This window comes from Tenrec ecaudatus, chromosome 14, assembly GCF_050624435.1.
Source record: "Tenrec ecaudatus isolate mTenEca1 chromosome 14, mTenEca1.hap1, whole genome shotgun sequence".
Lineage (NCBI taxonomy): Eukaryota > Metazoa > Chordata > Mammalia > Afrosoricida > Tenrecidae > Tenrec > Tenrec ecaudatus.
Genome location: NC_134543.1, coordinates 8,987,538 through 9,126,633, shown reverse-complemented (window position 1 = coordinate 9,126,633; position 139,096 = coordinate 8,987,538). Strand labels below are relative to the sequence as shown.

General features: G+C 55.5%; 1 protein-coding gene across 1 annotated transcript; it reads right to left on the bottom strand.

Annotated features, from left to right (window-relative positions):
* Positions 1-27,178: 27,178 nt before the first annotated feature.
* On the bottom strand, positions 27,179-122,532 carry CLMN (calmin). The gene is made up of 13 exons (XM_075531615.1): positions 122,451-122,532; positions 57,923-57,984; positions 52,203-52,298; positions 48,956-49,039; positions 47,139-47,231; positions 44,634-44,824; positions 42,149-42,342; positions 40,912-40,994; positions 36,322-37,953; positions 33,137-33,336; positions 30,668-30,728; positions 29,963-30,033; positions 27,179-27,347 (listed from the first exon to the last, which is right to left on the bottom strand). Exons 1-13 carry the CDS (start codon positions 122,530-122,532, stop codon positions 27,179-27,181), a joined length of 3,018 nt encoding a protein of 1,005 aa, XP_075387730.1.
* Positions 122,533-139,096: the final 16,564 nt, after the last annotated feature.

The following is a 139,096-nucleotide window of genomic DNA, read 5'->3' as shown; positions in this document are numbered from 1 at the left end:
CAAGACCTTTGCAGTAAGACATAGAAAGCCTCCCCTGGGGTTAATGTTTCACGAGAAGGGTGGCAGCTCTGGCCCGGAGAGGCACTGGGCTACAATGGGTGCAGACATGGAGGGGGGCCTTCCTGGGGTCCCCTCACACTGTCAACACAAGCTGGGCTTCCCATCATTGGTTGGGTTAGGCTGGGTTGTCCAGAGAAACAAAACCAGTGACCCTCCCAAAGAACTTTATATCAAGAAGTAATTTTATAGCAATGTGACAGTTACAGAATATCCTGTCAACTTGAGCAAAGGGGTGGAGTCTAGCCTGTCCATCAGGTCATAACCAATGAGGCCTTGGTATGGGCATAGCCTTCTCCTGAGGATTCTGGGAACTCCTGTCTTCTCCATGGAGGCAGGACAGACTCTTCCCTGCAAGACTTTCCTGTTGACAAGGCACATGAAGCTACACTGATGGAGCCAGTGCCCTGGAGCTGGAGGAGCCACACGGAAACCCACACCAGCGCTGAGATGCTTCCACCACCACTGGATCCACAAGACTTTCTACCCACTGACCTGTGATCCTCCTGCATTCGGCATCATTGTGTGTATTGCATGAGTCTGAAGAGGAATTTATGGACTGGTATCAGACATATGGGCTAATATCGGACTTATGGATTTGATCTGGACTGGCCTGGGATGTTTTCTCAATATACAATTATCTTTTATTAAAAGCTCTTTCTTACACACACACACACACACGGGTCTCCCTAGAGTTGGTTTTCTAGTCTACCCGGACTAACACAATCAAGATAGCGTCCCAGCTCAGTCCAGCTCAAGTCCATGAGTGTCCGATGCTGACCGGAGCCATCTCCAGACACATGAAGCAGCAGGCTGATGCAGAAAGGTGAAGTGAGAAGCAAGGGAATCGCAGGCTGGCAGATGCAGAGTCGCCTGGATCCTAGGGTGGTGGGAGCATGGCAGGGTGCCCACAGCTCCCAGGGTTGGCTGCCCACATGTCCCAGCCCTGGAAGCAGACACCAAATCCAAGCAAGGAGGGCCAGAGAGAGAGAGAGAGAGCTCCAGCGTCTTGCATCAAAAGACCACACCCACAAGGAGGCATCACCAGGCCATGATCGGATTGATAGGCTGGACTCCACCCCTACGCTTCCATTCAGCTGCAAGTTTGCACACACACACTAACCACGATACCAGTTTGTGGGACTTTCCAAGTCTCATTTTATTTGGTTTTGTTTGTTTTTATTAAATAACTCATGTGGACATACAGTTCAACCATCCTTAGAAAGCATTAAAAAATACCCTTGGGGGCAGGGGAAAAAACGACCGCTCCCTCATGCCTGTCCTCACCCACAGACAGGTAATCACTGTCTCCAGCTGATACTGCTGGAGACTTCTCGGCCTTATACAAACTGACACACATATACACAGATGCTGTTCCTTGTTTTTAAAAACCCACAGTTGAGACACCATGTGCGTTTACTACATCTTTAAATTTAATATATCTGTGCAAGCCCAGCGGAACTCCATCTGGTGGCACCTCGAACAACTGACCATAGAAATGCCACAGGTCCCAGCAGCACCTCTGCTGGACACATGCCCTGAAGCAATGAGAGACCAGATGAACGGGTGTGCTCTCCCATGTTCATTGCTGCACAGTTCACAATACCAAGATGCTGGAAATGGTCCAAATGCCCATCAGAAGAAAAATGGGAAAAGGCAATCTATCCAGCAGGTGAGACGATCCCAAGACATGCTGAGCAGCTCACGATGTTTCCAAGTAGGTCAGGTTAGATGTTCAAGTCCACCAGCCAGCCGATCCATGGGAGAAAGATAAGACTTTCTGTTCCCATAAAGCAGGGGTTCTCAATCTACGGCCCCCGGGCCACACGTGGCCCACCGAGGACATTTATCTGGCCCGCCGGGTGGTTTTGCCCCATTTTGTTTTTTTCAATTCAAAATAAGATATGTGCAGTGTGCATAGGTATTTGTTGAAAAAATGTTTTTAAACTAGTCTGGCCCTCCAAAGTTTTTTGTTTTGTTTTTGTAAACTATAGTCCAGCCCTCCAATGGTCTGAGGGACAGTGAACTGGCCCCCTGTTTAAAAGTGAGGACCCCTGCCATAAAGAGACGAACCGCCTGGGAAACCCACAGAGTTTCCCTGGCCTCTAGGGTTGCTGCGAGTCAGAATTGTTAGTGGGTCTGGGGTTCGCATTTATTTTGGGTGTGAGTAGTTTAACATTCCGGGGTCTGAGCCCTGGTAGCACTGTAAGGGAAGCATTGGAGACTAACCACAAGGTTGGCAGTTGAAATCCACCAGCCACTTCAAGGGAGACATTGGAGGCTGTCTGCTCCCATAAAGAATGACAGCCTCTCGTGTCACTGCCATCTAGTCAGTTTTGATTCACGGTGACCCTACAGAATAGGAGATAATGCCCTGTGGGATTCCAGGGGTCTAAATCTGAACAGGAGTAGAAAACCTCCTCTTTCTCTCGCGGAGCAGCTGGTGGTTTTGAACTGCTGACTTTGGTTTTCAGCCCAGTGCTTAACCCACTGCAGCCTCAAAAACCCTACATATAAAGTGGATATGAGACAGAATCCATGCGGATTTGGGGTTTTTAGCATTTCATTGAAGACAGGATCATACTTGAGTTAACCACTGCTCTACTAATGGTCGTCTAGATTTGCGATTTATTGGAATGAGCATCAATCAAGTGGGGATTTATCCCACCTAAGGGTGAGGTATGGATTGAAATCTACACACACACACACACACCGTTCCCCGCCCCAGATGACCGCACGCACAGTTGGCCAGTCACTGGCCATCATGTTCTGTAAAAGTCAGAAGTCAGGACTAACTCAAAGAGAGTGACACTGTCCTGCCCCAGTGGTCTCTCTGGCTACTCATGCTCCAGTTGCTGGTGTATTTTAAATCTGGAAAGCTAACATCTTGTAAGAGAGACCATGTGTCACACTTTGTTTAGACCACTAGAAACCTCCAAGCTAATATTTCAGCCCATGTAAGGCCCTGTGCAGTACCATGTGGTATGCATTTTCTGTGGGCTAGTTTTTCTTCTCCCTCTGCCCTGATTATTTCCACGAGTTGTTTTATTTTCTTATAGAACGAGCCAGGCCAGAAATGCACCTTTGTTTAAGACTCTCTGTTTGCAAGTAACAGAAATCATCCGGAACCGGTGCCCGTCAGGGAGGAGAGAATTTATCAAGAATGGAGGAGCTCCTCGCTGCGCGCAGGAGCACGCATTCCGACGCATTCCGCCATGTCTTGGGAAAGGACCAGAACCAGGACTTGGATAGCTTCCAGGAACACAAAGGGTGCTCTCTGTGCCCCTCCTCCGTGCTGTTTTCTCTGTGTATCTGCTTCATCTGCGTCTCTCTGTGGCCGTACCCTTCCCATCCCAGGCTCAAACCCATTGCCTTTGAGTGGATTCAAACCCGCAGCGACCCTGCGGACAGAATAGAGCCGCCCACAGGGGTTCTGAGGCTGCAAACTTCATGAAGCAGGCTGCCTCGCCTGCGCCGTTCTGAATATTCAGGTGGTTGGCAGATTCGAACCACCGACCTTTCTGTTGCAGCCCAACAGGTAACCTGCTACACCACCGGGACCCGTCCACTCTGCCATTGAGTCCATTCTAGCTTCGAGGAGCCTGGCATGGGGTTCCTGAGCAAAAAGCCTGGGCTCAGCTTTCTTCTGAGGCCCAACTGGTGGATTGGAACTGCTGACCTTGGGATGAGCAGCCCCATGTGTAACCAACAAGGCCACCAGGGCTCCCTGACAGCCACGTTCACGTTCAGCTAGGAGGTTACCCAGTGGGGAGTCAGAGGCAGTCGAGGGGGCGGGTGGCCCTGAAAAGTCAGTGACTGATTACATACAGGGGGGCTTGCATAGAAGGGGAAATACACGGAGGCTAATGAGCACCAGATTGCTCGCTGCTGAAGAAGGAGGTCACAAATAAGGCGAGGGGGGGGGGCAGAAAGATGACCGAGGGACTGGATTGGAGCCGGGGTATTGGAGCAGGGCCCTGATTTTCAACATAGATGTTGTGTTGTGAGTTGCCATGGCAACCCATGTGCACAGAGCGGAGCTGCTCCACAGGGTTTCCTGGGCTGTGAGCTGGCAGAAACACGTCACCAAGGCACTGATCCATGGCGCCGGGGCTGGGCTCAAATGTTTTGGTTAGTGGCCGAGCACTTAACCCTCTGTGTCACGCAGGGGCTCCACATAGCAACATATGTGCAGGGGGAACATATAGATATGTGTGTGTGTGTGTGTGTGTGTGTCATGAACACTGTCACATCTTTGTCCTGCTAAATGCTTGACCCTGGAGCCACTAAGATGCTCTCATCCCTCCACACACACACGCACACCTATATGCATATGCATATGTAGACACACACACCACATAGGTACTTCTGAAAATGGACCATTGGGTGACAGCTCCTACTTTCTGAAAGTCAGCTGATGAGCCAGCCTCACGCACATCTCCCCCAACTCTGTCCACTGAGAAGAGCAGTCCAATTTCTGTGAGCACGCCCAATGACCCAATCTTGGCTTCTAGACACCATTCTCCACTAAAAGGAACCTGGGAGAAATGAGACTGCTTGCAGGGGTGGGACTGAGACATTGGAAGACGAGCCTGGAGCATCTTATTTTGCCAGAAATTATCGGAATGTTCCAAGGTTCAGCGGTAAGGGGCTCCTACTGGCCAAGTATGGGCATTTTTTTGCCTGATACCACATTGTCTCTGACACAAAATCCACCCTTCTATCCATTCCTCTGCTCCCCACACCAAAATCTCCTCCTTTCTCAGGACGCTTGAGTTCCTACTAAAAGTTCAAGAATGCTCCCTAGAGGCAAGGATGGAGAGACTTCATCTTTGCCTTACAATTCTTTAGACAGGTCAGGCGAGCCCAGCCCTCAAGAAATAGCGTGCTTGGTAGAGAGGAGCGGCAGAAAAAAAGAGGAAGGCCCGCCACCGGATGGATGGACACAGTGGCTGCAACAATAGGCCTAAATGTGGGAATAACTTTGAGGCTGGCGCAGGGCCAGACAGGTTTTCATTCTGTTGTATACAGCATCCCTGTGCGTCAGAATGGACTCCACAGCCCCGGACAACACATGCAAACATACAAGGAGAGAGGAGGGAGGCTGGGGTGAACAAGGAAGGTTTGCTTACGTTAAATAGGCCTCGGTGTTCTACAAATGTCTCTGGACACACCATCCCTCCATCGCACCTCTGCACCTTCCCTCTGGCTCCTCTCCATCCTCATTGGAATACAAGCCCCCCTCCCCAACTTCACTCCATTGTTCTCTTGCTGTAATCACAGGTGTCTCCAGAACTGGTCCAGATCGAGCACATGCTTCTGAACACTGACCAATCTGCGACAGCTCCCACTTGGGGGCAATCGGCCCATGACCAAGTCTCAGTCCAGTACTCAGGCTTCCTGTGCTAAAGAACTAAACCTCAATCCACTCATGGACTCTCCTGCTTCTGAAGGCTCACCAGTCCCTGGGCCCCCCATGTCCCAGTGTGCCCCAGTTACCCCTCTGCCTTCTTCTTCACTCAGACACCGAGGGGCAACCTCATCCTCAGGGCAGTTGTAGTGTTCACGGCCCCCTAACTGTACTGGGATCCCCGACCCTGGTCAGCGGCATCAGCGTCCCTCCCTAAGAGAATCTCTTTCCTGAAGGGAGTTCTGAAGAGTCCACTGTTCAAGTAGTTGTTCTCCATCCTGAAAGCACTCAGTTGTTCAATAGACATTCATTGAGCACTTCCGCTGCGCGGAATGGCTGTAATTGGCGCTAGACTAGAGCTAAGCTGGCACTGTGAACTGCCATCAACGGGTCCCCACCCCACGCACGGCGACCTCACGTATCACAGAGTCGAATGGATCCAGAAGGGGGTGGTGGCTGGCGTGTTTACAAAGTGGCTCACCCCACCTTTCTCCATAGGAGACACTGGGTGGGTTCAAAGCACCAACCCGTAGGTTAGCATCTCATCAGATCACGGCCGATGCTCATGAAACGTACAAGCCAACCAGAAAGAATGGCACCGAGGACCACTGACGTGTGGCGAGGATCATGGTGGTGAGGGTGGGGGGTGTGCCCGGGGTGCGATGGGTCCACGGAGTCAGGAGACGTCTGCTCAGAGTCCATGGGTCCAGGAAGGAGGCCCCAGGCAAGGAGCCTGTAGGCTTAGACCTGACATGCTAATGGCCAGGTGAAGGGGGAGGAAGAGTAATTCTAGCTAAAAGGATCAGGAGACTCCTGTGGGTGTCCAAGGAACCGAAAGAAGTGAGTATTAGCCCCAGAGACCAGGCCTGGAGGAAGGATGCCAGCCTGCAGACACATGCACCTGTGTAGTGCCCAGGATACACTGCTTCATCTCAGGGAGAGAGGCTTTTCAGCGCAGGGAGATGTGATCCTGTCGACATGTTTAAACATCAGCTCTAGCCACGGTGGAGAATGGAGAAGAGTCAAACCAAAAGGTTCATTGACAATCAGGACAAAGGAGGCGGGAGTGGGAGGAAGTGCCTTTGCTGGGGATGGTCTTTCCAGGGGAGCCAACCAAAAAACCAAGCTCACTGCCACTGTGTGGATTCTGACTCACAGCGCCCCTATCGGGCAGGGTAAGACTGTCCCTGTGGGTTTCTGAGGCTGTAGCTCTTTGTGGGAGGAGAAAGCCTCATCTCTCTCCTATGGAGTGGCTGGTGGTTTTGAACTGCTGACCTTGAGGTTAGCAGCCCAACACGTAACCACTATGACTGGGAGTGTGCCCCTCTCCTCCCACTGAGACTCTTTCCTAGAAGGTACAATTCGGGCAGGACACTGCTAGGCATTAGAGCTTGACAATCGCGCTGAGTCTATGCAGTGGGCTCAATTCTGACTCAGCGCTACTCGACAGGACAGGGTAGACCTGCCCCCCCGTGTTTCCCCGACAATACGTCTTCATAGAAGCAGAGAACCTCATCTTCCTCCCAAGCAGGGGCTGGCGGGTTCAGACACCACCGTCTTTCTGATAGCACCCTCACCCACAGTAGCACGAAGGCGCTTCTTGCCAAGTTGACTGCCACCCACGCTCAAGCCCAAACCCCACCCACTGCCTTTGAGTTGGTTTTGACTCTGAGACGCTGCGGGATCCAGCGACACTGACCTAGAGGGTTTCCAAGGCCAGCCATCCTTACAGAAGCAGACGACCGCTTCTTTATTCCACACACAGGCTGGTTGGCTCGAGCTGCCTCGGAGCGCTTCAACACCGTACCACAGAGACCACTTCCACAGTGGTGTTGTGACACACCCACGCAGACCCCCGAACGCCCAGCCGGCACTTTTAAACTGCATCATCATTTAGCATGTGTGAAACAGCACCTTTCTTTACATCTGGTCACTGAAGACGCGCCGATTCATCCTGTTCGTGTAGTCCCTCCCTGCTCTGCGTCTCGCGAAGGTGGTTTTCCTGCGTGTGCGGCGTCTGCTCACAACCTCTCCCTGGACGCAGGGTTTTCTCCTCGGGCCTCTTGAGGCCCGGCGGCAGGAATGTCCCGATCTAATCAGGGCTTGGCCGCGCTTCATCTTTTTGACCGTGATTCAACTTTAATCTGAGATCCTTGTAGATCCACATGGACCGGTCAGAAAGACCACAGAGAGTCTACATACCCTGGCCACAAATGGTGTGTGTGTGTGTGTGTGTGTGCGTGCGTGCGTGCGTGCGTGTGTGTGTGTGTGTGTGTCAGGCTCGAGAGCGGAGGAGGACAGTCAAGAGCAGCGTCTGGCCAAAGCTGAGGTCAGAAAGGCCTCCAGCCTCCAGCTGCCCCTCCCATGGCCCCCTGACTCCTCTGCTGGGTTCCCTCATTCGTTGCAGTGGACACATGGCACTCACAGGCAATGCTCACAGTTACGGGGTTACAATTCAGGTTCAGGCACGACTCAGGATACAGTTCTCCAGTCAAGGCAGCTTCTTAGCTGCGTCCACAGGCAAGACCGTCTCGGAGCCCTGAGCCCGCAGTCCTTGAGCCTCAGCTGACCTCTGCCCATTTAGGCAAGTGTTCCTACATCCTTTACCTCTGCCGATAAGTCCTCAGAGGCACCACACTCGGCCAGGAAGCTCCTTCCTGAGGGTGCTCGGCTGTCTTGCCCCCTGGTGGGGGATCCTAGCCAACTGTCCCATGCTGCGGCCAACTGGTGCTGTCTTCAATGTCTCAGCTCTCTCTGTCCCTGGGTCTAGAAGGTTCCCAGCATAAGGACTCCGGGTCTTCTTCTTCGTGGATTATTGTGGTTGGGTACCATCGAATCAGCTCAGACCCATAGTGACCCTGTGCACAACAGAGTGAAACACTGCCCTGTCCTGCTCCATCCTCACGATTGTTCCCATGCCGGAGCCCCTTGTGACAGCCATGTACCAATCCACCTCCTTGAGGGCCTTCCTCCTTTTCCCTAGCCTCCACTTTGCCAGCATGATGTCCTTGTCCAGGCCCTGCTCTCTCCTGACCACATGCCCAAAGTAGGTAAGGCAAAGCCTCTGCATCCTTCCCTCTAAAGGGCACTCTGGCCGGACTTCTTCCAAGACAGATTTTTCTTTTTGGCAGGGCACGGTACTTTCAGTGCCGCAATTCAAATGCATGGATTCCTCTTCAGTCTTCTTTATGCAAAGTCGAACTCTCACACATACACACACACATGGTAGATCAATTTGCAGAAGACTCGGGCTCTCCTGCGCCCCCAAGAAACAGCGGCGAGCTTCCCGGTGTTGATGGAAGCTGTGCGGTGAAAATGTTTGCAGAACCCCAGAGAAGCCAGATGGCAGCTTGCGGCTGGGTAGCAGATTGTTTGGATCAACACATTCACCCATGAGACAAAGCTGCCGAAAGGAGCTCGTGCCGAGACACCAGACGATGCTGCCTTTGGGTGACGCGCCTTGGACGTGCAAGCCTGCCTGCACTGACCCACCTCGGGGCCGGCCACCAACGCACATAGTGGGTGACTGTGGAAAGCAGGTGTTCAACCAGTTCACCCCTGTTGAGCATTTGCTTTTCTGAGCTGTAGCTTAAGCCCAAGTGGATCTCAGAGATGCACAAAGGGACAGAGCTCAGACGGAAGCTAGGAGACACCTGGGTGCACCATGCATGTCACCTGCCCGGGAATGGCACGGGGTTCATACCAAACCTGCTAGGGCTTCCCTATTGCCATGAGGCAGGGGTGAGGCATGCCCCGCTCTCTGTCTTTCTTGACGCTCTTATGACTCCAATCATTCATGGGGACGGCCACACAGAACTCACAGACACTACTCCAACGAAGGGGCTTTCTTAGGGGAATTAACAGGTTATCCCCAGCCAGGATCAGAAAACGGTGAGGATACGGTCATTGGTCCACAGCAATGCCGCCCTTCAGCCAGCAGTCACGTCTCTCCCCGATCCTCACCCTCTCAGCCACGGGGGTCCCTTGGCCTCCACTTTGGTCGGCCAGGAAGCCCGCCTGCTGCTTTACGGGCAGGCTCATAGTCTGGGCGCTGCTCCTCTGTTCTGTCTCCGTGCCTTGGCTTCTGGTGCCTCCGCCCTCAGCCTCTGCCCCTTCAGACAGGGACCTTGAATGCGCCCCATGTCTCGATGGCCTTGGGCTCGCTCTCCCCTCCTGCTTCAAAGATGGTTCGCTCTTATAGCTCTCGAAACCCACTGCCATCCAGTCGATGCCAACTCACGGTGACCCTGTAGGCCATTGTAGAACTGCCCCTGGGGGTACCTGAGAGTGTAACTCCTGGGAGCAGGAAGGCCTGTCTTTGTCCCATGGAGATTTTTGTTCGGTGCCACTGAGCTGGTTCTGCCTCACAGAGGCCCTGTGTACCAGAGAGCCAAGCACCGCCCGGTCCTGCACCGTCCTCACAATTGTTCTTATGTTCGAGCCCACTGTTGCAGCCTCTGTGTCAGTCCATCTTGGTGAGAGCTTTTTGCTGCCCCTCTGCTTTGCCATGCATGATGTCCCCTTCCAGGGAATGGTCTCTCCTGGTAACATGTCCAAAGTCCATGAGATAAAGTCTCGCCATCGTTGCCTCTAGGGAGCCTTCTGGCTGTATTTCTTCCAAGACAGATGTTTGTCCTTTGGGCGTTCCAAGGCACCTTCCATATTCTTCGCCCCATTATCCAACGGCATCAATTCTTCTTTGGTCTTCTTTAGGCAATGTCCAACTTTCACATGCGCATGCGTTGATTGGAAAGACCGTGGTCCAGAGAAGGTGCACTGACTGAGTCTTCAAAGCAATGTCCTTGCTTTGCAATACTTGTCAGAGGGCTCGTGCAGCAGTTACCCAATGCCAGGAGCGCTGGGATCTCTTGACAGCTGCTTCCGTGCGCACTGATTGTGGAGCCAAGCAAGACAGAATCCTCGACAACTTCCATCTTTTCTCTGTTACCTACTGCGCCAGCTGTGGGGTTCTGGTTTTCTTTACATACTGCATACCAGAGGCTGCGGGCGCAGCTCTTCCTCAGCAAGGGCTTCAAGTCCTCCTCACTTGCAGCAAGCAAGGTTGGGCCATCCGCACACCACGGGTGGTTAATAAGCCTTCCTCCCATCCTGATGCCCCATCGTTCTTCATCGAAGCCAGCTTCTCGGAGGGTTTGCTCTGCACCTGGAGTGAGTAAGTGTGAGGAGGAGACACAACCCTGGCTCGCGCCTTGCTGGTTTTAAACCATGCAGCGTGCCCTTGTTCTTGTTGTCACATCTGCCTCTGGATCCCTGTACCGGTTCTGCAGGAGCACGATGACGTGTTCTGGAATTCCCATTCTCCTCAAGGCGATCCGGAGTTTGTTGTGATGCACGCAGTCTAATGCCTGGGCGCAGGCAGTAACACAACATTACCTTCTTCCTGATGTCCTCTGCTTTCAGCCAAGAACCCCATCTCCCATCAACAAGGATATCCTCTCTCCCACATCCTCTTCTGAATCCTGCTGGCAGCTCCTTGTCCTGTCTACCTCTATGTCGCCTTGGAGAGGACAACCATGTGACTGTCTCTCCACCCCCGTTCCTCCAGCGGTAAAGTAGGGGTGGCAGAGGATTGAAGGCGAAACTGGGCGTCAAGAGTTGGCAAACGTTCTGGCTTCTTCTGGAAAACCCACCAAGTCCGTCACCCTGCAGGGCTTCCAATGACAGGGCGGAGCAAATCTGATCCAGGGACTTCCCAAGGCGGAGGTCTTCGATCTTTGCGTCTCCTGTTTCTGAACCACTGACCTTTGGATGCCTAGCTGCATGCTTAACCAGGTGTGCCACCAGAGTGTCCACTTCTGGCATATAAAACGTTCAAAACTCATTTCCTTTTAATCAATTCTAGCTCACAGCAACCCTATCGGACAGAGGAGAACTGCCCCCGTGGGTTTCTGAGACTCTAACTCTCGATGGGCATGCAAAGCCTCACCTTTCTCCAGCGGAGCAGCTGGTGGTTGCAAACTGCTGCCTGTGGTCACCGCCCCTAGCCAGGGCTTCTTCCAAACTTCAAGGCCCTACTGGGTGCTGAACCCAGGATCTCCTGTTTAGGCAACAAGTGCTTGAGCCAATTAAGCCATGGTGCCACATACCTTCATGTGTGGTTAGGGATGATGGTTCCCGAGGAAGACCCGGGTTCAATCCCCAGCCAGTGCCAATGTTGCGGTGGCGCCCACAACAGGTGCCAGTGGCACTGCCAGGCTAAGACGGGCCAAGAAGGAAGGCTGGGCAGTCAGTTTCTGAAACTCAGCCATGACCCCCAGCCTGGATCACAGTCAACTTCCCCCCACTGGTCCGGGGGGTGGTCTGGGACCAGCCTTGGGCTCTGTTGAGCAAGCGGTCACCAGGAGGACTTGCTGACTGGATGGCAGCTAAGAATAACAACGAATAAGTGGCCACAATTATGAGGTGAGCCCTGGTGGTGAGGTGGGATAGTTGGTGTGTTAACTCAAGGTCGGCGGTTCAAACCCACCAGCCACTCGGCAGGAGAATGATGAGGCCGTGTAAAGACTCAGTCTCAGAAACTGTATGTAGGCTTGCTATGAGTCGGAATGAACTCAGCAGCGGTGAGTTCTGGTCAAGGGGGAAATGATGAGGTAACCCTATGCCTCCAAGATGCCTCCCCAATCCCCCCTTCTTCCTTATTCATGAAGTGCCATGTGTTTGTCTTACAGGGCAGCCACGCTCCTGTTAACTGAAGTGCATTCCCAGGCCCCCTGGCCATCCAGGGTGGCTATGGTCCACAGTGGTGGCTCACGGACACCCGTGAAGTTCACCAGGGATTTCTTCTTCGTTTCCTCCTTCTTCCTTGGCACAAGGACCCACAGCTGGGGCTCTCAAGACCATCTGTGGCCTCAGCTGACCACGAGGGTGAGAGCCACGTGAAGTGGACTTCCTGAGGCGAATGGCTCACGTGCTCAGTTGCCAGCTCAAAGGTTGGAGATTGGGGTCCACCTGCGGGCACCTTAGAAGAAAGGCCTGGAAATCTTCTTCCAAATTCAGCCACTGAAAACCCTAGGGAGCACGGGGCTGCCCTGAGGCCCATGGCCTCAGGGTTGAATCGACAGCAACTAGTTATTCTATTTTTTAGGAGTGACAGAGCTGGAAGTTGTCACATAGTTAAGGAATTGGATCCACAATCCATGCTTATGGAAGCAAGAGTCAGGAGATCAGAGGGCAAATCTGCTGCACGAGAGCTCTGCAGAGTGTTGTGGACCTGACCCAAAACATGGTGTTTTCAATCGCTTCCTGTTGGGAAACTGAGAACCGGGAAGAGAGTGTCTGCGGACTCTCTACGCTCAGATTTAAGGAGTCTGGGAAGCAGTCTCTGATGGAAGAAGGCCTTCACATTCATGAGTTAGAGATGAATCCCAATCACATTCTCCTGACTAAAAGCCATCCCTACATACCCTTCATATTAGGCTACTTAAAGAGCTCAGGGACACCCAAGGTCAAGTCAGCTCAAGGACAGCCAAGGTTAAGCTGCCATCTTAACTCTAGAACCCACCCACCTTGTGCTTTCCTGTCCTGTGTAGGCCCCTAGTACATTCCCTTCCTGCTATGTATGTGCTTCCCAGGGCTGGCTAGGCCAAGACGATACAAGTGTGTTGGAGAATACATTAGTGCCCCCTTTCTCTGGTTCTGGGCTCCATGGAAGAGCTGAGCCCTTGCATGCCTTATCTGATATTTCTTTAGTTTATCCTTCAATTACACAGCCGCCCTTTACAACCCATTTGGTTGTGCAGGCTGGTCCCCCACCTTCCTATGCATGTGACAGTTGTACGTGGAATAAGGAAAACCAACAGAGAATCAATGCATCTGAATCATGACACCGGCAAAGAACATTGAAAGTCTCACAGATCGCCCAAAGACCTGCCAGACCTGTGTTGGGAGAAGTACAGCCACGATGCTCCTTGGAGGCAAGGATGACCAGACTTGGTCTCACATTCTTTGTACATGTGTGTGGTCAGGAGAGACCCATTCCGGAGAAAGGACATGATGCTTGGTGGAGGAGCAGAGAGAGAAAGGCCCCCCAACAAATGGATGGACACAGTGGCTGTGACTCAAGCACAGGAACAACTGCGAGGATGGCTCAGGACGGGGTGGCCTTTCATTCTGTTGTACCCGGGGGTCACTATGAGTTGAAACCAACCTGGTGGCACCTGACAACAGGGCAGAAAGAGGAGCCCTGGCTCCTAGTGAAGGACGTGGGTGTCCACTGAAAGGCCACTAATGGAACCCAACAGCTGGGCAGTGGGCCAAAGACGGGGGAGCCCACTTCTGCTGGGCAGCTCTACCCTGTCCTTTCCCTCTAGTGGTGCTTTCAGCTGGACTGGACTGGCCAGTGGAGAGTAGAAACATATGTGGTAGAACGTGAGATTGGCCAGGTCGGAGTAGGGGCCCGGGAGGTAGACTTTAATTCTACTTATGACCCGGTCCTATTCCCCTGTGGGCTTAGAACATTCTATGTTTTCCTCATACCTCTCTGCCAGGGGGCATCATTCTGTCCCGTTGGCCCTGGGTTCCCGGAGACCTCCCTTCCCTGTGCTATGCGGAGAACGAAGTCTGGGACCCAACGCCTGCCCAGCTTGCACGCTGAGTTCCAGGGGTGCTTCAAGTCGGGATGGAGCTTGGGTCAGTTCAGGCTGTGACCACCGTGGAGGGCGACCGGAGCCAGACATGCACCGTGCCCAGGGGAGGGGTCTACAACTCCGCTGTAGCCTTAGCAGCCATTTCACTAAGCAGGGCCCAGGTGATGGAGGTGCTACTCGGCCCAACTGGTTAAGGCACCTTGGGAGAAGTCTATGGTTTAGCTCGTTGGTCCCTCTCCAGGGCACTTTGTGGCATCAGTCAGTCACCTCAAGTGAGCTGCTGCGGGATCGCCCCTGCCCTTCCTCTTTATCGTTGTCATCCAAGAGGTGAGCCATGTTGGTCCAGTGACACCATCAGTAAAATGAACTTAAGAGGGTTTGGTGCTACTGACTCCAAGTCAGGAGTCCTCAAACTTTTTAAACAGGGGGCCAGTTCACTGTCCCTCAGACCCATCGGAGGGCCGGACTATAGTTAAAAAAAAAAACCAAGTATGAACAAATTTCTATGCACACTGCACATATCTTATTTTGAAGTAAAAAACATAACGGGGCAAAAACACCCAGTGGGCCGGATAAATGTCCTTGGCGGGCCGCATGTGGCCCGCGGGCGGGGCCGTAGTTTGAGGCCCCCCCGCTCCAAGTCATGACTGTGCAGCACTCCCCCGAGGTTTCCTGGACTCTGGTCTTTACAGGATCCGACTGCTAGGCCTTTCCTGGTGCAGACGGACTGGGAGAGGTTGGGGGGGGAATGGGTAGAGCCAGCAGCCAAGTGCATAGATGAGTGCTTAATCACTGCATCACCAGGGCGCCCAACCGCCTCTGCAATGACTTTGGTTCTGGTTCACGGGGACCTTGTGTCAGGGGAGAGCTGGGTCCCACTGGGTCTGCTTGTTGGCGTTGCTGCTTTTTTTCTGTGATTTCTTTAAACTCTATTGGGAACCGGGCAAGGGTTTACAGTTTGGTTTTCCATTCAGCGAGTCACACATTTTGTTTCATTCCCACGATGGAACATCACCCATCCCATCTGCCCCATGTTTCCTGTTTCTATTCCTCCTCCTTCCCCTACCCTTCTGGACGTTGTCCTTGGGTACAAGCTGTCCTTTTGATCTAAAAAAAACCTCACTGCCTTGGGGTGAATGCTGACTCCTTGCGACCCTATTGACAGGGGAGACCCGCCTCCTGTGGGCTTCCAAGAGGATAACTCTTTACTGGAGAGCTGAAAGCACTTTCTCCCGAGCAGTGCCGAATGGAGACCTTGCAGAGGGAAGCCCAACTTTTAACCGCTGAGTCACCAGGGCCCCTGGCTATCTCATACATACCTAAATACCATAAATACCTGTTTTCCCACCTTGCCTTCATCTCCCCTTCTCTGGCCTCACTTAGGCTAGGTGGGCAGATCAGGGTGTGGGGACAGGGGGACAGTGAAGCACAGGGCAGGGAAGCAGCATCTCCTTTGTCAATAGCTACTGATCACACAGGGAGGTGGAGGGCAGGGCCGGGGTCTGGGCTGCGATGGGAGGGTGACTGCATTAACCCTTGGGGTGGCAGGCGGGATCCAGCCAGCGTCCTGGCCCAACCACAAGGGCATAGCAGGAGCTTCATCACATCATCTGTAAGGGGGGTGGGGGGAGGGCTAGGCTATGAACACATAGCCAATAATAGAAGGTCCACAATCATCGGCAAAGAATATCTTCATTTTCTACCCAGTGGGGCATCCTCAGACTAGCCGGGGTGCCCTTCTGCAGGCTCTGTGCTGCCATAACTCTTTACTAAATAAACTCACCCGTTCTCTTCTGGCCTTTTCCCATCTCTCCTTGGGACACTTTCCTGTCAGTGAGATAAGAACTGGGAAGGAAGGGACCTGAAGCATGGGGCCCTTCAGTGGCAACCTTCCTCCTGCCATTGAATTACCTGCTCTGTAATGACACCTCCGTGCAGAAGCCAGGGTTCAGGCTGTTTTCTGGGGAAGCCAGGAGAGCATCAGAGCTTAAATTCTGAGCACTCCGCTTGCAGCTTACAGGTAACTGTGAAAGCCCCACATCCATTTGCTGAGTCCCCACTGAATCCCTTGACCATTGACCAGAGCGATGCAGTCTTTCCCTTAGGTAGCGTGCATCGGAAAGGGGATTGCCTCCGCCTCAAGGGTAGGTGGATGAGTCTATGTCAACTAGACTCTCCTGGCTAGGGGCGGAGTCAAACCTGTCCATCAGATCATAGTTTGATGACATCTCCTTGGGGGTGTGGCCTTTGTACAAAGACGAGGGACTCTGGAAACTTCTCTCTGCCCCTTCATCTAACTGCCCGCTGGGACTCAGCCGGGGGCGCCCTGCCACACTTCCACCAGCCTTGGATCCACGTGACTGTACTCATTGGCCCGCGAGCTCCCTGCTTCCCCTTTTGCCGTCTTTGGCCCGCAGCGACATGAGTCGCTTGAGGTGGACAGGCTGGGACGCCTTCTGGGTGTCCAGCTGTCTCTTGACGTAAGGTTCTCTCTTGTACACATATGGTGTCTCAGGTTTGTCTCTCTAGACCACCCACCTAACATAAATCCCTGGCCAGTCCAGTCCCTTAGGCACTTGCCTGGGTGTGTCCTTGTTGGAGACTGCCAGGCTGCAGCCACACGGACCCAAGTCGTGTCCTGTCCGCCTTGGTTGCAAGGTCCTGGACCAGTCTTGTGGGTCTTTCTAACATGATGCACGTGTCCCAATCATGGCCCCACTCCTGCTTCTGTAGTGCCCCCCTGAAACATGTGACTGACACCAATCATGCTTTTAAGCTTCCCCCCACGACATCCTTTTTAAGCCTTCAAACCTCAGGGAACCCTTGGACATCTACAAGACCTGGTGCTAAGGGTCTTCCTCTGCAGGACCATGGGTCTCTGTTGTGTCTGACTTCATAAGCGTTCCCTGTCCATTACAGTTGGCATGTGGGGTCTCTTTTGAACCCCGAAACACCACCCTAGACTACCTGGAAGGAGGTCGATGCATGCTCCCCACCCAGAGTCATGCGGGCTGTTGCAATCGTTAAGGCTTGTTCTCGGGGCTTCACATGCAAAGGTTCAAGGCAGCTGATCGAGTTATAAAGTTATAAAGTCCCATCCCCTCCACCACCTGCCCCCCAGCCTGTACCACCTCTGAAGACAGGTGGATTCACTACGGCCCAGGCAAAAGGGCAATCTTCCGGGGCCCCGAGAGAGCTGGGGTTATCTCTGGCTAGCGGAGGCCGTGGACGCACACGGAAATAAGTGTTATCAAGGAGACGATCGGTTCATTAAATTCATATTCAAAAAAATGTCTTAGCGATACATGGAATTTTACACCATCATTCACCATAGCACCACGCCTCATCTCCCTTCACGGGGAAACGGTCAGATAAGGAATGTTCTGGCTAGTTCCCCACAGGTATAAATTATGCACGCAGTCATCTAGATCTTCATCTACATTAATCAATAAATACGAGTGCACATCCAGACAATATATATTTTCTTTACAAAGCTCCACAGACTAGACAAAATAATGCTTGTTCTACAAAATAGCTTTTCGGGGTGTTTTTGTTTTTTAATCTGACCCCTCAATAACGCTCTTAGTGTTTCCAGTAAGAACTTCCACAGTCATTTAGGCCCCGCCGTTTATGAAAAGCGTAGCGTGGAATCTGTAAAACGTTATTACGGTCTTGGGAGGAAACAAAGGTCCACTCTCCATCTGACAGGTAGCAAACCCCCAAACTTACGGCCCACCAGGCCCCTCCTGCGGGAGAACTGCCTCCATGGGCTTCTGAACTGCATACCTGGAGGCTGCAGCCTGGTGCATTACTGCCTACACCGCCAGGGCTCCTCAAGCGATGGACAGGCTCTGAAAACCCCAAACCACTGCCGTCAAGTCCGTGACGTCTCGCCGTGCCCCTGCGGAGGGTTTCTGAGATGGTTACTCTCAGACAGCCTCAGCTTTTGCCCTCCGTGAGGCTGCCCCGTTCGAACCTCCGTGGACGTGGCAACCAGCCGCCCAATGCCTGGCACCCAGTGACACCAGGGCTCTGTTTCCAGGCCGAGTAATTGGTCTCAGGTCTGTCGGTTGAGGTGCAGGGCTCCTTGGGTTTGGTTATCTCTTTGGCTGGGGTGATCAGTGCTCAGGGAGCTGTCATGAGATGCACCTGCCCGGGCAAAGGGCCGTTGCTGCTCCCCCTGCAGGGAACCACCCCCAACCCCAGGGCCTTGGACACCATGCTGGCCTTTGGTTTAGGGGAGCGAATTACAGAGGCCCTGACTCTGCACAGAACGGTTTTATTTATTTGGTGCCGTTGGTAGGAAAGGGGGGAAAGGAAGGAGCAGCAGCAATGGTCAGCTACCTACAGGGACCGTACTCTTTCCTGGAAGTGAACTTGGCACTTAGAACCCCCCTCCTGCAAGTGGCCTAGGGAGCTCGCTCGCGATCCAAGTCCCCCCCCCAAAAAAACATCCAAACGCACTGCTGTCGATTTAATTCCAATTCAGACGCACCGGGCTGAGCCTTGATGGCATAGTGAATTTCGATCTGGATGACTAACCACAAGGCCAGCAGTTTGAAACCACCAAGAGAAAAATGAGGCTTTCTACTCCTAAAAAAACCCCACAGGGGCAGCTCTGACCTGTCCTATGGGGTCGCTATGAACCAGAACCGACTGGGTGGCATTGAGCTTGGCCTTGATTTTCGATTTTCATATTGCACTCCTATTCCTATCTGGGAGCCCTGGTGTCACAGCCAGCTAAGTGTGGGGCTGCCAAGCACATGGTTGGCGGTTCTAATCTATCAGCAGATCTGCAGAAGAAAGATGAGGTTTTCTGTTCCCGTGTAAGACTCACCAAGCCTCACAAACCCTGAATAGGGTGGCTAGGAGTTAGAACTGACCCGATGGCTGTAGGTTGGGCGTTTGGTATGGAAATTTTGGCAACGGATGCAGGCATCACACCTACCCGGGGACATCTCCCTATGTGTGCTTTGGCTGCAAGTTAAACCCCTGAACTTTTACATGCAAAACAAAGGTGCCATCCTGAGCCCCAACGCCCGCCCCGGATCAGCCGCTGCAACCTCCTCCAAGCCATCTCCTTCCCATCCCTTTCCTGCTGTGCTCCGCCCAGGCCTTCCGCTCTTGTCTGTGCTTCAGGGGGAGAGGTAGGCAGGGTGTGGAGTTGACTGAGTCACGGGCAAACGCCCTTCCATGTCGGACGCGGGGCCTTTACTCCTGAGACCCTTTGAGAGCGGTGCACTTTGGTTGTAATTTCGCAACTCCGGGCTAAAACACGGATTTGGGGCTTCCTCGGGCACTTGTACCGTGAGCAGGAAGAGGGGGTCAAGCTACTTGGTGATGGGGTCCCTTGATTGCAGGGTTTGCACTCAATTATTAATCAAGAGGTTGGGGGCTTGAACCCACCCGGTGGCTGGATGAAAGACAGGCCGGACCATCTGCTTCCGTCAAGATTACCGAGCGCATTGTGATCCGCGTCCAGCTCACTGCAGCCCGATCGGACAAGGTCACGTCCGCCCAGAGGCTCCCTCAGGCCATCATCTTTATGAGAACAGACTGGACGTTCTTGTTCCCAGGGAGCGGCTGGCGGCGTCAGACTGCCCACTGCTTGCCCAGCAGCCACGCTCGTCACCGCTGTCACCAAGAGCCGCCCACGGGGCAAGTTCGGCTCCACAGCACACAGGGCTCTCCTGTGGCCAAGTCAATGTCAGGGCATGGGGTTGTTTTCTACTTAGTGTTTGGCGATGGGGTTGAACCCCGGAGAAACTTGGGAATCCAGGAGCAGGTGTTGGAATTCCCACTCGGCTGATACAATTTTACAGTTTCCCAGCACTGGGCTTTTCCGCCCACAGCTGGGCAAAGTGGTCGAGTCTTCCCAGAACCCCAATTTCTCAAGAGTGTAACTTCATTTTCTGGGCAGTGAGATCCCACTTGAAATGGCTCCTCACTCCTCCGCTCACTAGCTCTGGGCTCTGGTTTCCTTATGGATTTTCATTTCCTTCTCTGAAATGCCCGACTCCATGGAGGGTAGTGAAGAGCCGGAGTTCAAGGCTCAGCAGGCCTTCCTGCCCTCTGGGAAAAGCAGAGGGGGCAGCTCGCCAGAGGAAGGGGTTAGGAGAGAGGTGGGAGAAGCTTTGGGGTTTGATGAACGTTAGGAAACATGACATCAGGAGAGGAAACAAGGGAGACCCAGAATTTTACAGCTTCTCAATCTCTTGGCAAGGAAGAGATTCAAGCTCGCCTGGGTTCCTGCTGCTCAGGGATTTCTCAGCAATGAGCAGGGACATCAGGGGCTCAGGCTGTTGAGTCTTGTATTTAAAACCAAACCCCTGGCTGAAGAGTTTTTCAGACGGGTCTGATAGGACAGGCTGGGCTGGGGCTAACTGCCTGCCTGCCGGGCGGTCTTCATTCAAGGTTCTCAGAACAAGTGACAAACACAATTCCACCTTCCCAGCCACTCCAGAAGGGCTTTGACCGGCTCTTGGGGAACCAGGAGCATGGCGTCTCTGGGCCTTCGAGCCTGACCACGCTCACCCAGACCTGGTCCCTGCACCACAGCGGGGGAATGATGAAGCCCTGGCACACGGTGCAGGAGGCCCGGTGGCTCCGAAGTGCGTGGAGGTCCCACATGCTGTGCAGACGGAGGTTCCTCGCACATGTCACGCGGCACCCATGCTTGTCCGATGGAAGTGGCTGCTCTGTCCGCCGTGGGCAGCCGACCGGTTCTCAAGTAAACGCTTGGCAAGAGGTAGGGTCAAAACAACCCACCAGGCTCCACATCCCTCCAAACCACTCCTGTGGCACGTGTCTGGCTGGCTGCCTCACCCTGGCTAGTAATCAGGAAGGGGACAGCTCCACAGCAACAGACCCAGGCTGCCTGTCCAGGGCCTGGGTCTTGGCATTCCAACGGCCACGCAGAAGCTGACCGGACAGGGTGAGGCGCCGCCCGGGATTCAGCAGAGACTCCGTGGCCGGCAGCTCTCAGCCGAGGTGGTAAATCTCCCCTAAGTGTGATGTCATCGGAGATTCTGTAATAGCGGGGGTGGAGAACACATGGGGGTGGGTGGGTGGATGGAGGAGAACACTTCTGAGGCTCCAGCTGCAGGATGCTCCTGTTTCTTGGCAAGAGCTTCTCTGGGAAGCTTTTGGAAGCCAGGCTGGCTGGAAGTCCTGCCACGGCCCATTTCTGGGATCCTGAGACTCAAAGTTCCAAGGCCTTCGATGGTTCATGCAGCTGAGATCCTGAGTAAGGGGTCTCCGTGCAGGGAGGAGAGCCAGGCTGAGTTTCTGAGCATCTTGTGGGACCTCCTGGAGGCTATGGAGCAGCGGAGTTGAGAGAAAAGACACGGTGACACCCAACCTCGCGGGAACAGAGAACACTTGTGCGATGCCATCCAGTCAGTTCTGACCCATAGCGACCCCTGCACAACAGAATGAACCACTGCCCGGTCCTGCACCGCCCTCACGATCGTGCCCACGGTTGAAGCCACGCTGTCAATCCACGTCCTTCAAGGTCTTCCTCTTTCACTGTCCCTGCACTTTACCAAGCACGAGCGAGGCCCCAACGCTGGTGTCCAGCAAGACGTCCGTTCTACTCCTGCATGGGGGCCACCTCCACGACGTTCAGGGTCCACAGCTGAATGAGGGTGGGCGGAGGCTGGCTCCCACAGCTGAACGCTCGTTTGGTAGAACCACGGCCTCAGACTCAACATGCCCATCCGTGGTCACTGGCCAGTAGTGTGACTATAGCCATTTCCCTGTTTCGGATCCTGACTCAGAAGGGGGGAGATGACCCATGATACCCGTTATGAACCGTCCTGATCCCAGACCAGTGAACACGGCCTTGTTTGGAAAGGTGTTTTGGGGGCGGTATGAATCAATATGAGGTCACAAGGGAGCAGGGTGGGGCATCACCCCCTCCCTGGGGGTGTCCTGAGGAAAGAAGCGAAACAGATTGCCGTGTGAAGCTGCGTCCACAAGCCAGTAACACCCGGTCTCCAAGTCACTGGAGATCAGGAACGGGGTTCCCTGAGAGCAGATGGAGCAGGCACTGCCCAGCTGACACTCCAAATTTAGGCCCTGGCATCCGGAACTGCGTTCTCCCGTTCTGCTCAGTGGCCCAAGGAAATGAGGAACGGGGGGCGCATAGCAGGATACGCTTCAGGCTGCTCACCAAAAGGTCTGCGGTTCGAAACCACCAGTCACCCAGCAGGAGAAAGAGGCGGCTTTGGCTCCCCTGGGGTCTGTTCTACTCTCTCCCATCAAAGGCAGTGAGTTTGGGAAACAAACACAATACACAAGGTTCGCAAGCAGTCCACGTCTGAGGAGGCAGCCCTCCAATGTGTCTCTGCGGTGACCCCTACCCTTACAAAGCCCAGGCACACATGGGCTCAGAGACAGTGTCGGGGAATCTGGGGGACCCCCAGATGGGAGCATCATGTGTCCTGGGTGGCGGGCCGCTAGGCAGCCAGGGTGAGGTCGGAGAGGGTTTAGTTAGTGGGATCCGGAAGGTGAGACTCGGGGTGGGACAGGAGAGCAGCATTCAAGCTGGCGAGCCCTCCCTGGTCCTGGCTCGGGGACCCTGGTGGTGCAGGAGGTTAAGCAACAGACTGCACCGCGAGCTGTTTCTGGTTAGAGCCCAGCAGCTGCTCTTCAGGGAGAGAGGGAGGCAACCTCCTTTGGAAAAGATTCACAGTCTCCGAATACCTTCCCAGGCCACCCTGCTGGGTCCCTGTGAGCCGGAATCTGCTCGACGGCTACAGGTTTTGCTATGGTGGTTTCTTTATATTTGGCACATGAGACAGACACCCAGCAGACGACAGCTCAGCTGGTGGGACTCCAGCGGGTTTACCATCACATTCAGGCAGCAGGGAGGCACCCACACAGGGGAGCAGACTTCGAAGGTACTTGTGAGTCACAAGAGACTGGCTTGTACTCGCTGCTTCCCGCGCGGGTTACGTGTTGGGTTCTAACCACGAGGTCAGCTCTTCAAACCCACCAGCCACTCCGTGGGAGAAACATGAGGCTTTCGCCTTCCATCAAGAGTTAGTCGTGGGCACCCACAGGGGCAGTTCTACCCTGTCCTCTAGGGTCGCTGTGAGTTGGAAGTGAACCCGTGGCAGTGAGATTCGGGGCTTTAAACCCCAAGGTTTAATAGCAAGGGAAGGTGGGTGGGCTGTAGAGTCATGAAGGCAAAGGAGCTGGTGTGGGGCAGGAAAGGCCAACCCACTGACAGCAGGGGAATAGCTGGAGGAGGGGCAGCGCAGAGGGGTCCCAGGTCCCCACCTGCAGAAGGCTGTGTCTGTGCAGTCAGCAGACGAGCCGGGTCTCTAGGAAAGGCTAGGAAGTGGGCCAGGAAAGAGGGGCATAAGACAAGGGCTTGTGTTGGTCCTCCCCCCTCCTGCTCACTGGACACCGAGCTAAGCTCCCCCGGGGACAGCAGGGGCGGGGGCAACATGTTGGGGGATCTACATGCCGATGACTGGCTGCTCAGTGGTTAGAACCTGGGCCCTCAGATGTGCACAGAGGCGTCTGCTGAGCACTGGACACAGACGTGTCAGACTGAGGGTCAAGTTCAAGTCCAGCCTCGCTCAGTTCCTCATGCCGTGCCCCCGGGAAGGAACAAAAGGTGCGGCCAGCCAGTCAAGACACATGCACAGGTGGCTTCCACCTAGAAGGGCTGGCTTTCCCGCACTGTTCAAGGGCCCTGCGTGAGGGCACCCGCATCTGCAACCCTCGTTCCCAGGCAGGGGAGCAGCGGTGGAAATATTTCTAAAGGCCCAGGACACGCTCCAGAGAAAAAGACCTGCAAACAGTGACACGTGGGTGGGGTCCCCGTGGAAAGCCCATGCGCTCAGCCGAAGACCCTCCAGAAAGGCCCACACACTGACATGCAACAGATCCCCAGAGGCCTCTAGAGGTCTGAGCTGAGTGTGTACACGAGGGACAGAGAGAGACCAGCCAGGAGGAAGGCACTGAGAACTCACCCAGGCAGCCGAGAGGACCGCAGGCCCCTCCGCACGATCAGTCATACCGCAGAGAGGGGAGACTACATCCCCGACACAAGAAGAGTGGCCAGGAATCAGAAAGGGTGAGCCAGCAGACAGCTCTGGCACTTTGTCCTCCAACAAGTCCCTCATCAGGCGTACTGGGAAGGTCACGCTGAGCATATTTCCCCCGAAAGCAGATCCAACAGCCGAGAGGTGAGAGAGGAAACAGAGGAAAACTGTGAAGAGCTTCCACCTGGGAGGCCCAACATGGGAACAGGAGGGCATTCACGAGCGGGGATGGGAGCTATCGCAAGAATGTCACACGAGGTACAACCTGTAGGATATGACGTGGCAGTTCTGAACTCCAAGCATCAATCCCAAAACTCACTGCCAGTCCATGCCCACTGAGAGCGCCTGTGCAGGGCAGGGTGGCACCGCCCTGTGGGTTTCCACTCTCTGTGGAGTAGAAAGCCTGGCCTTGCTCCCGGGGAGCGGCCCGAGGTTTCGAATGGCTGACTTGACCGTTAGCAACTCAACGCATGAACCCGCTATGCCCAAACGGAAGCCTCCAAGAGGGGCTTCAGAAAGTTTGCGGGGGTAAAACATCCCACAATCTTTCCACTCCACTTCCCCAGGGAGCTTCTGAAGCCCCTCTCCCCCCATAAAGGCAGCAGCTGAGAAATAGGGAAGGGGGTGGCCTTTGAGGAGCGAGGCTTAATGAGAGGACGGCTGGTTTTCACCAAGATCCTTAAGAAACCAACTGACAGCCATGCAGTGGGTGTCGGCTCACGGCGATCCTGAGGGGCAGGGTAGCACTGCCCCGGTGGGCTTCCAGGGCTGTAGCCCTTTACAAGAGTAGAAAGCCTTGTCTTCCTTTCTCCCACGGGGCAGCTGGTGGTTTTGAACCGCCGACCCTGATGTTAGCAGCCTAACACATCGCCACAACTCCAGCAGGCTCCTAATAGGACTTTTGAAAGAGATGCTAAGCTCTGAACACGGATGGCTTGGATGGAGATGAGAATGAAAAACAAAGCGGACAGGAATTGGGTTGCTTGTCCCGTGGGCTTTTCTGCCTCACGCTGGGCTTCTAGTCAAGACAGTGTTTTTCCTTGATTAAATAAAAAAAGATCCATTGACTGCCAACCTGAACCAAATGGCTTGGGGGCGAGCTGCCGTTGGATGGGCTTCAACATGACAGGGCGAAGTGGGTGAGAACAGCTGCCTGCAGAGAGCCCTTGACGAGACTGGGACCCAGGAATGAGACGCCCAGCGTGGGGCTGGCACGACCTGGCTCTGAAGCATCTAATTTAGGCGAGGACCGCCCGGCATCCCCGGTTACTCAGCATCGAGCACCTCATTTTTATGCTCTCTGCCTGTGCGTTTCAGAGCACGCCAAGTTCGCTCATTAATTAGCTCGTGGTCCAGGGGGCCCTTGGCCCCCAGGATGGAAGGGCTCCAGCATCCCCCTTGCTCTGGGCTGTGGGGTGAGTGCATGTGTGTGTGCACGTGCTGTCGGGCCTGGGAGGCAGGCGATGAGGGAAAGGGCCGGAGGTCATCGTCTCCCACGGGCTCTGTGAATTCCTGCAGAGTTGTGCAAACCTGAGGCCCATTCCTGAAACGCGTCGGCCTCAGCGTTCTGAGCAGGAACTGTGGTTTCTAGGGTGAGAAGCAGGCTGGTGGGTCCCCCGACAAGGTGCTACAGCCAGGCATCTCGGGGAGGAACTGCCTGGACCCTTCTCATGTCAGCCCAGCTCCTTGGATGGGCCCTCATTTGACCCAGTGGGACCCCAGGATGGATGGATCCTTCAGGGCCTGTCAATGGGGTGCCCGAGGGCAGCTGAGACAAGTTGGTGGGGGGCTGAAGTGTGGTCCTCCGACACTCAGAAAATGTACAGGAATCCTACCCCCACACGAGGCTCCATCGGGGTCAAGGGGGACTCCATGTGACAGGGTTTTAGACCCCTGGGGGTGACCTGGTTTGAGAACAGGGTTTCCCTGGTCAGATCGGGCAGGGTGCCAGACCCCACCCCTCTGGTCGTGAGTTATGCCAAGGGCAGACCGGACAGAGAAGCCGGGATGCAGGACCAGGGACAGAAAGCCTGTGGAAACCGCCAAGGCTGGGGCGTGCTGGAGGGGGAAGTGGGCAGGTTTCAAGGGCGTCTCGCCCCCTGGAGCCCATGGAGAACAGACCCTGAATCCCTGCCTCCCAAACCGTGTGAAAGTGACTGTCTCCATGCCAACCACCAATGCTGAGTCAGTTCCAGCAGCACCAGGAAGGAGAGACAGGGCCGCAGAGACCCTCTTTCTAGGCCTTGCCTCCTCTGGCCCATGGCAGGCCCCTGTGTGGGGGCCATTCTGATGGTGGGAAAGGTCTGAGGCTCACGGCTCCACCTCCAAAGCCCCAAACCCACCCTGGCAGCCCATTCTGACTCCCAGTGACACACTGAGGACGGGGAGGGCTGCTTCCTAATGGAACTGTTAGCAGAGCGGTGGCCTCCTCTGTGCTAGCAAGGCGGCTGATGGGCACGAACCACTGACCTCAAGGCTAGTAACAGCCTAACCCTTAACTCGGGGCTCCACAATCTGTCCAAGCGAATTAAAAACTCTCTTCTCTCCCAGAAAACAATGATGGGGTGAAGTGGGCCCAGTTACTCCCCACAAAGCTCCAGCCTCTGCTCTGGGTCTGTCACTACTCCGCAGCTCCACCCCCACCCCACCTCCCAGCTGTTTAAAATTCCCTCACAACAAGGGGACAGTTCTGCCCATTCACACACACACACACACACACACACACTCATTTTGTGGAGGAAAAATGGGGGGCCTCCTGGGCCTCCCGCCTTCACCCAGGATCATCAAGACTCTGGAATGGTTTAAGATCTAGGGGATGGTGGCCCTCTGCACCGGAGCATCCAATCTGACAAAGCCAGCCACCGAGAAAAATCCCAGGGAAGGACAGACAGGAAAGAGACACACAAAAAGGGGGGTGTATCATCCTCCGAAGTCCTCGGGGGCTGGCTGGCTCACCCCCACCCCCACCCCCACCCCGGGAGAATGACGAAGGCTGCAGCACCCCGCCGGGTCAGGGTTCTGTCGCCTTTATTGGCTGGACATGCACGTCAGAGGCTGTTGATGTCCAGCTGGGGGAAGAGCAGCAGGCAGTAGACCAGGAGCCAGAGGAAGAGGATGAAATACATCACGTCTGGCTGTTGGACAAGTTGTGTCAGTGAGTCGCTGGGCAGGTTCTGGTTGCCCGGCAACACGGCCTCCCCCGAGTGATTGGCCTTCCTGGAGATGGAAAGAGGGGCGCACAGTCACAAGGGGATCCCCAGCGCAGCAGGCTCCACACAGCTGCCCACACCCCCACCTGACTGCCCGGTGGTGTGTGGAGACCCTCCCCACCAGACACAGGGCACAGGCCATTCACAAATGCCCTCAGTGGGTGGCACCCGGAGTCCCTTCCTCACATGGGCGTCCAGAGCCTCGTGGGGGCAGGGCAACCTGTCCAAGGTCACAGGATCTACTGTGAGACCGAGCTGGAGAGAGTCAGATGTGACTCCTTCCACTACACCCTGACGTCCGCGGAGAGTCACCGTCAGGGTGAATCAGCTACGGCCACAGGAAGGGGCTGCACACGTTACACAACATTGCATCAAGGCCGTCAGAAAATAGCACAAAGCATCACAGTCCACCTCTAAAGGGCTGCTTTTGGATTTAGGGAAATACCCTTCAAAACAGTGGTTAATTTTGGTCTGAAGGATCATTTTCTTTTGTTGTACACAATGCCCCCAGACCTAGCCCACCCGCCTCCAGTCGGGTGGTGGGCGTGAACATGAAACTTGTGTGTTTGTCTAGGATGCCCTGGTGGCATAGTGGTTACTTGTTCAGTTGTGAGCCACAAGGTCGGCAGTTCGAAACCACTAGCCTATCCAATAGAGAAAAATGAAGCTTTCTACTCCTGTCAAGAGTTAGTCTTGGAAATGCACGGGGTCAGTTCTACCCTGTCCTTATAGGGCTTGAAGGCACGGAGTCTGGTTCCCCTTTGGTTGTTGGGCACCATCTCCTGGCAGTTCCTGGTAGGCAGAGTAGAACTGCAGGCTTTCCAAGTCTGGGCCCTTCTCCCCAGGGGCACCTGGGAGAGCCTGAACCAACAACCTGGGGGCTAGCGGTGGAATGCTTCATCATAAAAGCTTGAAGCGAAAAATGCACAGGGCTTTTTCTGGCTCTGCAGGTTCTGTGTTCAAAGATCCTAACTCTTAAAACTTACAAGTCTTATTTCTCTAGGTCAGGGTTCAGGAGCCCTGGTGGCTCCGCTGAGGGAAAGAGGAGGCGTTTTGCCCCCATAAAGATTTTTTATCCTCACAAACAACCCACAGGGCTGCCCTACTCTATCCAGTGGGGCCACACCAAGAGCTGGGATCATCTTGGAGGCGTGGCCAGAATGCTCTGAGGAGGCAAGGATGGCAAGACTTCATCTCATGTACTTTGGGCGTGTTGTCCTGGAGAAGGACATCATGCTTGCTAAAGTGGAGGGTCAGCGAAAGAGTGGAAGACTTGACGAGACTGACTGACAGGGTGCTTTTAACAGCGGGCTTCCAATAACAGCCGTGGGGAGGCTGGTCCAAGACGGGGCAGGGCTCTGTTCTGTTGTGCTGTAAGTCAGAACCGCTTGGAGGGCACCTAACAACATGGTCATCATCATCATCATCATCATCAGGGCCCATTGGGAAGGTGACCTTCCCATTTCCCTGCCGTCGTAGAAGGGAAGCTTCTGCCCTCGGTGGTGTCCTGGGACCACACCCCCGGGTGCGGATAATGGCCCCAACAGGGGCATTTAAATTCCAGTCATTCACAGCTTTGGGGGCTACAACAAATACTGACAAGCGGAAGAAAGGGCAGGGACTCCAGGGAGGACATGTCAAACCTGCCCGTTCAATTTGGGGAGGTTCCCCACCCCCAATCTAGTTTCCTAGGGTTCTGTAGGGGCAGGTCTACAGGCCACACGTTGGCAGGACGGGGTACTTTCATGGGCATCCTGGCATGCTTGCACTCTCTCTTCATGTCTGCTCTGATGCCATAGAACTGTAAAATCAGCTCAGTGAGCCTCTGAGAATTAAACCTGCAGTGGCAACAGAAAGGACAAGGTCAGACACTGCGGCCTGTTGGCGCCCTGGCTGCTGCGGCTCTGGCCAGCCCTGCTGAACCATCCCCTCCCTGCCGTGTGCGTCTGGGGCCACCCGGACCCCGAGGAGTCATTTCTGAGCTTCCCGCTTTGCCCCCCATCTCCTCGCCCCTCCCACCATACTCTACCCCAGGGGTCGGCAAACTTCTGAGACGGAAGAGCCCGGCCCTCGCCTGGTGGCCTTGCAAAAATGATTCTAGGGCCATAAAGGCCTTCTTTGAGACAAATGAAATCCCCACGAGCGGAACCCTACCCTTGAAAAACGATCACTTTAACTTCAGGCCCATGGGTATGGCCCCCAAGAGCAGCCCGCCCGTGGCTCCTGATCTACCCAATCCTCCACAACTGGCATTTCCTTGGACTCTACCCCACGCCGTCCAGAGGGGCGCTGGTGGCACAGGGGGTGAGTGTGGGGCCGCTAACGCCAGGCTCAGCAGTTCGAAACCACGAGCCGCTCCCTGGGAGGAGGAGGAAGCTCTTCTGCTCCCATCAAGAGCTAGTCTCAGAAACCCATCCAGGACCGGTCTACCCTGTGCTATGGGGTTGCTTTAAGTTGGAATTGACTCGACTGCAGGGAGTTTTGAGACACCCCCCCAACCCCCTACCCCCAAGTGGAGTCAACCAAAGCATCGTGTGAGAGATGCACCCCCCTACTCCCCCAACCCCCAACCCAGTTGACAGAGAAGAAGAGCGAGGTCGCGAGCCGCAGGGAGCCACCCACCGTGTGCTCATTCGGTTCCTCCGGTCGTCCAGCTCGGCAGCACTCCTCAAGTGAACATAGCTAAAATGATCCTACAGTGAAATTTATAAACAAAACCCCCGCAACCCAATTAGTAAAGATGGAATCTCTGAAACAGAAAACAAAACGATTTTAAACACAGAAAGCCGGGCGCGACACGCTTTGCGCAAGATTCCAAGCTGCTGAACAACAAGAAAGGTTACTCCAGGGGCCCCCCAGGACCGCCTGCCCCACCCGCGCCCGCAGCACCCCCACCGGGCCCCACCTCTGAGCTGCAAAGCCCCCCCCGCCCTGGGAAACGGGATTGCGAGCTCCTAGGGACACTGGTTGGATATGGGTCCCCACAGTCCTGAGCTAAAGACAGGGACCCTCTGACTGCCTGGGGGCCCTTCTCTAGCTAGTGACAGGATCTTGCTGGGCGTAGGGTGGGGGCTTGGGTGTGTGCTTTTGTTTTTGTTGCTTATAACAAAGAGGCCTGCTGGCTTTGAAATCGTCACTTTATTTCGATCCCTTAGTGGCCCCCAAGTGGACATCCGCCTGGACTGTAAACGGGGTTTCAATGTGCTTGTCTTCTATCCCAAAGGGTAGCTGCTGCCCGCCAGAGATTTCAAAGCCCTGGGCTGGGGAGGAGGAAGGACGGAAGCGAAGCGGTTAGCAGGGGGGAGAGGAAGAAAGCCACATACTAACCGATTCCAAGGACCTATTAGTATGTCGCCGTATGTAAATGCTGGAATCACTGTGGCTAGTCCTGAAAAGACAAACACAGGCTTTGAACGGCTGCCGCCGGCAGGGAGCTCGCCACCTCGCGCCTGGAGTCTTCCCCAGCGGCTGCTACGGCCGCCGGTCATTTCAGACCCAGGGGCTGGAATGAGAACACACACACCCCACGTGGCCACTGACCAACAGCAGAATGTGCATCCGAGCCCTTCCTTGAGCCCAGGTCTAGGGAGAAAAGGCATCAGGTCGGCACTGGCACTAGGAAGCTGATGCCAAACCCCAATCCCACGGCTTTGGAGTCGATTCTGACTCAAAGCGACCCTGTGTGGCAGGGAAGGACTGCTCCCAGGCGGAGCAGACAGCCTCGTTTTTCTCCAGTGGAGCAGCTGATGGGCTTGAACCACCGACCTTGCAGTTAATAGCCCCATGTTGCCAGGGTTCTTAGTCTTCAAGAAAACCTCGGATTTCGGGCAGGTGGGGATCTTTTGATAAGTATCTGAGAGTCTTGGAATTCACTGGACGGAAGCCCTCTGCATGCTGAAGTCAGACCTGGGCCTCCCCTGGAAGCTGGACTCCCTTTCCAGTGCTCACTCCCATGCCCATTGCTGCCCTCTGAATGCCCACATGCAGGCAACACCACTTCGGCTCCTTTTGAACCCGAGAAGGCTGGCTTTCTGGTCACATGCAAGACCGAAGGCTGGCTTTCTGGTCACATGCAAGACAAACGTGTTCCTGTTTGTCCGACAGGAGGCTTGCCCAGGTGTGGGGATGAAAGGCACCCTGAGTCCTAGCATCCATCCTGGCATCCCTGCTGACCAGCTGACCAAATCCTGACATCCTGGGCCACGTTTCTTCCTCGGTCATCATCCCTACCCGCCTGTTGCCTAGTGGTGGTGACGACAGCAGGCGAACATGTCTGGTTGGGTGTGTGGTCTGGCACGCTGGTGTGCCCTGAACCACGAGTGTCTCATCCTCAAGGCAGGCAGGCGAGATGTCACCCTGGTGTCCCAGGGAAAGTCCCTGGACTCGAGACTATTTCAGGGGTGCTCTTGCCCCTTGGGGTGGCGTTGAGAAGCAAAGATGTGACTTTGAGGACTCAGGGGCACCTGACCCAAATCGTGGTGTTTTCAAGTGCCTCCTGGGTGTTGAATAAGGAAGACCTTAGAAGAAGCCTAAAGAACAAACATCTGTCTTGGAATCACAGTCGGAAGTCCCCTAGAGGCAAGGATGGTGAAGACTGGTCCCGGGGACTGTGAACACACTGTCAGGAGAGACCAGTGGCTGCAGGAGGACACTCTGCTTGGTAGAGTGGTAGAGTGGCAGGGCAGTGATAAAGAGATGCACCGACACTGTGGCTGCCACAGTGGGCTCCGGCAGAGGCACCACTGCGAGGATGGCACAGGACCGGGCGGTGTTTGGTTCTGTGGTGCACAGAGCTGACTTGGGGGCACCCAGCAGCAGGGTCCACTCCCACCTGGACCAGGAGCACCGTCTGTGAGCCAGCCATTGTGCTGGGCCCACGGTGGACATCAGAGCCCTTGTCCTCAAGGCAGAGCCCACAGTTGTCCCACCTGACGGGTTTCTCTGCGTGCAGCCAGCACTGTGCTCCTCCAGGGTTCCTGGGGCCCCGTGGTGGCCCCTGCGAGAGCAGACCCTCACACTCTGGTAGACTAGGTGGAGCTTGTCCTGCCTCCATCCAGTCTGTGAGCTCCGAGGGGGGCAGCCCCATGCCTGACCTTTGTCCCGTTCCCTAAAGCCCTCAGCCTCCTTCACATTCAACATCCACAGCCATTGTGTTCATTCTGACTCACTCTGACCCTCTAGGACAGGGTAGGACTGTACTTGTGGGTTTTGGAGACTGTAGATCTTGATGGGAGGAGAGTCTCGTCTTTCTCCCACAGAGCATTTGGTAGATTTGAACTGCTGACCATGTAGTAAGCAGCCCAATGCCTGACCACCATCCCACCAGGGCTCCTCCATCACACAAGGGATGCTCACAGAATAGTGGAGCAAAGCAGACTGGCCCAGCACGTAGCTGGTGGCCCCTGCCCAAGGTATGGTGCAGGGTTGGTTGGCCCTGCCCATTTGCCCACAAGGAGGGCAGTCCACCCTGGATACAGATGCCTGAATTGGTTGTGCAAGGGGAGCCATGGAGGCTCCGACATCGCTTCACCAGGCGTACAGGGCCGCCGCCAGGTGCAGGTGCCCATGCCACCGGGAGGCAACGGATGGCTCCCTATGGACCCTGCCACAGGGCTGCGGGGCGGGGGTGGTGATGGTGCCATCAGTGCCTGCCAATTTCCCCAGCCACCCTGCTGCTCCTGGGAGAGGCTACGGGGGTGAGGGGTGCGGGGACCCCAGGCACAAAAGAACTGAAGGCATCGCTCGAGTGCGGGTGAGCCCGGCGCAGCGGGGAAGGTGCAAGGTGCGATCTCGTACCTGGAGGGGATTTTATGATCCGTGAAGTCTTCGTCCAGCTCGTCGGAGGAGCGGATGGCGCCGGGCGCCAGGAACACGGAACTTTCCACGTGGTTCACGTGCTTCCTCTTCTCCTTCTTTTTACTGCTGACCGGTTCGGCCGCCGCCCTGCCCTCCACGGCCTCGCCCGCCACGTTTTCTGAGCTTGGAGGTTCCTGGGACTTAAGACAAAACCGCCACAAATCAGCATGTGTGCTGTGGTGGGCCAGGGACAGCCGGCCGGCCGGTCAGTCATGGCCCATTTTGACCCCAAGGCACAGCAGTGTGTCCCTCCTGTCCTGCCCCTCCCACAGGTCCCGGCAGCACCTATGGGAGCCAAGGTCGTGTGCACCCACCAGATCCGCTTTTCAGCTTATGCCAGCGAGTGGGCTCTGGCCCCTAGCGACACTGCGGGAAATGGGCTAGAACTGCCCTCCCCAGAGCCCTTGGGGCAGTGACCTCTCAGAAGCAGATCACCAGGCCTTACGTCCAAGGCACATCAGGGTGGATCTGAACCACCAGCCTCTCGCTGGGCTACCTCGGTGCGGTGCCCTCTGCACAGCCCGGGGACCCTATCCCACCGGACAGCATTGGTCTCTTCCCACTCCATCAGGGAGTGTCAGAAAGTTCGTGGGAGGTGGGGGGGGATGCTATTCCCTTTCTGAATGTCTGTTGGAAACTAGCTTGCGATCCACAGAAGAACGGGAGTCAGTGTCTGTTAGCTCCCTTCTTTGATAACCACTGGGTCCGGTGTTTGGGTCTGACGGGGGAGGGGCCCGGGGGGCGCTGTGACCCTCGTCGTGATTTTCCGACTTCTTTGTGGGACATGACACGGGGAGGACAGTGCACCGCTTGGAGCTGCGTGACCTACGACCTGTGCGTTCCGTTTTCCCAGGAATTTTGTGACGCACCCTGGTACTCAACATTCCCCACAGAGGCTCTCTGCCTCACGGCAGTGACCACAAGGAAGAAGACAACGTTCTGGAATTGGATATGGTGAGAACCGCACAGTTTGTCCTGGACAGGACTCAGATGTCTGACATGGGGTGAAGCGCTAATACAACTGTTTGGAAGAAACAGCAACGGGCATCTCTCGAAGGGGCCAGGGTGGGGTGGGGACAGGGCATGCACACAGGCAGTGCCCAGCTTGGTGAGGTGCACAGACAGGCAGCCATGCGCCCTGTGCGTGGCGTCCGCCACGGGGCACCAGCTGAGCGCTGCGTCCACAACAGTGGTGCGCCACTGCCAGGGCTCCCGAGAGAAACCTGGGAGGCTGAGTCAACGGGACCACCGCCCAGCGATCCCTCTGGGTCAGTGTTTCCCAAAGTGGTGACACCGTCCCCCATGGGGGCAGTCCTGGAACGACCCAGGGGGACTGTAACGACCGCTGCCTCCACTTTACCCTGGACGACCGGCTTTCACTTGCCAGTGGAGGAGGGGCAAAGGGGGCATCAGCCAAACAAGTTTGGCCTCCTGCTTCAGAGGCTACAAGGACCCACTCAGCAGGTGTGGGCCGAGGCTGGTGTGGCCTGACTCGGACCCCCTGGGGACAGGGCGCTGAGCACTCTGGAGCACCAGCCACAAGGATGTGGCCTCTTCTAGGAGAGGAGGGGAGGAGGGGGCTGGATTTGAAAGGCTGGAAGCTGCAGCAAGTTGCTCATTTTGAGTCTCCTTGGCTGTTCCTAGTCCCAGTCCTCACCCCACCCCCTTTTAGGGGAAGGGCATGCAGGCCTAGTGATGCAGTGGTGAAGCTCTTGGCAGTTCCCCGAAGGCTGGCGGTTCAACCCCGCGAGCTGCTCTGTGGAAGAAAGAGGAGGCTGCCTGCTCCTGTGAAGATCACAATCCTGGACCCACAGGGGCAGTTCTCTCCATCCTACGGGTCACATTGAGTCCCAAGTGACTCCACGCATGATGCGCTCCCCAAGTGCGTTCTGCCCTCTGATGTCCTGGGACACGGCTCACAGTCCACACCCTCATGCTGGGCGGCAGCCACTGGATACAGGCTGGGGCTCCACCTGGGCCGTACCCCAGTTAGAGGCTGGGACCAGTGGGCGGATGCTGGCTGGACAGGTGAGGCTCCAGAACCGGATCCCCATCATGGTACACGAGGAGCGTTGAGGCCAGGCCCCCATGCAAGCCCCATGGAGGACCGAGTCCCAATCTAAAGGCACCTCACCTCAGCCTTTTCTGCAGGTGTCCATGGGGCTTCAAGGGGTCCATGGCAGATCAGCAGCAGAGCCTTCTCCTCCAGGCTCACAGCTCCCCAGCTTCAGGGCACCCCTTTGCCCCCTCCTTCCTGGGACAGCCTGCCTCCATCCCCTCCCATACCCTTGGCTGAGCACCTTGCTGGCCTCCAACACGGCCCTTGGGGCTGGCCTTTCTGTGGTGTGTGGCCAGCAGTGCCTGGCGCTCTGCTGTGGGTACAGTGGGTAAAGAGCTGCCCTCAGCCAGACCCAGGCCTTTCTGCTCCCCAACTTTCTCACTCTGCACTGTGCCCAGTGGTGTGAGCATGCGTTCAGTACAGTGTGAGTTCTGCTTCTAGGACTTGGGAAGTGAAGGCAGGCTCTTACTACTGAGGCTCCTGCAGGGGGATCCCTCAAGCCCCCCTAGGGTATTGGCTGAGACCCCCCACTCACCCCTGAACTCAGGCAGCTTCTCTTTAAGGGGCTGGGGGCTCTGATGACATGGAAAAAGGCCCAGAAGCTGGAGCGCCCAGGGTGTGCCCGTCCTTCTTGCTCTCTGGACACAACGCACTCTAAGCCAGGGGGACTGGGCCCCAGTGCTCGCTGGTTCAGGGCGTCAACGATGAAGTGGCGGCAAAGGCACGGGGTCCCCAGTATTGCTGGTGGAGGAGTGTGTGTGTGTGTGGTGATTCACCAAGTGCCTGCTCAGTGTTAAGGCCGACGCTGCCATCCTGGCTTCCCCCTCCAGCGTGATCCACCAGTGGGGGACCTAGGGCTCCCCAGTGAAGAAGGGACACATCTTCTCGGAACCAAGCCTGTACTTGCCAGTGCAGGAGAGTGAGTGCCTCCTGATAAGTGCACCCCAGGATGTCAGGCTTGGGTGGGGGACCCCTGTGTTTACCTCCCTTTCTAAGAAGGACAGGGTCCCCAGACAGCCAGCTGGAGGGTGGTACGAGGCCCCTAACCCCACTCCCAACCAAGTACCTGATGGCTGTTCTCCAAGGCGTTTCTCTCCTGGACACTCCTGTCCAGGTGGTCCACGGGATGGTCTGGAGCCTCTTGGGCTCCCGTAGTGCCCTGGTCGTGATAAGACAGCTGGCCCTTATCACCGCGAAGCTCCTGGCCCGTCACCATGAAGCTGCAGCTGCCCAGTGAGTCCCCAGCCTCTTCCTCCTCCTCCTCCCTCCCCTGGAAGTCCAGGTCCTGCGAACCACCGCCGGGGTCTTCCAGCTCCAAGTCCTCTAGTTTGCCGTCTTCCTCAGCACCCTCGGTGTAGGCCTCCAGGACGGCAGCCAGGGGCACCTCGTAGTGCGGGTAGTAGAATAGGTCATGGGGAATGACAGAGACCTTGGAGAGGGGCGGCGAGGGCTTGAAGTCCAGGGTGTCCTCGCTGTGGCTGCCCAGGGTCTCCAGGCTGACGCTGCTGCTGGGCGGGTTGGAGGGCAGTTCCCTATCCTCGTCCTCATCCTCCTCCAGGATCTGCTCCTCCTCAGTGTCATCTTCCCTGCTCCGCCGCGTGGACTTGCACTTGGCTTTCTCGCACACCTCCCGTTTCCGGTCTGTGGGCGCCTCTTTGGGGGCCCCCTGAGGGTCTTGCTCTTCCCGCCCAGCATCCTCACTGGGGCCCTGCGGCTCAGGAGCAGCGGGGATCTGGGCCGGGCCTTTCTTTCTCCCAGCCCTTTTCTTGCTCCGTTTGCCCCGTGTTTCCGACTGGCCCTGGGAGGAAGCCCTCTGTGACGCGGGCGGGCTCTCGGGGCTGGAGGGCGCCTCCCTGAAGGCCTGGCTGGTGGTGGCGAAGTCCACCAGGTCGTGATTGAACTTGGAGGCTTTTAAGGGAATGCCTTCGAAGGAGTCTTCGCTGTCCAGCGGGTCCACGCTCAGCAGCTGGACCCTAAGCTCCACGGGGTCTGCCCGCACGATCTTCTCTGCCAAGTCGGGAGGGAGATGCTCTTCGCCCAGGGGGTCGTCTGCCCGCTCCAGCGCCCCATTACAGGAGGAGGTCTGGAAGTCCCCGAGCCTATCACCTGCCAAAGGGACGCCCTCCCTGCCGGGGGCTGCTTCTGGGGCCTTGGGGACTTCATGTTTGGGTTTCTTTCCCTCTTCAACCTCCCCGGCCACCATCAGGCTATCTTGCCTCAAGGGATCCTTGGCCCCTCTGGGGGTCAAGTTCAAGGAAAGACGTTGGTCTTTACTGCAAGAGGCATCCTTGTAAAGATCAGTCTCAAAGTGGACCGTCTTCTTGATGGGCAGAGAGTTGGCCCTACGGTTGTCCTTTCTGGAAGACAGGATGGACGTCTCTGGCATGGGCTCGCTGGAGTCACTGGCCTTGCAGGGGCTGCCCTGGAGGACCTGGTCGATAAGCTGGTGCACCAGCTCGCTGGAGGTGGCAGAGCCGTCCACGTGGGGCTGAAGCTGGAAGGCCTTCTTACTCTCCGGCTTGTCGCTCACGAAGACTTTGGCGGGCGGGGGCTGGCTGACTTCCTGGTTGACAGTGTAGGTCTGCTCCCCATTCTCCGTCAGGAGAAAGATGGGACTCTCCTGCTCAGACGGGGTCTCCCTGATGCGGACAAACGTCGACTCAATCGGGGCCTCTGCGTCAGAGTTGACAAAATCTTCCTGCAGAGGGACAGGGCAACAAGGGGGACACGCAGTGAGAGCGTTGTGGGGACCCACCTTCCATGCACGTGACTCTTGGAGCCATGGTGGCTTGGTGGGGCCCTGAAGCACAGCAGTACGAGCTGGGCCATGTGGTAGTTACATAATTTCACGTCAATGTGAAGATAGATAAAAATGGAGGGGTGAAGTTTAGCCTGTGAATCAGGTCACGGCCTGATGGTGACTCCTTGAGAGTGTGATCTGCTCATAGGAGGATCTTGGGAACCTCTCCTTCTCTGTCTGCCTTCACCTTCCTGCTGGTGGGTCGCTCTGAGACCTGATGCTGCCACTGCCATTGGATCCACAAGGCTTTGCACCTACTGGCCTGTGATCTCCCCACATTCTCCATCATTGCTTGTCGCTACAGCGAGTCTGAAGAGAGACTTGTGGACTAGTATCAGACTTATGGACTTGAGTTGGACTTGGCTTTAATGTTTTCTCGATACATAATGACTTCTTGATAGACAGCTCTCTCTCATACATATATGAGTGTCACTGGGCTTGTTTCTCTAACACAGTTCTGCTAACTGTAAGGTCAGTAGTTACCACCCACCCACAGCTCTGTGGGAGAAAGACAGGCCTTTCTACTCCCGTAAAGAGTTAAAGTCTCAGAAACTCAGTTCTGCCGTCCTAGAGGGTCACTACCAACTGGCTGGCAGTGAGGTCTTTTTTTTAAAAGCATGGTTCCTAATATGATATACTCGGCATGGTGTCGGACTTTCCATGTGAGAACCCTGGTGGCTGTGAACTGAGATTGGAACCACCAGCTGCTCCATGGGAGAAAGACGGGGCTTTCTACTCTCACAAAGGGTTAGTCTCAGAAACCCACAGGGCCATCCTCCCCTGTCCTACGGGGTCACAGTGAGTCGGCAGCAACTGGGTGGCAGTGAGTTTTGTTGTTTCTGCTTTGGGTGGGGGTTTTGACTTTGGCTGTGGGCCCATGTTACAGTGTATCCTCTAATTGCAGATGGGCAGACATGGGGTGGGATTGAGACCTGAGCTTGGGAGAGGGGGTGGGCCCTTGATGAGATCCCTCCCTGACAACCCACCTTAGTCCCGGGTGGGATCCAGTCTCGCCCTTTGTTTTCCTGGGAGACCCTGTGGTGCCACCTTGCTGTTCTATTCACACCGCACCATCTGCACAGCCGACCTGCTCCCTGATTGCACGGGGTATGGGGTGGGGGTGGGGGGAGGGGGAAGAAGTGGGCCTGCTGTGCCTTTTGACGTTTTGGTTTCTGGACCTTGCGGGTGGCTCAGTTCGGCCTGACCACCGGATTTGGGCCCGGACAGCACTCCTATCACACGAGACATTTCCTCCAAGTGTCACGGGGGTCTGTGGGCTGCTTCAGGGATTCACGGAACCCAGGGACGTGAGGGAGTGGACTCGAGGGAGGAGTTGGGGAAATGGAGCTGAACAGCAGCACAGAAGAGGGGCGTCTTCAATCTCCAGCTCCTTGGGACCATCTGCTATTAATTCTTACAAAAGAGATTCTTCCCACAAGTCCTCCCAACCAACACGCGAAACGCCACTCTGAAAGGAAAGCCACGCGTCTGCACTAAGAGTTGTCAGGGCCCCTCAAAACCAAACCACCGCCACAGAGTCGATGCCGGCTCACAGCAACCCTGTCGGACAGGGTCGATCTGCCCCTGTGGTTTCTGAGACTCTGTCTGTTTAAGGGAGTAGAAAGCCTCCTCTTCCTTCCGAGGAGCAGCTGGTGGTTTTGAACCACTGAACTTGCTGTGAGCAGCCCAATGCTTAACCACTACACCACCAGGGCTGTTCCGTGTGTCAAGAGCCTATGAGAAAGAGGAACATTGCCCACTCTCCCTCAACCCTCACCTCTTCCTCTAGGTCAACATTTGTTGAACTCCATGGCTATGCTTTTAGGTGCGGGTGGGGATCAGTCAATGAGATCTGAACCTTAAAAATGGAATCCCTTTTTCATTCTGAGACTCACCTCATTCACCCGCACCTACACTCACCTGGTCTACTGCTGACTCGCCCAGCTATCGCTCGCTCGCTCGCTCACTCACTCACTGCCATTAATTTGATGCTGACCCTAGACACCCTACAGGATAGGAAACCCCAGTGGGTTTCCGCGACTGTTAGCTGTTTACTAGAGTAGAAAGCCCTTTCTCTCAAGGAGCAGATGGTGGTTTTGAACTGCGGGCCTTGTGGATTGAAGCCCAACCTGTAACCACTATGCCACCGGGGGGCTCCTATCACAGGTGTGGCCCGGGGCTGATAGAAGTCATACATCTTCTAAGTGAAGAAAGAAATGACTTCCGTCCCCATCAGCCACACCTTCTGGATCCCACCGCTCAAGCAGGGCGCTTAGATTTCCGCACAGAAAGGACGGGGGAGGTGGAGCCCACGCGGCCCACTGTCGGTGTAATGCAGTAAAAGACTCATGAGTCCGTCCCTTAAAGGCTGGGGTTATTGCTGGTTTTGTCACCGAATCATCATCATCTTAGGGGCGTGTGAGCCGGTGGCCCTGAAGTCACACCAATTCCCAATAGGTCTGCTTTTGTCCCCACCCCCCCACCTGGCAAGTCCATCACTGTGCATGCTCTGGAGCCCTGAGCATAACATGCATGTTGAGAATGGTCATCACGACACATGAGCATGCCGACAGTCTGGGGACCACTCAAAGGGCCCGTCCGACCTCCGAATGCCCAGCTAGTCCATCTGAGTTACGAGTGAGCATCAGGAGGACCCTGGCAACGTCTGGCAGGGGCAAAGAGGTGTCACCATTGAGCCCTCTGCCCCGAGGCAGGGCGATTCACTGGGGGCCTGAGATCAGCTCTGGGCACTTGTAACGTGGAAGGTCACCACCCAGTTCCAGCTTGCTCGTGGAGTGGGTGGGGGCTGGCTAACGGGAAACACAGTCGTCGAATGTACACTAAGAAGACACATACAGCTTCCAACTCGGGGAAGTGCTCCAGGAACTGGGCCACGTAGGTCACGATAGACTGCTCGTCCGGCACGTCGACCATGATGTCTGTGGAGAGACACGGAGTGAGCAGGACACAAGGACGGGGCAACACGCCAAGATTTGGGGAGCCTTTGAAAACACAGTACCCTTAAGCAAGGCTAGCAACCCCCTCCCCTCCCCACCCCACCCTCCAGTCAACCCAAATGCCTGCCTAGCAACCCATACAGGACAGAGAGCTGCCCACAAGTCCACCTCCAAGACAGTTGTCTTTGCATAAGCCGGCGGTCTCATCTTTCTCCTGGGCAGCAGCTGGTGGGTTCTAATCGCCAACCTCTTGAGTAGTGGCTGAGCCTAAGCTGTGTGAGCCACTCAGGGGCCGAGGAGAATTCAAGCTCCTTGTCCCCAAGACTGTGCACTACTCCTTGCTGCAAGAAGTCAGTCCATGCTGGCTCCATCGGGGGAGAGGAGGGCATGCCGAACGGCTGGTGGCAGTCCTAATCCAACCCAACCCACTAGCCGAGAGTCCATTCCTGCTCACGGTGACCCCCGAGGACAGAATGGAACTGCCCCCGGGGGGGGGCCAGGGCTGCATTCCCCACAGAAGCAGACTGACACCTCATTCTCCGTCGGGGCAGCTGGAGGACTTCAACTGCTGAATTCTGGTTAGTGGGCCACCATGGCTCCCACATCAGCCCGAGCCCCACAGAGAGCAGTGTGGGGTAGACGGCCAAGCACCTACAGGAGGCAGGCCATCTCTGCTGCCGCTGCTTTGTGGACGAGGAGAGTCCGCACGGAGACCGACCGGGAAACCCACAGGGTCTCTTCAGTAACAAGTCGGCTGCCACGCGGAGCACTAAAATGCGTCAGAAGCAGCCACGTGTACGATGCTAAGCCCCCTGGCTGGACAAGTGTGCAACCGGTAAGAACTCCTAAGGAACTGTCACGGCAACATAGAAGCCCCTCAGGTCGCCATGACAGTGCTCGGGGGACACATGGCATGCGTGCCACCCTGTACGCGCAGTGGGGGATCCCAGCCAGGCGAGCAATGACCCTGAGATGTACCGGAGAATGCTCTCAACAGACCCGTCTCTGAGTGCTGGGAGATGGAGCCGTTTCTCTATTCGATTTTCCAAAGCCGTATACGGGGCAGGGGCTGTGTTTGTAACAAAAGGAAGGAGGGAAGGAGGAAGACAGAGAATTGCTGGTCGATAGATCGATACCTTCCGGCTCCAGGAGTCTGGGGATGTGAAGGGAATCCTGGGCGATGCTGAACGCCTTCTCTAGATTTTCTCGGGTGGAATCTTCCAGAGCCTGCCTCATGTCGACCAAGCTGGGGTCAATGGCCTTAATCACGGCCAGGAAGGCCAGCCCACTTCTCCAGCTGCCTGCAAAGTCCTGAACGGCCACGCCATACCTAAATGAGGATGGAAGCAACAGAGCTGGGTGGAGGCCACACTGCCCACTTGGCTGCTAACGCAGAGGACGGCAGTTGGGACCCGTCCAGCATCTCTGTGGGACAGAGACCGGGATGACAGGTCAGAAAACCCTGCCACGTGGGGCCATGACGAGTCAAAAGTCAACACCACAGCACCCGCCAACAGCAGACAAACTCAAAGAGCGAAACCAACGCACACCCACCTTGCTGGCCTCATTGGGGGCCAGCAGCTGCTGGCGCCTAAGGCTCATCAGCCCTGGTCCCCAAGCGACAGGCTTGCTGCAAACCAACCCCCTAGCCACTACGTCCATCCCGGCTCACAGCAACTCATGCTGAGCAGAGGGAACTGCCCTGGGGGGGTTTCTAAACATCCTCCATGGAGCAGCTGGTGGGTCCAAACCAGGAACCTCCACTTAGCAGCCAAGAGAGCTCAACCCACGGCGCCCAGACCATTTCCATCCTGTAGGAGGACAGGAAAGGAGATGCCACCCAAACAGGCAAATATAGGGCCTCGGGTTTCCAAATTCCCAAATAGTTCAGGGCGCAACAGAGATATGCAGTTCCAGCCAGTCCTGTGAGCACAATCCAGTGACTTCAGTGACAAGCCCCTGGAAGCAGCCATCAGGGAGGCAGAGGGCAAGTCAGCCAGCTGCACGAGACCCCTTTCAGGTGTTGGAAAGCAGAGAGGTCACTTGGAGGACAAAGGGGTGCCTGACCCAACCCAGGGTATTTTCAATCATCTCAGACTCATACCAGAGTGGGATAGCGAATCACAAAGGAGACTGGATGTCCTTGAGTTCAGGAGACCATACCGAGGACCGCCAGAAAAAGGGACAAGCCTGTGCTAGAATGCTCCTTAGAAAATCGAGGATGGTGAGACCTGGCCTCCTGGGCTTGGGACATGTCAGGAAGGATCGGTCCCTGGAGAAGGACATCATGCGTGGTCAAATAGAGGGGCAGCGGACAAGAAGGGGACCCTTGACAAGATGGTCAGACACAGAGGCTGAGACAATGGGTTCGTGCCCAGAGATGAGTCTGAGGATGGTGTCAGAGCGGGCAGTGAGGGAGGTCCACACACCGGGCTTGTTACGTGTCAAGAGACTTCCCCAGATTTGATTTCATTTCATGTCAGCCAGCTTTCCCCTCCCTCGTGAGCACTAAGCTCATGTGGCTCACTGCAAACCTCTAGGGTGGAAGGGAAGGGCTCCTGTGGATGTCCAAGGCTGTGAATCTTTACGGGAGCAGACAGCTGGTGGGTGTGATCTGCCAATCTTGAGGTTAGCAGAAAATGCAGATGACACAGCCTGGTGGCTGAACGGAGGAGGACTTGAAGTACTTGCTGATGAAGACCCAGGATCGCAGCCTTCAGTGTGGATGAGGACTCAAGGTCAAGGAGACCAGAATCCTCACAACTGGACCAGACGGCAGCACCAGGATAGTGGTCAAGGGTTTTGTCTGGCCTGGATCCACAGTCAGGGCTCATGGCAGCGGCAGTCAGAAGATCAAAGGACACGCAGTGCTAGGCACGCCAGCTCACAAGACCTCTTCGGAATGTTGAGGAGCAAGAACATTGCTTTGAGGACTAAGGTACCCCCGACCCAAACCATGGTCTTCTCAGTGGCCTCATATGCATATGAAAATTGGATACTGATAAGGAAGACTGAAGGAAAATGGAGGCATTTGAATGTATGGTGAAAAATAGTCAACGTCCCACGGACAGACAAAGGAACAAACAGATCTGTCTCGGAGGAAGTACAGCCAGAGTGCTCCTTAGGAGCAGGGGTGGCGAGACTTCATCCCACGGACTTTGGGTAGGTTGTCAGGAGGGACCAGTGCCCGAAGAAGGGCCTCGTGCTTGGTAAAGTGGAGGGACAGCGGAAGAAAAGAGGAAGGCCCTTATGGAGATGGGCTGACACCGGGGCTGCAACAACGGGCTTAAGTTTGCCAACAAATTGTAAGAATGGCTCAGGAAGGTGCTGTGTTTCCTTCTGCAGTGCATGGGGTCGCTAAGGGTCGTGACTCAGTGGCATCCAACAACAACACCAACAAACCTGCCGTTGGCGTGCTGACTTGTATAGCCTGGGGGGCTGAGCAGAACCTCCTCTGAACGTTCAGTTGGTGGAACGCTTAACCACTGCACCACCAGGGCTGCCGGGCACAGACTCAGCACCCTCCTGAGTGAGGATTCCCCTGAAGGGTGTCCTCCCCGCAACCCGCACCCCCTCCCCGCTGCACTGGCTGCACGGGAACCGGGAGGGGCCTGCACTTACTTCCTCGTCTTACTCTGCACCCATGACAGCAGGGTCTTGATGGCCTTCCGCTGGTCTTTGAGGGACAGCACTGCGCTCCTCTCCGTGGTGGGCGTCGGGGGGAAGGACGAGTCTGAGTCGGTGCCCCCCGAGCCGGGTGACAGGCTCGAAGACGGGGAGTTCCTGCTGAGGTTTCCCGTGAGCTCCTTAATCTGGAAGAGACGGGCCTTTCAGCGCACGGGGCAGACGGGGCCTGGTCCATGGCTGCAGTCTCAGGGACTGCCCAGGGGGACAGTGCACACAGAGACTGCTCTCTAGAGGGACACCTCTCCTGATGGTCAGGGGCCAGGCGGGACATGGGGACAGCCATGGTCTGGCAGAATGACACCTCCAGGAGACATCCATCTACACCCGAGGGGTCCCCTCCCTGGCCATGCCCAGCCTCCCCTCGTCATCTGCCACCTGCCACAGTGGCCTGTTTCCTCGAGCCCACGACTCTTGCTCCTGCCAGTCCTGTGGTCTGGGGCCCTTTCCTTGTTCCTCTCATGGGGGGGAGGGGGCTTATGAAAATGCAAAGCCCCAGGTCCTGCCCTAGAATCTGCCTTTCAATATCCGCCGCACCCAGCAATTTGACTGCACTGAGTGCTCCTACACATCCTTCAGAACCCAGCCCCGGCGTCACCTCCTCCAGGAAGCTCTCCTCCCTCACCCTCTCCATCTGAGGTAGTTGCTTACAACAACCTGCTCATATCTGGTCACCCCCACCCCAGGATGATACGGCACTGGGTTGTCTACATTCCCAGGGGTCACGAAGTCTGGGCTTCGCATGCCTAATGCTGGGGAGAAACGGGGTGGGGTATACACTAAACTAACACAAAGGAATGGAGCCCTGGTGGTGTCGTGGTTAGTGGGGCTGCGGCGATCCGCTTGGTTGGCAGTTCGAAACCACCAGCAGCTCAGAGAGAGAAAGACTGGGCTTTCCACTCCCATACAGTGGCAGTTTCGGAAACCCACTGGGGTCGCTGTGAGTCAGCACTGACTCGATGGCAGAGAGAATATGAGGGAAGATTCCCGGCTCATAGCCTGGATTTCATCCACAAACCCCTGTCCCACGGGGGCCTTGGCTACATGGCTTATTCCCATTTCACAGAGCTGGAAACTAGGCTCAGAGGTAGCCCAAGGTTCACACAGAACCGGACCCGCCGTCTGCAAACCCTGTACCTTGTCTGTGTCAGGTCCCCTCTGAAACAAGCCACCAGCCCCAGCTAATCGGTTCGCCGTGAGGGGTGAGGGGTGTGGGTCCTGCCACGAAGAGCCACGGTTTCAGAGGAGAGGATGAGGCAATGCCAACTCACCCCTCCCACTCAGAAGAAGGACCTTAAAGTGGCAGTTAAAATGCCACCTTCACCCTGCAGCCAAGCTGCGGTCCTTCCAGCATTGAGCCCATTTCCAAGGAGAGGTGGGAGTGACCGCGCCTGGAGAGTCCCTCCCCCTTCCTGGGCTCACACTCCTGCATTGGGCCTGCTGGGCATGCGTTTGGGGGGAAAGGAGAAATTCTCACACTCAATTTTTGGTCGGAAGTACACCAACACACACGCGCGCGCGCGCACACACACACACACACACACACACACACACACACACACACACCCGGCACTCTCTCGAAGGCTCCTGGCACCTTAAAACCACACACACACACACACACACTCATGACACTCTAAGGCTTCTGGCACCTTAAAACCAGACACACACACACACACACACACACACACACACACACTCACAACACTCTCTCTAAGGCTTCTGGCACCTTAAAACCAGACAGCAAATCCTGGGTTCTCACTCGGATGGATGGAGACGTTATTGTAGAACAGAGAGCACCCACTGTCCTTTGAGTCATGGGGGGCTCTGGTTCCCACCCCACCCTCCACCCCCCAACTAACAGAGCCTTCTGGATCTTTCCTTCAGTACCCAGAGGACACCCCATTTTCCCCTTGACCTGGCCCTGCTATGATCCCCCTGGGCTTGAAGCGGTCTGCAGGGAGAGCAGCTACCTTGCAGACAAGGGTTTTGACATGGATTCAGCCTCTGGGGCATCCCTTCTGACCAGAGACCAAGAAGGTGAACAGCCGTGCGGTCACACAGGTGCATTGGGAAGCGGATCACCGCAGAGGTGGTGGGGTTGAAGTTCAACACCGTGTCCTCGGATCCCCCTTTTGAAGCCATTTTAAATTAGTTCTGGTTTTGAATATTTTCTACTTTGTTTTTGATAGAGGTTTCTCCCTGTTTGGCTTTGTTATTGTTGTGCGGCTTGTTGTTGTTTACCATTGTTGTTTTTCTGGATACAAAATCCAGGAGAGGGAAATCTATAAGTATAGTTATGGGATTAATGGTTCCTTGCGGGGCATGGCAGGGGAGGCTGGTGATGACTGTACAACTCTTCTCTATGTGACTGAACTATTGAATTGCAAGGGACGTGCCAACAGAACTATGTTTATTTTTTAAGGAAAAGAGAGGTGCGCTCACCTGGAAGAAGAGGATGATGTTCCATATCAGCCCCAGAACCAGCGCGGGGTTCCCATCCGCTATTTCCGCTGCATCGATGCTAACCAGTTTTACCTGGGGAGAAGCAGGCGTCCGCTTAGAGAGGGTGCCCAGGCGGGCAGAACCCGTTAGGCTGAGGCACCTACAGGCTTCCCTTTAGCCAACTCTCAGCAAGGACATCACCAGCTGGCTAACTGTCATGTACATGCTCATGAAATTATGAACATGCAGGTTCTGATCCGAGTGCAGTACAAACATGGGCTCGGTTCATCCTCACAAAAGTCACAGACGTGGGGCCTGCCAGTCTCCTTACAAGATAAGTGGGGGCTTCCCAAAGCTCCCGGGAAAATGGAATGGAATACTGACGGGATCCCCCCAGCCCCACTCTGTGTATCACAGCTGAGACAATTTCAGAGGCGCTGAGCACCATGTGCCTAGGGTCACCTGGCAGGGAAGGTTTCAGTCGCTCTTTTCCAAGGAGACACACGAACCAACCAACCGATGAGTCCACCACCCCCTCCCTGTTTGCCAGCTTCATGCCCTGGCATTAGCTTGTCCCTGGCTCATGGTGGCCCGACGTGGATCAGAACAAAATGCTGCTCAGGCCACGCGTCATCTTCATGATCTCTGATGTGGCCAAGCCCAGCATGGCAGCCGCTGTGCTAGTCCACCTCATTCAAGAGGCCTCTCATTTCCACGGAGCCCCCACCAGGCACAAGGAGCACCGGTGGGCTACGATCTGCACAGCCAGAAGTTGGAAACCACCAGTTGCTCCACAGGAGCAAGACGTGGCCTTCCACTCCCTAGAGAACTACAGTCTCAGAAGCTCACGGGGGCAGTTCTATCCTGCCCTACAGGTCGGTATGAGCCAGAACGGGCTCTGTGGCGGTGAGTTTGTTTTTCTGCTCTTTCCTGGCAGCGTGTAGCAAGACAAGCTCTCGCCACTCTCATTACTGAGGATCAGTCTAGTTCTATGTCTTCAAAGGCTCATCTGCTTGTTCTTCTGGAAGGCCATGGAACATTCAACCAAACACCTCAGTTCAGTTGTGTCCGCTTTTGTCCTGTCTTCTTCCTCGTCGCCCAGGTTTGCATGCATAGGCCTGAAGAGACCATGGCTCGAGTCAGGTGCACCTTGGTCAACAAGTGGACATCTTTGCCTTTTACACCATCAACCCTACTGGGCCCCATGGACACATTGTTGTCCACCAGCATCCTCAGCCGCCCAGGTTGCTTGGGGAGCTTCGATCCCAGCTGTTATACCCGCTGCTGTCTGGCAAGGACTTGTATAGCTAGGTAAATCTAGAGAAACTGGCCTCCCCCCAGTAACCCTACAAGCCCACTGGGACATATGTGTCCCACATGGTGATAGCAAATCCCACATGACCTAAAAATAAGTAAATGTTCTCCTGAAGTCAGCACACCCTCTGTTACTAAAATGCAGCGCTGGTGGCCCTCCAGCTGCTCACTGCAAGGGTCGGCCGTGGGAAACCACCAGCTGCTCCGAGGGAGAAAGACGGGGTTCTCTCCTTCCCGTAAAGAGTTACGGTTTTAGCAATGCACAGGGGCAGTTCGCCCCTGTCCCACAGGGTCGCTGTGAGTCGGCATCCACTCGAGGGCTGGGAGCTTGGTTTCGGTTTTTCATTTATAAAATACACACGATGCCTCAACACAACATCCAAAGCCTAGTACAACTCCCTCGTGGAAGGGTTAAACAGGTGCACGCTCATGAACCACACCCCTCCCAGCACACGGACACACCTGGTCCCCGCTGGCAGGCAGGCTGGGTTTCAAACACTTACGTTGCTATCTTCCAAAAACTTAAGTGCTTTCGCTATGTTGTTCAACCGAAAAATACGGTGGGTGGAGGATTTGTACTCATGCAGCTACGAAAGAAAACAAAACGAAACGTAAAACGAGCATGACGTGGTGGTGAAGATGCTTTAGAATGGACCCCCTCCCGCTGACCCTCATCCCCAGGCTCCTGGGCTGGTCTGTCATGGTTCACAAGGTTCCCCCTGTGGCTGATTTTCAGAAGGAGCTCACCAGGCCTTTCTTCCTAGTCTCTCAGTGTAGAACAGTGGGAGTGCTGGAGGGACCTGGGGTGTGTGTGGGGGGGCTGGGAAAGCAACGCCCACACTTTATCCTGGATGAGGAGCTAGAGCACAGGAGGGCAAGGGGTTTTTTAATTTTTCCCCAGAAAAGGCAGCGTCAGCCCAGATACACCCGAGAGCCGGTGGGCGCTGTGGAAATGGATGGAGCACTGCAGCATCAACAAGCTCTCACTGATGGATGGGTGATGTCCGGGCACGGGGTGCACTGGCCGGACTTTAAGGCCTAGGCCCCTTAAAGAACCAAGAGCTATGCCTTTCATATTCTGCATTGTTTTGTTGACATTTGTAATTCACATATCATATGATCCAAAAGATCAGTCACACTAAAGTGTTGTACAATCATCGTTCTAGTCAGTTCTAGAACGTTTTCTTCCTTCTTACACTCATTGTGATTAGCTCCCCTCTTCCCCCAACCTCCCCTGCCGTACCCCCAATAAGCTGTTAATCCAGTTACTGTCTATTGCTATACCTGTCCCAAATATCATATACAAGAAAACACCAAAAAAACAAAAAACCCAACAATAACCAAACCCCAACCGAAAAAAAAAAAAACACCGGTACATATTAAAAACTAGAACAAACTAAGAAGGGGTTAAAAGGGAGATGAAATGATAAGGTGTTTCCCTGAAAGCTCTTCTGGTCTGCCGCCTGGCTCAAAGGAAAAAAAAATGGAGAAAAAGTAAAGCTGAAATGGAACTGGAGTCTTCTGCGACAAGTCCATTTCAAATAAACAAAAGATAAGGTGTTACATTTTAACCTAAGTGCATCTGCAACCATCCACCTTCCACTGCACTCTGCAAGATAACACATCCCTTTCTTTCGCTTCATATACGCCCCTACCCTGCGCTTCTCCCCCACTCCTCCATATATGCTGAGAGAGGGGGGGGGGAGCTGGTGGCTAACAACCCCTGGATGGAGTCACAGGGCCCAGGGCAGATGATGTAATGTCACTGGACCGAGGACAGATGGACGATGTGGCATCATCACGGGGCCAGAGGGCCGACCTGCTCGGAGAGGACATTCATGACCTCTGGGCCTGAGCTCGCTCCGGGCGTTTCCAGCCGCCCCTCCTCAGCATTGCGGGTGGGACCCTTCCTGATGGCCCCGGACATGGCTCTTCTCCAAACCAGAGTTGTCTCAGCTCAGAAACAGAGAAGACCAGGCAGACTGAGCTGCCCACGGATGCCAACCGTCTGAACTCGTTCTCGCCGTCGGCGTAAACACCAGGCCCTGCCATCAAGCCCACTCCCACTCACGCTGGTCCGTGTGAACTGTGGCCCTGATGGGGTGCTCCAGGTGCCCTCCGGGCCCCCAGGGGCCTAACTTATCTGAATGGCAACTTGCCGTGACTGCTCTTCAAGGGGGCTCACATCTCAAAGCCAGGCAGGCGCCGTGTGGGTCCCACCAGGTGTGGCCTGCCCAGCTAACGGGTAACCTGAGGCTCACTGGTCCTTGGTTAGCTGGGTCCCCAACCACATCAACTGGGGTCAAAGACTCATTCAGAGCCCCCACCCAACTCCTGGGGCCAAAACCACCCTGGGAACCCACATGGGGCCTACGCAGTGGGGATTGGGGATTTGAACTGCTCATGCAGGCTTGAGCTCTGCTGAGAATTGCCAACCTTCCTCTCCCCCACTGCAGATCGACCGGTTAACCAGATCCCCAGAGATGTTCATGCATAGCCTAGAAGACTCCTTAGTGGGGTGGGAACGGGGGTGGGGTGGGGAGGGAGGTGTTGTTAAAATGCAGGTTTGGGGGCTGGAACAAGAGGAACTGCTGCGAGGCCTTCCTGGGGACACAGGACAAGAGCCCAGGACCTGCTTATCCAAGAGCCTTTAAGGGACCATGCTGATGGGTCACAGGGAAAGCTGCTGCCCTCAAGACCAACCCCCTGGGTTATCGTGGGGAGAGCCCAGGATGCACCCAGCTGCCGTGCAACTCACATGGCTGTGCCAGTGTCACCAGGGCACAGGCTGAGAAGCCCTGCCGTGTGTGAGCGTGGGCAGGTGAGTGTCGGCACAAAGCTACCTGCAGCCCAGGGTCTGGCTGACGTCCACAGTAGGAGGCAGCGCCAAGATTGGCTATCTGGCTCAACTCGGGCGTGAGAATGTTCTAGAAGCCGGCTGCCCAACATTCACCCCTTGGGTTGCCTGTCAAATGTAGGTGGTAAGAGTTCTTTCTCCTTAATCAGCCTGATTCTTACCTAGTTAACACAGGCTGACAGACTAAGTTCCAGGTGCCCGGGGCGCTGTGGGTTATGTATTGGACTGCTAGTCACAAGGCCGGCAGCTTGAGACCACCAGCCGCTCTGTGGGACAAAGACGAGGCTTTCTACTCCGGTCAAGAGTGACAGTCTCGGAACTGCAGTCTGAGGGGCCACGTTCACTCTGTCCTAGGCGTCGGCATCAATGAGTGTACTGGGTTCTGAGCTTAACTATGTTTCACAAGGAGTCCTGCTTGCGCAGTGGGTACGTGTCCAGCTGGCCAGCCTCTAGGTTGGCCGTCGGAGACCACCAGCTGCTGCTCTTTGGGAGAGAGACGGGGCTTTCCATTCCTGTAGCGCGACAGTCTGAAACGCACATGGGCAGTTCTACCCTGACCTATGTGGTCGCTGTGGCCCGGAACAGACTTGGCAGTGAACAAGGAGGGGCACGTGTAGCGGAGTTTAATGACCTCATCCCAGCGCTTGGCTTCAGCAGGCGCCCAGACGCATCATCCACCTATCGGCGTCCTCATTCCAGTGTATTTACTGAAGGAGAAGGAAAGATGGTGCCCGGGTGTGTATAATCACGCACATAGCCAAACCATCCCCGCTACACACCCCCGCCTGCCAGTGTGTGCATGGACCGTGACGCTGTGTCAGATGGACACGGGGCCTGTCCACTGAGCCCACGTCTGCCACGCCCTCTCGCCGACCCTCCCTCGACATACGTACCAGATTTCGTCCGGACAGAACTTCTAACAAAGCCATTAGGATCTTGCCATCTTGGATGTCAATGAATAAATCGTTAACTTCTAGTGGAGGGTTGCACTGTGGGAGAAGGAAGGACACCCCGTGAGCGAGGGTGGGGCCCACACACGGCTGCAGAGACGAGGTTTCAGCTCCAGAAAGCAAACAAACGAGCCCCCACACTTTCAGCTCCGTCCACAGGCAGAAGGTGCCGGACAATCGGGAGGCAGGAAGCAACCCCGGGGGCATGATGCCATGGAAGGTGCTCAGACGCTGGACAAGAGAGCCTGGAGGGCTTCAGCATCCATTGGGCACATGTCCCCGGGGACTCTCCTCGCCTGAGATCTCTGTCCCCCAGGATGAGTTGCCCCATGTCTGCTGAAGCCTAGAAAGAAAGGGACTGATGGAGCCTGCTGTAGACTGCAATCATTCTCTGGATGAATCAGAGAGCCTGCTGGTGGAGTGGTCATACGTTACCCACAAGGCCAGCAGTTTGAACTGGCCATGCACTCCTTGGGAGAAAGACGAGGCTTTCTACTCCTGTAAAGAGTTACAGTCTTGGCCTTTTAGACCAGCTAAAGGTCCTTTGGCCTTCCTTCCCCTAAAGTATGCCCCTTCCATAGATGCCCTGTTGAAGCCTTGATGCAGACAAAGAAGAATTAGTCTTGGAAGCCCACACAGGCAGAACTGACTTGGTGGCCGTGAGTTTGTTTGGTTTCTTAGGGAATATGTGGACTCAAATCTGCAATCCCCTTACCTCCGGTCTGGGGGAACTGAGATTCCAGAGGCTGCATGGGATGATACACCTGTTTTCTGGTCTGAACAGCTCTTTGCTAAAGTATCAAATCCCCACCCCACCCTACTCCTGCCCCCAGCTGGACACCAGAACACCCCAGACCTCCATGGTGACCGCATGACTGGTGGACTACCCACTTGCCCCTCACTGCATGTCTCCCAGTCCCTACCTGCTGACCCCATCTCCATCACTGCTCAGGTCTTCTGAGGGGCAGGCCCTGAGGTTCCTGGTGATTGGAGATGTGGGATCCCTGATCGAGACAGCCAGTGGCTGGGTGGTGTGTGTGTGTGTGTGTGTGGGGGGGGTGATGGACAAACAGCTGGCCGGATGAGCAGTGGAGGTCGGATGAAGAGGCAACCCTCCCTGTGGCCCCCCAGCTCTTGCCCCGCAAGTTTGCAGGTCTGAGAGGGACCTACAGGGCAGAGAGCTGTGTTCACACGCACAGGGTTTCGATGGCCTCATATCCCTGCAGTGTTAGTCCATGCTCAACCAATCAAACCAATCAAACTCGCATTAAAATAAGTCCCTCTGCGGAGTCTCAAAGCATCCCATCTCCCCGTCTCCACATAACCCAGACTTCCTGAGAAATTCCCTGCTTTCCCAACCTGCACCCTTTATCCATTCTCTACCCAGAAACTAGATACACCCACGTTCAAGTGCATCTCGTTGGCTCAACTCTTACCGGGGGCTTGTGGTCTCCCAGCCTGCAGTCCATGTGGGACAGGCCAGGGCAGGGCTTTGAGCCCTGGGAGGACCCAGCAGAGACTCAGGCGGAGGCAGCACCTGAGCCACCAAGAAACCCGGCTTGCGGAGGTGGGGCGCCCCTGCTGGGGTATAGGCTGGGAGATGCTCCCCTATAGTGAAAGCCCCGCCCCCTAGGGAGTCATCTACTGAGCTCCCCGAAGAAACAAAGTGCAGCTCGGACCCCAGAATCTGCAGGCTGCTGGCAAGTCGGGCAGATAAAGGCAGTTCCCTGTTGCCCAGCCAGCCAGCAAGCTCTGCCGTACAGTAAGAGTTGACCCAGCCACACCCACCTTGGGGAGGTCACTGTCTATACATCTGTTCCTGTACCACTGAGAGCTTGGCTGGGCATGGTCCTGGGTGCCCACAATCTGCTGGAGCTAGAGTCAGCTGCCCCACATCCTACACGCCCAGTGCAGGGATTGGCAAAATGTGTTTCGGGGAACCCTTGTTTTGCACAGAGCAGCTTCAGGGCGCCCTCTAGGGGCCACCCTTGTTAGTAGGCGCCACCCAGTCGGTTCCCACACGTTGCCACCCTAGGGACAGAAGGCAACACCGCCTGGTCCTGGGCAGTCTCACACTTGTCCTTCTGCTTGAGCCCACTGTCAGTCCTGCTGGTCCAGGGCCTTCCTCCTTCTCACGGCCCTTTCCTTTACCAAGCGTGAGGTCCTGTCCTCCTGCAGGGACTGGCCTCTGACAACATGTCCGTAGTTCTTGAGACCAAGTCTCACCATCTTGTTTCTAAGGAGCATTCCGGCTGCACTTCTTCCTAGACAGCTCTGTGCGTTCTCCGGGCAGGCCACGGTACTTTCCAGTCTTCGCCTGCACCAAATTCAAGTGCTCCTTTACTCTTCCTTATTCATCGCCCAACTTTCACACGCACACGGAAAATTCCACGTCTTGGGTCAGGGGTATGTTAGTCCTCAAAGGGACAGCCTGGCTTTTCAATACTCTAAGAGACCTTGGGCAGCACGGTTATTTACCCAATGCAATGTGTCCTTCTTCTCTGGACTGCTGCTTCCATGGGCACTGACTGTGGATGCAAGCAAGGTGACATTGCTGACGGCGTCAACCTTGCCTCCCTTCATCAGGATGTCACCTCTAGGTCCAGCTGTGTGGGGTCGAGTGGGCCTAAAGCAGCTCAGCCTTTACTGGCCTGGCCTTAGGGTTCCTGATGACCCCTGGCTGGATGACTGGCTTCTGTCCACTCACCAGAGGCCATGCTGTTACCTCCGGCTCAGGGAAGCCCCAGATGTGCCCGCAGAACTGTGTTCCATTGGGGGTGCCCAAGACTGACTCTTTCAGAAGCTGTTTGCCAAGCCTTTACTCCCAGGCACCTCTGGGCAGGCTGGCCACTCTGTCCTGTGGGTTAGCAGCATGGACCGTGTGCACCTCCCCAGGAGTTCTTGTGTTGGTTAAACAAACTCCCCCCACAGCAGCATGTTCAGGGGGCAGGGCCTAGGAATGTGAATTTCTCGAAAGCTCCACCTCCCAGATGTGGATGGCCTGTTCCCTGGGTACGAATGAAGAGCACTTGGGCTAGGTGCGGCCTCTGCTCCTGCCCGGGCTGGAGAGAAGGCTGGGGGCTCACAGATGAGGTCAGGGTTGCTGGACTAGACGGCCAGGCTTTTCTTCCAAAGGGCAGCCGACTGGGTTTGAACCGACAACCTTTCCGGTTAATAATCCAGTGCTTAAGGCTTTGAGCTACCTGGGCCTGCCTGCGACTCAGGGGAGGGGCAATCTTGGCACAGCACCCCAACTAATAAACCAGTTTCCCCTTTCCTCCAGGAAAGTCTCCTTCCTGTCCCAGCCTGGGAGGGGTCCTGTTTTCCTCTGTTCAGCCAGGTGGCACTTCCTCATGTCTTATACAAGCCGACTCCCCGTCGGTCCTGGCTCTTGTGCTCGCAGGTGCATTGAAATGCCCTTCTTGCCGAGGAAACCAGGGACTCTGAACCCAAAGGCATGTGTTTTCTTTGCAAATCCCCCCAGATCCTTGGGTGCAGGCCCTGTTGTGCAGACAGGATGGCTTCGGGTTACCAAGACGCGGATGGAAAAGTTAGTCCTGCTAACTGGAGGCCGACAGCGACACACACACACACACACACACACACACACACACACACACACACACCCCAACCCCACCAACAGACATGTGTATGGCTCAGTTAAACCTTCGGAGAATCACATGCTGCCATTCCCATCCAAGCAAGCCGGGCAGTGGCCAGGACCCATCCAGAGAGAGGACAGCAGGAAGTTGAGAGACTCCAGTGCAAGCACTCAGGGGCCCAGAACGTTCCACAGGCTTCGGGAGATCGGTTAGGTGGGCAAACAGCACACCCAGGGCTGTCTCGGTGACTAGCTCCTTCCTGCAGTAAATGAGGGCTTTCCCCCCCTGAAGCCAGAGAGACTTCGCCAATGGCTCTGACTACCTTCCCCCGGGGCATCCCGGCCTCCTTCCCGGGAAGCCTCAGGTGGGAAGCAGGGTTGTCCATTCTGCCGCCTCACTTAGGAGGCTCGGGGACATCTGATTTATCTCCAGAGCTGGGGGCTGCGACCCACCTGCTCCCTCAAATGCTGGGGAGAGGGAGCCTGACTCGGGGGAAGATGGGTTACCTTAGGGGCCCTGGGGCAAAGTGGGGTCCGCTTTGTGCTACAGTTGGGGCAAGCCCACCAGCAGCCAGCTCCATAAGAGACAATGGGGCAGTTGGTTCTTATAAAGATGGACAGCCTGGAAAAACCTGTGGTGCGGTGCTGCCTCTCCTGCTCCTCCAGCCCCTGGACAGAGATCCCGAGAAGGGTGGTTGACCTGGGGTCCAACCGAGGGTGCCCAGAGGGTTCAGATTTCTGTCCTCTGGTGTTGTCTCCTTCTTGCTGATTCACTTCCCATCAGGGCCCTCCTTCTGTCGGTCACCACGCTGTTTCCTTTCAAACTCAAAGGCCACACTCACTGCCACAGAGTTCATCCCGGCTCCTCGCGACCCTCCAGGGCAGGGTAGAACTGCCCAGGTGGCTTCCCGAGACTGTCACTCTTCATGGGAACAGACAGCCTCGTCCTTCTTCCACGGAGCGAAGGGTGGGTTGGAACCGCTGATCTTGCGGTGAGCAGCTCAATAGCATAACCCTTGACACCACCAACGCTCCTCTTTCTCTTTTCACGAGAGGGGTGACCCCTGGTGCATTTTGCTTTAGGAGGTTTGTGCACCAAGTTTGCAGGCCAAGGGCAATTAGAGACAGCCTGGCCACAGAAGATTAAGGGAAGACATAAAAGAGTTGGGGGGGGGGGATGGTGGTAGGTCAGGGGGCCCCTAGGCGCACTCCATAGAAGAGACTCCTGCAGAGCTTCCTTCTTGGCTGTGGGGAAGCAGCTCGGCATTGCTGTGCTGCAGGGCCCCTCTTGATGCCACAAGTGCTGTCCAGAGCCTGGGACAGCTGTGATGGCTGTCATTCATCCATCGGGTGGGTGAACAACAAAGGCTATTATTGGGTTCAGTTCCCCCTTGAGAGGCCCCACTGGCTCTTGTGACCCATAAAGCTTCAAGTGTTCTCTCCCAAGAGCCAGGAGAAGAAGTCAAGAGATAGCTGCCTGTTGCCTGAGCCCGAGCCCCGAGGGCTCTTGTCGGCAGCAGTGTTGGCACTGCTCAGCCATCAGAGGGGACCCCTTTCCTGTTTCTCAAGGAGGGGCTCTGCTGCCCCAACCACATCAGACTCACTGCCACCGAGTGCAGTGTGACTCAGCGCGGCCGGCAGGGCGGGCTAGAGCTGTCCCTGGGGGTTCGAGGCTGTACCACTTGGCAAGCGTAAAGTCCGTCTTTCTCCCAGTGAGCAGCTGGTGGCTTTGAACTGTTGGCCTCCCAGCTGGCAGCCCGACAAGTAACCACTATGTTACCAGGGCTTCTCTTTTCCCAGCTAGTCTGATAGGGCAGGGCCATGCCTGCTTCCCTCCAGGTCCCCAGTACGAGATGGGGGCTGAGAAGGGGCTCAGGGATGCTAGGAGGAGGGAAGGTGAGTAAGGAGTGAGTGAAAGTGAGAGAGTAAGTGACCGAGTGGTGACTGAGTGAGTGGGTGGGTGACTGAGTGCTCAGGAGGGCCCCCTCCCGCCAGCTCCACCAACAGCGATGGCGAGGCTACAGGTGACCCCGTGCCCTGCCTGCCCCAGGTGCGCCCACACCTTTTCGAGATGGAGGTTGATCCAGCGAGTGAAGGTCCTCTTCTGCACAGACTCCCTCTCCGCTGAAATGTACAAAGGCACGCATTAGCTGGATGGAGAGAACCCCGAAACCCGAGCTCACCGCCCTCCCCGGGTCCATGCCGACCACAGCGACCCTCCAGGACGGGGGAGAACTGCCCATGCGGGGTTCTGATGCTGTGCCTCTTTCAGGGAGCGGACCGCTCCGACCTTCTCCCCCAGAGTGGCTGGGGGTCTCCAACTGCTGACCATGAGGTTTGCAGCACCACAGGTGACCCCCTCACCACCAGGGGCTCCTAGGGGTGAAGAGAAGGGTGTGCAAAACCACCCCTCCCCCTCCCCTAGGAGCCAGGGACAACCGGTCCTATCAAAGGGGGCTGTGGGGCTGGCCCGGCCCCCAGAGTCTGAGGTCCTCAGTCTCACCCCCCTGGGGATCCCTCTGGAGTGTGGGTCCCGGAGTAGAGTGATCGCTGGACCCAGGGGACACGGACTCCGAGGCCCAGAGTAGCTATGGGAAAATACAAGTGGAGACTACAAAGGGGGTGGTTGGGGGGGTGCGTGACGATGGCACACCGGAACCCTCAGCCTGCAGATGCAAATGGCGGCACAGCGGCTTAAGGACACAGGTTGGCAGTGCCACCGAAAGCAGCGTAGCGGCCTCACTAAACCCATGAGCAATCCCACTCCTCGGTATGTGCCCCCCACGCCCTGTAGGCTGGGAGCCCAGGACCCCAACACCTGACCCAAGGCTGACAGCAGTCCCCCCAACCAGGGCCAGGGGCCATCCACAGATCCACGGGTCCACAGAAGGCGTCTACACCAACACTGGAATCCTGGCTATACGACCAAATGCCCTGACCTGGAGGTGATTTCGACACATAGCAACGCTACGGGGCTGGCTAGCACTGGCCGTGCTGGTGGTTCCTCTCTGGCTGGTGGTTTCTAACTGTTGACCTTACTGGCTCTGAATCAGTGCTGACCCAGAGGAACCCGGTCTGACCACACCACCAGGGCCCCTCTGTTGCCTAATTCAGCTAGGACCTTGCTGGATCAGGAGAACCGTAAGCCAGACCCAAGAGAGCAATCAGTACGCTATCCACCTCCAGCCAAGAGCCAGAGCGGGCCAATTCAGAGAGGACAGCAAGCAGGTCCCAGGTTCGCAGGGCATCCGCTAAAAGGACAAACCAATGCGTCCTGGAAGAAGTAAAGCCAGGAGCTCCTGAGAGAGGATGGCGAGACTTCATCTCTCAGACTGTGGACGTGTGTCGGGAGAGACCCGTCCCTGGAGAAGGACGTCACGCTTGGTAGAGGGGAGGGGCAGCAAACGAGGAAGGCCCTCAATGAGATGGATGGACACAGTGGCTGCAGCCGTGGGCTCGGGCCCAGGCCCAGGGGCAGTGTGAAGATGGCGCAGGGCCGGGCAGTGTTTTGTTGTGTGGCCCACAGGGTCCCTATGGGCTGGAACCATCTGGACAGCACCTAACAAAAGGGTTGTGGGGAGGGAGGGGGAGGCAGGGACAGTGTTATTGCTTAATGGCAGTGTTGTTCTCGGGGACCATCCAATCCATTTCCACTCACAGCCTCGACCCCCGTGACCAAGTGTACAGCTGTCAGTCCCCTCACAAACTTGGACTGTCAGGCTCAGTCTCCCTCAGAGTCCTGGGTGGGCTCAAACTACTGACTTCTTGGTTACTGGACAGACACGTAACTATTGGACCACCAGGCTTCTTTAAAACCCTGGCTGGGGCCAGGCTTAGGGACAGTTTGGGGCTGGCGCAGCACGGGGCAGTGTTTCATTCTGTTGGGCACAGGGTCGTGCTGGGTCACAACAGACTCAATGGAACTTCCTCAGCCACAGGCACCATATCCCGGTGGCACTGTCTGCCAGTTAGGCATTGGGCTTCAGTCCAAACCTGCCAGATGTTTGGGGGGGGAGAAGGATCAGGCTGCTAGAAGCCGGTGCCCAGGGGATGGCAGTGGTTTCATTTTGGCAGATCAGGGACAGGCTGCATCCTCCAGGGAGGAGTCAGTGGGCGCCTGCTGAACCCCAGGTACACTGGGAAGGCACAAAACCCAAGCAGACACCTCCTGCCAGGAGACAGGGTTCTAGAAAAGATCTTCCATCGCCCAAGGCAACTGCCTTCTACCAAGTTCAATGGAGAGCCAGGCCCTCATCTTTATCCTACTGCACCGGGGAGGCCATTACTTCAGTAATGAACCCAAATGCCCTCAGAGAGGTTCCCAAGGGACATGCCCAGGGTGTCAGCAGGAGAGAGGCCGGACAGAGAATCACTCCCAGGTCTGTCCATCCACCCCACATCAGACAAAACCCTCCCAAGACCCAAGTGTGTGTGTGTATGTGTGTGTGTGTGTGTGTGTGTGTGTGTGTGTGTGTGTGTGTTTTCTTCCACCAGCAGAGGTCTTCTGGAAGTAGATCACCAGGCCTTTCTTCCGAGGCACCTCTGGGTGGATTTGAACCTCCAACCTTTTCCATGGACAGGAATGGGAGTAGTGATACCAGGAAGGTAGGGGGAAGGCAGGGAGAGGAGAGGAAGAAGAGGGAGCCGATCGCAATGACTGACACATAACCACCTCTCCACCCCACCCCGCAGGGGGACGAACAACAGAAACCATGGGGGAAGGGAGACGGTGGTCAGTGTAAGATATGAAAATAATAATAATTTATAATTTATCAAGGGGCCACGAGGTGGGGGAGGGAAAAAGAGTGGAGCTGATTCTAAGGGCTCAATAGAAAGTAATGTTTAGAAAATAATGCTGGCAACATATGCGTAATTATGCTTGATACAACTGATGCATGGGTTGTTATAAAAGCTGTAAGAGCCCCCAATAAAGTGATCTTTTAATAATAAAAAAAACTAAGGGTCAAATAACTGATAAGCAGCAAAGTTGGGGCTGGGAACCTGCCCTGTCACCCTGTAGTGTCTGCTTCTCCTGACCCTCACGGCCTCGGAGCCTGTGCAAAGGGACCTCGGGGACGTGCTGAAACGGGTCACGTGTCACTGTCTGGCTGCCAGTGGCCTCTGCAGCTTCTGTGAGCTCACTCACTGTCATCCAGTGCATTCTGATGACCCAGAGAGACCCTACAGGGCAGGGCAGAGTGCCCCGGGGGCGGGGGCTTCCAAAACTGTAACTCTTCACAGGAGTCGAAAGCCCCGTCTTTCTCCTGCGGAGCCCCTGGGGGATTTGAACGGTCAGCTTTGAGGTGAGCAGCTCAGCATGTAACCCACTCAGCCCCCAGGGCTCAGTGCTGCCCATGATGCGTCCTTGAAACGCCCCAACCAGATGGCCCTTGCACGACAAGGTCGCTGGTAGAACAGCCCGCGTGCCTTCAGAGCGGTTTCCCATTTCTTTGAAACCCACTGCCATTGAGTCAAGGCTGGCTCACAGTGACCCAAAGCCAGTCTCTCTCTCTGAGCTGCTGTGGTTTCGAACTGCCCACCGTGAGGATCAAAGCACAGTGCGTAACCACGACACCACCAGGGCTTTGCTTTGTTTTTTAGCATTAAGGAAAAGAAGGCCCATCTACGTCTCAAAGGAGATAAGGGTCCCAGGGTTTTTCAGTCACTCTGTTCTGCCCACCCCCTCCACCACGAGGGAGACAGGCACCCACTCGTCAAGTTCTTCTAAGGTGGCTTTCGGCCTTTCTAGCGGGAGTGCGCAGAGAGAGCGCTGACCCCTCAGCCCTGCTGACCTCTGGTTCCATCTCTCCATTGGGGCAAGGAGGCCAGTGGCTGGGAATTCCAGACAGAATTCCAGTCGGGAGAGGAGAACGAAGGGAATGAGGGCAAAGGGGCCGGAGGACCCAGAGATTCAGAGGCTTCCCCAACCCCAGCCCCCCTTTGACCTTCCGGCTGCATCCCTCCCGCCCCGACCCCACTGCTCTCTCCGCTTTCTCTAATGGCTTGTGTTTCCATGGTGTGGCTAATCCACCGCTCAGAAAGGCCTTCCCTCCCGATGGCGGCTCAGGCTGTTTCCAGGCCTCCGCGGTGAGCACACGTCACTGAACGGCAGACACACCCTGACCCGGGTTCTTTGTGCTGTGCTCAAGGGCCTGAATGTACTTCTTAGGACTGGCGATTCAAAGTGCGCTGACTGGGCCTTAGAGGTAGGCACATTCGAGATTTTTATAGCTACTTGCAAACTGCCCGGTTTATACGCTCACCCCCACCTGCCTTTAAACAACTTTATGAGGACCGTAAAGTATTTATACACATGCAGCCAAACATGTGGGCTGGGTTCTCCGTGTGGCTTCTGGGAGGGCTGAAGGTGCCCCAGACACAGAAGCATATTCAGTCAGAGCCTAGGGGGCTGTGTCACTGGGCTAGAAGGCGTGGATGAAGACACAGGTGTCTGTAAGTCTATTCATTGCCTGCCTGTCTGTCCGTCATCCATCACACTTATCCATCTGTCTCCCGTTCTATCCACTTACACTGGTGTCTAATAATGGATCCATCCGTCCACTCATTATCCACCCATACATCTATATCCACCCATCCACGTATCATCTATCAGTTGGCCTATCCATCTGCCTGCCCTTCCATCCACCTACTCCTCTATCTAGAGAACAGATCCATCCATTTATCCACCCATCCATTCACTCATCCATCCACCCACTCATCAAGCTGTCCACCATCCATCCATCCATCCACCCATCCATCCATCCATCCATCCATCCATCCATCCATCCATCCATCCACCCATCCATCCACTTATCAATCTGTCAACCCATCCGTCTGTCTTTACCCATCTAGCCACCTATTATTCATCATTCCATCCACTCACCCATCCATCTGTCCATCTACCCACCAACTACAACCTACCCATCCATCTGTCAATCATTTCATCCACCCACCCACTCATCCACCACCATCTACTGCCCCAGCAATGTCTAAGCAGTGATGACTACATGTCCTCACGGTAACATCAGGGATGACAGATGAAGCACAACAGATCTGCACTCAGAGAAGGCAACATGGATGCAGCAAAGGTATTCGTGCAGGAAAGATGGACAAGGCATTCCCAGGGCAAAAGGGGTTGGATGGAAGGTGGTCACTCTGGACCCCCTCAGTGCCCTCAGAGTCACAGTGGGACCCAAAGTGGTCCTGCTGGCAGACGGAGACCCAGGGTTCTACCTGCCCGGGTGTGCATGGCGTCCCTTCCATCTGGCCAGCACCAGGAGACAGACCTGAGGATAAGTGGTGGGTGGGACATCAGGAACAGCTGGACGGGGGTGTGCAGACATCATCTCTGGACTTGAGCCTAGGCACACCCTTCCGTGTCCTCCTTGCTCTGTGACACCTCCTCTCTGTCACCTCTCTGCACAAGGAGTCTTGGTCCTCCCTGGCTGGGCTGTGGAGGGAGATGAAAGGAGACCAACCCAGAGACATGCCCAGGGGCTTCCCTGCCGGTACTGTCATAGCTCTGGCCCAAACGTGGGTTGTGCCCTCTGCCCTCTGATTCAAGTCCCTTCCCCCCACCCCTCAAACCGTAAGCCCTCCTCCCTATTCCTGGCCTGCCAAGACTCCATAAACTTTATATGGTTTCATAAACCCAACAGCCCCTTTTTCAACTGCACCTACCACGTTGTAAAGGGGGTCTGGCCCTCTCGGGGAGTCTGTGGACTGGTGTGGGTTTACTGGGAAACAGCAGGGTAATAAGAGAGCCGTAGTACTGCTGTCCTGGCTGGTGGGGGCACCGGCACAGAGGCAGGAGAAGGCGGGGTCCCTGGAGGCCCAGGGCAACTGACCCAAATTCCTAGACTCTGGTTTTGCTCAGGACAGAGAGTTAAAAGGTGGGAGGTGTGACACCCTTCCCTCCCAGGTCCCCAGGACACACTGTTTGGGGGACTGCAACCCCCACCACACCCCATGTCCAGCAGAGAACCATGCTGGTTCGAGGGTGCAGATGCATTGGTTGCAAGGAGAGCACCAGGCCTTTCTTTCGGGTGCCTTTCAGTCTGGCGGCTCCGCTGAAATTATCCAGCCTCCTAGCAGCATGCGTGCACTGCCACACAGGAATTAACCAACACAGGCTTGAAGCGAAACAAGCGGCCATCTAGCAGAGAAGCAACAAGCCCACAAGGAAGAAGCACACCAGCCTGTGCGATCACGAGGTGTTGCCAAAACAGGGCAACAGGCATCAGAAGACCCCAAACAAACAAACCATATTGTTCATCACGAGGGGGGTCGGAGCAGAGACCCAAAGCCCATCTGTAGACAATGGGACATCCCCTCACAGAAGGGTCACAGGGAAGGGATAAGCCAACCAAGGTGCAGTAAAGCACCGAGGAAACACAATATTCCTCTGGTTCCTTGAGGCTTCCTCACCGCCCCCCTCCACTATCATGACCTCAGTGATGTCTTTCACTGCAGGCTAAACTGGAGCATGTGCACAAGGACAGATAAGACACGAGAGCTCACAACACACGGAGTCCAGGAAGAGGAATGGGAGTAGCGATACCAGGAGGACAGGAGGAAGGTGGGGAGAGGAGGGCAGGACGCGGGAACTGATCGTGATGATAGACACATAACTGCACCCCCGCCCAAGGGAATGAACAACAGAAATCATGGGGGAAGGGAGATAGTGGTCAGTTTAAGATATGAAAATAATAGGAACTTATAATTTATCAAGGGGCCATAGGGTGGAAGGAAGGTGGGGGGAAGAGGAGCTGACACCAAGGGCTCAATAGAAAATAAATGTCTAGAAAATCATGGCAACATATGTCCAAATGTGCTGATACACTTGATGTTACCAGAGCTGTAAGAGCCCTGGATAAAAGGTGTGTATTTGTTTTTCAATTAACCAACAAACGAATGGCCACTGAGTCCATGGGACCCCATGGGCTTCGGGGATGGTAACTTCACAGGAGAAGCAAGCCCCATCTTTGTCCGCAGAAAGACTGGGGATTGAGCTACAGATCTTATGACTGCAGTCCAATGCTCAAACCGGGGTCCTGGGGTCCTCTCAAACTTCGCCTCACTGCTGTCCAGTCGATTCTGACCCATTAGGACAAGGTACAACTGCCCAGACGGTTAACTCTTTACGGGAGGAGAAAGCCTCATCTTTTCCCCCCGGGGAAGCTAGTGAGTTTGAACCTCAGTCTAATAGGTGCCTGAGAGGGGAACCCAGGTCTCTCCTGTGGAAGGCACGCATGCTGTCACTGGCCCACCAATGTCCCCGAGCCCCTGACTCCTGCCTGTGCCGGGAGACCCCAGCTCACAACCTCTCCCGGGCCCCCCACCCAGGTCCAGCGGCCTCCTAGTGTGAGTGTCCTCAGTTCACTGCAGACAGCGACCCTGCGATCCATTGGCTAGGACCACAGAAACGTCCTGCTGTCCAGGGGCTCAGAGTGGAGGTTCCACCAGCTGGACCACACGGGAGGGTTGGAGGGGAGGTGGGGGGCAGGAGCTCAGACACACCAGCCTGGAGCAGCCCCGAGGTGACCCTGCCTCCCTGGCCCCCCTACTCTCCCCAACCCCCCACACCTGGGCATGAGGCCCCAGCCGGGCAGCAGGGCCTCCCCTGCCCCTGCTGTCCCCTCCTCATCTTTCAACACCTCCCAGAAACATGGCCTCATTACCCGGCCCCATGCTGGTTCACTGGAGAACTAAGACTCGAGACAAATTAAACAGCAATTGCTTTTCAAACAGGAGTGGGGCCAGGCGTCGGGGAAGACGGACGCCCAGCCAGCGGCGTCCTCCAGTTCTGACTCCTGGAAGCCACGTCCCCCCAACACCAAGGCCTCCGTGTAGCTCTCACCCACCAAAACCGTGTTTAATTTCCTTTGTTTTCCTCTTGGAAGACTTGCTCTGACCCACGCCCGCTTTCATCCAGACTCTGGTAATAAAATGCAAACCCCCGTGAGGCCACAGGAGAACCAACAAGTATGGGGGGCCTCTACCTCCTCCTGGTCTCCCACCCACCTGGGCATCAGGACCGAGAACGGAGTCGCCCACTGTGGCCAGGGCAAACAAACGCTTTGAGCCCCCCAAATGCACCACCGGAGAGGCAAATCAATCTGCCTTCTATGGGAAGCAGGGAGTTGGGGGGTAGGTGTCTTCAACTCAATTCTCCTCCAGGTCCCAGAGGCCACCAGTTAAGGTACCGCAGCTTGTCTGGGCCACCTCTGCTCATGGACCACTCCCAATCACAGAACTCCCAACTTGGAAGACTAGCCCCATCACACACCAAATTATCTATGGATGTATGTGTATGTCGACGTGGGGCCTGGAAGGAAAGTTTTTTTTAAAAAATAACCCTCTTGAGTTTTCTCTGCCAGCGAGGCCAGGTAACTGCGGGGCTAAACCTCAGTCCACCTTGATTTATGGCCGATGACGCCAGCCAGCCATAAAAACCCAGGCTTCGGGGACAGGGCCTTACATGTCTGCCAGATCCGCAGGCACACACACAGGGTGACCGGACCCATCCAGGCAGAGGACTCAGAATCAGAATGGAGAGAATAGACCATTCCGTTCAGAGGCCCCAGACCACTAACCGGGAGGCTGGTGGTTCAGACCTACCCTCAGGTGTCTCAGAAGGGTGGCAGGCGAGTCACAGGCTCAGCCAGCTTTTACTGTCCACCCCCAGGGACCCTGTCCTTAAGGGTCCCCTGAAAGCCTCTGCTCAATTTGAGAGTCTCAGAAACCCACAGGGGCACTTCTAAACAGTCCTACATGGTCACTCTGAGTCGGCAACATCTCATGCGTGTGTTTTTGGCTGAGGTTTGAGAAGAAAAAATGAGGGAGGGGAGGAGAGGAGGGAAGGAGGGAGGGGGAGAGGAGGAAAGATAAAACATTGCCTTGGCATAAACCACCCTCCCAGGGGTCGGACAACAGGACAGTGGGTGAAGGAAGACAGCGGGCAGTGTTGAAAAAAATTTTTCATAAATTCTCAAAGGTTCATAAGGGAGGGAGGGTGGGGGAGGGGGGGAACATGAGCTGATACCAAGTAGAAAGAAAATGTTTTGAGAATGACGATGGCACCCTATGTGCAAAGGCGCTTGACACAATGGATGGATGGATGGATGGATGGATGGATGGATGGATGGATGGATGGATGGATGGATGGATTGCGACAAGAGCTGTAAGAGCCCCCAGTAAAATGATTACAAAAACCCAAAACATTTCCTTATCTCATTTCCTGAGTACTCACTCATGGGTCCCTGAACCCCAGGGACTAAACTTCCTCCCATAGGCTACACATCTGGCGGGTGGCTTTTTGTTGGTCCCCGCCTCCCCCAAATCACCGTTTTTGTGAAAATACACAAGCTTCCGATTACAAACTTGAAAAACAAACAGTTCCCATGTCCGTCCCCCACCAACACATCCTGCAGGACGCAAGCTCTAAATGCTTCTAGAAACAGCCAAGGGCTCAGTGCGGAGGCACGGATCACGGACGCCCAGTGCGCACGTACAGTGCGGTCCCCTGCCTCCCTGAGAAACAATGATGAGATGGTCCCGGGTCTCAGACACGGGCGGCATGGACGGCAGGAGGCTCAGCCGAGTCAACCAAGCTCACCCCGACACACACTGTATGAGAACTCCAATATAAAAGGAACTGGGAGGGGGGGTGCGATGAAGAAAATTGGCTCTCACCCCAAAGAGCCTGACTTTTGACGGCTTTGCCAGGGGCAGGGAGGGGCAGTCAGGGATAGAGGGGGAAGGGGTGGGCGCACATTGGAGGGGCAGCTTACTAGGATCCTGTCACTGTTTGGATGAGTTAGGCTGTGTAACCGACTGTGTTTCGTGTGTTTTTCCACGGTATTACACTACATAAATAAGAGGAAAGGAATTAATAAAATGCTTTAGAAAGCAGAGTACAGACAGATGTGTGGGAGACACTGCATAGCTCACCCCCTCTTGTGGACACTTTACTCAAGGGCACGGAGTCGATGCTGGCTGAGAGCAGCCCTATAGGACAGGGTAGAACCGCCCTGCTAAGTTCCCCAGACTAACTCTTCACAGGAGTAGAAAGCCTCATTTATCTCCCTCAGAGTGGCAGGTGGTTTCGAACTTAGGATCAGTGGGTTCAAGGACAAAAGCCAGGAAGACGTACATAGCGCGGAGTATGGGTTGGGCTACTGCCCACAAGGGGAGAGATGCGGCTTTCTGCTCCCATAAAGATGTACAGTCTCTAGAAGGGCACTTCGACCCTGTCCTATAGGGCTACAGTGAGTCGGAATTGACTTGATAACAGCGAATTTCATTTGGTTTTATATTCAAGGCCCTGCTAAGTCCTGTAATAAAGAAAAACATTTACCTCGATTTAAACTAAGCTCGCTTGAAGCAAGACCTCTCTTCTACGTACAACACATAGCAATCCCCTTGCCGTGGTCAGCGTTGGGTTGCTAATTAGAAGGTTGGAATTTCAAGCCCACCAGTGGCTTTGTGGGAGGACGCAGAGGCTATGTGTAAAGATTTAGAGCGGCGGAAACCCCTATATAAGATTGCTAGGTGGCAGAATCGGAGGGCAGAATCACTAGCAGTGGGCTTTGGAGTGGGTGTAGAATCCAAGGAGTCTGGTGGTGACAGACACTGGTGGAACCCCAAGGTCGCCGATTCAAACCTATCGGCTGCCACTTAGGAGAAAGTTGAGGCTCCCTGCTGCGGCTCAGATGGGCAGTCTTGGCCCCCTAAGGAGCTGTTGGACGCTGCCCTGTAGGGTTGCTGGGAGCTGGGACTGACGTCATGGCAATGGGATGGGCTTGGGTTTGTGCAGATTCCAACTCCACCCTCCTAGGGCAGTGGTTCTCAGCCTTCCTGATGTCGCAGCCCGTTAGTGCAGTTCCTCCTGTGGTGGTGAACCCCCCCAACCATAAAATGATTTCCGTTGCTACTTCACCACTGTCATTTTGCTACTGTTATGAATCGGGCGACCCCTGTGAAAGGGTCATTCAACCCCCAAAGGGTCATTCAACCCACAAGTTTCGAACCGCTGCCCTAGGGCATCGCCCATACTACATTTCCCAGCCTCCCTTGCAAGTGTGTGGCCCATGACTGAGTTCTTGCCAATGGGATGAGGAAGCGCTCGGAACTGCCACCTCTGTGGGCCATGGCACAGGGTCTTCCAGGCACTCCCTCTAAGCCCTCCTGACCTTCAGACACAGTCCATGGGCCCGTGGAGGGCAGGGCCCCATGAGAGAGCAGTCTGGCCTTGTCACCCCCTGGACAAGCATCGCTGCCCAAAGAGGAATGGCACTGCTGGGTGGCTGAGAGGGCGAGAGACCCGCCTGTTGTCACTTGGGGTTTTCGATACTACAGTTACCCCACAGAGGGTTGAGGGAGAATGCGGTGGCCCTGGAGTGAAGGAGAGGGGAGGGAGGGTGTGGTGGTGACATGGTCTGTGGTCCATTGGAGACTGTTAAGAGTGAAGGGGTGGAACTTAGCCTGTCAATCAGGTCGCAGCTTGATGGCCTCATTTGGAGGTGCTAAGGCGTTAAATAGCTCGCTGAAGGCAGGACACCCTCACTCCAGAGAGACATTCCTGTTGACAAGCCACATGGAGCTACACTAGAGCTGTGGAGCTGGAGGAGCCACGTGGCGACGCCTGCCAGCGCTGAGATGCTTCCACCACCACTGGATCCACAAGACTTTGCACCCACTGGCCTGTGATCTTCCTGTATTCTACATCGTTGCATGTGTTGCTTGAGTCTGAAGGGGACTTTATAGATTGGTATCGAACATATGGGCTACTTTCGGACTTACAGACTTGATCTGGCGTGGGTTGGGATGTTTTCTCAATATTAATTTGCACTTGTATAGAAAGCTCTTTTTCATACACATATGAGTGTCTATGAATTTGTTTCTCTAGTCATCCCGGACTGACACAGAGGGAGAGGGGCGCAGTGCTCAACAAGTTCTTCCCTGTGCCAGGCGCCGCGAGAAGCAGCACTGGGCAGCCATGGCGACACACCCTCACAACCAAGTTGCTAGGCGAGGGACAGTGTTTCAGGAAACTGAGTCAGGGGAGGGGGATGAAGAGATGCTAGCTCTGTCGCCAGGAGCCAGGACTTGTTGCAGGCCCCATGCCAGGCTGGCTGGGTCCCTCCCAAGAAAACAACGTCTTGGGGGCCTGCTTCTTGTTCAGGTGAGCTCACCTGCAAACACAGGCAGATGGACCTGGGGCTGGTCCCTGGTGAGCAGAGCTTCCCAGGCCTCCCCAGAAGAGTGCGCTGGGCTCCCAGATCCCACTCCCTTCAGAAGTGGACATTTAAACCAGCCGGCCTCCCTTCAGAAACCCCGGACTGCACTCTGCAGGAACATCGGCCTTTACGAAGCCCCACGACCATCCCTCGAAACGCCATGTCAGCTGGAAGGTCTTTGGGAGCCGGGGTCACCAGCTGTCCCTGTTTGCCTGAGAAGGAAAGGACTCTCAGTGCTAAAACTGGGACTGACCCCAGCAAATCGGGGCGAGTTGATCACCCGAACTGCTGGGCAGTGTCTGTTGGAGCGGAATGGAAAGGGCAAGCGAGCCCCAGGCAGCCAGGACAGCCGACGGCACTCAGCTCCACCTGGGAGGTGCATCCAGAGAAAGGCAGGTAGTGAAATAAACCCCCAAATCCCCGTGTACACCCCTAACCTGCTAATAAGTCACACAGGTGTGATTTAAAGCCCTGTCCCAGAATGCAGCAGGAAAGGACAGCCCAGGGAGTGGCCGTGGGGAAGGTGAGAGGTGTCTGTCCTCCGGAGCAGGTCCTGTCCCAGCACACGAGGTTCAGCAGCACTGAGCACAACCACGCAAGCCAAGGCCTGTGGGGCAGGCACCACCAACGGGGCAAACGGGACACAAGTTCATTGTTGAGATGGATTTACTAGAAAGCAAACAGAAACTACATTCAGAGGCCCAGTGCTGGGTTCCCTACCAGCCAGGGAAGCGCAGGCTTCCTGGTGTTTACAGACTCCTCTGTAACAAATAGTTTCACACCCTTGAAGAAGCTATGCACACACACACGCACACACACGCACACTCTCCACAACACAGTTCACCTTCACCCCTCTTCAAGGTGAACCTCTTCAAAGCACCACTAGGGTGCAATGGACATGTTATCAGGAGCGATCAGTCCCTGGAGAAGGACATCCTGTTTGGTATAAAGAGGAAGGGCTGATGGACACAGCGGCTGCAGCCACGGGCTCTGGCAGAGGAACAAGGGTCAGAGTGGCGCAGGACCAGGCGGTGTTTCATTCTGCTGTGCATGGGGTCGCTCTGGGTCGGAACTGACTCCACACCCACCAACAGGGCATTCACCAGCACCCGTTCCACCGAGACATCATGTATGCTGGAGGAGGCGTGTGCTCCACAGGGTTTCCTGAGGATGACTATGGAATTCGATCGCCACGCCTTTCTTCTGAGGCAGACTCGAACCTCCAGCTTGCTGGTGAGCAGCCGAGTATGTTGGCCATCGCCATCCACCGGGGACTTGCTCCTATGATCTTGACCCCCACCTCCCACCTCCACAGCAGCAGCAGCAGCAGCAGCAGCAGCAGCAGCAGCAGCAGCAGCAGCAGCAGCAGCAGCAGCAGCAGCAGCAGCAGCAGTGGTGGCGGTTCCGACCCCGAGATGCTGCAGACCTCCATGCCAAGGCCGGATCAAGGTCCCTGGAGAACCCTGCCCAACTGCGCACTTCAGTTCTGTCACCGTTAGAAACCTGCTGAGACTGGGCCTGGCTACACGTGACAGTTACCTGAGAGTACCCCAAGCTCCACCGCAGACTGCCCACCTTGGAGCCCGGGCTGCCAGGCCTGGACATGTGTGCTTTTCAAGCTCCCAGCAGCTGCTGCCCACTGCTCTGGGCAGGCCTCCCAGCCAAGGACCAGGCAGTGACCATCTTAGGCTTTTCCATCTTGTCCAGGGCCGCCTTCTTTTCCACTGCTGCTCCACTTGACCAAGTACAATGTCCTCCTCCAAGGGACCGGTCTCTCCTGACAACATGTCCGAAGTACGTGAGACAAAATCTCGTCATCCTTGCCCTTAAGAAGCGAGAATTCAACCCTGCCATCGGGTATCACCCAATCCACTTACATGCCTCCTAGGACGGGGAGCTCAGCACCGCTCAGGGTGGGTAGCTCTGGCGGCTAGCTTCCTGCCCTCCTGCAGCTGGCCCCTGCTTTCTTCACTGGTTCTTTCCTCCTCCACAACACAGGCTTCCAGGCAGCAGGGGGTCCTCTTAGGTACTTTCTGAGACTTCTCTTCTCCGGCCACATGTGTCTGGTTCCTCCAAAATCTCTATTTTACAGAAAAAACTACAAATGTGCAAAGGTGCGCTATGCGGGCCCTGGAACTGGAAGGCCGTGTAAGGGGGTTTCTGGCTGGGGAAGCTCTGGGAGCTGGAAGGAGGCTCCGTCACACTTCACTTGACAGTGACCATCCTTGCTCCCTACAGGTCTCACTCACTGCCATGGAGTCGATGCTGACTCACAGCGACCCTGCAGGACAGGGTGGAAATGCCCATGGGGGTTTCTGAGAGGGCTGCTCTTTACAGGAGCAGAAAGCCACCTCTTTCTTCTGCTGGTGGTTTCAAACTGCTGACCTTGTGGTCAGAGAACACTATGCCACCAAGGCTCTGCCAATGAGTCCTTGCTACATGTTTTAATAGTTTTTTTTTTCAATGGATGGATGGTAATATGGGTGGCTGCATGGTTGGATAGATGGCTGGACAGTTGGATGCGTGGATGGATGGGAACCCTATCCACCAGTCCACTCTCTGCCTGTGGCCTCCCCCTCACGCCCCTGTCCCTGACGCTGAACCAACCTCTTCCTATCATTATAAACAGAAGGCCTCCCCAGCCAGGTTGCTCACTCTGTCTTTGAGTCGGTTCCGACTCACAGCAACTCTACAAGACAGAACTTTCCCAGTGGGTTTCTGAGGCAGTAACTCTTGAAGGGAGAAGAAAACCTCATCTTTCTCCTGCCAGGCAACTGGTGAGTTTGAACTGCTGACCTTGTGGTTAGCAGCCCAGAGCGTAGCCCACTGTACATGCCTGTGATTGGATAGCTTCATTTTCTTCTGTTGCCGCGATCAAGGTGTGTGTGTGTGTGTGTGTGCACGCGCGCACGTGTGCACACCTGAGGGCCAGGCCAGAGCACTCGGCACTCTCTGAAACCCCTTCCCGCCATCCTCTCCTGAGGCAAGTGGGCAGTGCCTCCTGATAGGAAGGTTAGCAGCCTCCCTCTAGGGCTCCCTACCCCCATGCTCCCCACACTAACTAAACTCTGCCACAAAAGCCACTCAATCCCAGGAAATATGGGCAAAAACCCAAACTCACTGCCATCGGGTTGAGTCAACCCACAGTGACCTTAAAGGACAGGGCGGAACTGCCCCTTGGGTTTCCAAGACAGTAACTCTTTATGGGAGTAGAAAGTCTTATCTTTCTACCCAGCAGCGACTGGTGGTTTCAAACTGCTGACCTTGCAGTTAGCAGCCCAACACATAAACAATAAGGCACCAGGGCTCCAGCTGAGGTTAAAGCAGGAAATGAAAGAACACCATAAATCTTGCCAATAGAGGAAGGGGGTGGTCCCCTGAGTCCCAGAATCCCACAGACCACCGACTGGGAAGTCACCGTGTGAAACTGGGAAGCGGGGCTTCCAGGGCAGGTGCAGAGGATGGGTGAGCACATGAGGACCGTGACGAGTGAGCCCGTGCACACTGCTGGTTCGTGGGGCCTCTGAGATGATCAGCCGTGTGTGTGTGTGTGTGTGTGTGTGTAGATGTGCGCGTGTATGGAACTGTGTACATTAGGGTGACGATGTGTGTGAGTGTGCATGTGCTAGAGTTCTGGTGGCAGTGTGGGTTACACGGTGTGCTGCTAACCTCCAGGACAGCAGTTCAAACACCCCGGCCACTCCTTGAGAGAAAGATGAGGCTTGCTACTTCCACAGAGATAGATGGGCAGTCTTGGACCCCACAGGGGCAGTTCTACTTGGTCCTAGAGGGTCACTGTGAGTCAGCACCGACTCGATGGCAGTGAGAGCGATTTCTGTGTGTGTGTGTGGGGGGGGGGTCAGAGTAGGAAAGTACAGGTATTAGAAACAGTGCCAAAGACAGATGGCTCTTGTAAAAGCATTAAGGGTGGAGGGCGGGCGGTGTGGGGGCCGTTCTTAATGACAAACATGAGACACCTGCTGCAGGGACCCCCTGGAGACTCACATCACCTCCAGTCCCCTCTACATTTCCTGAGCATTCGCTTTATTTCCCAGGTGGTACATATGTTTGGCGCCTGCACTATGTGTGTGGGGGGTGTGGGGGGTGGACGGCGCGGGTCGTCGTGGGGACTTGAAAGGTCAAAGCCACGCCCATCTTCTACCATCTTCATGGAGGTCAAGAGACCTGCCATGGAGCCTCCTGCAGCCCAAGGCAGCTTCATGGTCCCCAGACCATGTGGGCTTTGCTATTGGAGCCCATTCCTGCCAAACTTGGCCATGGCAGGGCAAGAGGGACCAGCCTACCCCATCCACCTGGCCCCAGCAGTCTCTCCAACAGAGCTTGTCCCATCCCTTAAGCCTTATACTTGACCGCCCGCACGTTAAGGAACAGGGGGTCCTGGATTCCAAGTCACAGGGCCCTGCATCCCCCTGGATGGTGGCACCTGCATTTAGGAAGCCAGCTTCATACTCGGGACCCCTCTGGACAGGATCCCAGCCCCGCTTTGACAGAGGGGGAAACTGAAGCTCAGAGAGGTGCTCTGGGACGCTGAATGTTTGAGTAAACCCTACATCTGGGAGCCAGCAGTGACATGGAGGGAGCTTGGACCTTTGGGGGACAGCAGGGGAGCAGCCCCCCCCCCCACTCCCACCAAACTGTCAGCAGCCCCTCTCAGAAGGAGCATTCGCAAGTTTTCTGGACAGGGGCTGGGGCGACCTCCCCTGGCTTATTCTCCTCGCAGCAGGCCTGGGTTCAAACTCAGGGTCTGTGGCTAACGCCAGGCCCGTCCCCAGACCGGTGGAAGAGAAGGATTAGCCAGCAAAGCCAGACCGGATTGAAACATAAATTCTCTCCAGGCCACTCCCTGGCTCTGCGGGCGTCTCTTCCTGCCAGCCCTGGGTGCGTCTGACCCTGAGGCCAAGGACTCAAGTGGTCCTTCTCGCAGGGGCCGGAAATGACTCAAGGAGCACCCAGGGATGCGCCAGGCCACCTGAAGCAGGGCGGCGACTTATTAAAGTTTTTAAAAGAGGAAAAACCCAGCTGGCCAGCAGGTACAGGGCCAGAGCAAGAATCAGGAACCAGGCTGCTGTGTGTCAGGCAGCACTATCCTGTCACTTTTACCAGGCCCCCCTCTTTCTATGTCCCTGATAAAGCCTCTGAGTGCTAGGCTCCCAGCCCCTTCCCTCCACTCCCTGCTCCCACTGCTGCTCGGTTGCAGAATGCCACAGTGCTTAGGAATGCACACGTTTTTATGCTCCAGGGGTTAAGCTCCTCTTGGCTACTTAACACTAGGTCAGCGGTTCAAACCCACCAAATGCCCCAGAGAAGACTGAGGCTGTTTGTACCATAAAGAAGTACAGCCTCTTCTGGTTTTGTTTGCTTGTTTGTTTTTGTTGGGTTTTCTAGTTTGCGGAGACAGAAGGAATAGAAGCTTGGAGATAACGGATGCAAAGGTTTACAGGGGAGGTCGGAGTGGAGGGTGGGAGACAGGGAGGGCTCGGGGCTCGGGGGAGCAAACCACGGACCTATGATTACACAATTCATTGTAAAAATGATTTAACCATGAAAAAAGAAAATGTTCAAAAACCCAACATCCCACCCCCAAAAAACAACTTTACAGCCTTGGAATCCCTCTGGGTCAGTTTCACCCCATCTTCCCGGATCACTATGAGCCCGGGGTGCAGCCTGTCACAAGTTGGGCAGCCAACCACAAGGTCAGCAGTTTGAACCCACCAGTCACTCCGAGGGAGAAAGACGAGGCTTCTCCACTCCCTTTTAGAGTGACCGTCTGAGAACCCCACAGGAGCAGGTCCACCCTGCCCTAGAAGGTTGCTGAGTGTCAGCCTCGACTCAATAGCAGGGCGTTTGGTTTGGGGACCGGGTTCCTGGGAGCCAGGATTGAGTCCAAGGCAGTGGGTTTATGTTCTAAGCACCTGTCTAAGTGCATTCTTTCCATCCTCACGCGAATCCCTTTGGCCCTACGTGGCAGACACTCTGACTATCCCCATTTCTCTAGTGTGGACGCTGGGTGGGCAAGCAACTTGTCTGTAGCCACACAGCTGGAAGCGGGGAACTGCCATGTGGGCCGTGTGCAGCGGTTAGTCTGGTCTCATGGCTTGTCCCCTGAGGCCCTGTACCTGCCCCTCTGCACCCTGAGAAGGCGCCCTGCAGGGGCCCCTGGCTGACCCACAGCACAGCATAGCTTGCCCCTCATCGTGGGTGTTAATGGAGGACCAGCTCTGCAGGTGTGGCCACAAGGGTGAAGCCCGGACTGAGAGAGTACAGCCAGCAGGCCTGGTGACTCAGCGGGCTGATGGACAGACCGAGTGAGCATTTGTGCCCCATGGACATGTCCTGATGTGTCCACAATGAAGGCCAGCCATTTGTTGGGTGCGTGTGTACGGCCTGATCACCCCCCTCACCTTTCCCTCCCCTCCTCTGCATCTGTGCCCTTTCTGAATAAGACACTGTAACGACTAGAGAGAAGGGCAGGTGGCCCCAGTGTGGCATGGCAAGGCCGCACGGGTTGGCAGAGAACCTCGTTCTGCTGGGTCTCCTCAGCAGTGATCTTAGGAGGGCAGACTGGCCAGACCTTTCTTCCGTGGTGCATGGGGGTTTTTGCTTCTCAGAACCCAGGCTCCTGGGCAGAGACCCTTTCATTTAATCATTGTAAGAAACACACAGTCACAGCCCTGGGCCCTGGCCCCATGTCTCTGCGGGCATGGTGGTAGAAATGCTGGATACAGGGCCCCAGGCTGCATCCTGCAGGAAAATGAGTGTGGAAGGCGGGGTCCTATGAGTTTCCCAGAGCCTCGAGAGCAGGGAAGAGGGGGTCCTTAGCAGGCGGGGAGTGGGAAGCAAGGATGTACTGGCGTGGGAGCAGTGCGTGCCCAGGTGGGCTCGGGGGGTGGGGGGGCTCTCATGCAGAATATGTGTTCAGAGGCTGGGAAGCTCCAGCTCCCTGCCACCCAATCAATTTCAATTCACAGTGACCCCTGTGACAGAGGACCACTAGCTTAGAGCATCCTCTGGGCTTTGAGGAGTCCACCTGGCACTGTCAGGGAAGCGTTGGACGGCTAACGGGACGTGCAAGCAGGCGCTCAGGGTGAGAAGGATACGGCCGTCTGCTCACCTCGGGAATCCTGCACTGGATCCCCACAAGTCAGAACCAATGTGAGTCCATCGGGAGAATCCCTTTCCTTTCTGGGAACAGACCGGCAGGTTGTCTTCCTGCAGAACGGCGGAGCACGCTCGAACCGCCAACCTTTCAGTTAGGAGGAGAGCACTTACCTGTCACGCCACCAGGGCTGCTTACAGAACAGACCCACTTGCTGTCATGGAGCCGACGCTGACTCACAGTGACCCTATCAGACAGGCAGAACTGTTCCTGTGGGTTTCTGAAAGTGTCACCCCTCGAGGGAGTAGAAAGCTTCACCCTTCTCCCGTGGAGCGACAGGGGGCTTGGAACTGCTGACCTTGCGGTGAGTCATGAGTAAACCACCCAGGCTCCCTACAAGACTCCTTCAGAGGGAAACAAAACACAACAAACAACCTCACACAAGGCAGCTGACACCAGCTCACGGCTGGATTTTCGGAAGTGGATCCCCGGGTCGCTCTTCCACGGGGCTTCCCGACCGGTCAAGCCAGCGGTTCAGTTAGTCGCCTCGCCCTTAACCATCTGCTCCACCCAGGTGGGAAGGCACCAGGAACCTGTCAGCTTGTCGCACTGTGGTGACGTGTGTGTGTGTGACACTAGCAGCTACGTCCCTGGTATTTCGACTGCCAGCAGGGTCGCCCAAAGCGGCCAGGGTTCAGTGTGGCTTTCGGACAAAGAACAGAGAAGGAACCGGCTGCCCACTTTGGAGGAAGGAGCCTGAGAACCGTATGGACGGTCGCGGAACAAAGACGACTTGACCTCCTCTCATGAATTTGGACACGTTGTCAGGAGAGACCAGTCCCTGGAGAAGGACACCATGCTCGGTCAAGGCAATGAAGAGGAGGAAGGCCCTCGAGGAGATGGACTGACCCAGTGGCCGTGACCATGGGCTCAGACGTAGGAAGGGAAGGGTGAGGCTGGTGCAGCACCAGGCGGTGTTTCGTCCTGCTGGGCACTGGGCCACTATGGGTCAGAACTGACTTGATGGGGGACTTAAAAGGTGGTGGGAGGGTACTGTGTCACAAGGACCCTTGAGTGCCACCCACTGGCTTCCTGTGGCCCCAATACACAAGGGGGCTGTTCTTCCTATGAGCCCCTGAGTTACAGCCTGCGACTGCTCAGCCGGGGGTCCAGAGAGGCAAACCTCAGGTAGGGAGGTAGAGCCCACCGGGTGATTTACACTTTGTCCGTCCAATTAAGCAAGCTCGGGGCCCTGCTCACTGCCAGCTGTGTCTAGACGGAGCCCTGTGAAGGCTTTCATCACACTCCCCCCATCGTCTCCCCACAATAGATGCTAAATCCTTCTCTGAGATCTGAAAAATACTCCGTGCAGAAAGGTGCCTCCCCCCGTCCTCCCAGCAGGAGCCCGACACTGCTAGGATCACGGAGTAACTACACACTTACATCTTAAGGAAAACGACCCACACCTCATTCATTCAAATTAATCTTCTCTTCCAAGGGACCTCAATGACTCCAGGCGGTGGGGGCGGGCTGGGAGCCAGGCCGTGGGCCGGAGGCGCTCGGGAGCAGGGGCTTGTTTCATGCTTAGAATAACAGTGTGTGCTAACACTGTGCTGGACACCTGGCTCTGGTGTCCCGGCCATGTGGCCACCAGGGGCGCAGAGCTTCCGTGTCCTGGGGGGACTCTAGACTCGAGGCCATGTCTGTCTGCTCTAGGAGTCCCCCGCCCCTCCTGATCACCGATTGGCTTGGACTTGGGGGCTCCATGCTGGGAGAACTGAGCGTCCTCCCAGAAAGCTGTGGACTCAGGACTAGAGGACACCAGACAGTCTCTCTCTGGGAAGCCAGGGAGCTGACGGCGGACTAGAAGAAGACTCCCAAGGCCCCGCCGTATGCAGGTGACCCCGCTTTGCTGGCTGAAAGGGAAGAGGGCTTGAACACCCCAGCCTTCGGCATGGATGACACCCCAACATCAGGAAAGCAAAACCCCTCACAACCAGGCCAGTGAGCCACCACGGCAAAGACCGAAGGACCACAGATCAAGGATTGAGCGTTGCTTGGATCCACAGTCAATCCATGCCCTGGAAGCAGCACTCAGGGAACCAAATGCCTTGGGCAAACCTGCTGCCAAAGGCCCGTGGGCGAAGGTGCACCTGACCCCAAATCTTGGGCTTTGCGGTGCCGATACCTGCGTGTGACACCTGGGCCATGGGAAAAGATGATCCCAGAAGCATCCCTCCATTTGAATCCCAGTGCTGGTGAGAATCCTGAGTAGACCACGGGCAGCCCCAAGAAGGACCAAGCCTGTCCTGGAGGAGTCCAGCCACAATGCTCCTTCGCAGAGAGGACGGCGAGACTTCACACAGTCCCGTCTTTGGATGTGCACTCCAGAGTGACCAGTGCCTGGAGAAGGGCATCATGCCATGTGTGGTCGGCACAAAAAGAGGAAGACCCTTGGTGAGTGGGGCGGACGCAGTGGCTGTGACCACGGGCTCAGGCGCAGGGGCCATTGTGAGGATGGTGCAGGACCAGGCGGTGTTTCCCCGTTGTGCACAGGGGCCCTATGGGTGAGGCCCACCTTGATGTCACCTAACAGCACTGACAATGGCGGTCATGTCCCCCGCTGTGTAAAGCCAGCAGGTCTCGAGACTGGGCCAGAGAGGGCACAGCCCTGCGAAGAGGAGGAAGGGCTGGGCCTAGAGCTCAGGGCACAAAGGCATCCCCCGAGATGGGAAGGGTCCGTCCTACCTGGCCCTCTCCCATCAAGCACCCTCCATCCCAACCACCTCCTAAGGAGCAGAGAGCCCCACTTGCAGGGCTGTGGGAGATGGTATGCACGGTGTGTGTATGTGATAGGTTTATGTACATGCGTGGTATGTATGGCATGTGTATATGTACGTGTGTGGTATGATTATATATGGCGTGTTTATGTACAGTGTGTGGGGGTGAGTGGGTGTGTGGTAATTGCAGGGTGGCGTGTAGTCAGAGGGGCACTTCTGGGCAGGGGACAGGACAGTTACCTCGGGTGGACAGTCACCTAGGGAGAAGCCTGGGGAATTGTCCGTTGCTTGAAGAGGAGGGCAGCTGGCGGCTCTGACACTGGCTGTGTTCTCATCTGTCACTGGCCCTTAGCAGCCCTGAGCCCAGGGGCCAGGACAGAGGGGAAAGGGCATTTGGACAAACCCGAAGGATGGAATCCAAGGGCACCCATCCCACCTCTGCCCAGGCCCCACAGGGTTGAGGCGGCCCTGGGGAGGGACATGGCAAGCCATGGCCCACATAAGGCCAGGCGAAGGCCGTCCTGAGTCTGTGTGAGGTTGGTCTTCATACCAAGCCAGTGGGGGTTCAAAGGTGGGCATACCTGCATGAGACACCCTACTCCCTCACCCCATGCCAACACACCAACACACCCATGCCCATGCCCCAGGGTGTTTGCACATGCTGTCTGTGCCTCCAACTGCTGGTCATAGCTCTCTGGTGCCCACCCTCCCCTGCAATGGGAAGGAGCCCCTCTGTGCTTCCACCATCAGGACACCCTCATGGGCACCCATCCACAGCAGGGCCAGCAAGCGCTTCCTCCCTCCTGGTGCCTTCCCGCCATTCATTCCAGGGACAAATTCCATCAATGAAGCAAACATTTCTATCAAGAATCCATCACTAGCCACATCACCTACAAAGAGCAGTGGGGAGGAGGGGGTGCTGGGCAATACAAGTGGTCAGCACGTTTGACTGATGATCAAAAGGTTGAAGGGTCAAGCCTACCCGAGGTGCCTCGGAAGAACAGCCTGGTGATCTGCCGCTGAAAAGTCAACTACAAGGCAGTAAAATAATCAGGATGAAGAAGGGTGAAAACCCGCGGTGGGGAGCGGGTCGAGATTTCATTGACGGCGACTGTTTTATGTTTTTTTTTGCTTGTTTTTCCAATGAGTGGGGAGCCAGGAATGAGAAAACACAAGCTGGAAGCCTTTGGGGACTCACCCAGCGGCCAGCCTGGCGGGGCTGCGACTGCACCTTGCCGTCGAAGCTGAGGGTCACATAGAGGTACACAGGGGACACCTATGGTGGGTGGGTGAGGATGGGGAGGCTTCCTGGAGGTGGCAGCCGAGTCAGGGCCTGAATGACCACTAATTAATCACTGGCCCTGTGCTCTCACATGTCTGAGAGGCGCCGGGTCTGGGGGCCGCGCGGTCACTGTGGGACCCTGTGGTGCACATGCTGTATGCAATGGAACAAGGTGGCTGTTGGACCCCGCGGTGGCTCTTCTGACCTGGCTGTCCTGCAGGTGTGCTGACTGTGAGAGCTGTACATACCAGGTGACAATGGGACCACTGTCACCTCCCCAAAGCCCTCCCACCCACCGCATGAGCCTCCGACTGCCTGGCTCTCTGCGAGTCACTCAGACCAAAGGGGCCCAACAGCCCCGGACAGCCCTCTCCTGCGAGCCCTGCGCAGAAGCTTCTCTCCAGGTGACCGCTCCGGGCTCTGGGGTTCCAGAGCCAAAGGCCTGGATGGTAGGCCCAGGGTCATCCAGAGTTCTCATCTGACCACGCCCCCCAGGAAGCAGTCCATGCTCAGTGCCAGCCGCCAGCCATGTGTCACAGACTGCTGGGAAACATTACAGCCACTCTCCGCCGAGCTGGGCTCTGGGGACACCCTTTACCATGACACTTTCTCAGAGTTGTGGGCCTGCTGGAGGACTAACCCCGTTTGTGACCCAGCTCCCAGGACACCTTTTCCCCAGCAGTTCTGCTCCCCAGAAGACACACACCCAAATAAACAAAAACCCACAGCCACTGGGTCACTTCTGACTCACAGCAGCCCTGCAGGCCAGGGCAGAACTGCCCGTGGGTCTCTGAGGCTGTAAACCTTTACGGAGCAGGCAGCCTCCTCTTTCCCCCCAGAAGTGCCCGGTGGGTTCGAACTACTGACCTTACACCACCAGGGCTCCTGCTCCACCAAAGGCAAACAGCATAAATGCCTCTCCGTCACCAGAGGGCAACCCAGCACGAGGGGATCCGAAGAAGCATCTAGAACAGGCAGATCAGCCAGGGGACTGCCACTTGGCATTCGCACCCATCAGATGTCCAGTCCAAACAGGCCAGGCCACCAAACAACCTCCTTTTAAGTGAAGAGGCAAGCGGAGTTGTCAATGATCTCCTTCTGCTGGGACCAACTGTCAGTGGCCGGCAGAGGCTCCTTGAAGGGACTCTTGGAAGGCGTTGCCTTGGAGACAGAGGGGCAGCTGGCCAAGCCCTGGCCTCTCCCATCACCTCACATGCATGGGGGAGGCGGACACGTTAAGAGAAAAGGACAGAAGAACGGGTACATCTGAAGCAGGGTGTTGGTGAAGATGAAGACCATGTCTCCAGAGGAGAGCAGCCCTGGTGACTCAGCGGGCTATACATCAGGCTGCTCACCATGAGGGTCAGCAGTTCAGATCCACCAGCCGTCCCATGGGAGAAAGAGGAGGCTCTCTGCTCCGGTAAAGCGTCACAGTCTGAGACACAAGAAGGGGAGTCCTATGCTGCCCTGTAGTCTCGATGAGTCAGAATCCACTTGACAGTGAGGTTTGTGGGTTTTGTTTTACTCTGGTGAGTGCCCTGAGGTCAGCAGTTCAGATCCACATGCCGTTCGAAGGGAGAAGGGTGGGGCATTCTGCTCCTGTCCAGAGTCACAGCCTCGGAAGCCCCCAGGGGCAGGTCCACTCTGCAGCTGTGCGTCGGAATCACTGAGTTGGAATCACTGCGAGTCGGAATCGAGTTGAAGGCAGAGCCTGGTTTGCGTTCTTTTCCTGAAGGAGTGCCGGGCTTTCAAGGACACGGCCTTTGGTCTTTCAGGACATCTTGGGGTGGGTTGGAACCGCCAACCTTCCCGTCAGTGGGTGAGCACTTCATGGTGCCACCCTTGGACTCAGAATGTCCCTTAGATTCAAGAAGGGCCCTTCATTGGGAAAAACCAATCTCCCGCAAAGGATAGGACAGGGTCACTGTGCGCCAGCATCAACTCCGTGGCAGAGTTCGGTTGTTGGTCTGACCGCAGAGTGTCACGGCTACTCAGGAGGAGTGCCGACACGCAACCATCCCAAGGCCTCACTGCTTCTCTGCGGTAGCGGGACGGGCCTTTCAACAGGGGCGGCTCTACCCTGTCCTAGAGGGTCGCTGTGAGTCAGAATCGATGCAATGGCAGTGAATTTTAAGAGGAGCTTCAGACATCTGCCCACTCCCTACGAGGACAGGGACCCCACCACACTGGCCCCGTGTCACTGTGTAAGTCCTCAAAACCCAGCCGGCTCCACTTCCTTCTGCGTCCTTGGGTCCTGAAGCCCCGCCACCATCTCAAGGGGTGGGCTTGGCCAGTGGGGTCTGCAGAGGTCTGCAGATGTTTCACTGGCGGGGCAGGCGCAGGGATGCAGCTCCGACCATCTGCCCAGGCTGGTTCTGTCTCCGAGCTTACAAGTCTGTGTGCATAAGTACGAGTGAGTGCACATGCGTGTGAACACAGAGTGCATTTGCTGCGGATCACGTGACCACTTGACGGTGCGGGGGCACACTGGCTTCCCAGCATTGGAGGTTTTCGACAGCACGGGAACAGGATGTGGGGTGGAGGTGGGGGTAAGGTCCATTCTAAGCAGCCAGTGTACTCGACAGGCATGGCCAGGCACAGCCCTGCTGCACCTTCACCTGCCATGAGCAGGAGAGTCAAAGACAGCAAGAAGTGGGCTTGGGGGAGCGGAGTGGGGAGAACCCTCCCCGCGACAGTCTCCGGAAGATGTGGGCTTGATGGGCTTGCCTTGGGAGACACAGTCTGTCACACGATCTCTATAGCAACAGCCTCACAACAGAAGCCTCAGGGCAGCTGCCCCAGAGGAGCAGCCGGCGGCTGGGGAGTGCTGCCTGGCCCCACCAGCCCCCGGGCATGTAGACAAGTGACCCCAGGCACTGGGACCGGACCCTTGCCAAGGAGCCCCCTCCCATCTGCAGCCAGAGCCCAGACGGGGCAGGACAAAAGCCCTCTGTTTGGGTGAACTGACACACACGTCCCCTCTGGTGATACCAGCCCACAGGCAAACAGGCGCCGGCCAGGTGATGCCAAATCACAGACACCCCGTATGTGGAGAGCAGACCTGCTCCTTTGGGTCTGTGAGGCGGTGACCTTTCATGGCATAGTGGTTCCCCACTGGGCTGCGAGCCTCAAGGTCTGCAGTTCGAAACCACCAGCCACTCGGTGGGAGAGAGACTGGGCTTCCTAGTCCCGTAAACAGTTGCCTGTGGGGCCCCTCTGTGTTGGAATAGCTTGAATGGCACCTGTCAATGGTAACATGCATGAACTAGGACCCCAGGTGCAAGACTTCTCTGACTTACCCGCTTAGACTACTAAGCTGAGCCGAACAAACGTGCCGCACAAGACCTTGAGGGCTAAAGGGTTAAAGAGCAGAGCTGCCACCCTTTGGACAGAGGCGTGCCCGGCCCACCCCATAGCACGCTCACTGGCCTCTTAGGCGTGTGAAATCCGGATCCCGCTCAAGGGAGCCGGAAGCAGCACCGACGGGTTCGAATGCGGTGTGGGCCAGCAGCACTGGGTCACCAGGAAGAATGAACGCACCGCCTCGGTGGAAGTACAGGCAGACACGCCTTCGAGGCCAGGATGGCGGGACGGCGTCTCCCACACTTTCAACATGTTCTCGGGAGGGGCCAGTCTCTGGAGAAGGACCTCATGCTTGGGAGATTAGCGGGCCAGTGGAGAAGAGCAAGGCCCTGCAGGAGCGGACGGACAGAATGGTGGCAACAGCGGGATTCCACATACCGGGGCTCCCCTTCTCTGTCTCTGGGAATCGAAATCCGCTGCACCGCTGCTCACAGCCACCCACCCTTTTCACTCCCAAGGGTCTGAAGCCCCCGTTCAGTGTGTACCATCTCTCCCTACTAGGTCCCCCCATTTCTGCCTCATTACCAGCCGGTCGGTGGTCTTCAGGCAATTCCATTATTAGAAACAAAGCTAGCTGTTAGAACAGATAGACCCCCCCAAAACCTCAATAGGGCCTGGAAGCAGAATGGAGTGGAGGGGAAGACCCAGAAGACCGTGGTATAACTGGAAGCAGAAATGCACCCCCGCATTCCACAAGTCCCTCCTGCGTACCTACTATGTGCCGGCCCTGTGCTGGGTGCCTCCAGGACGCACAGTATTTTAGGAGATTGAGCTCACTGGCCACTATGAGCTCCCTGAAGGCCAGGACAACGCTCCACGCACACAGTGGGGTGGCTCAGGTCCCACACAGACCAGCCCAAACCAAGCTCACTGCGGGGAGTTGGCAGGGCAGGGCGGAACTAGCCCTGGGGCAATTGTTTGCGTGCTGAGTTTTGCGCGGACAATTGTCGGGAAGCCATCCCATCTGATTCCAACTTGGGCCGCCATTTTTCCATGCTCACAGGGAAATTCTGACTTCCAACGCGGGGTGACCCTTCAGGAGGGCACTAAGATGGGCCGCTGCTCCAGAGACAGGAGGAGACAGAGGACGGCTGGGGCGAATGAGACTGGTCCCGTCTTCACCCGCTGTGGGGCACGCCCGCTGGATTTGGCGTGAACCTGGCCCAGTTGCCGTCAGGAATGTTCTTCAGAGCATCGGCTGCACATTAAGAGCTGGGTTCAAAGGACGAATAGGAGTTCTCCAGGGAGCAGGGAGGAGAATGTCTAGGGCACCGCAGATGGCAGCAAGCATTACCAGCTGGGTTCCCAGGAGCAGCGCGGAGGGGGCAGAGGGCAAATACCAGATCTTGAACTTTGAAAAACAATGTTGGTTTTTTTTAGCAGTCAGATTTAGACTTCTCAGGAACCATGAGAAGCTCTTGAACTGGGAAGTGGCCAAGTCATGATTCTTTTTAAAGAACATCGCCGACGGCCCACTCAGGACAGAGGCCTGAATTCGTATCTCTGTAGGACAGCGGCTCTCAACCTGTGGCTCACGACCCCTTTGGGGGTAAAGCAACCCTTTCACATGGGGTCGCCCGATTCATAGCAGTAGCAAAATGACAGTGATGAAGTAGCAACGAAAATAATTTTATGGTTGAGGGGGTCACCACCAAGTGAGGAACTGTCTTAAAGGGTTGCAGCATTAGGGAGGTTGAGAACCACTTCTAGAAGCTTCTGCACTACGCCTGCCAAGAGGGAAGCTGAGCCATCTGGAAGGAGGACAGGGCCTTGATAGGCTGAGCAGTACTGGGTTCTACAGATGGTCAGCATCCACCTCCCTCAAAGCCCTGGCGCTTCAGCAGGACCAGCCTATTCAGGGAGTGGAGTCTCCTCAGATACAGGAGTGGGTGCAGTTCAACTCCTGGTGAGTTCCCCTCCCAGGGGGAAACTGAGTGGTAGGGGCTCTGGTAGGTGGTCAACAGAGCAGAGGCAGGGTGGACCCTGTCTTGGGGCTGCAGCCCAGGTTCTGGCATACTGCCGTACCATTTGGATTTCACTTTTGAACACAGAAAAATTAAACTCTACACACACACACACACACACACACACACACCCTGCCCCAGCAGACTTCACACCATCCGAACCATGCCTTAATTTGCCAAATTCTTTTCAGGAAAAGAAGGCCGACAACTCAAAGGGATGTGCAAGAGCCTGAATCCATCGGAACCTGCCCAGTCCTCTAGAGACTCAAAACAGCTTTGTCCCTGCTCCTCAGACTCTGGCTCAATTGTGAGCCACGCCAAAAGAACCAGAACCAAAAGGCAGGCCTCGATAAGGGTGATAAAACAAAGGAACAAACAAAAAACACCCAAAAAGTATGATAGACGATAACACTGATTGTGACTGAAGCGCCTGAGCAGGGCTTTCAGAAGAGCAGACATCTGAGCTGGGAAGGAGGAGGGAGGTGAAAAGCCACCAAGGGTGCGGGGATTGACCAAGAAGGCAGAGAACATCTCTGAGATAGGAGCCTACGGGTATAGGCAGTGCCCTCCACCCACGGCCACGGCAGACATCCCTAATCCACCACAGCACACTTTCCCCTGGATCCCAGACCTGACCTCCAAATCTAGCACAACAGATCCATGTGGGACCACAAGATCTCTGATGGGAGGAGGGAAAAGCCAGAGAGTGAGGACAAGGGGAGCGGGGAGTTGGCCCTTCAAATGGCAGAACATTCTTCTGGGGCTAGTTGGCAGAATAAAGGCTTTAAGATTCAATGTTCCAGGTGTGGCCCCTACAGTTCTGTTGTCCTTTTAAAAGCGTCTTTATCTTTTCTTAAAGCCACATGCTGAGCTATTTATGGGTCAACTGGCACAAATGTCTGGAATTTCTTGGAAAGCAGACCCAGGCAGTGAGGTGAGAGAACGCAGGTCGATGAGTCATCAGGACCAGGTTCCTGGGAGTGGAGAATTCAGGAGCTGAGGAATGTGTCTGCTCTCCGTGTGCACGTCTGATATTTTCCATAATCCAATTAAAAAACCTTCCCACACGTGTCACGTCACACTGAGACTGTTTGTCTAGTCGCTCCCCGCACCCTTCTGCGTCACACACAGCACACAGGGGGCCTGGGACACACACAGTGGCCCTACAGGCCTCCTTCCTGGTGTGATTATGCACATCTTGCTGAACAGGAACATACTGCTATGTCAAGGGAACACTGCATTGGGGAAATCTACTGCAAAAGTTCTCTTGAAAGTGTTAAAGAGTAAAACTGGGTGCTAGGGTGTACCTGATCAAAGTCATGATATTTTCAATCACTTCATGTGCATGATCGAGGAAAACCAGGGAAGAATTGTTGCCATTACACTGTGGTGTTGACGAAGAACCCTGAAGATGCCATGGCCTGCCGGAAGAATTAACCCATCTGTTCTTGGGTGAAGTACAGCCAGAAGGGTCCTTAGAAGCAAGGGTGGAGAGAAGCCATAGCACGTATTTTGGACCTGCTCTCAGGAGGGGAGTCCTTGGAGAAGGAAGCATGCTTCGTAAGAAAGAGCATCCCAAGGAGGAAGGCTCTCAAGGAGATGCACTGACACAGTGGCTGCAGAGTGCTCAGAGGATGATGTGGGGCAGGACTGGGCGACGCTTTGTCCTGTTGTTTTCAGGGTTGCTGTCCGTCTGAGCGCCCAATGACCACAAACACACAAAGGAGGGGCCTTGGTGAAGGCCACTCCTCATCCTCCAGCCAGAGAGACCAGCAGGCACAGAGGCGCAAAAGAGAGAGAATGGGTCTCACTGCGGGCCTCTGAGGGCTCTGCAGGCTCCAGGGCGCCCCCCCGGGGGGGGCAGTGGAGTATGCGTCAGGATGCTAACTGAAAAGCTTGTGATTCAAACCAGCCACTGCATTGCCGGAAAGATGAGGTTGTCTGCTCCCATGAAGATGGACAGTCTTGGAAACTATGAAATAGCTTGACTCTGCCGTATGGGATGGTTAGGGGTCAGAATGGACTGGATAGCAGTGGGTTGGTTTTGTTTCTGAAGTTGTTGTCTAGTGGGTTCCAAGCCATGGTCTCACACAAGGTCCCTGGATGGTGCAGACAATGTGCATTCACTGCTGGCCACTAGGTCAGCCACCTGACTGCACCCAGTTGGTAAGCATGGAAGGCCTGGTGGTCCGATTCCGTCTACATTCCAGGGAGGAAGAGGGAGAGGAAACGGAATGAGTGTCTCATTGCTTCCTTGAAGAAAGGAGACCAGATGAACTTGGTTGGTACCTGGTTCTCATCGCTGAAGGTGTTCAACTAAGAGCCTATAGCAAAACCTTGATCAAAAAGGAGGACCCTGCAGAACAGAATGCCGTACTCTCATGGAATCCAGACTTTGTGGAGCCACAGAGCCAGGATGACGCTGCCCCCTCAGCCCCTGCCTGTTGCCCTGAGATCACCTTTAAACTTCAAACATCCCGACAAGCCTGCTTTAAACCATACGACCATCTTGCTTGTTTAGTAAGGAACGTCTCCCTGGAGCAAGGTACACTCACAAGAACTGCCTCAATGGGCCCAGGTGACATGCTAGATGGGAACCATGGGTGGTGGGGTGGGGTGGTGGTGGTGGTGGTGGTGGTGTGTGTGTGTGTGTGTGTGTGTGTGTGTGTGTAGGCCCGGGCAGGAAGGTGGGCTTGGTTGTCAACACTGAGGAATGAACTCAGTGTCAGTGAATGAAGCTCCTTAGACACAAACGACCCCAAAGCCCAGTGCCTTCCCTGTCAACCCCAGTGCTGCCACACTGTGCCCCCTCTACCTCACCTAAGGGGGCTCTCGGTGCCTAGACAGCGGCACCTCCCGCCTGAGGTGGGGAGTGGTCCAGTCCCTACCCACTCCTGAGAATTCAAAGAAGAAGGGAGACAACTCTGGTGGTGAAGGTGCCCCAAACCAGGGAGTGACCACCTTCGGGGCATGGGCCCAAATGTATTAGAAGTCTCCCTCCTCATTCCCCATCCCCACAGCCAGAGCTCTCCCAGCATGCCCCACCCCCTGCCAGCCCCAGAGTGGTCAGCTCCCACTGTCCCGTGGGCTTTATGTAAGCCAGAGCCAGGTGCTGTGGGCCTGCCTAGGCCTGCCCATCTGTATCTCTGGGGTGCTGGGCGCGGGGGACAGACACCAGGTGTATCCAGCAAGTAAATCACTCACTCAGAGGGAGACACCTCCTTCCCGTAGCACCCAACCAAAAAGCCCGGCTGCACTGCAGACAGCCCGGCTGTGCGACTGCGTGGAACTGAAAGGGGTTTGCTGGGTCCTGATCCCTGCAGCAGCAGATTGTCCCCACGTTTCCTTTGCAGAGCCGCCGGGTGGGGTCAAAGCACCCCCTGGGGGTTAGCAGTGCCTCATACCCTCTGTGGCCCCAAGAGATCCCTTTTGCTGCAGCAGCGGGAACAGCGTGCTAGGCAGAGGGAACAGAAGATGTAAAGGCCAACGGAAGCAGCTGGAGCCCAGGAGAGTGAGGGCAGAGGGGTCATTGAGATAGACACCCCAAGAAGCCGAGTGCATCCTCCGCCCTGCTGGGGACAGAGTCGCCCGGTAGGTAGCACGTGAACACCACTGCAGCACCTGTCACCACCTGTCAGTGTCGTACCGTGTGGTGGCTTGAGTGCTGCTGCCATCCTGGAAGCTATGGCCTCCAGCCAGTGGTTTCAAAATGCCAACCGTGCCATGAGCGGACCAACACATAACCCACCGCGCCACCAGGAAAGGGATAACAACAAGGATGCCAATGAGGACATCACAGCTCGTGATGCCACCAGCTCGGCTCCCGGAAAGCCGGCTCTCATTCCGTTCTCTCGCAGCCGGGAAGCCACACGCCCTTGGGGGTCCTCGTCATTCCTCTGTTGCTAGGAAGAACTGCCCCCCCCTGTCCCCCTGCCCAAACACCCACCTGGCTGACCACGCCGTGCAGAAGCGCCTGGACCCCAGTGGGGGCAACCATACCTCTGCAGGGGAGGAGACGGAGGCTCAGAGCTGGGAACCTTCCCCAGGACATGCACTAAGAAGGGGCAGGGCCAGAATGAAACCCAGGAACTCTGGTGGGTTACACCCATTGAGCTGCTCACCAGTGGGCCAGCGGTTCGAACCCACAAGTCTCTCTGCAGGAGAAAGACGAGGCTGCTTGCTCCTGTAAAGATTTAAGTCTTGCAAACCCACTGGGGCAGATTGATCCTGCCGAAGAGGGTCATTCTGAGTCGGAAGCGACTCAAGGGCAGGTTGTTTGGATTCGTAGGTCACTGGTGACTCCCTCCGTGCCGCACCAGGTGAGCGGGCACCACCAGGTCTGCGGACGGGCGCAGAGTGCAGGGAGATGATTCTCCTGGGGCTGGTCACTGCCAGCCAGGGTCGACCTGAAGGCAAATCAGGGCGACAAACAGGGACTTCAAACTTCTTCCAGTGTCTGTGAAGAGTCTCCAGAGCTCCCTTCGGGCTGCTGGGGGCTGTTTGCAGTGACTTGGCTGCAGAGTGAGTTCGCATGGGGCAGCTAACCATAAGGTTTAGCAATTCGAAACTACCAGCCACTCCATGGGAGAAAGATGGGGCTTTCTACTCCCGCCCTGAGCTACAGCCTGGCAAACTCGTGGGGGCGGTCCTAGAGGGTCGCTGTGAGTTGGCATCGACAACATGGCAATTGAGTGTGGGCGGCTCCCAAATAAGGAGGCCTGGTGGCACAGCAGGCTAAGCAAGGGGCGACTAATGGGAAGGTCGGTGGTTCACACCCCACAGCTGCCCTGGGGGAGCAAGATGAGGCTGTCTGCTTCTGTGAAGATACAACCTTGGGAGCTTCTGGGGCAGCTGGACTCGATCTGTAGGGCCACGATGGGTCAAAACCGACTGGACAGCACCCCAGGGGCAGGGAAGCTGCCGGTGCCAGCCAGACTAACCTACAGGCGGATGCTTCAGATCCACCCAGGAGCTGTTGAAACACAGGCCTAGGGTCTGTAAGGTCGAAGCCACAGGAAACCCTGAGGCGAGGCAGTTCCATTGTGAAGCACACAGGTTTGGTTTGTTATCTATCTACTATTTCTTGTCTGTTGTGTGTTTATCTACTTATCATCTTTGTATGTATCTATCATCTACTTACCATCTGTCCATTTATGTATCTACTCACCCTCTGTGTATGTATGAATGTGTATATGTATCCATCTGCTTTTTATCTACCCTCTGATCTACTTACCATCTCTGTTATCTATGCATGTATACATACATCCCTCTATCACCTACCTGTCTACCATCTATCAGGACTCAAGCAGTCCTGGTGGCACAGTGATTAAAGCAATCAGCTATCACCCGGGAAGCTGGGCAATCTGAACCCACCAGTCACTCCCTGGGGAAAAGGTGTGCACGTTGACTTACGTCTACTTCTGGAAACACCTACAGCCTCAAAAACCCTGAGGAAGTTCTACTCGCTCCGGAACGGGCTTGAGGGCAGCAGGTTGGACTGGATCAGAACCCAACCTCCCCGGGCTTTTTGGCCCAGATCTGAACTTCTTGCCCCAAAGAACCAGAGCCATTAGGAAAGAAAGCACCTTGGAAGGGGCCTTTCAGCAGCCCGAGTGGACGGGCCAGGACAGTCTCCCCGGTGACTGAAGACAACACCGCCACCCCCAGCTGAGCACAGGCGTGACCCTGCCCGCCTACCTACCCAGGAAACCACCTGCTGTCGCCTTGAGATGGAGGTGTAAACAGAACCCCCACCCCCTAGAAGCTGCTGCCCTGCTGAAGGATGATTAGCTGGGACTTAGGGCTGCCCTGCACTGGCCAGAGCCCCGGCCTCGCCCCTCTAAAGGTCCCATTTAGAGCTGCGGATTATCACTTTTGCAAATAAACATCCGCCCACAGGACACCCTGCAGAGCAGGGCAGAGCAGGCCCAGTCCCAGCAAACCGCCCCCCATCATGCCACTCGGAGCTCTCTGTCCTCAAGGGCCATCAGAATCAGCGATGCATGAAAGGTCACGGCAGCAGGAGTGCTGAAGAAAGAGCGCCTGGAGCAGCTCAGAGTGGCCAGTGTGGGGTATCGAGCACAGGATACACCCTCAGACCAAAGGCCCAAGGAGGTGCTGAGATCCCAGCTCCAGGGGGAGGCGAGCCAGCAAGATGCAAACGTGCACTGTTTACGGGGTGCCGGCTATGTGCCTGGCACGGGCACGCCCCGCACGGTCTCCCCACATGCACCCTGGTACCAGCACCCTGCTCCATCTCTGCATACCCGTCCAGTGCAGATTATCCGCTTCTTCTCCAGGTGGGGCCCATTTGCCCCAACAGTCCCTGGTACCCGCCACAAAGGCATAAACATCGTGGGGGGGGGGGATTAGAAATAGACGGTGAGGCAGATGTTCGGCCACATATAGCCGGTCTGCTTCACAGGCCCTGGAAGCTTTGCCCAGCAATGCCAGCCCTGCCCTCTGCCCTCAAGTGGACCACCTCTTGGAGAAGACCGAAAGTGCTCCAGGGACCGTCAGCGGCTGGGACCTTTCAGATACAGGTCACCAAGCTTTTGTTCCACGCCGATGCCGGTGGATTTGACCTGCCCACCTTTTGGTCAAACCGCGTGCACCATCCAGAGACCTTTGCTACAAGGACCACATACCACCTGTGGAGCTATGACCCCAAGGCACCCTAAGTTTGTGCTAAGGGGCATGGGCTAGACGTGGGCCAGCCTCTCCCTTGGTCTGGGTGGCTCCCTCAGCCTCTGCTGTGGGGAGTGCCCCCTGCCTGGAGGTATCACTCCCAGACATGGCAGGATGCACATCATTGCTGCCCAAACTGATCAGCCCCAAGCCGAGCCCACTGGGGCGCATCCACACGACCTACAGGTTTTCACATGACCCACACATGTATCCACAAGACCCACAGCTTGTGTGCACGTGGTCCACAGACAACATGTACACAACGTGACACAGTGTATGCGCATGTGAGCTACAACACAGATTCACACGGCCCACTTGTATCTGCATGTCCACAGCATGTATCCATGTAGCCAACAATATGCATGCACATGGGTCACATATGTCCACAAGACCACAATACGTTGGCATGTGACCAAAAAATGTATCCACAGACCCCCACACGTATGCATGTGGCCATTGCATGTATGCGCATGAACATGAGCACAACATATACCCACGTGACCAACAGCATCTATGCATGTAGAGAACAGGCATTCACATGGCCCACCACGTATCAGTCATGTGGCCCATCACATGTGTCCCAGTGACCCACAACATGTTTCATCCCCATGATCTATGCCATGTCTCCTCCCTACTTTTAGACCCCCTTCCCAGGGCGCAGAACCGAGACAGAGAGAGAAGGCCTGACTGAGTATAGGTGGGACTCACTGGGGCTGCTGGGCCGGGTTCCAGGCTGCCACGTGATCCTCCTGACCCCAGCCACATGTGACCCCAGCCACACACTGACCCCAGCCACATGCTGGTGCTGATTCTGGACTCACTCACGGGGGAGCTCAGCACCCAAAGGTAGGCAGCAATCACTCTGGGCACAGCCAGTGCATGGTGGCTTTGGGCGTCCTCTTTATACTGTTAGGGGAACTCACCCCCCCCAGCCCCCCGGAGACATGCACTACTTTGGAAGAGCAGCAGCAAAGCTATTTTTGAGAGACTCCAGAGACCCCATACCCTGGCCTGGAACGGTTTCGCGCAACAACACGAGCAAAGACCGGACTGAGAAGCATCTGCCCTTGGGGACCCCCTGCTCGCTGCCTCCGGCGGGGGCGGTACACGACAGCTCTCCTGTCTGACCTATCGATCTGTGCGCCTGACCTGCCGGACAGACGGCGTCCTTCACTTTAATAGCACAGCACTGCCACCACCACCACCACCCCCGCCGCCCACTGCCCTTCTAACCTTTCTCTTCACCGAGCACCGTGTAAGTCCTCTGCCCACCTGCCACGATGGGCACCCACACAGAGAGACCCAGGGTGTAAGTACAGGCTGGGTGACCGGTTCCTTGGAACTTCTCTTGATGCCATTCTCCCACATGCCCGCTCAGCGGGGACACGAGTAACCGGGGACCACCGACAGAAAGCACAGCGAGCCCAGTAGAAGTGATCACAGGACATTGCATGTGCCTGGAAGTACACGCCGTGGTCATCACAAGCAGAGGAGACGGAGTCATGGCAACACTTGACAGCTGGGAAAACTCAGGCCCAAAGAGCGGAGAGCTGACCCCGAGCCCCACGGCTTGGGCAAGCAGAACTAACGGAGAGTTAGGATGGCGATGACTGGGTGCCCTCTCTTTTCTTTTTTTAAATCATTTTATTAGGGGCTCATACAACTCTTATCACAATCTATACAGACATCAATTGTGTAAAGCACATTTGTACATTCATTCCCCTCATCATTCTCAAAACATTTGCTCTCCACCTAAGCCCCTGGCATCAGCTCCTCGTTTTTCCCCCTCCCCCCATTCTCCCCTCCCTCATGAATCCCTTATAATTTATAAATTATTATTTTGTCATATCTTTCCCTGTCCGACATCTCCCTTCACCCACCCTTCTATTGTCCATCTCCCAGGGAGGAGGTCACATGTAGATCCTTGTAATTGGGTCCCCCTTTTCAACCCACCCTCCCTCCACCCTCTCAGTATCACCACTCACACCACTGGTCCTGAAGAGATCATCCACTCTAGATTCCCTGTGTTTCTAGTTCTTATCTGTACCAGTGTCCATCCTCTGGTCTAGCCAGACTTGCAAGGTAGAATTGAAATCATGATAGTGGGGAGGAGGAAGCATTTAGGAACTAGAGGAAAGTTGTATTTTTCATCGTTGCTACATCGCACCCTGTCTGGCTCATCTCCTACCCAAGATCCCTCTGCAAGGGGATCTCCAGAGGCCGACAAATGGGCTTTGGGTCTCCACTCTGAACTTCCCCCTTCATTCACTATGGTAAGATTTTTTTGTTCTGATGATGCCTGATACCTGATCCCTTCGACACCTCGTGATCACACAGGCTGGTGTGCTTCTTCCATGTGGGCTTTGTTGCTTCTGAGCTAGATGGCCGCTTGTTTACCTTCAAGCCTTTAAGACCTCAGACGCTGTATCTTTTGATAGCTGGACACCACCAGCTTTCTTTACCAAATATGCTTATGCATTTGTCTTCAGCGATCATATCAAGGAGGTGAACACACAGCGAGATGATTTTTTGTTCTTTGATGCTTGATAACTGTTCCCTTTGGCACCTCGTGGATCACAAGGCTGGTGTGTTTCTTCCATGTGGGCTTTGTTGCTTCTGAACTAGATGGCCGCTTGTTTACCTTCAAGCCTTTAAGACCCCAGATACTATCTCTGTTGATAGCCGGGCACCATCAGCTTTCTTCACCACATTCTTCACCCGCTGGGTGCCCTGTCTTGTTCCAGCCCTGCGAGCAGCCAATCTCTTTCCTCTGCAGAAACACAAGTCCTTGTTCGGCTTTTGCCAAGTGGGGATGGTAAGTGATTTTTATTATCCTGGTTCGAGTTTTCTTTAATTATCAAATTTTCTCTCACAAGCCTATTATTCTTCAATGAGTGGTAGACACATATACACAAACTTTTTTCACTAGTTCCACAGACAGGACTCCTTTTTTGAAGAAGTAACTCAAATCCAGTTAAAGGTTTATGTGTAAAGATGAGAATATAACTTGGAAGAGTATATCTGCATTGCTTACCAGTGGATGGTTTAACATCATCATGGTATATGAATGATTCATTAAATAACCTTTAAAAATATTTTAGAGATGTATTTACGTATTATATGATCAATGCTCATGGAAGCAGCAGCCAAGCGAGATCAGAGACAAAGTGTGGCATTGGGTAAATCTGCTGTACAAGACGTCTAGGTCCACGTGGAAGAAGCCTACCAGCCTGTGGTATCCAAGGATTGCAAATAATATCATCCAAATCTAAACGAAGGGAATATCAAAAAATAGAACAGATTTAAATGGTTGAAAAGGGAGATCAAATGATAAGACATTGCATCTGACCTGATTACGTCTGCCCTGATCGACCCTGAAATGCTCTGATCTCGGGGCTATTTCTACCTCTCAACTGTGATGGGGGGGGGGGGTTCACAAGGCTTCATCCAGGCGTGCACCCTGTAACTGGATCTGGGGCTTCCACTGCCATCCACAGGCTTCTGGAAACCCGGTGTTCACAGCTTAAGCCCTGATGCCATCCCTTCCTTTAGATTTGGGGGGAAGTGGGGAGCCAATAACGATGGGGACAAGAATGAAGAAAATGCTCTCAACCGCAGCGTGCTGATGCCTGCACACCTCTCTGTGACGCGATGGAACTACTGAATCCCGTGATGTGAATTATATGCCAGTAAGTCCGAGACCCACAGCAGCAGCTCTACTCTGTCCTACCGGATGGCTAGGAGCTGGAATCGGCGGAACCAGTGAGTCTGTTCTGATTGTCCCCGGAGCCTGAACACACTGGGCTGGGACAGCTAGCCACCAGCTGCTCCACCGGAGAAAGCTGCGGCGGCTGTTTGCTTCTGTGAACATTTACAGTTTTGGACACCCAGGGGACAGTTCTATAGGATCACACAGGGTGGGAATCGACTCAATCCCATGGGTTCGATTTGGTTTCCTCTCAGACGACAGCAGGGTCCCTGCCTCTAGAAGCTTCCGGGGCATTGTTTTCTGTAACAGTAACTTCCCCTGGGAGGATATACTGTTCCGTGGGACAGTCATATGACATCTGGGGCCCAGAGGGCTGAAGACACCCTGTCACTAGGAGGCAGCGTCAGGATCCGAGCTCAGGGCAGGAGACCAGAAACTGAGTGGCCTTCCTCGGGCACCACTCCACCCCGCCTTGGGTGGTCCCTGCAGTTCAGGCCTGGCTTGAGGGTCTCCTCCCTGTGGCCAGCGAGACTGAGACCCGGGGGGCCAAGGAAGTCCACGCTTATGGGAGGCTATTCTGTTGGTGTTCACGGGTGGAAATTGCCCTGGAAGTGGTTTAAGGTTTGGTGAGATCTGGAAACCCACACCTAAGATAAGACACCTGGCACTCCAGGTGTAAGGTTTGCCAACAGCCATCAAGCAGGGACCCCGTTGCCCTGCTCCCGGGCTCCAGACTGAGAGCAATCATCTGTCACGGACTGACCCATGACCCTGTCACCTGCGTGCACCAGGTGCTATAAACGGTTGTTGACAAGGTGCTTCCTCAGCCCCAGAGGACGGGTAGGCAGGTGGCTGGGAGACACACCCTCCAACCTGGCTCTGTGGTTTTGTCCCGATGTGGTCTCCCACATGACAGCTCCGGTTTCTGACAAGACACACCTTAGGGGCCTAGGAATGAGGGGTATCTTCTCCGCCCGCCCCACCTAACCTGACCTTCACACTCTGTTCTGCCCCGGCTCCAGTCTCCATCAGCAACCCAATGTCTCACCCAGTCCCCATCACCACACTGGGACCCAGTGTGCAGATCTTCACCCACTAGGGGTCCAACCAGATGGACAGAGACGGTTTCCACAGCACCTTCAGCTACAAGTCCAGCCCCTCATTGAAGAACACCCCCCACCCCGATGTGTAATCCACTACTCAGGCCTATAAAACTCAATCTAGGCCTCCAACCTGTGTCCCTGCCTCCCAGGGCACGGGACATAGCAGGACCATTACGTCTGACTTAGGGCTGGCTGGGCACACAGGGGCGGCCCAAAGGACCCCAGCCTGCCACCACCACAGCGGACTTTGAACAACATCGAGAGCAAAGGCAGTACCAAAAAAAAAAAAGATGTCTAACAAAGAATGCAATGAACTTGGAACATCTGCTGCTTAAACAAGCAAACAGACAAAGCCCTCTTCAAAGTATTACAAAGCAAAAGATGTCACTGCAGATTAACGTGTGACTTATCCAAGCCCCAGATTCTCAACCGCCTCACGTGCATGCGAAAGTTGGACACTGAATGAGGAAGACTGAAGAAGAATCGATGCATTGGAGTGGTCGTGCTGGCGAAGAGCACTGAAAGTACCACGGGCTGCCCAAAGGACAAACTGATCTGTCTCGGAAGCAGGGCGGCCAGAGGGCTCCTTAGAGGCCAGGATGGTGAGACTCCACCTCACACACTTTGGACATGTCGGGAGAGACCAGTCCTTCAGGGGACGTCACACTTGGGAAAGCAGAGGGGCGGTGAAAGAGAGGAAGGCCCTCCATGAGATGGCCCGACGCCGTGGCTGCGACACTGGGCTCACGCGTAGCAGGACGGTGCGGACGAGTTATCTACACGTCGGAACAGACTCGGGGCATTGGACAAATCAGCTGCAAAAGACTTCCTGAAAATATTCTAAAGCAAAGATGTCCTGTGAAGCCTGTGGCATCGCTGGCCCAAGGCACAACATTTTCAGGGGCCTGGCGCCTGTGAACACTGGATGATGACTATGGAAGACTAAGTACGGGTTGGGGTCCGCGTCACGGCAGGTACAGGCTGTGCTGCTTTTTGTCACGTGGGTACCGCCAAGAAGTGGAGCTGACTCTGGAGGACCTAGCAGCATCTGGCACCGCTGGCCACAACGTGGGCCACGGGAGGGGCAGGGGTAAGCGGGGTCGAACTCCTCTTACAGTGCAAAGCTTCATGAAGACCCGTTTGGTTGTCCGCCCACACGGACAGCCATGCTCCGATGAGACTCAGCAAGGGGAGCGGACCCCACCAGGATGGCTGGTGATGTTGGATTGGGGAGCCCCGGCAGCGGTCAAGGGTCAGGAGTCCCTGGGAGAGTCTCAGGGCTAACCACACAACAAGAAGTCCCGAGGGTCCAGCGCCAGAAACAACAGCCGAACAAGGCCCACCCAGTGAAATCTGCCGGATCAAAAACCATGTGAGTCACAGGCTCAGCACAGCACAGCACAAGCCAAGACCATTTCACGATGTCTATAGGGCTTGCTTCCCCTGCGACCCCAATTTGATGGTTGGGGGTCACCACCACCTGAGGAACTGTATGAAAGGGTCGCGGCATGAGGAAGGTTGAGAACCACTGCTCTAGACGATGCTGGTGGTGGTGCTGGTTTCTGTGGAGGGGAGTGGACCTACAGTGGCCCTAGAGGACTGAGTATAGCTGTCCCAGATGGTTTTCTAGTCTTAGCCCTAGTGGCCCAGGGCCTTACGCACTTGGTTGCCAACCACAAGGTCAGCAGTTTGAAACCACCAGCTGCTGCTTGGGAGAAGCGCGAGGCATTTTGCTCCTGTAAAAAGTTACCCTCTCAGAGAGTCACAGGGGCAGTTCTACCCTGCTCCATAGGACCGCTATAAACTGGAATCGACTCGACGGCAGTGAGTGAGTTTGAGACCTTTGTGAATCTCAGATCATGGCCCCAAGTCTTGGATTACTGCTTCCCTGAGTGGAAAGATCCAGAACCTCTCCCTCCAGCACCTCAGGCCATCTATCTGCACCCTGGACAGCAACGCCACGACTCTGCCAGCCAGCGCCCAGGACCTCACACAACCTCCGTTGGTTCCAGTTGACTGGGCTGTGTCCCCGAGCTATCTCCTGCCCACCTCAGCCTCGGCCAGGCCTTCCCTCCGCATGGGCCCTTTCACCTCTTCCTTCCATGTGGCGAACCCCCCGTCGCTTCTCTTACTTCAACCCAAAACACCACGGCCTCCCAGTCACCTTCCAGGGAGGCCCACGGGACCCAGGCTCCCTGCTCAGACACGTTCTCAGCAGCCCCGCTCACAGCTGGCCACCCTGCCCTGATGTCACAAGTGCCAAGTGACACTTTCACCCCCCCACCACACACACACAGCCGAGGTGGGCCCGCTTCCCACGCAGTTCCACCCTGGTGCCTGGTGCCACGCGGGCTCTCCGTAAACACGCTGTGGAAGTTGCTGGTGCAAAGGGCGGGTTGCGACCCGATGGCAAACGCTCCCCGGGCTGGAAGAGAGAGGCACTGTGTTCTACTCCAGCCGCAGCGCCGCACCTGATGCATGAAGTCACTTTCCATGGGGTCATCCGGCGAGCTCACACGCCATTGCGTCACCGTGCGAGCCCTTCCAGCCACAGGGGACGACTCAGCATAATGGGGCAATTCATGCAACAGCGGTGACATCCACAACCGGTGCCCTCAGAGCATCCCCCATCAAAGGGGCTTTTAGCGAGGGGCGCACGTAGCAAGCACAGCCCTGGTGGGCTGTGGATGGGAGAGGCCCGAGCTCCTTAGAGCAGCCCGCTTGTGCCTGTGTGGCCTGCTCTCCCCCTCGCGGGTCTCAGGGCGTGGCGCCAGTCCCAGACGGACATGTGGAGAGTTCTGATGGTCACTCAGTCCGGGGGAGCTATATCAGGGACACTAGACCTTCTGCAACCTGAGGGATCACCCTGACTCCAAAGCCAAGGCTGCCCCGAGTATCTGCAGGGTAAAACAGCTGCCCGGAGAAAATGAACCAGCCAGGTCATGTTGTTCTTAATGAGGGACCCCAGCCCCACCCCCAGCCCCTGTGAGGCGGTCAAGTGCTTGGCCGCAAACTGAGAGGTCAGCCGTTCGAAACTACAGCCGCTCCACCGGTAACGTGCAGCAAAGATATGGCAGTCTGCTTCCCTGGAGATGACGTCAGCCGTGGGAACCTGGGGGCAGCTCTGCTAAGCCCTAGCGGAATCAACTCAAGGGCCATAGAGGGGCCTTGGTGCTGCTCTCTGCAGAGACATCTGCCCGACCCAGGCTAGGCCCGGTGCCTCCTTGAGACAGCACCTTACCAACCCCTTCCTGCACACGTCTTGGTTCACACACACCTCCTCACTCACAGAATGCCTTCTCCACCCGAGTCTTCGCCCAACACAAGGTCCTGCAGCAGAACAGCTGCCCAGCCCTTCCAGCCCCTCCCATCCTGACAAGACCATCCAAACCCGGTCCCCCTCCCTTTTCAATAGGACAGCTTCCCAACCCAACTCCAATCATCTCTCCCATCTCCAAAGAATTCCGGGTGGGGGTCTAAGCAACTCACCTAATGCGCAACTCATTCAGTGTTCAACAACTGATCAATGACAGTCACGTGATCGCCACGTGGCCCCCCCCCCTAGTGTAGACACGGGGCCTGATATGTATTCTCCCCATTGGGTACACAGGACAACCTAGCTAGTGCCAGACTCTTTTATCCAGTCACCTCACTGAGGGGAGCCCCTGCCATACTACCAACCACCACAGCAAATAAAACAAAAAGGAATCTTCCTATCAGCTTCCACCTACGGAGTCTCATTTTGATAGCCTTTTGATATTAAAGTAAAAAATTGCTTTTCTCTCTGCCAGGGAATATTTGTGATGAAATGTGTTGACTGTGTTTGCTATTTATTCTCCGGCAGGTTTTCTGGAAGTATGACAAAGCCACGTTTTAACAACAGAGGGTCACGGGATTTCACACGATGGCAATTCCATTTTTAGTATCTTGACAAAAAGCTACCGTGAATACGACGCTGTGTTAATAAAGTTGTTAGGTGCTGTTGAGTCCGTTCCAACTCATAGCAACTCATCACAACAGAAGGACACACCGCTGTGGTCATTACATCATCTGGTGTCAATCTGAGAGGATTAAGAGTGAAGGGGTGGAGTCTAGTCTGTCAATTGGGTCACAGTCAATGAGGCCTCTGTGTGGCATGGCTTCTCCTGAGGATTCTGGGAACTCCTGTCGTTTCCTCCCTGTAGGCAGGAGACACAGACATACTCTCCCTCGGCTCACTTCTTTGGAGACTCTCTACTGACAAGGCTGATTCCTTGCGAGACATCCCTGAGGAGAAGCCACATGGCCCTATCCTGATGCAGCCAGAACCCTGGAACGGAGAAGCCACGTGGAGACCCACACCAGCACTGAGATGCTTCTATTGCCACTGGATCCACAAGACTTCCCACCCACTGGCCTGTGATCATCCTGCATTCGGCATCGTTGCGTGAGTTTCGTGAGTCTGAAGAGGAATTTATAGATTGCTAACAGACATATGGGCTAATATCAGACTTACAGGCTTGGACTGGACTGGGTTGGGATGCTTTCTTAAGGTACCATTATCCTTTATATAAACTCTCTCTTATACACATATGAGTCTCTATGAACTTGTTTCTCTAGTCTGCCCGGCCTAACACAGTCACCCCCACCAGCACGGTTCTGTTTGAGCCCACCGGTACAGCCACTCTGCTGATCCATCTCACCCTGAGGACCTTCCTATGCTCGCCGCCCTGCCTCTCACTTCACCAAGCACGATGCTCTTCTCCAGGGACTGGCCTCTCCTGACAGCACGTCCAAAGCCTACATGTTTAATTTCTTACCAAAATGTCTACAGGAATCTGTGGAGTCCTTGCAACCCAGCGGATGAAAAACTGAGTGCACAGAATTATTTTAAAAGTGATCTTCAAAGCAACAACACAAGGGGTAGACTTCTTAATGTACTGAAATAGATACATAAAAATCGCTATATTGGGGGGGGGGTAGCCTCTTGAAGGTAAGAGGACAAAGCGATTCTTCCAAAGGCCTACATGCATTTCCTGTGGCTGCTTCAATCAGCTGCCACCAGCAGGGCGGCCTAACCCAACAGGTCTCTCAGGTCTGGGGGCCAGGAGTCCCAAGCCAAGAGCCCTGGGGGTGATGGGTAAGAGTCGTACAGCTAACTGCAAGGTCGGCGGTTCAAATCCAACCCTTCTTCCTTGGGAGAAAGATGAGGCTGTCTGTTCCCATAAAGATTTACAGCCTCGAAAGTCCGATAGAGGGTCGCTGAGAGTCTGAACTGACCATCCGATGGCAGCGGGCGGTCAGGGGAAGGCTCACAAACTGATCTGGCTTCAGTGACACCTTTTCAGAAAAACAGAGCTTACTCTGCCCGCCACCCCGCTCCCCCACCGGCTATTAAAATGTTTGCACGACAGCCCCTCATTCAGGGCAGAGTAGAGGTATCTGTCTTTGCTGTCCTCCTGGATCCGGGCTTCAATTAAAGGCCAGGCATGGCTTCCAACTCAATCTTTCCCCACTTACCGGGGCCAGGGGCCAGGGGCCAGCACTCCAGCACTCTGGGTTTGTCCTTCCAGATTAGCTTGATAAGGACTTGCCTTGATAAGGGCTGGAGGAGGGACAAGCCTGCCTACAGGCCCTGGAAGGTCAACTATGGACCCTATCTTTACTGGAATCTCCAAAGGGGGTTTCGCAAAGCTCCCCAGCCCCTGGTAACCTGACGCATGAACCCGCTAAAGTCCCCCAGGGCTGTCTGCTGGAAGGTCCGGCAGGGCAGCCCGGCTCATCTGACCATGAAGAAAAGCTGGATCTGAAAAGCCCCTTCTGGGAAAAGCTCCCCAGGACAGCCCTGGCTTGGGGCTTGGGAAGTCTTTTAAAAAGTTGCCAGGGTCCCACCCCCAGGAGCGTAGAAACCAAACACCTGGCTCTTTAAGCAGCTTCGGCTTTGTCTCCTGGGGTGCCGGGCTGCAGGACAGCCTGGGCTTTGAAAGCAACAGTGGGCCTACAAAGAGGGCTCCAGCGGCCAAGCCCAGAGCAAAGGGGCTTTGGCCCCCTGACCAGGAAGCTGAGAAGAGCAAGGGGGGGGGGACGACAATGGGAACTCCCACTCGCCTGTGCCCAGGAGCTCCCGTGAGACTAACACCCCTCTGCCCAATCCCAGGGTCTCCCAGGAACCAGTATGGCGTAGGAGAGCTGAGAATGCCCCCTGAAACCATCCAGATGGACAGAGAGGCCAACAGTGGGTCTTCAACCTTCCGGGCAAGGCTGACCTCAGAAACCCGGTCTGCCTCCCATGCCAGGGGCAATAGCTGGCTCAGGGTCCAGGATTCTCATCCCAGCTCCTCTTCAGCCTGGAGCAGAGGGCTTTGGGTTTGGGGATGTGTGTGTGTATGTGTGTGTGTGTGTGTGTGTGTGTGTGTGTGTGTGTGTGTGTATCATTAACCCTCACGGGTGCAGAGACGAGAAGGGAAGAAGCAGCAAACCTTGGGGGTGAGCAGGGAGCAGGTGGGCTGGCTCAAGTGGTCTCTATCCTGGGCTTGTGGGGGATGGGGGTGGGTAAGCTCTGGGGAAAGACAAGAGGCGCCCCACTTACAGCCCGCAAGTCCCAGAGGCTCCGGGGTGAGTGGTGGCAGGTGTCCCTGGAAATGAGATTGGGATGGAGGGAGGATTCGGGAAGAGGATTAGATGGTAGGAGCAGCTGGAGCCTCTTCCCCTCCCCCACCTGCCGCTCTGTGGCTGCCCCTCCCCCACCAGGCCCAAGCCTGGGAGCCCAGGCTCTAACAGCCAGCCAGCCCACCAGACAGAAGGCCCAGGGTCGCCCAGGGTGGGCAGGGACAGTGCACTGGAAACGGGGATTTCCTGCACTCTGGGAGCATCCACGCAGAGACCCCACCCCTCCCAGCAGCCTGCCCAGGTTCACGAGACCAAAGGCTGGAATATGGCCGGTCCTTGAAACAGCCCATCAGAGCAGTCCAGAAAAGTTTCCAGAAAGCCAAGAACCGCGCCCCCCCGCCCACCCGCCCCTACTCCATGGACTAGGAGCTTCGAGTGGACCTTTCGTCTCCGACCCTTGGATGTAAGGAGATGGTGAGACAGCTAAAGAAAGTCTCTAACGCGAAAACCATCAACCCAAACAAAGAGAGGCAGGGAAGAAGCGGAGAGGCAGCCATGCAGAGAGAGGGCGGAGAAACAAGCACAGCCTGTGCCCAGCCCTAAGCGTCTCCTGTGAGGGCAGCAATACTCTTGGGGCAGGTGCCACTAGGCTCCTGCCCACTTCACACCTGAGGTGCATCCTGGAAGCAGGAAACTCGACAAACAGGTGGGGGCACTGGCAGAGTCAAGCAGCAACGTGGCTGGGCTGCGACTGGAACCCAGCAAGGTGGCTCCAGAGTCCACGCTTCCAGGCACTGTGCTAGCTAACTGCCCCTCCAGCCCAATGCTGCACCTGCCACCACTGGGGGGGGGGGGGGGGGAGGCGTTAGTGTCCCGGGGATTCCAGAGACACCACAGCCAGGAGACAGGGACTCAACAACTCCCTGCCATCCTGTCGAGGCCGGTTTGTAGCGACCCTACAGGGCAGGGCAGAACTGCCCCTGTGGGTTTCTGAGTCTGTAACTCTCTACGGGAGTGGAAGGCCCTGTCTTTCTCTGAAGACCAGCTGGTGGTCACGTTACCACGACACCAGGGCTCTCAGAGTCGAGGACCAGGCTCCTCCACAGACGAAGAGTGAGTGCCTGCTAACTGAAACCCTGCTAGCTTAACATACAGGCCGTGTGGTTGATGGAAACCCCCCCCGCCCCCCCCCCCGCTGCCGCCCCTGAAAGCAGAACAAAGGGCACCAGGAGAAAAGAGGATAAAAAAATGGAGGCCCCACCAGCCAAAATGAGACCCAAACCCAATGGGCAGGACCCGGAAGCTCAGGGGAAACCAAGGAGAGGGGATCCCGATGGGACCACCAGCCCCTAAAATGCCAGGAACCGGAGGGCACAGCTTTCCAGACGGAATGTCTCACACGGAGCGCCACATAAGAGGCAGGTCACGGTGAAGTCTCAGGGCACTGGTGACCACGAGAGGGTCTTGCAAACTTCCAAAGCGGCCCCGGTGGGGCTGTCGGTGAGGCGCTGGGCTGCTGAGCAAAGCGTCAGTGGTTCCGGCTCGTTGGGCGCTGCTCAGGAGGAAGAAGAGGCTGTCTGCTCCTGTGCAGAGTGGAGTCGGAATGCACGCAATGGCCATGGGTGTGGTTCTTGGGGTGCAAACTTCCAAAGAAGAGAGCGATATATAATGACATTATTTTTGTGATGAATCACGATGCTTTAATAATGTTCAATTTGTAACAATAAAAAAGACACCCTGCCTATCAGATAGTTACACGATGATTCATAACAGTAGCAAAATGACAGGGATGAAGTAGCAACGAAAATGCTTTGACGGTTGGGGGTCCCCCCCCCCCCCGACATGAGGAACTCTATGAAAGGGTGGCGGCAAGAGGAAGGTGAACCACCAGGTTAGGAGGATGGCACAGGACTGGGCCATTCTGTTGTGCACAGGGTCACGATGGGTCGGAGCCAACCTGATGGCATGTAACACCACAGCCTTCTCTCCTAGGCCAGATGAGCTCCAGAGACGAATCCAAAAGAAGAAGATGGAGGAGGGGAGCGCTGGCTCAGGAGAGTCCGGAGAACTCTATCAAGGAGCCCAGGTGATGGGGACCCCAGGTGCAGACAGGTGCAGGTCAGGGGACTCCAACCTGCTCAGGAGGTGGGAGCTGAGAGAATTTACCACCTGCTGCAATGTCTGGAAAAGCATCCCTGGTCTGGGGATGAGTTAAGAAACTCACAAACCAAGGGCAGCGGCAACAGCAGAAGGCCGTTTCCAATGCCAAGTGTGCCGGACACACAGAAGCGACTGTCAGTCCCCGCAAGACTCAGCTCTGAGGAGCACCGGCCGTATCCCTCCCCCCCAGTAACCCCCAACGACTGGCTTTAATGAAATGGTGCAAAGCACTGAGTAGATTGGGGGGGGGTGCCGTCAGAGAGATTTGAGGTCCCAGAGGCCAAGAAGCGACACGTACATCCTTGCTTTCCTCCACAGGAGGCAGTCCGAGCCTGCAGAAACAGCCAAGACCAAGCAGGACACCTGTGTGGTTCAGCAACACTCTCAGCTCCTGAAAGGAAGGAGTGACTGCCGCGGGGCAAGGGAGAAATAGGGAAGGAAGCCGTTTGTCCCCGGTAACCCTCCCAGAACTCTGGCCAGCTCCCACCTGGAAAAAGATCAAGCAGGCACCGGTCTTCAGCAAACGTTCTCATGACAGAAAATGGAATATCCCGCCCTCTTCACCAAACTCCAAACCAAACTCACAGTCATCGTCAAATCCGACTCAGCAGCAACTTTATCCGACGGAGCAAAACCACACCTTTGGATGGCCCAGGCTGTGCTGCTTTGTGGGAGCAGGCAGCCTCATCTTTCTCCCAAGGAGCGGCTTTGGGGTTTGAACTGCTGGCCTTGTGATTAGCAGTCATTCAATGCATAACCCATTACACCCCAGGGCTCCACAATAATAATAGGTGTTTAAGAGAAGATTCAAAGCCTCTTCTGTTAGATCTTGGCACATCACACACACACACACACACACACACACACATACACATACACACACAACACTACACTATTCTCTGACTCTATTTTCTCATGCATTCAGCCAGTGGTCCTTGAGCACACACTAGATCCAATGCAGGAGCCCAGGTCCTGGGACCTAGCTAGCAGTCCGGGTGCACCCAGTGCTCCGTCCAGAAGAACGTCCGGTCTACAGAACCAAACCAAACCTAATGCAAATGGCAGCGTCGCAGGTGCCTGCCTGGACGGTCTGAGCACTTCTCTTCCTCTTCCGTTCCTCGTCCCCTCAGCTAGTCTGTCCCTGGCTCCAGGGCACCCTGCTGTCCTCAGCAGACCTGAGGAAGCCATCGCATGCCATCTCAGCTAGTCTGTCCCTGGCTCCAGGGCACCCTGCTGTCCTCAGCAGACCTGAGGAAGCCATCGCATGCCATCTCATGGCGCCGAGTTCCGGGACCTCCGCACAGGTCATCACCTGGACCTGCCAACAGCTTGCTCTGCTGCGTCCAACCCAACGCCCGGGACCCTGGGGTCCAACTGGGTGGGTGTCGAGTTCTGTTTTGTCTAAGATCATAACAAAGCTCAAAGACCAGACTGGGCTCTCCAAGGGCCAGTGCAGACCAGCCCCTTTGTGCATTAAAGAGTGAGGGTGTGTGTGTGTGTGTGTGTGTGTGTGTGTGTGTGTGTGTGTGTGTGTGTGTGTGTACGAGAGTGGACCTGGAAAAACTGCTGAGTCCTTGTGAGCCTCTGTGTCTATAACTGGAAAGTGGGCAGATCACAGCCACCCAGACTGGTGACAAAGGCAAGATGGCAAACGCAGACCGCAGTGACCAAGGAGGGCCAACGTGTTGGGTTGGGTTCAGTGCTTTATGGTCAGCCATCACCAGGATGAGAGGGACGGAAAGGCTTCCCAAGGCCACCTCCGGTCTCCCTAGACCTCAGGCATGGCTCCTGGGGTGACATCCTGTCAACTGCTTCCACATCCCACCTTCTCAGATCCACCCCCAGGGCTCAGACACAGCCTGCTGGGTGGGGCCTCGTGTGTCCATGGCTACACACAGACCCCCCTGGACCCCCTTGATAGGTTCGACAGCCAGGACTGGCTGAGGGCTTGCCCAATGCCCTTCCACAGGGGCCACCTTCCTTTCTGAATTCCAAGTCCACCGCCCTCACCACACCCTGATCTGGCGCTGGCCAAGCCTCTCTCCATCCTTCCTCCCTTCCCCAAATCCAAGTCCCACCATTGTCCTGGCTCACTGCATCTTCCCTGTCCAGGGTGAGATCCTTGGTCCTTCCCCTTACCAGTTCAGCTCCCAGGCTCCATGTGCGGCCCCACCTGGCGGGGCCTCTGCCTTCGGTGGGGGATGGACCACCATCAGGTTGTTTTGAAGGTCGAGCGGGGGTTCTGTAAAGATTTGGCCCAGGGGACATCTTCTGACCTCCTCTTCTACACTCCAACCATGTCACCAATGACCTCTACCAATTAAGGGTCCCTTAACTGATTTTGACACAACTTAGACTAGCTGGCTGCAGCAACGGACTCAGCCGTAGGAACAAAGGTGAAGATGGCGCAGGACCGGCGGAGCTTCTTTCTGCCGTACTTGGGGTAGCTGTGGGTCAGAACCGACTAGATGGCAGTTAACAACACGATATGCTGTGCATTTTACCCCCAGGGCTCTTCAGCTAGCCACGCCCCCACTGGACCTCCTGGGGCTCTGTATTTTACTGGAGACCTGGGACATTTCTGGGACATTTTGCTGTCTTTCCCTCTCTGTATGAAAATGCAGAGAAGCGGGCAGTGAGGGGAGTGGCTTGTATTGGTCATCATGAACGGTTCCTACGGAAGCCCAGCGCAGACACCAATGCGTGAGGACGGTGGTGCTGATGCAGAACATGGGAAGGACCAGGGAAAGTTCCAGAAGAACAAGCAGATGTGAGCTGGAAGGACAGCCGGAATGCTCCTTAAGGCAGGACGGCGAGACCTCGTCTCACGTCCTTTTGGACTTGTGCTCGAGAGGAACCAGTCTCTGGGAAAAGACATCGTGTCTGGTCAAGCAGAGAAGCAGCAACAAAAGGCGGCCCTTGAAGAGATGGGCTGGCACAGGGCTACAGCCACCGGCTCACACACCAGCACAACGGTGAGGACGGCGCAGGGCGGTTGCTATGCGTCCAAACTGACCTGGCAGCACCTCACAACGGCAGCACTGGTTTCCAGAAACGTCAAGTCACGGGGATGACAGGCCCCAAACAGCAAACGTACAGGGTTGGCCATGGCACGCCCTGTGGGTGCTGGCGCTGGACGGTGCCAAATGGGGTTCTCAATGGCCGGCTCTCTTTGGAGGCACCCTTGGGTGCGACCCTCCAGCCTGTCCGTTAGCAGCCCCCAGGCCTCTGCTCCGTGAAGAGGGAAGGGGAAGTTGAGGAAATGAGTGGCATGCTGGAAGTGCTAATGACATCATCACATAGCATCCCCCCCAGGGGGACACCCCTGGGATGTCGCCTGTCCTCTGGGAATCAAAGGCCCCGTGGAACTTACTAAAGAACTCTGGTGACCCAAGATCTTGGCTGCTTACCGGGTCAAACTCCCCAGCCACCGTGAGAGGACAGCCCTAGCCGTCTGCTCCTGCAAAGCCGTACCGCCTCGGGAGCACTAAGAGCAGTGCTACTCTGCCCTAGAGTTGTGGTGGGTTATGCACTGAGCGGCCAACTGCCAGGTCAACAGTTCGAATCCGTCAACCGCTCTGTAGGAGAGAGGTGAGGCTGTCTCCTTCCATCATGAGCTAAAGTTTCAGACACACAGAGGAGCAGTTCTGCTCTGCCCTAGAGGGCTGGCCGTGAGTAGTTCAGCTCTCGGGAGGTCCTACTGGAGGAGGGTGGGGTCTGCTCTCTTAGACCCGGGTCCTCATCAGAAAACCAGGACAGGTGAACACAGAGGAAGGGCAGGTGTGGGGAGACGCAGGCAGAGAAGGGGGTGGTGCAGCCTCAGCCGAGGAGTTCCTAAGTAAACCAGGAACCAGAGGGACGAGACAGGAGCTCACTGGTGCCCTCTGAGAGCTGGGCCCTGCTGGCACGTGGGCTTGGGGGCTTGAAGGGCTTGGGGAGCCGTGGTGCAATACCCGCCCAAGAGGAGACCAGGGTGGGAAGCAGGAAGGGACCACAAGGACAGTCACAAAGCAGGCCTAGGACAAAGACTCCTGAGGGACATAGGAGGCGGGGACGGTGGCAGAGCAAACCTGCCTCCTGGGGGGCCCAGTTATTTCACCACCCAGCTGGCAGGTCACCTCTGTGCGCACCCCCCATGCTGCGCCCCAGTTCTCCATCCCCGCCCCCGCCCCCGCCCCAGTTCCCTGCTAGAAGGGCTCAGAACACTGCTCTTTAAGTATGTCATACCCTAGAAGGTTCAAACCAGTTTAAGGGCGGAAGATATAAAAATATCCCAAAGGCTCCGGGCCTCATGGAGCGCCCTCCACCCCCAGGACAGGGAGAGAACGTCAGGCATGACATCACCACAGCCCTGGAGGGGTCCTTCTAATGAGACCCCGAGGTCTCCAGGGACTGAAGGTCCAGCTGGCAGACTTCAAAATGACCCACAGCACCTACAACCCCCCTGGGCATGTCTCGCACCCCCCCTTCCTGGGCATGGCTTCAAAGCAGTGGCTACTGGCCAACAAGGCAGAAGGAGAAAGTACAGGTGGAACTCGCAGGCTCCCTCTGGGCACAGCCCCTATGCCCAACCCACCCACCACTCAGGTCTGGTCTCAAGGATGCGAAGGACCTGCCAGGTCTCTCTCCCTGAGCCCACTCCCACAGCACCCACCCAACCTGCACCCTGGCCCTTGGGTCCACCCACTTCTCTGAGAACAAGCAAATCTGTGTGAGATGAGGTAGTTAGTTTATTGTGCCAACCTGGCCAATAAACACATGTGGGGTTAATTGGAGGGCAGAGGGATAAATGGCTCGGTGAGCCTCGCCTTTCTAGTTCTCAGGTCTCTTGCTTTCTGATGGTCAGACCAGGGTGCAGCTGCCTTACCAGTTCCCTGCTTCAGCTGGCAAGGCTCACTGCAAGATATCCTGAGGAGACACCATATGGACCTACCCCGATGCAGCCCTGGGTGCTGGAGCAGCCGTGTGGAGACCCCTGCCAGCGCTGAGATGCTTACATGCTCACTGACTCAGCGTTCCTCCTGCAGTTGGCATCATTGCGTGTGTTTTGTGAGATGGAGGAGGACTTTGTGGATTGGTGTTGGACATATGGGCTAATGTTGGACTTGTGGGCTTTGGCAGCACTGGGTTGGGATGTTTTCTTGATGCGCACTTAACCTTTATATAAAACTCTCTCTTACACATGTTTCTGTGGATTTGTTTCTCTAAAGGACCCAGACTAACACAGAAGAAGTTCGGGCAGAATGCCCCTCAAGTGAGGAGGGCGAGACCCTTGTCCCATGTTCTACGGACATGCCATCCAGAGATCCCAGTCCCTGGAAGAGGACACTACGCTTGGTAAAGTGGAGGGGCAGAGAAAGGCAGAAGACCTGCTCGCTTGGCACGGCGGCTGCAACAATGGGCTCAAACGTGGCAGAGCGGGTGGGGCATCACGGCAGTTGTACAAGGGTTCGCTGCTACAAGTCAGAACCCACTCAACAGCACCATCTCACCAGTCCCTGGGAAACAAAGTGGGGCTGTGAGACGCGGGACCAGTGCTCCCTGCTGCTGCCATCACCATCAGCAACTCCTGCCTGTCGGGCCACGTGCCCAAGCCTGGGTTTAGAAAACACCGTTGCTAGCCTCTTCCAGGAAGCCCTCCGGATGCCCACATTGCAAACACGGGGTGTCCAGAATTCGGTGCTGCCAGACCTAAGAGCACTTACTGCCTTCTCTCACAGGGCAGCTGGGGGCGTCCGGGTACTGGAGCCAGCCTCCCAGGGCACAGAGGCTTAAGAGAAGAAGGCGGCCATGTCAAAGAGGGGTGGTCCACACAGCTAGCTGAGGCTTCCTTCTGGACAGAGTCCTCAGTGGCCTATCACTGGCAGAGCAAGGGTGGGCAGCAAGTGGACAGAGGTGCTGGGCTCTCCAGCCCCATCCTTCCAAGACGGAGAAAACCGTGTAGTCAAGGCCGGTACACTCATTCTAAACACACACACAAACACACACACACACAGGAATTTTCCTTTTGTTGAAAGCATCTTACTATCAATGTTACCATTTTGGGGAGCATCAGGGACACAGTGGCTAGGAGCTGGTCTGCTGACCGTGAGGATGGTGGTTGGCCAGCTGCTGTGCAGAAGAATATGACCACATCCGTGCCGTACAGATGCGGACAGCCTTGGACACCCTGAGAGGCAGTCCGACTTTGCCCCATCAGGTAAGTGTGAGTCAGATGGGCTAGTAGGCAGTGGGTGGGTTTGACCACGTTTTGTTTTCCAGTGAAGGACTATTATTGTGGTTACCCTCGAGTCAGTTCTAGCTCATCGCACCTCCACGCACACAGAACAAGGCACGCCTGATCCTGCGCCTTCCCCGCACCGTGGCTACGGTGTGGTGTGGGAGCCACCGTGTCCATCCCCCTCCTTGAGAGCCTTCCTCTCTGTTGCTGCCCCCCTGCCTCACCAAGCATGGCCGTACTTCTTGCAAGACGGAGCTGTTGGCTTTCCGGCCAAGTCCATGGTCATTCGTCAGCACCATCATGCGAATACATCTGACTCCGCTCATTACCGACTCTTCCTCATCGAATGGCCAACTTTCACACGCAGAAGAGGCGACTGGAAATACTCTGGTTTGGGTCAGGCTTACCTCAGCCCTGAGCGACAGAGCCAAGGGTAGAGTCAAGACCTGTAGCTTTCTGGAGACCTATGTCTCCACCACAACTACTCAGCTCCATTAGCGTGGTGGGGACGGAGCTGCAGAGCAGAGGATATGCCAGTGAATGCACGTGGCAGTGTTCCAATAAAACTTTATTAGCAAAAATAGGCAGCAGACTGGGCTTAGCCTGCGGGCCGTGGATGGGCCAACCCTGGCTGGGGGAGAAGGACACTAACGAAGGAAAAGACAGGAGGTGGGAGCAGGAACGAGGAACAGCTGTCAAGGGGTCTTTCAAGAATCCCCACGATTCCTGATGCTACCTGATTCTCCACGACTGACACAATCCACCAGTGTTACTTTTTTATGTTTAAGGCACAGAAAAAGGGGGGTGTAGAAAAGGGTTTCTATGGGAACATATTCACTTTGAATGGTTCAGACACAAAAAAGACAATCCCTGCATTTTTCTCTCTCCCCCCTACAAGTAGGGAGGGCTGCCTTTGCCCCATGCCTCAGCTGTTCCAAGCAAAAATTAAACAACAGAGTGCCTCTGGGTCGGGAGGGCAGTGAATGAATCAGGGGCTCTCTCTCTCTGGCAAAGGGCCGATCCCACAAGCGACCTGGTCAGGAGTCCTGGTTCCCCCCAAAACCAGGCCAGCAGGCTGCTCTCAGGAACATGGTCACCAGCAGCGCTCAGCAGGGAGACCGGCCCGCCCGCTAGCCGGAGCTGACCGAATAGACGCACAGCTTCCAGGAGGAAAATCTAGGTGCACTCCGCATTGGCCGAGGTTGTTTTTAGCTACAATATCCAAAGCACAACTCATCAAAGGAAGTCCCCGCTAGGCGGGACTTGGGGACAATGAGAAACAGTACACATGCCAAGACAGGTCACAGGCGGGGAGACCAGGCAATAGCTCACCTCCCTGCAGGCAGGGGCCTGGGTCCAAGCCAGATCCATAAACTGCTCACCTGGATGCCCAACACACCTGAGCGGGGAGGAGCACCGGAGCAAATGGCACGGCCCCGTCCCTCCCTCGCTTGCTGTGTGACCTTGCACAGGTGACTGTGCCTCTCTGTGCACCTGCAACTCTGCCGCGGCTCCTCAGGGACTGCAAGCGACCGGCTCACACAGTCAGGGGAGGTCTGCAGTATGTCCTAAGCTCATGCAGGCAGCCCTGCCACATAGGACCCCTGGTGGGGACTAGGCTCCAGCATTCAGGTCCCCACCCCCTGCCAACGCCTTCCACGCCTGCCCAGGGGGCTCCTGGGAGTCCAGCCCTCTCATTTTGTAGATGAGGAAACTGAGGCCCACCAAGGGTAGATGGTCTAGCAGCGAAGCCAGGCCCACGTCCAGCACTTCAGACCCAGTCCGGCCTGTGGCTCAGCCCCCTGCATGCGTTCTGACTGGACACGCCCCTCCTTCGCAGAGCAAGCAAGGGCTGGGCCTCAGCCTTGGGCCTCTGGGTTCCAGCAATAATTCATCGAGCCAGGCCAGACACACAGCCGCAGGGGCCTGCCCAAGCAGGAGCCGGTTCCTGGAGGACATGAAACGCCTGTGTTGGATGTCATTCCGGTTTTTATATAGAAAGCTCTAGCTAGCTTGCTGTGTCCTTCAAGAGCCAGGGGGAGGTAGCAGAGGGAACATCCTGGCCACCGGCCGGCCGCAGTACACCCCAAAGTGTAGAGATGGGGAGGCTGGGAGGACAGGGGAAAAGGAAGCTGCTGGACGCTCAAGGCCAGACCACACGGGACTGCAGACACTCTAGGTCTTCAGTGGGCACAGTCCATGTGGACAGCGGTCCCATGGGTGATGGGAACCAAGCAGCTGCCTGCTTTTGCCCTCAGTTAGCAGGAGCTCAGCTGCAGACACGGAGAGACAGCAGGCATGCAGTGGGGACTTGCATCTGTGTGGAGAGACCCTGGGAGGCCCAAGAGCTAGTGTGCTCGGCTGAAGGTTGAGTCCACCCAGGGTGCATCAGAAGAAAGGTCCAGTAACCCCTTCCTCTTTAAAAGCCGCCTTGGAAAGCCCTATGGAGCCCTGCTGCACTCTAATGCCCACACGGCTGCAGCTGGTCTGGTCTGGGGTTCTGGTGTGTGGGTGGATTCCAGGAGGGGAAGCCAGGCCCAGGGGTTGTAAAGAGGTCACTGTGGGGTAGGGGGGGGGGCGGGATGGGGTGCTGGGCCTGTGCTGGAGCTGTGATGGGCAGGAGGGCCTTGGCAGTACCAGTGAGGGCTGGTTGGCATGGTTGCCTTCTATACCTCCTGACAAGCCTTCCTGGAAGGTCAATGGCTCCTGTACCTGTGAGCTCCCAGAGCAAGCACGAGAGCTTGCTTGATGCCAGAAGGGCCTGGGTTCAAATCCCAGTTCCATTGATAAGCCAGGTATCTCTAAGGAAGTCTGTTACCAGCTCCAAGAGGCTGTGAGGAACAAGAGAAGAAAGGGTCCGTCCATACCACCACCCTCGACAGGGACGCCCGCTCAAGTTCCCAGCCGCCAACTTCCATGTGCAGTCAGGTGCGCGTGGCTCCTGTCCATCTGCCCACTTCAGACAGTGCTGCTTCCCAGCCCCCTCCGACAGAGGGGCACAGGAAGAGGGGGGAACAGCAGCTCACCGAGCAGCCTCACCCATCTGCATCCACTACTGCCCCTTCCTCCAGCCTCCCCCCCGCACCAGACCCCAAACTATAGCAACCAGGTGACAGCCCCCAGCCAACGGATCCTTTCAGCCGTGGGATCCGAGTCCCCGCCACACAGTCGGTCTGGCTGGCTCCCATGACATGCCACTCCTTGGGGGCACAGACTAGAGCCAGTTTAGCAAGCCGGAGTACGCTAGTAGCCTGTATGTAGGAAACCACGTATGGGGGGTGAGGGTGGGGTGTTCCAGGCTTCCAGTAGGACCTGGAGCTTCTTCAAACTCTGGCCCAGACCTCCTTTGCCCAAAGAGCCCAGTGAACCCCAAAATAGCATAATCTTGGACCAAGAAAAGGGTGGGAAGGAAGAGCCAGCATGGCCCTGTCCTCAGTCCCCAGCAGTCCCCCAACAACCCCCTAGCAGTCAGGGACCGAAGGCCCAGAACAGTGAATGGACCACCTCTATCCAACCTCGTTTCTATCCCACGTGGCTCCGAAGAAGCGAAGCCCCCAGGAAGGGTCTATGAGCCTCCTGAAATTCCATCTTCTTTCTGTTCAGGTCAACAGCTTTCTCGCCCCCCCCCCCCCACCGCTGTATCCTGGTGAGTGGCTCTGTGGGAGTGACCCAGTGTGCTGTGCTCACATGTCCCTCGTTCACAAGCATCTCCAGGAGCCATTACCCTGAAGTTATCAATGAGCACTGCGCCCACCTGGGGCCAGGTACTGGGGGGCGGGGGCCAAGGGCCAAGCTCAGCGTGGTCCCCCAAGATAGGCCAGGAAAGTGCATTCCAGTGTTCCTTAAGGCAGAACTGAGGAGCCCCCGTGCCGTGGTCGGTTATGAGTTGGGCTACTTACTAGCTGCAGTTCAGTAGTTCAAACCACCAGCAGCTCCTGTGAGGAGCCCTGCTGGCACAATGGTTATGCATCAGGCTGCTATCCCTAAGGTCAGAAGTTTGAAACCACCTGCAGCTCAGTGGGAGAAAGACAAGGCTTTCTACTCTTACAAAGAGGTACGGTCTTGGAAACACACAGGGGCTATTTGACCCTGTCCTATAAGGTCACGATGAGTTGGAATTAGCCAATGGGCAGTGAGTTTACTCCTGGCAAGAGTTACAGTCTCAGAAGCCTATGGGCAGGTCTACCCGGTCCGATGGGGCTGCTATGAGTCAGAACAGATTCCACAGTGAGTCTTTTTTTTTTTTTTTAGGTGTTTTGGAGGTTTTTTTAGGAAAGAGGTGGTGACCTCACACTTTCTCACTGCCCTTCCGACTCACAGCAAGCCCACTGGACAGAGTAGAACTGCTTCTGTGGGTTTCTGAGCCTGGAAAACTTTAACACAGTGCAAAGCCTCATCTTTCTCCCTGAGAGCAGCTAGTGGTTTCTAACTGCTGACCCTGAGGTGAGAAATCTAACACGTAACCCAGGGCTCCTTACTCACTCCCCAATCGCAGAGTTCAGGGTAATGGATAAACGCCTCAGCAGAACAAAGGAGCAGAGGTCAGGGCCCTGCCAAGCCAAGCAGAAATGTCAGGGTCCTTCCAACTTAAACAGAGAGAGAGACAGACAGACAGACAGGGAAGGAGAAAACCACTGTCATCAAGGCTGACTCGGCACCCCCTGCAGGGCAGAGCAGAAGTGCCCCCAGGGTTTCCAAGGTGGAAATCTCTCCAAACGCGGGCAGAGATGGCCGGTCAGCTGGTAGCTTCAAACCACTGACCTTTTGATGAACTGTGGAGCATTTAGCCCTTGTGCCACCAGGGCTGAAAGAGAGAGACAACAGATGTCTAAAGAGATTGTAAAGTTGCCGGGGAGTCAATGCTGGCGCAGGGTGACCGCACGTGTGTCCCCCAGGGGCTTTGCAGGGCTGTGATTTTCTCCAGGTGCAGGTCACCAGGCCTTTCTTCCAAGGCGCCTGTGGGTGCATCCGACCAACCACCCTCCTGGTCTGTAATCCAGCACCGTCTAATTACAGCTACACAGTCACATGCCACTTCGGTCATTTGGCAACGTCCAACCACGTTTGTCTATGGTCCCAACCAATTATTGGAACGGTCCCCTATGCCAATTATTAAAAAGCGTGAGGTACATTCAGTGGTTCACAACAACAAACGTGGTACTTTGTGATGCGCACGCGAAAGCGATCGCTGTCATTATCACTGCATTGTTGTGAGAAGGGGTCCGGGTGGTTTGAGCACTCAGCTGCTAACCAGAAGGTCGGTGGTTCAAACCGCCCAGCAGCTCTTTGGGAGAAAGCGGAGGCGGTCTGCTTCCATTAAGATAAACGGTGTTGGGAGCCCGCAGGGGCAGTTCCGAGGCAGCGGGTTTGCTGTGGGCGTTGCTGTGGTGGTGAAGGTTTGCCAGTATCTCTGAACGCGCTTCTTTTATGTTTTAATGCCACAGGCCATGCACGAGCCGCATCATACAGAGACGCCCGTCTGCTTCACTGACGGTACACGGGAACTTTACCGGCGCCGGCTCACCCACCAATTAAACCCACAGACAGACTTAGGCACAGAACTCCTTCACAACCACAGCCTGTCTATACTATGCATGTATGCATGTATACATGTATGTATGTATGTATGTATGTACTACAGAGTCACCCAATGGCCAGAGCACAGAACGTGGCCCTCAACTTCACCAAGCCTTTCTCCCTTGAAAGGTATCGTCTAGGAGCCTGGCACCTCTCCTTGCTGGGCTGGGCCCATGACTGCCTGGTGTGGGGGCAGCTGGAGGCTGGGGATCCTTCCCAGAGCCAGGATGACAGACCCCTGAGTCCCACTGGCCCTGCCGCCCCACCATGCAGCCACTGTGACTGTGACTTCCTGGTTCACCCGTCAGCATGCGGCTTCAGCAGTCACCCTTCCGCTCGCCTCCTCCTGATGGCCACCCACACGGAGTGCAGCCATCTGGACAAGGACCCGGCCAGTGTTAAAGCAGCTGAGTGTCCAGTCTTGTCCGGGCCAGGCTGACGGCCACCATTCGGTGTGGACAAATGCTCTAAGCGTGCGTGGGACGCCTTCTGGAGAGGGGCTTGGTTGGCACTTCCTGGCTACGAGGGAGGCAAGGAGGGGAGGTGTGTGTGTGTGTGTGTGTGTGTGTGTGTGTGTGTTGGGGCCTCCAGTCACTCAAATGAGAGAGAGGACGCTCCACCAGCGTGCTCCTGAGAGGCAAGGATGGAGAGACTTCGTCTTGGGACATGTTGTCAGGAGACACGAGTCCCTGGAGAAGGACATCACGCTTGGTAAAGCCGAGGGGCAGTGACAAGAGGAAGGCCCTTCCCAAGGTGGCCTGACACCGGGGCTGCGGCCGTGGGCTCAGACATCAGGAACAATGGTGAGGATGGTGCGGGACGGGCGGTGTTTTGCTCTGTTGTGCACAGGTCTGCGACGAGTTAAAGCCACCTTGACGGCCCCGCGCAGCACCAACAATGGCGCACAACAGTGACCGAACTCAGAATGTCTGTTCCCTTGGGAGCAGGGGGCTTACAACTGGAGACAGGCAATGAAGGGCCCAGGGTGGGTACTGATAAGCTTCCCCATCTTGGCGGGAATGGTAGTGACACAGTACCCGCCTACCTATAGGTCCATAGAATGGAATTCTGAGATTAGTGCCCTTCATGGAGCTCACTGGGAGCTGAGGGTGAGGGAGGAGCTCATTCAGTGAACTCCTACTCACCCTGCAGGAACCATCTCAAATTGCCCCTGTTCTTTGAAGCCTTCTCCCGCCATCCTAGAGCAACTCCTGCTCAAAGGGAAGAGTTCTGCTCACAGAACTCTGACTCCTCCCCCTGGTCCCTGTCGTGAAGGAGGGTCCCCAGGAGGCAGCAACACTGTTGCAGCCAACACTGGCTAACATGTGCTTATTTAACACCCACTGCTCATCTAAGAGGAGCCCTGGTGGAATAGTGGGTTACTCTTTGGTCTGCCCACCACAAGGTCAGCTGTTTGAAACCAGCAGCTGCTCTAGGGGAGAAAGAGAAGGCTGGGTGCTCCCATCAAGAGAGGCCGTCTCGGAAACTAACAATCTTCCACCCTATCCTTTAGGGTCGGCCTCAGTCAGAATTGACTCGATGGTGGCGAGTTTGTTTTGTCTGAGGTCACCGGACACACACACACACACACACACACACACACACACACACACACTGACAGCCCAAACCAGACACCATCACAACAACAGAAGATGGCAGTTCTCAGGCACCAGGACCCAGGCAGGCATGGACTTATGATCCAAAGGGACCTTTTCTCCATTGGTCCTGTCCATTAGGAACCACAGTAACAAAAACCCCAAACTCACAGCGATGGAATCGATTCAGACTTGCAATGACCCTACAAGACAGAATACCCCCTTGGGGTTCTGAGATTGTCAAACCCCCATCTATCTCAAAAGACGTATGGAAACAACCCATTCAACGGGCACATAGCACACACAAGCATCGGTCCCCACAACCCTGAGACCAGAAGAACTAGACAATGCCTGGTGACCAGCACCCACTGCTCGGAAAGGGACAACCTCTTCCCCCTGACGGTGACCCTGACTTAGTTATCTAAGGGTTGGGACTAGAACTGAACTCACTCCTGTGGTGATGTAATGAACCATTTAAAACCAAAAGGGCAACCTTTACCCAAGGGCAAAGCTCAGAGGGTTGGGAAAGGGGGAATGGAAACGGGACACAGAGGGAGGAAGTGGGATACGTGGTACACGTGGAGGGGCAGCAACCAATGAGATGACACAAAACGAGAATGGCTCAGCAAGCCTTCAACTAATTCACGGTGACAAGGAGTTTGTTGTTGTTTTAAAATAACCGACAACGCAGGGAGGACGTGAGACAAGGATGGTACATTCAGAGGACTGCCCCGGATGAGATGAAGCACAATGAATACCAATCGTTAAACATTAAACTAGTGATCTGTTCTGTAAACCTGTCCCAATTCACAATAAAAAACTTAAGGAAAACCAAATCAAACAAAAACCCCAGGGGCTCATTTTCAACATATCCAGCTGGACCTTGAAGGAAATTCTGGCCAGAGGCCATCAGAGGCACCCAAAGGCTCATCCACTGCATTCAGGCCCCCTCCCTGGCTCCAAGTCACCTCTGCCACACTGTCCTTGCCCAACCTAGGGGCGGAGCAGGCCACGTGGGAGCCCAGGAAGCAGTCGATCCAGTGTAATGTTTGAATTTCACTTCTGGGTCTGCCCCTTGCCTGCATTGGGCCTTCCTGACCTCGGGCAGTGGCGTCACTGCACCTGTTGGGGGCGGGGACACCTGTAGCCACAGCCCCTCTCTGCTCGGGCCACCCAGGTGTCTGCAGCTCGCCCCAAGCCTAAACTCTCTCAGGTAAAGGCCTAAGGAAAGGACCTGGACAGGTGGGTGAAGAGAGACCAGGAGCTGAACGTTGTGAAACTCAAAGGTGGCTGGAGATGACCCCAACAATGGGAGACAGGGCAGGATGGGGGAGGGGTGGGTGACAGTGAGTGACTTTTGCCCCCTTTAAATACTAAGTTTCCACCGTGAACAAACACTTGAAAGGTACACACGCTTCCTCTGTTGGTACAGCCACCTCTAGAGTTCTCTCTCTCTTACACACACACACACACACACACACACACACACTCACTTTGTTTCAATCTAAGGTGGACTCTAAGGTCTGAGAGCCAAGTGCTGGTCAGATGAGGGGATCAGGGGTCTCATACCCCTCCAACCCCACCCAGTCCCAGCCGCACCCCCCCTCGCTTCCTCCCCCCTTCCCCCGCCAGCCAGGGGGAGGAGGGCAGCATCCTGAAGAAAGTGGCATGCCTGGGATCCTCACGGACCCCCCTAGCCAAGCTGAGTTCCCGGCGGGCCCCCTCCCCTGCCCACCCTTCGCGGTGCAGTCCCCCTTAGGACCCCAGCGGTAGAGGTGGCGATGACTGTGAAGGTGGAGGTGGATGGGGGTGTCTCCATCTCAAAGGAGCCCCAGGAAGTGTGCTTACACACCCTCCCATTCCAAGCGCCACTCTCCACTGCCCTGACCCGGGCCACCGCCGTCCCCCCCACAAGCAGAACTTCTCCAAACTCCCCGCGGTGGCTGGAGGGGGCCCGTGGGTGGGGGACATGCCCCGAATGAAAACACACGGGGGTGGAGGGGTGCTGACCCACGCACGCGTGCCCCTCCCCCGGGCCACCAGAGCGCGGGGGTGGAGGGGGCAGCGGTCTCCCCGGCCCCCCCTGCAGCCCTGGCTCCGGGAGCGGGGAGCTGGGGGCCTGGCAGCGGGGGCGGCGGGCGCGCGCGCGCACGGACCGGCTCGGCGGGCGCCGGGGCGGGGGGGGCGGGGGGGGCGGGGGTGTACCTTGGAGGTTCTGGACTCGGATGTCGCTGATCTGCCCGATGAAGCCCTCGCGTTGGAACCAGTCCCACTCGTGCGCAGCCATGAAGCGGGGGCGCCGGCGGGCGCGGGGCGCGGCGGCGGCGGCGGCGGCGGCGGGGGCTCGGGGCGCCCGAGCGGAGGCCCGGCGGCGGCGGGCGGGGCGCGGAGGGGCCGCCCCGCCGCGGGCGGGCTGGGCGGCGCGGGGCGGCGGTGCGGGCGCCGGGCGCGCTACTCCCCCATCGGGGGCGGGGGCCCCGGGGGGCGAGGGCGGGGCGGGGCGGCGGGAGGCGGGCTCAGCGCCTCCTTTTCTCTTTTTTTCTTTTTTTGGGGCTGGGGTGTTTGTGGTTGGATTGTTTGGTGGCAATCGGGCGGTGATTGAGACGCGGGGTCCCAGCCCCTAGATTGTGATGTCTCAGGGGGCGGTGGGCGGGGTGACGCAGCCGGAGGGGCAGCCTGCCTGGCTCAGCACCTGGCACCCTCTGCCTCCTTCTCTCCGAGGTTGCGACCCCCATACACCCTGCCTGAGCCCCTGAGCCCAGTGCACATCTGAGGCGTGCCCCCTGTCCATGGTGGGGGCACCTTGGGAGCTGCAAGGACCTGGTTTGGGGAGTATCAGAGTCAGGGTTAGGGGGTTCTCTCGTTAGTCTCAGAAGTGGGGGGCCCTGGGCAAAGGACCGCCTTCCCCGGTTTCAATGTTAGGAATCTTTTGCGTGGGGACCCCAGAAATGTGACCCAAGTGGCCCTTCCTCCGGGAGCCCTGAATGGGCCTTTCTGGCGTCTGGTCTGCGCTCTCGCTTCCCCCCCCCCCATCACTTCTTTCAAGTTGAGAGCGTTTCTGGATCTTATCTTGTTTGGGCTGCAGAATTCAGGCCCAGCAAAGAGTCCTTTATCAGATTTACGGGGAGAAAACAGCTCGGGCCCAGAGTGGGGAGAAATGGCGGAACTTGCCCGAGGCAGGAGAATGAATTAAGGGTTCAGATCCCAGCCCCCAGCAGCTCGCTGGAAACATGGAACATTCCGGAAAGAAGGAAACAACCCAGGGGGGCTGGCCTTGCCTGTCCGGTCCGTGTACACCTTTGGGCCTGCTGTGCACTCTGGCCGGTTCCGGTACTGAAACCGGGAGCCACCTGGGCTTGCTGCTGCTGCTCTGGCAGGTATTTGTGGGACCCAGGCGTGTGCACAGAAGGGATGGCCATACGTTGGACTGCTAACCACAAGGTCAGTGGTTCAAGCTCACCAGCCAGCTCCTCTGGAGAAAGATAAGGTGGTTTGTTCCAGTAGGAATTTAAAACCTTGTCGGTTGACCCCCCTCTGATGTGCATTGGGCCTGCTCTGGGTCTCAACATTTTCTGTGTTTGTTTGTTTGTTTGTTTTGCCAGGGGTGGGGTGGGAGTTTTGTACATCTGGGGGTTTATCTCAGATATACTTTGTGATTGGGGGTGAGTCTCTTGAAATTATATCACATGTTTTTCTGTTGTTCCCTATTCGCAACCCAGGATTAGGGAACCGAGACAGCATGTAGAGCCGGGGTTTCTTGGGTATAGGAGGGTGGGGGCAGCAAACGGGAGCTGATGCCCAGGAGTTCAAGAAGGAAGAGGATGTTTTGAAGCTGATTGTGGTAATGATTGGGCAATACTGCTTGAGATGATTGAACTATGGAACGATATGATATCTGTATTCGCTCCCAATAAAAATGCTTTTGGGGGAAAATGAAATGAAATAAAAGATACATAACCTTGTAAGTAAAATAAAACAGAAAACCGCAGGAACCCTACCTCGGGAGTGCTGTGAGTTGGAACTTGATGGCTGTGGGGTTGGGGAGGGTGCACACACCTGGTGTCTTTGAGGGAGGGGGAGGAAAGTGAGACCGCCCAGGGCCACCACCTCCTTGTGGGCCTGAAGGTGCTTAGCTGGTAAATAAGGAAACCCAGTCGTTACAGATCAACTGAGTTCTAAGAAGCAAAAGTTTATTGGGGCAACTGGGTGGGCAGGGGGTGCAAACAGAGAGAGAGCTCAGCCATCAACTGAAAGGTTGGAAGTTCTAGTCCAGCCAAGGTTCCTTGGAATAAAGGCCTGGCAATCTCGTTCTGGAAAAATAATCAGCCATGGAGCAGAATTCTACTCTGACACACATGAGGTCGCCTGGTGGAAGCCAAGGAGGTGCCTGAGGACTGACACTGAAGTGGACTCATCAGGAGCCCCCCACGGAAGGGACCATCATGCAGGGGCTGAATGGCGCCAAGTGGGATGTCTTCCTGTGCACTGCTCTCGGCAGACCCCAGGGCCCAGCCAGGAGGAGGCTGTGTCCGCCAGCCCCTCCGTGGTTCACAGTCCATGTGTGCGGCTGGAGGCAGAACATTCTTTCTCCCGCATCCTCCTTCCCTGGTGAGCCCGTGTGCAGGCAGATAGAAAACGTGGGCGCACCCTGCCCCCCAGCTCTCCCAGGAATGCCCTTGGACTCATGGGTTCATGAGTAGGTTACTGGAGTTGTGCTCAGGCCCTGGGTGTCCGAGAGCTTCCTGGGAGGGTGGGCCCAGGTTCCAAGGTTGAGGGGGAGTTGCCTCAGCCTGACTGAGGCCTAGGGCCAGGCTATGTCAATTCCAGGGACTCTCCTGTCCCTGTCTGTGTTCAGCAGGGCCAGGCTGGTAGTCTCCAAGTGTCACCTCATGCTGCCCCATCTGCCAGCCAGCTCCCTGATGTTACCCTTCAGCGGGTCTTCTGTAATTGCTGTTGGGGGAGATGGGATCGAAAGAGGTTATCTTTCCAGAGTGGAGGTGTGCTGGTGGCTGTGGGCATGGGCCAGTGTTCACACCGGGCAGCCTTGGCGGGGAACGCTGTGCACTCCAGGCCTGGCTCCCTGGCAGTGAATCCTGTCATCAGCACTGAGTAAGTGCCAAGTGCCAACCGGGTACCAGGCCTTGAACACCCCCAACCGAAAGAACTTACCTTTTGTACCAGGGTGGAGAGAATTTTCAATGGTTGTCGACAGGGACTTGGCGCCTGCACCATTATGTGTGAGACTGGCCTCACATGGGACCTGAATAGTCACTGGACTGATGTGTCCAGTGGGTCCCCTGCTCCAGTGTCTGTGCGGTACACAGAGTCCTCAGTGACCAGCCCCTGGGCCAGCTCCTTGCCCATCCGTCCTGCTTTGGTTTTCCAGCCCAGTGAGGCCGGGCGGCTGCAAGTCCCAGCTACCCCAAGGTCATCTCTAGGACTCTGCTCATTGTATTTCCTTGAAACGCTGTCCCCCTCATCTGTGTCCTGCACACCATCCTCTGGCTTAATTCAGCTCTCTCGTGTCCACCCAAGCAAGCCTTCTCCACCAGCTCTAAGGGCCAGCACAGGGCCCCATCAGATTTGGGGTCACCGTACGCTCTCCCATAAGCCCTGTTAGCTTAACTGTGTCCACATCACATTAGAATTGTTTACTCGGTGGACCCCCTCCCCACCCCCCCGCAGCAGCACCACCACCAAGAAACCCTGGCAGCCCTGAGGACAAAGGCTGTGTCTTCCTCATCTCGCTCTCCCAGCTCCAAGCACACTGCCTGGCACAGCGAAGGGATTCAATATTGAAAGCCGGGGTGCATGAATGGTTCTGATTGTCGGCCCGCACGCAGGAAACGGGGGCCACATGGACGAGCGGTTGACTCCCGTGCCCCGGGCCCAAGCACACGTCTGGGAAGCGAGCCCAGAAGCGTTTGCAAGGGGCCAGCGTGTGCTGCCAGGCAGCAGGCGAGAAGCTCGGTGTGGACAGCCCCCCAGGGCTGGAGGTCCGGCTGCAAGTGGGGCTCGGGTGACCTCCAAGGGGCATTAACAGCCCCCTTTTTCTTTGGCAGGCTCCAAGGGCAAGGAGTACCCTGCCTGAAGGGCTGGCTTCCCGGGAGTTTCCAGAGACTGGTTTTTCTCGGATTTCCCAACTCTGCTGGAATCTTTGCCGTTGTTTAAGGCTGGCTTCTGAAAGACAGGGGGCTTCCTACTCCTGTAAAGAGCCACGGTCTCGGAAAGCCACAGGGGGCCAGGTCTGCCCTGTCCTATAGGATTGCTGAGTCTGCATCCCCTCGATGGCAAGGAGCCAGGGAGTTTGGTCTGGGCTTCTGTCTTGGTGTTCATGAATCCCCAACCCAAACTCCGGAGGCCATGTCGTCTCCCAACCCCTTCCCAAAACATCACCCAGGGGTGGGGCTGCGCTCTGCTTAAGGGCCTGAGTGTGGTTGGTGGGCACAGGAGGGCATACATCCGCGCATCTCACACTCACTTTGGGGCAGAACAGAGATGGCCCACTGTGCGCCTCCCGAGCCCCAGACACTTCCAGGAGAGGACTGTGATGGGGGCTTTGGGTGGTATCCTCCTCTCTCGGCTGCTGGGTCCCGTGTGTGCACATGGTTCTCACTGTAACTGAAGCCATCCATAGCCAGTGGTCACCTGGGCCTCAGTGCCCTCATGAGCCAGCAAGGTAGGGGACCAATTTTAGGTGGGGCTTCAGTCATGGAGTCACCTGTCCAAGCCCACAGAGGGAGGCTGAAGCTACCTACCTCTGTGTCAAGGGTATGTGCTGCAGGTGAGTCGATAGTTGAAGTCCTGCATCCTGATCTGATATCTATTGTTATGTAACATGGAAGTGTTTCCACAGCCTTAAAGTCGCAGTGCTCATCAGCATATAAAAACCATGACACATTTCAAACTCAGCCTGGCTTACAAGCTTATCAAGAGCAGCCCTGGTGGCTTAGTGGTTACCCGTTGGGCTGCTAACTGCAAGGGCAGCAGTTTGAAACCACCCGCTGCTCCAGGGGAGAAAGATGAGGCTTTCTACTCCCATTAAAAGTGACAGTCTCAGAACCTGGTAGAGGCAGTCCTAGAGGGTCTCTCTGCATGGACATCACCTCAATGGCAATGAATTTGGGGTTTTCTGGAGAGTTATCGAACCCCTGAATAATGCAAACAGTAATGCCCTCAACTGCTACAGGTTCAAATCTACCCAGAAGTGCCGTGGGGAAAAGACCAGGCTGCCTACTTCCAAAAAAAACTACCACCCAAAACTCAACAAAGCAAGGTTTTACTTGGACATCCATGGGGTCCCCCTGAGTTGGAATCTGCTCCAAGCCCGTGTGTGTTGTTTATTCTTTTAAGAGGCTGGGGCAGCTCTTAACCTGTGGTGGTGACTCACAGAGGCCACAAGCCTCTCCTGGGGAAGAAGGTTGCATTATGATGTCACAAGGCTGCACTGAGGCATGGAGACCCCCAGCCGTCTCCATTCACCCAGCAATGTCACCCTGACTAGATGCCACCATGGCCTGGCTTTGGCCTCTGACAGAGGACAAACTCTAGCTCCTGCCTGTGAGCAGGGGCCTACCTCTCTGTGGTGTGGGTTGTCCCAGGCGGGTGGGCCTTGTAGGGGCAGAGACTCGGAGGGTTTACCCCTGGTTGAGGTGTGCAGAAGGGATCCCTGGTGAGGGGTGGCAGGGCGGAGGGGACCCTGCTAGTCTGGGGATGAAGGTGAGCTGGGATGAGGTGAGAACTGATCTTGGAGAGACAAATTCCTGGTTGGTTCAGTGATGCCTTCTGAGCCCCACCTGCCTGTCTCTGCCCCAGAGCTTCTGCCCAGCCGCCACATGCATTTAACTGAACACCTGTTCCAGAAGCAGGGCCGAGAGGGCCTCACCAGAGCCCACCCCCACGCCCATCACATCGTACACGCTCAATAAATGTCCGCCTCACCATTGCTGGTGCGCAACCTCGTGTTGGCTCCCGACTCTCAGAAGAGCAAACAATGCCCCTTCTGCTCCTTTCCCAGGGTCGATGGTGGGTCATCCTATCGTTTCCCAGAAAGTGTCCATGGACTGGTGCCCTGAAGTTGGTGAGACAGGCCTTCCTTCCGCGCCCTCTGCCTCTGGCACTTCCACTTGTTGCAACGTGCTGAGCACCACAGCGATGTGCCAGCCTCCCCGACAGATGGGATGGGTGGTAGTGACTCGGGACATGCACTAGCCGGGCATCAAGCCTGAATATCCCTGGGGGGGGGCAGGGAGGGGAGAATGCCACCACCCAAATGCCAGCGTCCGGTGCCCGGAGAGACAGATGACATTTAGATGTCACCAAGCACGCAATCTCTCTTCATTTGTTTTCTTGCTTTTCCAACTTTTTATTGTGACTTCAAAGAGCCCTGGTGGCATCGTGACTACGAGTCAGGGGGGCTGCTAACCACAAGGTCAGCAGTTTCAAACCACCAGCCGCTCCTCGGGAGAGAGATGGGGCTTTCTACTCCCGTGAAGACTGACAGTCTCAGAAACTCCCAGCGGGGAGCAGCTGTGCCCTGTCCTGCTGGGGCTCGAGGAGCTGGCATCGACTCGGTGGCAGGAAGTTTGTGTTTATGGCGATTTGGGGGAAGGCTTACTGAGCAGAGCATCATTGTATGCTCCACGGGCCGCTTGCATCTTGTTCCATCTCAGGAACCTCAAGCTCCTCCAGTGTACCGTTGCTGCTTCCACGTCCTCCCTGAACTTCCGGATCCCATCGCTCCTTCTCGCCTGACCTTTCTGAGGTCTGTCCTTAGGTAACTGCTGCTCCCTTGATTGATCTTGAGTGCTTGATGAGCCTAAGGTGCCTGTACCTCACCCATGCCCGTTTCCTCACAGACCCGTCTTGTTTGGCTGAACCCTGAGCCAATGGGATGAGCTCCGTTCCAGACGCCCAGCAGTAACCCTGAGAACCAGGGGCTCCCCAGAGGTTCAGGGCCTCCTTTGTGTTTTTCCTGCTGAACGCTCCCCGTCTGTGGCCACCTGCCTCTGGGAATCCTGTGGGACAACTGACAATCCCAGTGGCAGGGAGAGACAGACATGGGAGAGGTCCACGCTCCAGCAGAGGGGCCAAGGAGGGGAGGGAGTAGACTGACAGCTCACTGTCCCCATCTTGCTTCAGCTTCTCACAAGTGGCACCAGTTCTGAACCATGGTGGCCTCATGCGTCCAGCGGGGCCTGGAATCCCTGCTGGTAGGATCAGCAGAGGAGACACACACAGAGAAGGGAGACCGGGCTTCACAGACTCAGAGTATTTCTATGGGGCCACGTCAACTGCCCGCGGAGGAAAGCCTGCCCCTGAGGCTGGGGGCTTCCCTCTGAGGGCAACTATCCCAGGGTTGATTCAGGAGCTCAGGTGGCGCGCTAGTTTACATGCGTGCTGCTAGCCGACAGTTCAGCGGTTTGAAACCACCAGCGCCTCTGGGAGAAGGAAGAAGCGTTCGGCTCCCACAAAGACTTACAATCTACAAAACCCACCGAGCAGGTCTGCTCTGTCGGAACTTACTTGGCCACAGTCAGAGTTGAGGACTTTGTGTTGGATTATTTTTGGTATGTGGAGGTGTTGATGGGTGATTAAGAGAGGGGAGAAGAAAAAAAAAACCTCCCACTAAAGTGTTCCTCTCAGGAGACCACACCGGATGCCCCAATTTCCAGAAATAAAACCCTCACTTCTTCCAGGATTGAGCAGTCCAAGGCTGCGTCCCCGGAGAGGCTTGGATCGTTACTTTCCCAACGTCCCGGCACGTACTCCTCACAGGAACACAGACGACCCGGACCAGTCTTTGGTGGTTCTTCTCCAACCCCGCCTATGAGGTGTTGGCGGCGATGTGACGGGCGAGGATTCTCCGTGAAGTGTGTGCAGCCGCACTGCAGAAAGAGATGTCCCACCTGAAGCTCTCTGAACAGTTTGGAATCAAGAGCCAATGGGGTGGCTGGTTCTCCTGAGAAAGGGAGGTTTAAAAGCCAGGTCTTATTATCATCAGTCAGATGGCTGGGACACACACACACACACACACACACACACACACACGCCAGGGCTTATTATCATCGGTCAGATGGACTGAAAGATGCGTCAAAGCCCCCAGCCGCCCTCGGAAGAAAGGCCTAGTGACCAGCCCTGGGAACCCCATGGGCCAGGTCTACTGTCTCCTGTGGGGTCGATGGGAAGCCAAATCAACTTGTTGGTGCCCACAACCACCACCAGCTTGTCTGCTGGGCGCATGCACGTCCTGGACATTGTTTGCTGCGAGTTGTGTCGCATGCTGGATGTTTATTACCCTGTGGATTCTCCGGTGGCCTCTGGGGGAGGTCCTAGTGTCCCACTGGGTCGGCTGATGAGACAGAGGTGCCGAGAGGTTCTGGAGGGTACCCAAGATCGCACGGCTGTCGGTGATCAGGGATGGGCCTTGACCCCAGCCATTCGCCGAGACGACGTCTCTTCCAGCCTTTGACCTCTGTCACGAGCTCCCAGTGACTGAGCGGAACAGTTGGAGTCACTGAGTCACTGGAAACTCGTTCTATCAAGGATGGGTCTTGTAGAAACTCGGCCCCGGAGGCGTGTGCTCCAGGCTGGTTCGGGAATAAAAGGACCCGTCCGATGCCCTCTGCAGGGCATTTCTTGCGTCCATGGGAAAGCTCGAGAGGCATATCCACTCCAGAGAGCAGGTAGCCGATCGGTGGGCTACCCAAAATGGCGGCCCATCTGGGAGAGGAAACCACAGTGTGACTCTCCTGGGGAAACTGCTTACTGCGGGTCAGATGGGTTTTCACAGGTGGGTCCCCAAGGAGAAGGGGCACGGCCTTCACCCTAAGCTTTCAGAGGGCTAGCCACGAGTCCTGCTGCTGTGGCTCCTGGAGATCTCCCAAATCCATTTTTGGTAACTAGTGTCCAAAGATGGCGGCCAGCCACCCTTTCTTCCCACAGCACGTGCTCTGCTCCCTGCACGAAGAAGGGGGTTCTAATTTCCTGTCCCTGGGATCAGGGCTGGCCTGAATGACTCGCTTTAGCAAGAGAATGATGTGGTAGGAAGGATGTTCGGGACCAGCAGTTCTCAACCTGTGGGTCGTGAACCCAAAATGACAGTGATGAAGTAGCAACGAAAGTAATTTGATGGTTGGGGGGTCACCACCACATGAGGAACTGTATGAAAGGGTCGTGGCATTAGGAAGGTGGAGAATCAAGGATCTGGACCTTCTGAGGTTGAGTCAAAAGAAGTCTGGAACCTTCTGCCTGGCTTTCAGGATATTTGCTGTGGGAGAAGCCAGCTGCCATTTAGTCAGAGACCTCCATGCTGTGAGGAAGACTGAGCCACGCATAAAGAGATAGAGACATTTCCCATCAGCCTTAGCTGCTCCCATCAGCCCAGCCCAGCCCATCGGGCATGTGACTCACAAGGCTATCTTGGACAAAAGCTCATCTTTATCACAACTGAAACTTCAGGGAATGTCAGCTCTCCCCCTGCCACACATCCAAGGGACCTCAAGCGAGACCTTTGTTGGTGGCCAGCCAACCCCGATAATTGTGAGGGAGAGTCCATGTAGCTTCTCCTCAGGGATGTCTTGCAGGAAGTGAGCCTTGCCATCTGAAGCAGGGAACTGGCTAAGGCAGCTGCACCCTGGTCTGAACACCACAAAACAAGAGACCCAAGAACTCGAAAGGCAAGGCTCACCGAGCCATTTATCCCTCCACCCTTCAACTAACCCCACCTGTGTTTATTGGCCAGGTTGGCTCAATAAACCTTAACTATCTCAATATTCAAGTCCATAAGTCCAATACTAGCCCGTAAGTCCCTCTTCAGACTCAAGCAGCCACATGCAATGGTACAGAATGCAGGAAGATCACTGACCAGGGGGAACAGAGTTGTGTGGATCCAATGTCAATGGCCACATCTCCCGGGTTCACGCAGGTCTCCAGGTGGCACCAACAGGAAGGTGAAGATGGTGGCAGGGGGTGGGGCTTGGAGGGGGGGAGAGGTTTTCAGGACCCTCCTTATGAGGACATCACACCCACAAGGAGGCACCCTTAGGCTGTGACCTGATTGTCAGACTAGACTCCGCCCCTACACTTCAAGCTGACATGAAATATGTTTCTACCACACCTGCTTCCGCTGAGGGCCCCCAACCGTGCGCTCCCACCTGAAGTTGTCATCAGCTCACGGCCCTCTCGGGCGCTCATGAGACCCTGCCTCCGTGCCACATCTGCACAGCCTACTAGAGCTGACATCTCCTTCCATGACCACCTCTCCGTCCAGCTGCCTGCTCCTCTCAGTTCTGCGCGCAGACCCTGTGGTTATAATGAGCCGGTCCCGACTCCGTGACCGGGGCAAGTGCAACCACTCCCAGTGAGTTTCCTAGGCTGGAATCTTCGCAGAGATTGAAAAGCAAGGATGTCACTTTGAGGACAAAGGTGTGCCTAACCCAAGCCTGGTATTTTCAATCGCCCACATGTGTGTGAAAGATGGACATCGAATAGGAAGGCCGAAGAAGAATCGATGCCTTTGAATGGGGGTGCTGGTGAAGACCACTGAAAGCGCCACGGACTGCCAAGAGAACAAACCGATCTGTCTCGGGAGAAGTAGGATCAGAGTGCTCCTTAGAAGCAAGGATGGCGAGACTTCATCCCGTGCACTTTGGACAGGTTGTCAGGAGAGACCAGTCCCTGGAGAAGGACATCAGGCTAGGTAAAGTGAAAAGGAGGCAGGTCCTATACAAGATGGACGGACACAGTGGCTGCAGCAATGGCTCAAACATAACAACAATTGGGGGATGGCAGCTCTCACCATCATCACCATCATCAACAGCAACAATCCTTACAGAAGTGGACTCTCAGGCCTTTTCTCCCATGGAGCCGCTGCTGGATTCAAACCACTGACCTTTGGTTTATAGCCAAGAGCTTAACCATCATGGCACCAGTGCCCTGATGCAAAGCCATGACCTAGGAAAGGGGCATCATGCTTGGTCATCAATGCATCAGAACTGAGAACCCAGAAATACAACCAAGCACCGACACACGCCTGATGTTTGTCAAAGGACTGAAGCTCATTAAGTCGGGGAGAGATACATCCTTTTCAGTAAATGGTGCGGGAAAAACTGGCTCTCCACCCGTACCTCACACCATATACAAAATGAACTCAAGATACATCAAAGACCTAAATATAAACCCCAGAACCATAAAGACCGTCGATGAAAACATAGGGACAAACTTAAGGACCCTAATACAAGGCGCAAACACACTACAAAACAATGTGGAACTAAGACAAAGGACTGGAACCACATGAAGATACAACATTTATGTACATCCAAAGACTTTATCTAAAGAGTTAAAAGAAAACCCACAGATTGGGAAGCAATAGTCAGTAATGATACAGCAGATAAAGAACTAATTTCAAAAATCTATAGAAAACTACATCTTGATAAAGATATACAAATAACCCAATGAAAAAACAGATACAAGGCATGAGTAGACAATTTACTAAAGATGACATCCAGAAAGCCCACAATTATATGAAGAAATGTTCATGTCCATTAGCAATAAGAGAAATACAAATCAAAACAACCATGAGATACCACCCCATATCAATTCTCTTAGCAAAATTTAAAAAAAAGAGAAACAAAATAATAAAGGCTGGAGAGGGTGTGAAGGGATTAGAATGCTCACTCATGGCAGGTGCAACTGTAGAATTGTTCCCTCTCACCCTACATATTCAATGTCTACGCTGCGCGAACAATCTGAGAACCTGGGCTAGATGAAGAAGGACGTGGCGTTCGGATTGGAGGAAGGCTCGTTAACAACCTGCCTGCTGTGTACAGATGATAAAATCGAGCGAGCTGACAGCAGAGAGGACTTGAAGTACGTACTGATCCAGACCAAAGCCTTCCTATGAATGACACCTCAACAACAACGGGATGGATACGCAACATCGTGATAAACACAGAAAAGACTGTCGTCAAGAACTTCATCCCACTGTAGATCTGCCATCCATTCCCATTGAAGCAGCGGCTCAGACATCAAAGGACATCGCACTGGATAAATCTGCCGCAAAAGACCTCTTTCCAGCGTTCGCGTCAGAGATGTCACGTGAGGCCTCAGGCCCGTCGTGGTATTTGCAATCATCTCACCAGCATGCAAACGCTGGAGACTTCATGCCTCTGAGCGACCGCAGTGGGGAGGAATCCCCAGTGTTCCCTGGACTTCCAGAAGGATGAGCTTGGAAGAAGTACATTTGAGAGTCGAGGATGGCAAGACTCTGACTCCCATTCTTTGGGCATGTGATCAGGCAGGGCCAGTCCCTGGAGAAGGACCCCATGCTCGGTAGAGGGCAGTGCAGAAGAAGAGGCCCCTCGATGAGATGGATTGACACGTAGAACCGTGATGACGAACTCCATCTGGCCAACGCTTGTGACGATGGCGCAGCGTTGCTTTCTGCTGGACAGAGTCACCGTCGGTCAGGATGACCTCGATGACGCTTGGCCACAAAGGGTAGCTAACAGCAACTCCAGGGCCCTCACACTCGGCCCATGCCCTCCCCACCAGCGACCTTGGCAAGCCCTTGGTGAGAGCCTTGGAGAGACAGTGTCATCAGAGATCGTGATGGGCGTCCATGCAAATGTCCTCCTTTCTTTTGCATATACAACTTGCCATTTGCATGCACCCAAATGGACCCAGAGATTGGAGCCAGGCAGTCTCACAGGGGCCGGGGGGGGGGGGCGGGGGGGAGGGAGTGTGCACTTGGGGAAGAAATTTCCACAGTCCCCCGAGTGTCATGGTAGACCTGAGAACAAGAAAAATCAGCAATCCAGTGCCCGTTCACAGCTCCATACCAATGAATGGTGTTTTAATAATATATATATATATATATATTTTATTTATACATGCATATGTTAAATATATTAACAATATATCTTTGTAAGGAGTACTCCTGGCCATGGGGAATGACAGGGGTCAGCTCCTTAGCTGATAGAAAACACGGGCTCTCCCCCACCAGGCCTACTACTCCAGAACTGAATCTGGGGGTGAGTGGAATGCTGGCATTCTAGGAAAGGGCGACCTCTTCCAGGGAGGGCGGATGGGCAGATGGGCAACACCCCCCATTAAATGGATGTCTCTCCTAATGGGTAGTGATGGGCCAATTGCTCCGGGCAGTCGGGGCCCTAGGTAAGGAGAGGCTGTCCACTAACTCTTGGCCAGACCGTCCCCCAGCAGAGAAGGGTTTCTGGCAGCCCTACCTTGCCAGGGGAGCAAGTTTCCTGAGGAGGCTGACAAGCATCTGGAAACAGAGATTTGACTAAGTCTTGCTGGTAATTTCCCTTTGATTTCATGTGTCCTCTGCCCCCAGAACCATTACTTTTTAAGGAAAGCACAAATTACACCCTAAGACATTTCTAGAAGGGGGCCAGGGAGAAGGGGTGTGTGCATCCAATGTCTGGCACCTTGCTCCCTCCCGACAACGACTGCCATCCAGGGGGTCTAGGAAATGCTCCTTGTGAAGGGGAGCAGAGGCACCCTGAGCCCCGGGGCAGAGAGTTCACAGAGGGGCTCCCAAAGAGCCCAGTTGCATAGGAGTCTGGCCACAGACTTTGGCTCCAGACTCAAACCAGAACCAAACCCACTGTCACCAGGGCGGTTCTGACTCAGTCGAACTGCTCCTTCAGGTTTCTGAGATGGTACATCTCTACAGGACAGACAGATAGCCTCATCTTTGCCCCACGGAGCAGCGGGTGGATTAGAACTTCCCATCTTGACATTTGCAGCCTGTCATTTAACCCACTGTGCCACCAGGGTGCTGCTTTGGCTCCAGGAGCCCCAAGGCCTGAGCTGAACCCTGCAGTACCCACTTAGCTTCTCAGAGGTTCGGTTTCCTTCCAGAAAGTGGACTGGCTGTGAGGGTAGAGAAGGAGTCCAGGAGGCGTAGGGGTTACAAGTTGGGTTGCTAACTGCTACACGGTCAAGAGTTCAAAACACCCAGCGTCTCCTCAAGAACGACGAGGCTTTCTGATCCCGTAGAGAGTTAGAATCTCGGAAACCCACGGGGGCGGTTCTGCCCAGTACTACAGGGTCGCTCAGAGTTGGCATGACGCCACTGGTAGTGCACTGAGCGAGCAGAGACCACCCGCCGGGTTGGTAGTCTTACAGGTAAGCACAGGTGTACTGACTAGTCTATAGCCAACAAGTTCACACGGTTGTGGCCACGCCCAAGATGTGGTGATACCTACGTCGAACTCTTCGCTCTAGGAGAGTAAGTAAGCACAAGTCAGTCTGTGCTTACCTGGCATACTGGGTCCTCCCTCCCTGTCAGTGGCTGGAATATTGACAAGTGGCTTTGCTTCATGGGAAGTGGCTGTGGGGTCAGAGAGAGACAGGTGGCAGCCACACCAGGAAGAAGAATCTTTGAGTGGCTAAAAACAAGTGACATTGTTCACTATAGGCCAGTGAGTATGCACAAGGAAGCCTGTGCTTACCTTGCTTATTGGGTACTCGGACATTGGCCCTGCCCCATCCCTAGCTGGTTAAGTCACCTTTGGCCAGCCACCAAAGAGCATGCGGTTGGGGCCAAAGAGCAGTTTGCAGGGTTAGATAAATTCAGGTTTGTGGTCTGTTTTCACGTAACTCACTCACCATGTGACCAGGACACCTGACCCGAGAGTCTCCCACACCTAATCCACCGAGAGCGGCCTTAATATCCCACCAACCCATAGAGCAGGGTGAGTACCAAGCCAGCCATGCCCACAGGGTGTTAGCTGTCCATCTCTGCCCCCTTTGCAGCTGCGAACATCTAAACCCATCATCACAGCTATTGTGGCATCTCAATTCCACCCCCACCCCACACCCCACCCCGGCAGGGCTAGGCTGAGTGAGCCGCATTTCGGGAACTCCTACCCTGGCCTGCAAGAGACACTGTGTTGGCACCACACATCTGGAGGTGTGGCAGACTTACTAGGTGACACTATCAGAGGGGGCGGGTGTGTTAGGCTGGATTCTCTAGAGGAGCAAAACCAGTGACGATTTGTAAGAGCATGTCGATCAAACGGTGCACACAGTTATAGAAGTGACTCTAGTTTGGTTTAATGTGTGGGTCAGAGGTCAGCTGGCTTCTCCTGACTCCTGTAGCTGCAGGGATTGCTGAACAGGAGGCAGGACGACCAAGCAGGAGGGTCTCAGGCTGGTGGGTGCAGACAAGTGAATCTGCAGTCAGCTGAATGAATCCAAGATGGGCAGTCCATTGACAGCTCCTGGGATCTTCAGATGACACAACAGGAGACAGGTGAACCAGACTCAGGGTCCAGACCAGGCAGCAGGCGAAGGAACAAGAGCCCAGCTTCGCTGGGGATCTCACTCTTCTACAAAAGGCCGCCCCCCTCAAGGAGTTGTCATCTGGCACTCACCTGATTGATATGTTGGGCTCCATCCCTGCTTTCACTCCGGTACGTCTAGTTGACATAAACTGTAACCATAACAGGGATGGCATCAGAATGACCATCTACCACATACGTGTGCACTGTCGGCAGAGATTAATTTTTTAAAATATTCCTGTATTTAGTTAAAACGACAAGCACATTGCTCATATTTCAATCGTGCGTATCAATATCCCTCTATGGGACTCAGCCACCGTATCAATATCCCTATAAGACTAAAACTCTTTGCTAATTTCCTTTAGAACCTTCTAAAATGCCCACCTTGCATACTTTGGACGTATTGTCGTATTGGGTAGTTGCCGCATTCTGACATGTCAGGAGTGCAAGTCCCTGGAGAAGGGCCTCGCGCTTGGTAAGGTGGAGGGCCGGGACAACGGAGGAAGGTTCTCAGCGAGCTGGATGGACCCATGGCTGCAACAATGGGCTCGAGGACAGGCACAGCTGAGAGGCTGGTGCCGCGGTTTGTTCCGTTGCACACGGAGTCCCCATGGGTTGGCACCTAGAAATAAGGACGACCAAGCTCTCAGGTCAGAGCTGTCCTTAGGACCTAATCGCAATGGTGCCTCCACTCACTGGCTTTGCCTGCACACACTCCTGGAACTGTTGTTCTCGCAGTGGCTGGTGTTTTGATAACTGCCAATGGCATCACGTGTCCTCCTGCTTCAGCTGCAGCCTGGTGGTAAGGAGTACCATCAATACCTGTTTTCAGAAGGAAGTGCTCTTTGTCAGGATTCTATGTCCACAGTCAATGCAGCGATTCCAGCAGGTGACAGTCACCAGGGTGGGGATGATAAGCTCCTGTTGTGTTGAGCCATTAAACCAGTGCTGGGAGAGGTCATCCCCCACACCTGCCCACTGCTGCGAGTCCCTCCCCACCACCACTCACCTGCTGGTGGCTAAGATCCTGGCTCTCATCATCACTGTAGCCCATGTCCACTAGGCACCGTGTGCTGACCCCAGGGACTGCCAGCCTCAAGATGAGCCCGCACATGCATCCAGTTCTGGATGAGGAGCTGTCGGCAGTGATGGATCTGAGCTAGGCCCAAGCCCTATTGTCCGGGCCTGGGCCCCGATTGGGGAGCTGATGTGAGCATCTCTCCCACAGACCCAGGCAGCTGTGCAGGCCAGGAAGGCCAAGCACACTTGGCGTCAAACCTCTCTCTGGCCATGGCATGCTCGCCCTCCCACTGCCCCCCTCTGCTATATGACCACCTCCGAGCCTCAGTCTGCCGCTCTGTGAAATGGGGACAGGCCGAGGCCCTTGCTGAGCTGTTGCTGAGAGGACCAGAGAGAAGAGAGGATCTGGGCACAGAGGCGGTTCCCGCTTCAGGTCCTGTTGACTTACTATTCGTTGACAAAGTTCTGAGGTCACACCCCTCTGGAACCCCAATGTTGAGCCCCAGGAATGGGTCTGGGGGT

Bases quoted from the DNA above. Each gene is read 5' to 3' on its own strand.
- CLMN (XM_075531615.1), bottom strand. From the start codon at position 122,532: ATGGCTGCGCACGAGTGGGACTGGTTCCAACGCGAGGGCTTCATCGGG. The intron at 49,040-52,202 runs GTACGTATGTCG...TTTCTTTCGTAG, and splicing joins TTCTGTCCGGACGAAATCTG to CTGCATGAGTACAAATCCTC. The intron at 44,825-47,138 runs GTGAGCGCACCT...CGTCTCTTCCAG, and splicing joins ACATCATCCTCTTCTTCCAG to ATTAAGGAGCTCACGGGAAA.